At 38.8% G+C, this 144179-nt stretch overlaps 1 protein-coding gene across 6 annotated transcripts; it reads left to right on the top strand.

Moving 5' to 3' along the window:
* Positions 1-31551: 31551 nt before the first annotated feature.
* MAGED1 (MAGE family member D1) lies at positions 31552-124441 on the top strand. 6 transcript variants are annotated; one of them, XM_067023559.1, is made up of 16 exons: positions 31650-31702; positions 88318-88421; positions 88530-88617; positions 94709-94734; positions 118284-118357; positions 119066-119794; positions 120460-121128; positions 121261-121324; positions 121541-121620; positions 121849-121940; positions 122167-122246; positions 122338-122380; positions 122651-122713; positions 123287-123401; positions 123636-124021; positions 124231-124441. In XM_067023559.1, exons 5-15 carry the CDS (start codon positions 118313-118315, stop codon positions 124011-124013), a joined length of 2358 nt encoding a protein of 785 aa, XP_066879660.1. In that variant the 5' UTR covers positions 31650-31702; positions 88318-88421; positions 88530-88617; positions 94709-94734; positions 118284-118312; the 3' UTR covers positions 124014-124021; positions 124231-124441. The 6 variants fall into 6 exon arrangements, with proteins under 6 accessions (XP_058907288.1, XP_058907289.1, XP_066879660.1 ...); XM_067023560.1 differs by having other exon boundaries at positions 94637-94734; XM_059051305.2 differs by lacking the exon at positions 94709-94734 and having other exon boundaries at positions 31552-31702.
* Positions 124442-144179: the final 19738 nt, after the last annotated feature.

Genomic DNA, 144179 nt, shown 5'->3' with positions numbered 1-144179 from the left:
TCTGGTCAGACTTAAGCGCAAAAATGAATAAAGGCACAATTCATTAATACCAGGAATCAAATAAGGTGACATTACTAGAGACCTTTATGCCAAAATGGAAAATTAAGAGGAAGTGGACGCACAGTAAAATACAACTTAATAAAACTGAGAGAAGTTAAAAAAAAACATGATTTGAACTAAAAATACGAAACACATGGGATAAAAAAATCTCCACAGAGGATCTCTAAGCCCAGATAGCTTCATAAATGAGTTCTGTCAATATTTAAATAGGAGATAATCCCAATATTACATTAAATTTTTAGAGAATAGAGATAGAGGGTACACTACCCTCTTGCGTTTTATGTAGCATAACTTTGGAACCAAAACTAGACAGGGCACTTTCAGAAGTTTAAGTTACAAACCACCTTGTTTCATAAACAGGGATGGAAATATCCTAAGCAACATACTTGATACCAAAGAAAGAAAATAAAGCCCAGCAATATATAGAGAAGATACCATATCATGACCAAGTTGCTTTTATCCCAGGAAAGCAAGATTGGTTTCACATCAGAGAATGTCAGTGTAATCCATCACCTTAACAGATGAAGGGGAAGGGACAACTAAATATGATCTCCTCAGTAGAGGCAGAAACTTATTTTGTTAAAACTCATCATTCATTCATGCTGAAGCAACTGTTAGAAAAAAGAGATGTAGAAGAGACTCTCCAAAGATTTTTAGGTATAATTTTGGAGTGAACAGGATCTTTCTAGGCATGTTGCAAAAGCAGAACTTTTTTTGGCTGCGTTTGGTCTTTGTTGCTGCGCGCAGGCTTTCTATTAGTTGTGGCGAACGGGGCCTGCTCTTGGTTGCGGTGCGTGGGCTTTTCATTGTGGTGGCTTCTCTTGTTGCAGAACATGGGCCCTACAGTGTGTGGGCTTCAATAGCTGTGGCGTGCGGGCTCAGTAGTTGTGGCTCGCGGGCTGTAGAGTGCAGACTCAGTAGTTGTGGCACACGGGCTTAGTTGCTCTGTGGCATGTGGGATCTTCCCGGACCAGGGATCGAACCCACGTCCCCTGCATTGGCAGGCAGAATCTTAACCAGTGCGGCACCAGGGAAGTCCGGGAAAGCAGAAATCACGAAAGAAAAAGGGGATAAACTTTAGTACAACGAGACTGAAAAGAGATTCACCAAACTAAATCTATCTGAAGTAAAAACTCAAAAGGCCAAGTTTAAAGAGGAGTATTTGCTATCTATATCACAGACGATGGGCTGATTTCCCAAATAAGAAAATAGTCTTTTATAGAACCATTTTTGGAAAAAGGAACAAAGGCCTCTCTTTGTTTATGAAAACACCAGCTGCTTTAACAGAGGACCTCCCGAATCTCAGTGGCCTTGCACTCTAGAAATGTTTCTTGCCCACGTAAAATCCAAATGGAAGCAGGCTTGGGAGGCTTGGCTCTGCTTTCTGAACTTATTCGGGGACCAGCTGACAGAAGAATCTCGGCCACTTTCAGCATTTGGCTGCATTGGTCACTCTGGTGTGAACAGTTTGCCAGCAGATGGGGCAAGAAAGAGAATAGGAGGATGTCACAGGAGGCCTTTTAGGAGTCGGGCTGGTCAATGATGTACATCACTTAGGTCCACTTTCCCTTGGCCAGGGCTCAGTCCATAGGCCACAGCTAGGTGCTGGAGGGCTGGGGAACTCGAGGAGGTAAAGGAACAGGTTTGGAGAAGAGCTACTCAGTCTCTGCGACTGGTATGACAAATATGTTCACGGGAGGGAAAATACAAAATGCCTCTAAATACGTTTTTTAAATCCCCAGCCTTGTTCATAATAAGGCAAATGTGTATTTTAACTACAATAAGATAGCACTCATTACTTATCAGGTTGCCTAATCTACTGTTTGAGACACACTGTTTTGAGGAGGACGTGGGGAAACAGAAATGCTCCTGCATTGTTAGTGAGGGTGTGAATTGATACAACACCTGGAGAGGACAATTTAGCAATATCTGTCAAAATCATGTGTGCATTTACCCTTTGATCCAGAAATCCTACTTCTGTGATTTTATCCACTAGATGTACTTGCACATGTGTGGCATGATGACACATGTAAGCTTATTCAACGCAGCTTTGTCTGTGATAACGTAAGATTGGAAAAACCATAAGTGTCCATCAGCAGCAGACTGGTAAATAAATAGAAGTGAGTACATCTCTATAAAAGGATACCACACAGCTATTTAAGAAAAAAGAATGTTACTTAGCTTAGTGGTTAAGTGTACATTCTGGAACTACACTGCGTGGCTCCAATCCTGATTCTCCCCACTTTTAGCCATGTTACCTTTCACAAGTTATTCACATTCTGTGTGCTTTAGTTTCTTCATCAATAAACAAGGATAATATTCACTTCATTGGGTACGATGAGGGTTAAACCAACAGGTTTAAAGCACTTAAAACAATGGCATGACAAGCACTCTCTAACTTTTGCCTCATTGTGATCACGCAGAAAGACCTCCAAGATACATTAGAAGTGGAAAAATTCAGGCCCAGACTCTGTTTGGTATTTAACCACTTGCATATAAAGAGGAGAGGTTGAAATACATATTACATGCACAATATAAAAGGAAGGATATATAAGAACCTGTTGGAAAAGTGTTGTTGCCTTTGGGGAGGAGAACTGTACGATTCTACAACTGGGGTGAGAGGCATACTTTTTAAAAAAAAAAAAAAATTTATTTTTGGCTGCATTGGGTCTTCATTGCTGCGCACAGGCTTTCTCTAGTTGCAGCGAGCGTGGGCTACTCTTTGTTGCGGTGCGCGGGCTTCTCATTGCGGTGGCTTCTCTTGTTGCAGAGAACAGGCTCTGGCATGCAGTCTTCAGTAGATAGGACACGCGGGCTTCAATAGCTGTGGCTCGCAGGCTCTAGAGCGCAGGCTCAGTAGTTGTGGCGCACGGGCTTAGTTGCTCCGAGGCATGTGGGATCTTCCCGGACCAGGGCTCGAACCCATGTCTCCTGCACTGGCAGGCGGATTCTTAACCACTGAGCCACCAGGGAAGAACCAAGAGACGTACTTTGGACTGTATGTTTTGAAAGTTTTGAATTTTATACTGTGCGTGTGTATCACCTCTTCATTTTTTTTTCTTTTCTTTTCGTTAAAGGCAAGAAGAAAAGAAAAAGCAATAACATGGGCTTTGGAGCTATGCAAACTGAATTTGTGACCTTTTCTACCACGCAGGTCCAACTATATAAGGAGGGGCCTAATGGAAAATGCAAATGTGGGGCTTCTCATTCAAAAAAGCAGTGAAGGGACTTCCCTGGCTGTCCAGTGGTTAAGAATCCGCCTTCCAATGTAGGGGACACAGGTTCAATCCCTGGTCAGGGAACAAGATTCCACATGCCCCAGGGCAACTAAGCCCATGTGCTCTAGAGCCCACGCACCGCAACTACTGAGCCTGCGTGCCACACTACTGAGCCCACGCACCACAGCAAAAGATCCCGCATGCCACAATGAAGATCGCGTGTGCCGCAACTAAGACCCAACGCAGCCAAATAAATGAATATTAAAAAAATTTTATCCCCCCGCCTTTCTCTACAGTCTCTCTGTTGACCTGCCATTGTGTTTTTGTACTTGCTGTTTAATGCCACGAAGGTCCTCACAGGTATCTTGGGCCCCCCACCCCTGGACCTGGCACTCTCCACCCTGCTCCTTCCTGTACCCACACCCAGGCCCCCACCATGTGTGCCATTTGTTAACTTCTCTGGGCCTCCAATCTCTTCATCAGCAAAACGGAGGTTTTAGAAAATACACAAAACCTCACACTTTTTTTGAAACTTCAGTGAGATTTTATGTGCGAAGTGCTTAGCATATTACCTGATACCATGCCACAAATCATTATATGTTGAATATAACTGTTAAATTACTAATGAGACTATAATTTGTATTATGTTAGGAAAAATGAATAGGTATATTAGAATTCTCATCATTAACAACTTTATTAAAATAGTGTCTGGTGGTATAATGAACAAATACAAACATCACAACAGGTAGAACCATCGACCACTGTAGATTTAAGCAGGAGTGTTCCTCCTACAGTTTTAGGTAGAGTAATGTGTCCCATTCCATCCCCAAAGCTGTCACCTGTCCCTAAAGCTGTCAGCTATTCACCCATCTGTAGGTAATATCAGCAAGTTCAGAATGAAGCATCTGACTATTATGAATCCATTTGGGGAAAAACTGGTCCTGATGAGACACATGTGGTTCACAGAAGCTGGATCAAGTACCTGAGTTCCCATGGCAACCAAGGATATCAAGGAACTCTGTCTCCCATAGAAAATGCAGGGTGAGGCTTTCTCTAAGTGGTAGGCCTGGAAGTTGCTGGGAAGGGTTGGTGCCTCTCTCCACTTTACACCAGGCCCACATCCTTTCTACATACAAAAACCACCTCTTGGGGTGCCATTTTCATGCTTCCATGGGGCACCAGTGCCCATGGGTTCAGACGTCTTCTGTGTCCCCAGTCCAGAACATCGTCCTCCTTGCCTCCACCTGTCCTTCCTTCCTCATGGGGTGGGGTGCTTCTTTTCACTCAGCAAAGAACTGCTGTCTCTGTACATACTCTCTCACTGGAATTATCCCGGGGTGTGTTACATTCCCCTGCCCCATTAATAGGGTGACCAGGTGGGGCAGTAGCTGCAAGGGACTGTGGGGGTCAACACAGGAGAAATTATAGCAGGTTTGTAGCCTGATGGGAATGATCATATGTGGTGTAAGGCCGCGGCTCAGTGTTAGTTTTCTCAATTGTGATGAGCAGGTTCTCCAAATGTTGCCCTTTTCAACAACACAGTGTTGGAAGAGCAAGTCCACCATGGGCCCTGAGTGTTCCTTTGTGGTTTTGCTGGGTATGCCAAGAACTTAAAGCCCTAACCACTCTTAACCAGGGAGATTTCTCAGGGTTTTATTTGTACTGAGCAATCCTGAGGGATGAGGTAACACCTCCCCCAAAGAGCAGGATTGCTTCTGCTCATGACAAAAGCAGTCAGTCTCCCAAGCTCAGGGCCCCCTCCTGTATCACAACCTTCTGCATGTGCAGGCATCCAGGTAAGTCTACCTTCATCGCCCCCAGGGGACTTTGGACACATGTAGCACTGGTGCAGACCTGTTGCTCTGGCTACTGCTTTTGCTGCGAGTGTAAAGTCCTTTGTCTCTCACCCAGGAGTCTTCTATCTTCTGCCAGGATCTGTCAACCTGTGGCAAATTCACTTGTGAACTTGCAAGTAGGATAAAAACCTCAGACCCTCCAGTGTCCTTGACACACAGATTTAAGTACACCATGCCTCTGTTTCCTTTGGCTTTAAGATAAAGGCCAACTTAGCCAACATGGTCTTCCAGGCCCTGCCTGGCCCGCCCTGCCTACCTCTCCAGGTTCTTGTGCCACTTTCCCCCACATCTCTCTGCTCTTTAGTCATATGAAGGAAGGAAGCAGTGGCTGATGTGTGGCACTTGCCTGATGGTTACAAGGAAGCCTCAGTGTTGCTGACAACATGTCCTACTACTCACGGCTAAGCCTTGTTGTTCTCCTGTTGGACATAAACAACCAAATCACCCAACTCAAACTCAGCTCCCGTAATAAGTCCTTTCTAACGTGATCTTCCTGGCACATGTTCACCGTTCCACACGTCATTCATTTCTTCACTGCAATGAGTAATAAATACAACTTAAATTTATCTCCCTGTGTATTCCTAGTGTTCTTTGGCTAGAAGGCATTAACATATACAATGTCAGTAGTTCTTTCAGCTTATCAAACATGCCAGTTTCTTTCCTGCCACAGGGACTTTGCTCATACTGTTCTGTCTGCCTGGAATACTGTTCTCCTCTCCTCCTTTCCCTTGCTAACCCCTCCCTATCCTGAATTGGTTGGCATAAATTTTGCTTTCTGTAGAATGTTTTCCTGACTTTCTGAGAAAAGTTTAGTTTTATATTTTGATAGCACCATGTATTTTCCCTTATACACGTGTGTCATAATTTATAGCTTTGATATAGATTTGTTACCTTTAATTTTTTTATATCTAAGTATAGGTACCACATGTTCCTTGCTTATTACTATTATGCAATATCTGTCAATCGGCCTGGTACATTGTGGGGCCCAATAGACATCATTTACTTATTCCACAAATAACTTTTTGGCCTACTTTTTGCTGGTTACTAGTCTTATGATCTGCAGATCCAAAGGTGAAACAGATAAAATCGTGGCCCTAGTGGAGATTACATTTTTGCCAGGGAAGGGAACAATATAAGAATTATACTAGTCCCTCCAAACATATTTACTGAGAGCCTGGGAGATATAACCCACTGTTTGAAAAGCTAGTGATGCAGCAGAGTACAAAATCAATATAATTTGTGCCCTCGAGATGGGGTTAATTTGATAAGATTTGGCATGAAATAAAATGTGATGTGGTCATAGAGAATGGAGGGGTGCTCCCTCCATTTGATGTGGCAGACAGGAAGGTCTCTCTGAGAAAGTGATATGTGCTCAGAGTACTGTGGAATAAATAGGAAATTCAGTCATTGATCATATATTTTGATGGTCATTGTATTAACCTTTTTTTTCCCAAAGAAAGTGGAGAGCAATAGGAGGTTGTTGAGCTGAGTAGGTGATTTAGCTTACATTTTACCAGGATTTCTCAGCCTATTGTGAGGAGTACTGACACAGGAGTGAGAGGTGAGGGACAAGAGTGATAACAAGAAAATTAGCTAAGAGGCTACTGAAATTATCCAGGTAAGAAATGATGGTGTCTTAGATCATGATGCTGTGGCACATATATCTGAGATGCACCTGTCATATTCATCTTCAAAATGATACTTGCCATCCAGTTGAGAAGAATGCGTTTAATTGACAACTGTTAGCTCTCTGAGCCTGCCTTTGCTTTCCAGATGAACTGCTAATCTTCTCTGGTGGCCCCCACTCAGTACTGAACAAGACAGTGGTAGCCAAAGTCAAGATTCTTACTGGGTGAGCTTCCCTGGTGGCGCAGTGGTTGAGAATCTGCCTGCCAATGCAGGGGACACGGGTTCGAGCCCTGGTCGGGGAAGATCCCACATACCGCGGAGCAACTAGGCCTGTGAGCCACAACTGCTGAGCCTGCACGCCTGGAGCCTGTGCTCCGTAACAAGAGAAGCCGCGATAGTGAGAGGCCCGCGCACCGTGATGAAGAGTGGCCCCCACTTGCCGCAACTAGAGAAAGAAACGAAGACCCAACACAGACAAAGGTAAATAAATAAATAAATCTTTTTTTAAAAAGATTCTTACTGGGTGACTTCCAGCCACCGTCTGAGCAAAGTGGCTCTACAAGGACTTAACCATTTCCACCACACATGGGCTCCTCTAGCAGACAATATTTGCCCTAGAGCTCTTCACTGTGCTGAGAGAGATTTCTCCAGCTCTGCATCATCGTTCAAAGGCTCTCTCTGCTCAATCTTTGTTCTTCCCTTTCATTTCACAGGTGTTACTCCCTGTGGTGGTTAATTTTGTGTGTCCAGGGGTTCCTGGACATTTGGTCAAACATTATTGCTGGATGTGTCTGTGAAAGTGTTTCTGGATGAGATTAACATTGAACTGGTGGACTGAGTAAAGCAGATTGCCCTCTCTAATGTTGGTGTGCCTCTTTCAATCAGTTGAAGATCTGGATAGAACAAATGGAGTAAGAAGGAACTCTTCCTGCCTGCCCATTGAGCTGGGACATCAGTCTCTTCTAGCTTTTGTATTCAACCTGAAAAATCAGCTTTTTTCTGTTCATACATGTGATAAATAGCAAAACTGAATTTGATTTCAATTCTATTTGACTCCAAAGCTTATGCCATTTACCTCTATATCCTTTCAGTTTGGGCTTAGGTGGTTGGAAGGTCGTGGCCTGTCTTTAATAGATACATTTATTTAGGGTAATTCTTAAATCATAAAATGATAGAGGAAGTATTCTTGCCTCTTCTATTTTCTGGAAGAGATTGTGTAAAATAGTGTTAATCATTCTTTAAATATTAGGTAATCTTGTCCAGTGAAACTATCTTGGCATGGAGATTTCTTTTTCTAGAGCTTTTTAATCACAAATTCCATATCATTCATGGTTATAGGACTAATCAGATTATCAGATTATGTATACTGTCTTGGTTGAGTTTTGGGAGGTTGTGATTTTTGAGGAACATGTCTTTGTCTTCTAAGTTGTCAAATTGATGAATGTAAAATTATTTGTACTCTTCCTTATTATGTTTTTAATTATATAGAATCTTTAATGATATCCCCTATTTTATTCATGGTTTTGGTGATTTGTGAGTCCTCTCTTTTAATTTTTACTATTCTAGCAAAATGTTTACCAATGTTATTGACTTTTTCTCTAAGAACTTCCTTTTGTTAATACTTGCATTATATATTTTTTCTATGTTTTCACTTTACCTGTGTCATTGAGTTTGAAGTGAGTTTCTTGTAAACAGCAGCATTTGTTATTTTGTCACAGGTTCTTGAGGCTCTGGTTTGTATTTGGTCTACTTCTATGTTCAGATTGAATAAATTCTCTTGATATGTACTTGATTCACTGATTCTGTCCTTTCTTCTCCACTGTACTATTGAGCTGAATTTTCTTATTTCAGCATTATATTATTTCTTACTAAGAGTTCCTAATTTTTCATTTAAGAGAATTTCAAATTGCTTGTGGAAGCATTTTTATGACGGCTGCTTTAAAATTCTTATCAAGGTGGTCTCAGGCCCTGTGGATGAAGAGGGTTCCTGGGTGGAGCTGCTTGTTTTGTTTGGAGCACTCTGGAACCTGCCACCCTGTTCCCTCTTATCTCCTGTAGGGGAGGGTAGGCCAGCAGGGAAGAAATGCATTTTCCCTGGCTGCTTATTATCAGCAGGTCTGCTGATATATCCTCCTGGCCATTGCCACCAGGCTCCATTGGGTGTTGGTGATGGTATTTCTATTCATCTCAGGAGGGGCTGTCTGCAGCTGATAGGTTGGAGTTTGGGAAATGCCAGGCCTGGGTTTTGTGTGTGTGTGTGTGTGTGTGTGTGTGTGTGTGTGTGTGTGTGTGTTGTTGTGGTGGTGGGGAGTTGTCATAATACACTCTGCCACCATGTTGTTCCTACAGTGCTGGGGCCCTAACTAGCTTGCCTTCCTCTTTCCACCTTTCAGAGTTCTCATTTACTTCCTTCTTGCATTATTTCCAGAGTTTATATTTAGAAGGGAGGAACAGGAAAAAATGAGTCCATGGCTGCTCACTTATACCATTTTTAGAATTCAATTTTTATTTATCTATAGTGTTTCTGAGTGTATCTCTCTGTATAGATTTTTAGTTATTGTTCTAAGTATTACATTATACACTATACATATTATTCCATTATACATTGTAGGTACATTACTTATCACAGTCCACCCATGTTTTCATTGAGTTTAAGTAAAGTGTAGAAAACTTTCCAGTTTTTAAGTCGCTTTGCTCTCCCCTATTATAATATAATCATCTTAAATATTTCTCTATATACTTTGTGAACCACTTAAGACAATGTTATAATTTATCCTTCAATTCCTAAACATAATTTAGAAAACTAAAGAGAAAGAAAGTCTACTATATTTACCCCTAATTTTTCTCTTTTTGTTGTTCTTTCTTCCTTCTCAATGTTCCAAGACTCCTTTCATCATTTCCTTTCTATTTAGAAAAATTGTTTCTAGCCATTCTGTTGGGAACAAATTCTTAGTTTTCCTTCATCTGAGAATGTCTTGATCTCCTCCTCTTTTCTGACAGGTATTTTCTCTAGATATAGATTTCTATGTTAACAGTTCTTTTCTTTCAGTACTTGAAAAATGTTTTACCACTTCCTTCTAGCCTCAATGTTTATGATGAGAAATCTATTGCCAATCATGCATCACTTCTCTCTTGCTGCTTTCAAGAATTTTTCCCCAAAATGTGGGAAATTTACTTCCAATATTTCTTCAAATACACTCACAGTTCCACTCTTTTTCTCTCTCCTGTGAGTCTCTGATGACAGGAATGTTAGGTATTTTGTAATAGTCCAAGTACCTGAGGCTCTGTTCTTTTTTTTCAGTCTCTCTCTCTGTTCATATTAGATAATTTTATTGTTCTATATTCAAGTTCACTTATTCAGTTCTCCATCTTCTCTATTCTGGCTCTGGGTCCATCCAGTGATTTTATTTTGGTTTTTGTATTTTCAGTTTTTAAATTTCTATTTGAGCCTTCTTTATGTCTTCTATTTCTTTGCTGATACTTTATATTTCTTTGCTGAGGTTTTCTACCTTTTTTGTTTAGAGTGTGTTTGTAATGCACATTGAAACATTTATATGATGGCTGCTTTAAATACTTGTCAGATAATACCAATATCTGTGTCATCTCAGTGTTGGCACATGTAGATTGTCTTTTCTCATTCAAGTTGAGATTTTCCTGGTTCTTTATATGATGAGTGATTTGTGTTGTATTTTGGACATTTTTGTATCATGTTATGAGACTCTGGATCTTATTTAAATCCTTCGTTTCAACAGACGCCCTCTGACACCATACTAGTGGGAGAAGGGAAAGTGCTGCCTTATCATTGCCTGGTGTATGTGGAAGTCTACGTTCCTCAATCAGCTTCCCTTGATACCCAGGAAGGGAGGGGCTCCTCGTTACCGTTAAAAGGTGGACAGGAGTTCAGGCTCCCTACTAGGCCAACACTGAGACTACCCTATCTGTATGTTGTGGGGCACCTCATTACTGTTCCCTGTATGGCCTCTACTGAAACCACAGGGGAATTCTTCCTTATCACTAGATGAGGATAAATGTCTCAGCTCCCCACTGGGCTTTGTCTGAAACCACTCTGATTCAGGAAAAGATGTGCCTTGTTACAGCCAGGTGAGAATGTAAGTCTAAGCTCTCCACTCAGCCTTTATTGACCAAGGGGTGAGGTAAGGTCACATTATTTTCCATGATGTTTGGCTGGAGTAAGGCAATAATTGCCTTAATTTTCCTATCTTGTTATGCTGATGCTTGTTATCTTTTCCCAGTTCTTTGGCTACAGAAATAAGGCTTTTCTTGAAAATGTACCATTGCATTTCTGGGTTGCTAGATTCTGTTGCACCCAGTCTTGGATATATGAGGCAAAAGAAAAAAAAATCTAGGAACTCACTGTTGTGTTGTATTTCATGTCCTGAGGTTCCTAGCTGGTCTGATTTCTTCTTTTCACCTATCAAGTGTAGGGTTTTTAGCTGTTCTTAATGGGAAGAATAAGGAGAAGTGTGTCTACTTTATCTTGTCCCATAAACTGACAGGTGATTTTTAATGAGAATTTTAGTTTGCAAGTGGATCAATAATTTATATCTTTGCATCAGTATGTTCTCTTCCTATCTACAATGAGAAAAAGTCCTAATGAGAAGGCTTCCTTGGCACACAAATAAGAGTCATAGTTCTTATGGGTTATGTCAATGAACCTAACATACTCATCACTCCTACCAAAGGAATTAAATGTTTAAATTTTCTTCTTAATGTACCACTTGCTGGACTCCATACTGACACCCCATTCCCTCTTTGTTTACTAGCTTTTCTACAGCCTGTGTCCAATATAGTCTATTAGATTTCACGTTTCTTGGACTCTAGCCTATGCTTTTCATATTGTACTCTTGTCATTTTTATGGATCTAGGCATTGCTAAACTACTTCAGACACAAATTTGTAGACATGGTTGCAAATACAGCATACATGGTAGTCCATGATACATTATATAAGAGCATTTTGGTATCTGAATAATACATGATAAATTTTTAAAGTGAAGTTAATATACCTTAAAGGCATGATAAAATGACTTCATAAATTTAGAAAAATATAGAACTCAATTATCTAAAGTCCTTATGATTACTAACTTTAAAATTTCATAACACGTTAAAGACATTTAAGATGGTATATAGAATTGTACAATGTAGGTCCATACACCCACCATCCTGCCTAATAAATTAAACTATACTAATGTTAATGTTTTGTGTTCTGTGAATCATTATTATGGTTCTGCAAATTTTGAGTACAGAGTAAGGAACATAAGAGTTGATGTCGGGCCTAGGATCTAGTCCAAGCTTTACTATTCACTAGTTAATTGACCTAGGCAAGTCACTTAACCTCTTTGACACTCAGTTTCCTCATCTGTAAAACTGGGGTAGGGATGGTGCCTATTTCACAAGGTGGTTGTAACAGTTAAATTAGATGATTTTCTTAGTTAAGATGTTTTATCCAGTGCCTGACACCCAATAAATGTAGTTTCTACTGTCATTTTTGTATCATCCCAAGCAGTGCGAGGAAAACAATAGTGAGTAGACCATTATTCTAGTCTTCAAGGATCTTGTCAAAAAGTAAGAAGGATAAATTGGATACAAAAACAGCTACTATAAGAGCTGTGGTAAGATAAATACCATAAGGGTAGGATTGCCAAAATGCTGTGAGAGTTCAAAGGTTTGGAACATGGTAGCTGATGTCAGAATTTTGTACCCAATTGTTACATGTGTGATTTTGTTAACACCAAGGTCTGGATATACAGCATTAAAGCTAGGAGGGCAAGTATGCTGCCACCCCCCTTCCTATATCCACGGGCAGACGCTACTTCTTGATCTCAGATATGGTCTTAAAATTTTCTTGACATACTGCCTCAAGTACCTAAAGTATGATGCTCCTGGGAGGACATCAAGAAGAAAGGGGCATAGGCTAACAGTGCCAAATAGTAGAAGCAAGAGATAGAAAGGTATCAAATTTTGAAGAAAGTCATCATTGGTGAATTTTGAGAGACACATTACATTAAATTGGGTCCAAAGTAAAGGTCATAGAGTTTGGAGCTTGAAGTGGATAGAGTTAATGGCCATTGGAGTTGTGGGCATCAAGGAGCTTTGAGGCTAAATCTGGATGGATAATCCAAATAAATGTTGAAGTTGCCCATGAAGACAGCAGAAATTGCAGTGAAAAACAAGAACTGACTACAGTAGTCCCACCGTATCCGAGGTTTTGCTTTCTGTGGTTTCAGTTACCCACAGTCAACTACAGTCCAAAAATACTAAATGGAAAATTCCAGAAATAAAAAATTCATGTTTTAAATTGCACGCCATTCTGAGTAGCATAATGAAATCTCTGGCTGTTCCGCTCTGTCACAGGCATCCATTTGTCCAACATGTCCTGCCTGTTAGTCTCTCAGTAGCCGTCTAGGTTATCAGATTGTTGCAGTATCGCAATGTTTGTATTCAAGTAACCTTATTTTACTTAATAATGGCCCCAAAGCACAAGAGTAGTGATACTGACAATTTGGATACACCAAAGGGAAGCTGTAAAGTGTTTCTTTTAAGTGAAAAGGTGAAAGTTCTCTACTTAAGGAAAGAAAAATATATGCTGAGGTTGCTAAGATCTATAGTAAGAACAAATCTTCTATCTGTGAAATTTTGAAGAAGGAAAAATAAATTCATGCTAGTTTTGCTGTCACACCTCAAACTGCAAAAGTTAGGGCCGCAGTGTGTGATAAGTACTTAGTTAAGATGGAAAAAGCATTAAGTTTGTGCAATAAAATATTTTGAGAGAGAGAAAGACCATATTCACTTAACTTTTATTACAGTATATTGTTATAATTGTTATGTTTTATTATTAGTTATTGTTAATCTCTTATTGTGCCTAATTTAGAAATTAAATTTTATCATGGGTATGTATATGTAGGAAAAACTATATATATATATATATATATATATATATATATATATATATATATATATTTCAACTCTCTGCAGTTTCAGTCATCCACTGGGGGTATACTCTTGGAATGTATCCCCTGCAGATAAGTGGGGACTTCTATACATGCTGAAGAGGGATGACCTAGAACATAGTAGATTATAACAAGGAAGAAGATTTGTTTACATGTCTACTCCCTCCCTCTACTAGATTGTGGCATCTCAAAGCCAAGGAATTATATCTTATTTTCTTGGAATCTTAGCACCTAATACAGAGTACAAAACATTGAATGAATGGTTGAATGAATAAGGGAATGTTTGGTGATCATCAAGCAAGTGAATGTAGGCAACATATTTGAAAGTTGAAAAGACCATCACAAAAGAGATTAGATTGGGGACTAAAGAGAAGTGCTGAAAGCTAAATTTCCCTTGAGCAAATTGTATCTTCCTTTTCCTGAGTCTTCAATAGGTAATTTGCCCTATTAAGCACTCATCCTTACCTCAGTCTATTTCAAAGGCTCTCATCCTTGTCTGCAAGTTAGAAACACCTAAGTAGTTTTATTAAAAATTCAGTTGCCCTAGCTGTACCCCCCAGACCAATCAAATCAGAATCTCTGGAAGTATGACTTAGTCATCAGTATTTTAAAAAGCTCCCCAGGTAATTTGTGCTGCCAAGATTGAGAACTACTGGGTTGGGACTGGCTAAAACAAAGTACAAGTGTATTAAATTATTTAATTACACAAAAATTCAGTTTTACAGCCAGAATTAATTTCTAGTACTTTTTAAAATAAGAAATGAAGTATCTCAGTTCTCAACTTCTGTTTAAAATGTTTATTCCATGATTATATAGTGCCTGGAGGCCTACAGACGGGTTGTGTCTGGCCCTCATAGTGCTGAAAAGTTTTTAATTGATTGCCAACATTTAAAAATCAGATTTTACATAAAAATAGTAGCTTCCAACTTCTCTTGAAAATTAGAAGTGCTGGTAACATGATGTTTGCAAACTTTATTGAGAATGCAAGTTCACTAGTGGTACCAATCAGTCAAAACTGAATGGCTGATGCCCCAGTTAGATGGAAATAGTCAGTTGTGTTTCCTTTTTCTTCTTTCTTTTTTTTGGTTCTGACTAGAGATTTACCCATTTTATTGATCTCATAGAATGAGCTTTTTGTTTAATTAATTATTCTGTGTTGTTTTTATCTTTTCTCTTTCATCAGTTTCCACTTTGATCTTCACTATTCCCTTTCTTCTGCTTACTTTGGGATTAATTTTCTCTTCTTTTTCTAGTTTCCTAAGGAGGTCATTAATTTGAAACCTTTCTTATTTTCTAATGTAGACATTCAGTGCTATAAATTTCCTCCTAAGTACTTTTATATTTTTATAAAATTGGCATGTAACATTACATTAGTTTCAGGTGTAAAACATAATGACTCACTATCTGTTCTAAGTACTGCTTTAGCAGTATCCCACAAAATTTGATATACTGTGTTTTCATTTTATTCAGTTAAAAATACTTTTTAATTTCCTTCCTGATTTACCCTATAGTCCATGAGTTATTTAGAAGTATTTTTTTTAGTTTCCAAATATTTAGGGATTTTCCAGAGTCTTTCTGTTATTGATTTCTAATTTAATAACTTTAGCACCTGATAATACACTTTGTATGACTTAATTCCTTTAAAATGTATTAGGACTTGTTTTTATTCTACAGAATATGATCTATAACAGCAAATGTTCCATGTGTACTTGAGAAGAATGTGTATTCTACTGTTGTTGGGTATAGTGTTCTGTAAATGTCAATCAGATCTAGCTGGTTGATTGTATTGTTCAAGTTGGCTTCATATCCTTGCTGATTTTCCACTTACATTTTCTATTAGCTATTGAGACAGGAATATTGAAATCCCTGACTATAATTGTAGATTTGAATATTTCTCTTTGTAGCTATGAGATAATAGAAAATGTATATTGGTCTCAAACCCCAGTTTCTGGCACAGAGCTCCTAAACCCCTTGTAAGTTCCTAAGGGATAAGAGTACTAGAAACATCTTTTGTTACAATATTTGGTCTTTGACCAAAGTGAGAGAGTAGCATGGACATATATACACTACCAAATGTAAAATAGATAGCTAGTGGGAAGCAGCCGCATAGCACAGGGAGATCAGCTCTGTGCTTTGTGACCACCTAGAGCGGTGGGATAGGGAGGGTGGGAGGGAGGGAGACACAAGAGGGAAGAGATATGGGAACATATGTATATGTATAACTGATTCACTTTGTTGTAAAGCAGAAACTAACACACCATTGTAATACAGTTATACTCCAATAAAGATGTTAAAAATAATAATAATATAACAAAAAATGTACTTTGCCTCATAAATTTAGCATCTCCAGGTTTCTCTCCACTAGAGTTAACATGGTATATCTTTATCAAATCTTTTATTATATTTTTGCCTTTGAAACTGACATATTTCTTATAGGCAGCACACAACTGTGACTTGTATTTTTATCCAATCTGCCAATCTATAATTTTAAATTGGGGTGTTCAGACCAGTTACATTTTGTCATTATTGATATGGTTTAGTTTGAGTTTAGTATTTTTCTATTTGTCCCATCTGTTCTGTTTCTTTCTTCCTCTTTCTCTGCCTTCTGTTCCATTAGTCAAGTATTTTTCTGATTCCATTTTATCCCCTTTGTCAGCTTATAATATAACTCTTTTTTTGTTATTTTAGTGGTCAGTCTTGCATTTATGGCATATATTTAACTTATTGTAGCCTATCTTCAAGTAATATTATACCACTTTGGGTACAATATAAGATCCTTAAAATAGCCTGCTCATTCTCCCCTCCTGGTCTTTATTCTATTGCTGTATACATTTTACTTTCACATATGTTATAAAACTTACAATACAGTATTATTATTTTTGTTTAAACAATCAATTTTCTTTTAAAAAGTTTTAAATAATAAGAAAAATATTTTCATATAGTTATCCTTTTTGGTACCATTTCCAGAGGAAAAACACATTACTGTGTGTCTCCTTCATTTTCAATACTCTAACACTACTTCACTTCTGACACCAGATGTGTCAGGGTGGCAGGGAGTTTCCCCACACCACACAATTCTGCACCAGCTGGGTGTCCTACAACTTAATTCTGACACTATCTACCTGGAGATAGCGTCAGATGCCAAAGGTTAAGGATTCAGTCCCACAAAACCGCCCCCCTCACTTCAGATGTCAATCGCAAGTCCAAGTTGTTACCTGTGTTTCTGACCTGCTGACTATAAATCAGAGGTTTCCATGACCCCCTCCTCAGATTCAATTAATTTGCTAGAGCAGATCACAGAACACAGGTAAACATTTATTTACTAAATTACTGGTTTATTGTAAAAGGAATAGTCGGGTGAAAGAGTTGCATAGGGAAAGGTATGTGGGAAGGGGCAGAGTTTCCATGCTCTCTCTGGGATCACCCCACTCTTTTTGCATCTCAGGATGTTCAGCAACCTGGAAGCTCTCTGAACACGTCCATTTGGGTTTTCATGGAGGCGTTATTACATAGGCATGATGAATTAAATATTTGGCTGTTGGTGATTGAACTCAATCTTCAGCCCCTCTCCTTTTGCTGGAGGTTGTGTGTGTGTGTGTGTGTGTGTGTGTTTTTAGAGGGTAAGCTGAAAGTTCCAACCCTCTAATCAAGGTTGTTTTCCCCTGGCAACCAGCCCTCATCCTTAGTGGCTTTCCAAAAATCACCTCATTAACATAATCTCAGACATGGTTGAAAGGGGTTTGTTATGAATAAATAACAAGACACCCATTTCACCTTTATGCCTTAAAACTATTTCAGGAACTGAGGACAAAAGACCAAATATTATAACAAAAGATGCCCCTATGGCTCTTATGCAGGAGACTGCAAGAATTTTAGGAGCTATGTACCAGGAACAGCAGATGAAGACCAAATATATATTTCTTATTATTAATAACAATATCACACTATTTCTGGCCTTCTTTATTCCTTTCTGTAGATACATATTTCCATCTGGTATCATTTTCTTTTTTCATGAAGCACTTTTAGTATTTCTTGTAGTACAAGTCTGCCAGTAATAAATTATTTCAGCTTTTATATGTCTGAAAATGTCTTTTTTGCCTTTATTTTTGAAAGATATTCTTGCCAGATACAGAATTTTATCTTACCATTTTATTTCCTTTCAGTATTTTAAAGACTTTTCTTCACTGTCTTCTTACTTGCATCGTTTCCCAGGAGAAATCTGATGTCATCATTTTCTTTCTTCCTATGTACATAACAAGCCTTTTATCTCTGTGTGCTTTTAAGATTTTATCTTTTTGACTGGTTTTAAACACTTTGATCATAATGTAATAGGTGTAGTTTTCTTCATTTTTCTTGTGCTTAGAATTCATTTATCTTCTTGGTTCTGTGAGTTTATAGTTTTTATCAAATTTATACATTTTCAGCCATTATTTCTTCAATTTATTTTCTGTCTCTTTCCCTTCTCCTCTCTTTCAGACTCCAATTATCCTTTCATTAGTTACTGGTCCATAGCCCACTGATACTCTATTCATTTTTTATAACTCATTTTTCTCCCTGTTTCCTTTCAGATAGTTTATGACATCAAGTACATTAATCTTTTCTTATGCAACATCTAATCAGCCATTAATTCTATCCATCATATTTTTCATCATAAAAATTTTATTTTTCATCTCAAGAATGTCTATTTGGGTCTTTTTCATATATTCCACATCTCTACTTAACTTTTTGAACATTTGGAATACAGTTATAATGTCTATTTAAATGTCTATTTCTGCTAATTCTAACATCTCAGCTTTGAATCAGTTCTAACTGAATTTTCTCCTCAATAATTTTTGTTTATATTTTTATGCTTTTTGCATTCTTTGTAATTTTTAATTGAATACTAGCTAGATATTATAGATTTTACCTTGTTCAATGCTAAATATGTCTTTATTCCTATAAATATTCTTGACATAGTTCTGGGAAATAATTAAAGTACCTGGAAATGGTTTGATATTATTGGGTCATGCTTTTGTTTTATTATAGTACTGAAGTAGTGCTCATTCTAGGCCTAATGATTCCCCACTACTGAAGCTACCCTTCTGTGTACTCTACCTCATGCTCCATGAATTTTGAGGTGTTTTAGTGTGGCTGGTGGGAACAGGCATTATTTCTGGCTCTGCCTTCCCAGCATATACTGTTAATTCTAATCCTTTTGGGTGATTCTATATCTGGCCTTGGGTACTTTCCTCACATGCATGTTCTATCAGTCATCAACTGAATGCTGAAAGGGAATCTCAGTAGATATCTGAAGTTTGACCTCTGTGCAGTTTCTTTTCTTTAGTACTCTCTCCTGAAAGTTCTAGCCACCTAGGTCTCTCTGGACACTCATCCCCATGTTCTCAATGCAAAGAGTCCATCAGTCTTCTCAATCCTCCCTCCCTGCACTATAGCCCAGAAAATCTCTCAAAGCAATAAACTGGGGCAATTTTTGAGTTTACTTCACTTGTTTCCTGGATCTCTGGATCTCCAGTGTCTTGAAAACTGATGTTTCATATTATTTGAAACATCTTTTGGTTGTCCCAGCTTTGAGGGTAAATCTTGTTTTTTTACTCCATATTATCCATAAGCAGAAATATCTGTTCTTTTTTCTTATTGTCTTTTAAATTGAGGTATTTTACATGAAATAATATGTACTACTCATGTGTGTATAGCTCAATTATCTAAATATCTGTGCATTGTCCAGATCAAGTTGTTAAAATTGTTAAGCACTCCTAGAAGGTTCCCTTGTCCTCCTCCACTACTTTGTTTTATTGCAAGCCAGGTACCTTGTTCTTATACTACAGTCATGATAAATCCATGTAATTTTATTGCTGCCACACTTCAGCTATCAATCCCTGTCTTCTGTCTTCTAGAAATAGTCTCACTTCAGATTTTTTTTAACAGGTGGTTATTACAGAACAGAGTGGATTTATTTTTATTTTTAAAAATTGAGGTATAAAAACTGGACAGCTACATGTAAAATAATGAAATTAGAACGTTTCCTAATACCACATACAAAAATAAACTCAAAATTGATTAAAGACCTAAATCTAAGACCAGATACTCCTAGAGGAAAACATAGGCAGAACATTTTTGACATAAATTGCAGCAATATATTTTTGGATCCATATCCTAGAGTAATGGAAACAAAAACAAAAATAAACAAATGGGACCTAATTAAACGTAAAAGCTTCTGCACAGCGAAGGAAACCATAAACAAAACAAAAAGAATCAGAGAAAATAATTGCAAACAATGCAACCGACAAGAGATTAATTTCCAAAGTATACAAACAGCTCATACACCTAAATATCGAAAAAAAAGGAAACAACCCAATCAAAAACTGGGCAGAAGACCTAAATAGACATTTTTCCAAAGAAGACATACAGATGGCCAACAAACACATGAAAGGATGCTCAACATCACTAATTATTAGAGAAATGCAAATCAAAACCACAATGAAATATCACCTCACACCAGTCAGAATGGCCATCATCAAAAAATCTACAAACAATATATGATGGAGAGGGTGTGTAGAAAAGGGAACCTTCCTACACTGTTGGTGGGAATGTACATTGGTGCAGCCACTATGGAGAATAGTATGGAGGTTCCTTAAAAAACTAAAAATAGAGTTACCATATGATCTAGCAATCCCACTCCTGGGCATATATCTGGAGAAAACTGTAATTCAAAAAGATACACGCGGGCTTCCCTGGTGGCGCAGTGGTTGAGAGTCCGCCTGCCGATGCAGGGGACGCGGGTTCGTGCCCCGGTCCGGGAGGATCCCGCGTGCCGCGGAGCGGCTGGGCCCGTGAGCCGTGGCCGTTGGGCCTGCGCGTCCGGAGCCTGTGCTCCACAGCGGGAGAGGCCGCGGCAGTGAGAGGCCCGCATACCACACACACACACAAAAAAAGATACACGCACCCCAATATTCATAGCAGCATGATTTACAATAGCCAAGACATGGAAGTGACCTAAGTGTCCATTGACAGATGAATGGATAAAGGAGATGTGGTAAATATATACAACAGAATATTACTCAGCCATAAAAAAGAATGAAATAATGCCATTTGCAGTAACATGGATGGACCTAGAGATTATCATACTAAGTGAAGTAAGTCAGACAGAGAAATACAAATATCATATGATATCACTTATATGTGGAATTATACAAACGAGGTTATTTACAAAACAGAAATAGACTCACAGACTTAGAAGACAAATTTATGGTTATCAAAGGGGAAAGGGGGAGAGATAAATTTGGAATTTGGGATTAACAGATACAGACTATTATATATAAAATAGATAAACAAGACCTACTGTATAGCACAGGAAAGTATATTCAATATTTTGTAATAACCTATAATGCAAAAGAATTTGAAAAAGAAATATATATATGTATATATATATATATAATTGAATCACTTTGCTATACATCCGAAACATTGTAAATCAACTCTACTTCAATAAAAAAAAAAAAAATTAAAAAAATAAGTAAATAAGGTAGTGGGAAGGAATGATAAGGAAGAGAAAGCAGCCAAAATAGGTGCACAGTTGGAGTTAATCCAGCTGAGCAACTCTGGGAGATAGTGAATGCATCTTAGAGTTATATCAATTAAGGTAGAAGAAACTACTGTATTTAGCCACTCACTCCCATCACTCACTAGTTTAGCATTACTTCTAAGGGAAATATCTCTCTAACACTTTTGGCTTGTTCTGATTGAAAATAAGTGTACTCCTGTAGCAAAAAACAAAATCAAAAGTTCCCTCAGACAGAAAGTTGAGATGTTCAATAAGGGCAACCTTCATTGTAAAGACGTGAGTGTGGACAGGATATGGTCAGGGCAAAAATATCTGCCACAGTGTTTATCTGATACTTAGTGATTATGTGGGATATACAAAACCTTCAAATGTCAAATGTCAAACAAGACATGAGTATTAAAGTGTTAACTGACAATATTAAATACTATAAAGATTTTCTTAAAGAACACGTGGATCAATATAAATAAAAAGTACAGATAAATCATTTACGTTCAAAGATATGACAGTTCTAGGTGGGAAATGAAGGTAATAAAAATAAGAAAATGCAGTATATTTTTTGATCAGCCAACGTAGTGGAAAACAGATGGAAATCTAAACTTTGAAAAATAATTAAATTGAGGTATAATTGACATATAACATTATTTTAGTTTCAGGTGTACAACATAATGATTTGATATTTGTATGTATTGCAAAATGATCACCACAGTAAGCCTAGTTAACATTTGTCACCACACATAGTTGCAAAATAATTTTTTTATGATAAAGACTTTTAAGATTTACTCTCTTAACAACTTTCAAATATACAATCCAGTATTATTAACTAACTATAGTGACCATCTGTACATTACATTCCCATGACTTATTTATTTTATAACTGAAAGTTTGTACCTTTTGACCCCCTTCACTGATTTTACCCACTCCCTAACCCCTGCCTCTGGCAACCACCAATCTGTTTTCTATATCTATGAGCTTGTTTTTTTTGTTTCTTTGTTTTGTTTTGTTTTGAATTCCACATATCAGTGAGATCATCCAATATTTGTCTATGACTTATTTTACTTAGCATAGTACCCCCAAGGTTTCCATCCATGTTGACACAAATGGCAAGATTTCCTTCTTTTTTATGGCTAACTAGTAGTCCATTATATATATATATATATATATATATATATATATACCCATCTTCTTTATCTATTCTTCCATTGATAGACACTGAGTTTTCTTGCATATCTTGGCTATTGTGAATAATGCTGCAATGAACATGGGGATGCTTATATCTTTTCTAATTAGTATTTTAGTTTTCTTTGGATAAATTCCCAGAAGTGGAATTGCTGGATCATAAGGTAGTTCTATTTTCAGGTTTTTGAAGATCCTCCATACTGTTTTTGATTGTGGCTGCACCAATTTACATTCCCATCAACAGTGAACAAGGGTTCCCTTTTCTTCACATCCTTGCCAACACTTTTTGTCAAATGATACTGAGCCTGAGTATTCATATTTTCCCAGTTTGACACAAAAGCCCACCCAATATCACTGTTACCAGTTATTTATCATTCACATAGTAGCCTATCAATAGATGCTAGTAAAAGTGAGCATTGCTAATAGAATTACAACCATGACTCCAATCAAGAAAAGTAGCATGATGCTGTGGAAAAAGTAGTGGTTTACCTCCTCTTTTTCATCTTTCCTGTCTAGATAGCAAGTCAAAAACTTTATTTTTAAATCAGTGGTATTCTTTCCTGAGTTTATGATATTTTTTCATCTGCCAATTACCAATTTTTCATGTTTCCCAGACCTCAACAGTCAAAAAAATTAAATAACTAATAAAGGAATATTTCTTTGATTCTGCTCCCACCTAGTCTTCAGAAACTTCAGTCTCTGCCAAATTCCACCTAAATGATTTTGAGAGAACCCAGGGAGGTTTCTTTTGCCCTCCAGGTTTTCTTACCTTGCTTATCATAAGAATTACCTCAGAATCCTCTCATGCTTACCCTCCTCCTCCTCCTCCTCCTCCTCCTCCTCCTCCTCCTCCTCCTCCTCCTCCTTCTTCTTCTTCTTCTTCTTCTTCTTCTTCTTCTTCTTCTTCTTCTTCTTCTTCTTCTTCTTCTTCTTCTTCTTCTTCTTCTTCTTTTTCCTCTTCCTCTCCTTCTCCTTCTCCTTCTTCTGTTAATTTTTTTTGTATAGTATGAGGTAGGGGTATGTGGCTATTCAGTTGCTGAGGACCACAGAAAATATTATTCTGTCACTATGAATTGTCTTGGCACTCTTGGTCTATGGTTGATGAAAATCAATAGACCAATTGCAAGAGTTAATTTCTGGACTCTCCACTTCATTCTATTTCTCTATATGTCTATTTTTATACCAATACCACAATGTCTTGATTGCTCTAGGTTTGTAGAAAATTTGAAGATCAGAGATTCTGTGTCCTTCAATTTTGACCTTATTTTAAAGACTGTTTTAGCCATTGTGAGTCCCACAATTTCCATATGAATTTTAGGGCTACCTTGTCAATTTCTACAAAAAAAATCTATGTAGGATTTGACAAGTGATTCCACTGAATCTGTATATCAACTTGGAGAGTATTGCCATCTGAACAGTACTAAGTTTTCTGATTCATGAACTTGGGATTTCTTTCCATTTATTTAGGTCTTCTTGAATTACTTTTAATAATGTTTTGTAGCCTAAGAGTATAATTTTTTTACTTCTTTTATTAGCTTTATTCCTAATTATGTTTTCTGATTCTATGGTAAGTGGAATTATTTCCTTGATTTCATTTTTGGATTGTTCAATGCTAATGTATAAAAATATAACTGAGTTTCGTATATTGATCTTGTACTTTACAAACTTGCTAAACTCATTTATTAGTTCTAATAGGTTTTCTTTTAGAGATTCTTAGGATTTTCTATAAACGAGATCACATCTTCTGCAAATAGAGATAGTTTTACTTCTTACTTTTCAATCAAGATTTCGTTTTTTTAATCTTGTTGCATAACTGCCCTCTCTAGAACCTCTAGTACAATGCTCTAGTAAAATGTTGAATAGAAGTTGTGAATGTGTATATCCTTGCCTTATTGCTTATCTTATGGAGAAAGCATTCAATCTTTAATTATTAAATATGATAATAGCTGTGCATTTTTCATGGAAGACCTTTATAAGGTTGAAGAAGTTCCACTCTATTTCTAATTTGGCTTTTTTTTTAATCATGAAGGGGTATTGGATTTTTTCAAATGCTCTTTCTGTGTCTGTTCAGATTACTTGTGGTTTTTGTCCTTTATTCTATTGATATGGTGACTTAGTTTAATAGATTTTCAGATTTTATATAAACTTTGCATTTATAGGATATATTCTACTTAGCCATAATATGATTCCTTGTATATGCTGGTAGGTTTGGTTTGGTAGTATTTTTTTGAGGACTTTTGCATTGAGATCTGTAGTTTTCTTTTCTTGTCATGCCTTTGTCTGCTTTTGTTAGTAGAAAAATACTGGCGTTGTAGAATTTGGGAAATATTTCTTTTCTTCTATTTTCTGTAACAATTTGTAAAGAATTGGTATTGATTCTAATTAATCATTTAAAATTTTGGTAGAATTTATCAGTGTGTCTGGACCTGGACTTTTTTTGTAGGAAGTTTTATAAATTACAAATTCAATCTCTATAGTTGTTATAGGTGTATTTTGATTCTCCACTTCTTGAGTTAAGTTTCAGTAGTTAGATGAAATTGAAAAATTCCTAGAAAGAATCAAAGTATTCTAATTTATTGGGAACAGTTGCTCATAGCATTCTCTTATATTCTTTCTTGTTTCTTTAATGACAGTAGTAATACTCACTCTCTCATTCCTCATTTTAGTAATTTGAGTCTTCTGCCTCTTTTCTCTTGGTCATTCCAGATAAAGAGTTATGAATTTTGTTGTTCTTTTCAGAGAATTGATTTTTTTGTTTTGTTGATTTTCAATTTGTTGTTTTATGGCTTAGCATATTGTCTAACCTGGAGAATGCTTCACGTATATTGGACAAGAATATGTAGTCTGCCTTTTTAGATGGAGCATTCTATACATGTCTATTAAGTCTAGTTTCTTTATAGTGTTGTTCAGGTCTTCTAGGTCCTTGTTGATCTTCTGCTTTATTGTTCTATACATTCCTGAAAGTAGATTGTAAAAAGTTTCCAACTATTATTGTTGAATTCTCCATAACTCTCTTCAATTCTGCAACTTTCTGCTTCTTTCATTTGAAGCTCTGTTTTGGGGTGCATATATATTTACAAATTTAATATCTTACAGATAAATATACTCTTATAATTTTTTTCTTTATTTATAATAAACATTTTTGTTTTAAGGTCTATTTTTTTCTAATATTATTGTAGCCACTCCAGCTTTTATACCTAATAGTGAAAAGCTGAATGCCTTCCCCCTAATTTCTGGAGCAAGACAAAGAAACTATTCTTACCTTTTGTATTCATCATTGTATTGGAAGTCCTAAAAAGTGCAATTAAACATGAAAAATAAATAAAATTTACACTAATTGGAAAAAGGGGGGGGAAGTTCCCTATTTGCAGACATAATTGTCTAGAAAAAAATTCCCAAGCGATCTAGTGGGAGGGAGACGCAAGAGGGAAGAGATATGGGACATATGTATACGTGTAACTGATTCACTTTGCTATAAAGTAGAAACTAACACACCATAGTAAAGCAATTATACTCCAATAAAGATGCTTTAAAAAAAAACCTAGAAGTATCAAGTGAGTTTAACAAAAACTCAGGATATCAGTCAATACACAAAATCAATCATATATCTAAATACTAGTAATGAAATTTTAAAAATTATACTAACTCCAACATTTTTTAACAAAATTGAAAAAACAATATAATTTATGATAGCTGAAAAAGGGAAGCAATTAGGTGTGAATTTAACAACAACAACAAAACAAACAGTATCTGCATATTGAAAACTGTAGGACACTGATTAAAGGAAACTACGAAGATCTAAAGAAATAGAGATGGATCTAGTGCTCATGGATTTGTAGAGTCCTCTTTATAAGAGAAAAGGGAACACTCTTGCACTGTTGGTAGGAATGTAAATTGATACAGCCACTATGGAGAACAGTATGGAGGTTCCTTTAAAAACTACAAATAGAACTAGCATACGACCCAGCAATCCCACTACTGGGCATATACCCTGAGAAAACCATAATTCAAAAAGAGTCATGTACCACAATGTTCATTGCAGCTCTATTTACAATAGCCAGGACATGGAAGCAACCTAAGTGTCCATCAATGGATGAATGGATAAAGAAGATGTGGCACATATATACAATGGAATATTACTCAGCCATAAAAAGAAATGAAATTGAGTTATTTGTAGTGAGGTGGATGGACATAGAGTCTGTCATACAGAGTGAAGTAAGTCAGAAAGAGAAAAACAAATACCATATGCTAACACATATATATGGAATCTAAGAAAAAAAAAAGGTCATGAAGAACCTAGGGGTAAGACGGGAATAAAGACACAGACCTACTAGAGCATGGACTTGAGGATATGGGGAGGGGGAAGGGTAAGCTGTGACAAAGTGAGAGAGTGGCATGGTCATATATACACTACCAAATGTAAAATAGATAGCTAGTGGGAAGTAGCCGCATAGCACAGGGAGATCAGCTAGGTGGTTTGTGACCACCTAGAGGGGTGGGATAGGAAGGGTGGGAGGGAGGGAGACGCAAGAGGGAAGAGATATGGGGATATATGTATATGTATAACTGATTCACTTTGTTATAAAGCAGAAACTAACACACCATTGTAAAGCAATTATACTGCAATAAAGATGTTAAAAAAGATGACAATTATCTCAAGTTAATCTATAGATTTAACACAATTTCAATCAAATCCCAGCAGGATTTTTGGTAGGTATAGGAAACCTGATTCCTTAATTTATAGGGAAAGTCAAAGGAATTAGAATCACCAAGCCAACTTTGATAAAGAAGAATACATTTGGAGGAATCACACTACTTGAGATTAAGATTTACTTTAAAACTTCAGTTATCAGGATAGCATGGTATTGGTGAAGGGATAACACATAGATCAGTGGAAAAGAATAGAGCATTCAGAAATAGACCAATACAAATATAGTGAATTGATTTTTAAACAAAGGTACAGATTCAATGGATTTGATTTAATTGCCCTTTTAACAAATTGTGTGCATATGAAAATCACAAAGGGATTCTACTACATATCTGTTAGAAGGCTAACATAAAAATAGTGTAAAGAATGCCAAGTGCTGGCAAGGATGTAGAGCAACTATAATCCTCACACATTGATGGTGGGAACACAAAATGGTATAGTCACTTTGGAAAACATTTTGGCAGTTTCTTATAAAGTTAAACATCTACACATCATAACCATTTATGAGCAGTCCTATTTCTAGGCATTTCTTTTGAGAAATTAAAATTGATGTTCACACAGAAGACTGAATATGAATGCTATAGCTGCTTAATTCATCATCTTCAAAAGTGGAAACCACCCAAATGTTTTTCAACTGGTGAATTGATAAACAATTTGCAACACATCCATATGATGAAACATACTTCATAAATAAAGACTAATAAATGGTTGATATATGCATCAACTTGGATGAATCTCAAAGGTGTTATCCTAGGTAAAAGAAGCCTGGCTCAAAAGGTTACATATTCTATGCTTCCATTTATGTGACATTTTAGAAAAGAAGAAACTAGATTGAAAGAGAACATTAGGGGTAGCGAAGACTGTGTGACTAAAACAGGATATCATAGGGACTTTGGGGGGGGGTTATGGGATCTTAACCATCTCTCAACCAAGATAATTATTAATAAATTTCCTTGGGCTATGCAATCCTCCTCTGCCTCTCATCACCTACCCTATCCATCAATCCATGTCTTTCTGTTCATATAGGCATGTGTTTCCTTTTTAAAAATTTATTGAAATTTTTAATCCTATTCCATTTAATCCCTCTACAGGTTTAAATGTATGCATTTTTCCTTATTCTACTTTTTACTCTCACTGTGAATCTGTTATTTTAGAGGTAACTTTTGAATATTTCTTATAATTATTTACCTTAAAAACGTCTGAACTTTAAAAATATATTAACCTCTCTCCCAAACAAATGAATTCTGATGTCCATCTCCTCCTGAGTTGTATGATATTTTTGTTCAGGATCTTTGAATCACCATTTTTTTCCATCCCAGCAATCTGTATGATTATTGTTTTTATACACACTATGTTTTTTATTATTTATTTATTTATTTATTTATTGTGCTAGGCGTGCCTCTCACTGTTGTGGCCTCTCCCATTGTGGAGCACAGGCTCCGGACACGCAGGCTCAGCGGCCATGGCTCAAGGGCCCAGCCACTCCGTGGAACGTGGGATCTTCCCAGACCGGGGCACGAACCCATATCCCCTGTACTGGCAGGCGGACTCTCAACCACTGCGCCACCAGGGAAGCCCCTGTTTTTTTAGATTGTCATACATGTTTATCATTTTATTTGCTCTTAATTCCTTAGCTTTTTAGACTGTCCTTCTGGTATCATTTCCCATAGCCTGTAGTGCAGTAATTTTCAATCTTCTCTGTGCATCAGAAAGGAGCTTTAAAGGAGGTTTAAAAATATATGTAAATGCCTGACCTCACTCCTAAGCTTTAGATTAATTTTAGCTGGGATGGGGATCAGGCATTGGTATTTAAAAAAAGAAGAAAGATGAAAGCTCTCCTAGTGATTCTAATGGGCACCCAGAGTTGAGAACTACTGCTTTATAAGGTCCATATTTATGTTATTTTGTTTATTGCTGGTCTTCCTAACTAAAATGTAAGTTACAAAAGTGCAGGGATTTTTTCACTTTTTTATTTATGCATGTATCTCTACTGCCTTGAACAGTGACAATTACACAGAAGTTGACCAACAAATGTTTGTTGAGTGAATGAAAGAAAGTGCTAAGAATACTAAACATGGAAGAGAAGGGGAGCAGTTGCCTGGTTTTGGTTAAGGAGTGAAACGAAACATCAGCAAGGTTTCATGAGAGATAAAATATGAGCTGACCTTTGAAAGACGAATATGAGTTAGCAGAGTGTGAATGCACAGAGATCTGAGATATTGGTGCATTTTCCAAATTACAAACAGTTGTATAAGACTTGGATTTAGGGTGGGAGAGGCTGAGTGATGAGAGATTAGATTAGAGAGCAAAAGACAGAGTTAGACAACCAAGGCTTTTGTACACCATAGTTGGCATTTGGGGAGTAATATAGAAGGTCTGAACTAAGATAGTGATCCTGGTTACTGAGAGAAGTGGATAAAGTTTATACATGTTCAGTGAGCTCTTCTATAATGACAACCCTCTTCCCATCCCCCACATAGTGTAACCCCCATAGTACACTGCTATCCCATTTACCTGGTTTATTTCTATGTAGCGCTTGTCACCACTTAACATGTGTTTTCTTAACTGTTTTATTATCCATGAAACAAGAATGTAAGTTCTGTGAGGGCAGAAATTTTTGTCCATTTTGGTCACGGTCCTATCCTCGGGGCCTGGTGCATATTAAACTGCTCAATAAATATTTGTTGCATGAAATAATCAAAATTTTGATTGCAGACGGCATCAAGGAAAATGCTCAGGTTTCACTGCCACTGAATTTCTGATAATCCATTGACTATTTTTTTCCAGCTCAGTTCCAAATACAATTAATTCTTAATAGCATAAACCCCTCATTCTCTGTATTTGGTCATTGATTACCACAATAGCCTCTAAACCAACCTCTCCGCTTCCAGGTTGTACTGGTACAACCCATTTTCTATATTTTGGTTTGACACATTACTTGATGCTTTTTGTTGTTGTTGTTGAGGCAAGAGATAGAGACTTTATGTGGAAAGCCACAGATGGAGAAGATGACAGACTAGAGTCCCCAGAAAACCATCTTGACTAGATGCTTTCTTGCTTAAAATTCATTTTTGGCTTTCTGTTTTCTTTGTAATAAGCTCAAACTCCGTAACATGGCATGCAAGGTCCTTCTTTGTCTGGCCTCTTCTTACATCCAGGCTTCATCTCTCATCACCGCTTCTTTCACACCACACTTCAAATCCACTGTCATTCTTCCTTTTCATTCATCCATTCAATCACTTATTCAACACTAAACCAGCCTTTATTGAGCACCCTCTAGGAGATAAGGTCTATTTTAGGATTTTAGTATTCACCAGTCAATTGGATAGCCATAGTTGCAACACTGTCTTGTCTTTACCGATTATTATTGTCACATTATAGTGCTGCTAGTTGTTTGTGTGTTCATTTTCCCCACTGGTTGGAGGGTCTTGAAATCCAGGACTATGTCTTATTCTTCTTTATATGGACAATATCAGGAACAGAACCTTACACTGAGTGGTTGTTCAAAATCTGTTGGCTGAATGACAAAATATGAGTCAAATGTTGAAATGAACCATACAAATACTAGCAAAAGTAAGGACCTTGTGCCAGCCCCCATCATTGCCTTGACCACATTTTGGTCATTTACTCATTCCATATACATTTATAATCACCTATTTTATGCTATACTCTTATGTGTTTAAATGTCGCCTTTAGCCCCTAGGCTGTGGGCTTCTAGTGAGATGCCTCTGGGTATAGAATAGTGTTTGGTACACTTGTGGATTTATTGAAAATAACCACAAAAGAGGAGGCCTAGGGTACAGATTTTGGGCTCAGAAGAGCTTTCTGGAGGTAATGACAATAGTTAACTCAATATTGAAGTTTTAACCAGAGTAAGGATTACTCTTATTATTGAAACTTTTTGTCAAATTATCATTGTCTTCATTTTCGGGGGGAGTATACAAGTATACAAGAACGCTTTATAAATGAGTTCACTTTTATTTATTTGGAAATTTGAGTATGACACGTAACTCTCTGGATACCATTCCAAGACAAAAATGATTCAGATTAAGAAGTTTTAAAAATCTTGAAATCGAAGTATGCCACTAATAAACATGAATTTATTATTATTTTTTTAATGCCAGGAAGCAGTAAATCAGTATCGTAAATACGTAACTGTAGACATCCGAGAGTTAAGGGACTAAAGGTAAGGGAGGTATTTGAAAGTCTGAATCAGGAAGGCGAGGTGACAAATTGGATACGTAGAGTTTGGCGGAGCTGCTGCAGTTCCTGGGATGACTAAGGCTAGGATTTGTAAAAAGTTACTGATTCCCTCTTCCAGACATGTTACGTCACTATCCGGGTTCCCATCTGGTGAGAGAGCCACTGAGATACATTATTTCAAGAGCTTGCTAGAGAGGCACAGGAAGTTGTCTGGAGTGAAGGCGGGGGGAGGGTGTGGCGGCCCGGGCTAAAGCTTCCTCCAAACAAAAGAAAATAGCACTTCCGGTCACGCCATCGTCGTGTCGCGGCGTTCTTCATCAAGGTGAGTGTAAAGAAAGGGACTGGTAAATTTCACAAGTGAGTCCGCAGACACCTCAGGGACGGTTTCCTCCTTGCTTCAACACGAGTTGGAAAGAATTCATCCGCAGGGTACACTGAAGGATGTTTCTGACGCTTGTGGTTCCGATCGCTCACTCTCTCCTCTCACACCTCGGGAGGTGGCTGGCCGTCATCCCCTCCCCCTTCTGACTCTCGTGGTCCTTTTATCCCTGATTATTCTTCACTTCTCCTCTTTATCCCGAATCCTCTAACCAATCTTTCTGAGTTTGGGTCATTCCCCCTCTACCACCGATTTCTTTTCTACCTCTTACTCTCACCTTCCACCCCGCCCCCCTCTCAGTCTCAGAACTTTTGCTACCTCCTTCCCCCGCTCTGAACCTACATTCTTCCTTCTTTTTACTTTCGACCCCAGTATTTTACCCCCCCTGAAGACTTCTGATCTCTTCGGTCCCACTCCTGCAGAGGCCGGTGAATTATATACTTTCTGAAATCAGATGTGACTTCAATTTCAAGGGCAAGGCTGATTTTTGTTCTTTTTAAAAATAAGAAAAGGAGCAGAAATTTTAGAGCTCTCAGAGACATAGGAACTTGTTCAAATTATGTCCTTTTATTTATTTATTTTTTACCCCAAACGAAATCACATATCAGGTATTGCACTAGTTTCAGCCCTCCACTCATGACATTAAAAAAAAATTTGGTATACAATTGAATCCCCAAATTTTTAGAGAGGCAGACATAGTGGATTTTGCCTATAATTTGGTGTCAGCTTTAGAGGGTGGAAGCTTTCCCATCCCCTTTAGAATTTCTCACAGAGCAGAAAGGGTTGACAGATAGGACATCCAATCACAAATTTATCGTTTCATATGAGTTCGGTTTATTATGTAAATCTTTTTCTGGTGTCCAGTAGTAACATTGAAGAGCAAGTTGGCAGAATTTTCAGACAAATATTTTTTTCTAGGAGCTTTGCATGTATTATCTATTTGGTGCAATATGAACTTTGTATTTGTTTTCATTTGTTGCAATGTGAAATGTATTTTTCTGCTCCATTTATCATGTGTAATTTGTCTTGCGAGAATATTCATTAATTATCACAATTTATTATTTCAATTCTTTACCCAAGGGAGAGGAAATGATCATTAAATTTATAATGAGTGTCAGGGGTTTTTCAGGCTCTAAAGAGGAATTTAACCGGAGATCTCCTTGAACAGGCAACTTATTCCGTCTTCCTTCTGTAGCTAATGTATTAGGCTTGCCAAAATAAAAGATGATTCTTTTTTCTAGGCCAGGTATAATTTTCAGTTATTTAACGAGGAGACTGAGGTTTCATGACCCCAAAACACTTAGGAACTTTTTCAAAGGGTATTGCTGATGTCTGTTTATTCTCTATTCAAATCATAATTACACAGCATTTAAATATCACACTGGTTTTAACCCACTGGGTGTGCGTCGATCCATCCATTCATTCAAGAGTTTTTTTATTGAATAGCTTTTATATGCCAGACAGTGTTTTAAGCACTGAGGATACAACAGTGGAAAATAAAAATAAGAACAAAGTCCTTTAAACTACTCGAGAGACAATAAGTGAATATATAATAAATATATAATAGGTTGTGATGGGGAGGCTGTACTATGTTAGATAGGATGGTCAGAAAGGCCTCCCTGGTATCTTGACATTTGAGCAGAAACCTAAAGGAAGAGAGAACACAAACTATACAGTTATGAGTGGAAAAATAAGGTATATCTATGACAGTGTCTCTGCATTTGTTGGTCACTCTGCTTCCAACATTCCCTCTCCTCCCCTCTGCTTGAGGTCACTTTACTGCATAGCATTAATGCACCACTCTGTATACTCAGATGATCTAATCTGTCCATGTAAATTCCCCATATTCTCTTCTTCTTGGCTAGCTTCTTGCTACCATTTAAGTGAATTGTCAGTTACCAGCCCCTCTAGGAAGATGTATCTCTGTCTCTATCCTCACCTCTTTCTCAATCTGTTTATTTGTGGTGCATTGTGTGCTGTTCTACAGCATACTTGCTTTCCTCTCTCACTGCTCTTATCACTGCGTGTTCATAATATGTTGCCCATAAATGTTTGGTATGGTAAATTGAAATGAATTTAGTGGCTCCCTAATTAATGTTCAAAACCACTCTCTAAAGTCAGTATCGTCATTGTCAGTTTCCTGATGATAAAACCAAGACTCAGGTGGATAGTAACTTGCTAACTAATAAAACCAAGTTAGTAACTTGCTAACTAATAAAACCAGGACTGAGGTGGATAGTAACTTGGTAGTGGAGTTAATGGAGTTAAAGTCTGTCAGACACTCAGTCCTGGCCTGGGACTCTCTTTCTCTGTCTCTTTTCATTAATGAGAAATAGAAAATACACAGAATATTTTATTTTAATAGAAATAGTCTGGGTATAAAAATTTCATTTTGTAAGTTTCCTTTCACAAGTCACATTATACCAGGTGCTTGATTTACTTCCTAGTTATAAATATTAAGAACTGAGAGGTATGATTACTCTTTTTACTTGAATATTTTTTAATAAAATATTTAAACAAGCATAAGTTGAAAAAAGAGTACAATGAATACTTTTATACTCTGAACCTAGATTCAACAGTTGTTAACTTTTGCCATATTAGCTCACTTATTCACTGACTTGCTCACTATCTATTCATCCATCCAATTTTTAAAAATTGAAGTATAATGTTTTATCTATTTTTGATCTATTTTGGCTGAACCATTTGAGATTTGCAGGCATTATTTTTAAGTAAACTCAAATACATGCAGAAAGGTGCACATATAAGTGTACAGCTCAAAGCATTTTCACCCCTGTGTAACCTACCATATGATCTATCAATTCCACTCCTGGGTATATATCCAGAAAAAGTGAAAACACTAGTTTGAAAAGATGCATGCACCCCAGTGTCCATAGCACCACTAATTACAATAGCCAGGATATGGAGGCAACTCAAGTATCCGTCAACAGACGAATGGATAAAGATGTATATATATATACAATGGAATATTACTCAGCTATAAAAAAGAATGAAATTCTGCCATTTGCAGCAATGTGTATGGACCTGGAGAATATTATGCTTAGTGAAATAAGTGAGACAGAAAGACAAATACATTATGGTATCACTTATATGTGGAATCTAAAAAATAATACAAATGAATGTATATAGCCAAACAGAAACAGACTCAGAGATATAGAAAACAAACTAGTGGTTACCAGAAGGGAGAGTGGCAAATTACAGGTATGGGATTAACAGATACAAACTACTATGTATAAAATAGATAAGCAAGGAGAATATGTTGTATAGCACAGGGAATTATAGCCATAATCTTGTAATAATTTTTAATGGAGTATAATCTATAAAAATATTGAGTCACTGTGCTGTACACCTGAAACTAATATAATAATGTAAGTCAACTATACTTCATTAAAAAAAAAAAAATGATCAGTATTTGAAATCCCTTGAATGTATTCCCTACCAGTCACAAACTAAACTCCAAGTTAATCACATCTTGGCTTCTATCACTGTATAATAATTTTGTCTGTTTTTGGACTCTATAAAAATATAATAGTATAGTATGTATTTTTTGGTGTTTGACTTCATTGGCTTAAGATTTTGATTTTGAGATTGATCCAAGTTATTGGGCATAGTAGTAATTCTTTCATTCTTATTGCGTGTATTCCATTGTGTGAATATACTGCAATTGATGGGCATTTTGGTTTTTTACATCTTTGGCCTGCAAATAGTACTGTAAACATTCTAGAACATGTCTTTTGGTGATAATAATTTGCATATCTCTGGTGATAAATGTGTGTCTTTTCATAGTTGTTGGCCTGGGTATCTTTTTTTTGAGCTGCCTGTTCAAGTCTTTTGACCACTTTTTCTCTTTGACTATCCTTTTCTTACTGATTTGTAGATCTTTCTATATTAAGGATGTGAATACTTTGTTAGATCTATTTATTTGCAAATCTCAGTTGCTTGCATTTTCAGTCTCTTAATGGTGTCTTTTGATAAACTGAACACAGGCACACCTTGGTTTGGTTCTAGACCATTGCAATGAAGTGAATATCACAATAAAGCAAGTCATATGAAATTTTTGGTTCCCAAGTACATATAAAAGTTAATTTTACACTATGCTCTAGTATAGTAAGTGTGCAATAGCCTTGTCTAAAAAACAATGTACATTGTTCAGTTTATAATTTTTCCCCTTCATGAGTAGTGCTTGTTTGTCCTGGTTAAGAAATCTTTGCCTTTCCCAAGGTCATGAAGATATTTTTCTATGTGGTGTTATTGTTTAATCAATTTATATTTCCAATTCATTTGATATTCATTTTATTATATGTTGCCAGTATGAGTTATGGATATGGGTAAAGGCCCATTGTTTTTTTGTTGTTGAAACAGACATCCAGTACCACTTATTGAAAAGATCATCCTTTTCCTCCTATAGTGTCATCATCATCTTTTTCATAAATCAAATGGTTAGGTTTCTGGATTCTGTTCATTTTGGTTTCTATATTCTTGTATGAGTACCACTCATAATTAATGTAACTTTATAATGTATCTTATATATGGTCAGTAAGTCCTACAGTTTAGCTCTTTTTCTTCAATAATGCTTTGGTTATTCTTGGCCTTTTGAATTCCAATATACATTGTAGAATCAGCTTGTCAATTTTCACAAAAATCCTTCTTGGCATTATGATTGAGGTACCACTTTAATAGATCAGTTTGAAGAGCACATAGCACTTTCCCCATAAATATCTCAGTGTTCATTTCCTAATATTAGGAACATTTTGTAAATAATTTAATTGCCATTATCTCTCTAAGAAAAATTAACAGTAATTCCCTAATATCATCTAATACCTACCTACTCCATTTTCAAATTATTTTTTCCCCACAACTATTTTATACTTGGTATTTAAAACCATCAAACAACATAATGTGTGCGTGTGTGTTTTAACATCTTTATTGGAGTATAATTGCTTTACAATGTTGTGTTAGTTTCTGCTGTATAACAGTGAATCAGCTATATGTATCCATATATCCCCATATCCATTCCCGCTTGTATCTCCATCCCACCTTCCCTATCCCACCCCTCTAGGTGGTCACAAAACAGCGAGCTGATCTCCCTGTGCTATGTAGCTGCTTCCCACTATCTATCTATTTTACATTTGATAGTGTATATATGTCAGTGCGGCTCTCTCACTTCGTCCCAGCTTACCCTTCCCCCTCCCTGTGTCATCAAGTCCATTCTGTACTTCCACATCTTTATTCCTGTCCTGCACCTAGGTTCATGAGAAGCATTTTTTTTGATTCCATATATATGTGTTACCATACGGTATTTGTTTTTTCCTTCTGACTTACTTCACTCTGTATGACAGACTCTACATCCATCCACCTCACTACAAATAACTCAATTTCATTTCTTTTTATGGCTGAGTAATATTCCATTGTATATATGTGCCACATCTTCTTTATCCATTCACATGTCAGTGGACACTTAGATTGCTTCCATGTCCTGGCTATTGTAAATAGAGCTGCAATGAACGTTGTGGCACATGACTCTTTGTGAATTATGGTTCTCTCAGGGTACATGCCCAGTAGTGGGATTGCTGGGTCGTATGGTAGTTCTATTTTTAGTTTCTTAAGGAACCTCCATACTGTTCTCCATAGTGGCTGTATCAATTTACATTCCCACCAACACTGAAAGAGGGTTTCCTTTTCTCCACACCCTCTCCAGCATTTATTGTTTGTAGGTTTTCTTATGATGGCCATTCTGACTGGTGTGAGGTGATACCTCATTGGAGTTTTGATTTGCATTTCTCTAATGATTAGTGACGTTGAGCATCCTTTCATGTGTTTGTTGGCCATCTGTATATCTTTTTTTCCGCCCATTTTTGGATTGGCTTGTTCTTTTGCTATTGAGCTGCATGAACTGCCTGTATATTTTGGAGATTAATCCTTTGTCAGTTGCTTTGTTTGCAAATATTAGCTCCCATTCTAAGGGTTGTTTTTTCTTCTTGTTTATGGTTTCCTTTGCTGTGCAAAAAATCTTTTAAGTTTCATTAGGTCCCATTTGTTTATTTTTGTTTTTATTTCCATTTCTCTAGGAGGTGGATCAGAAAGGATCTTGCTGTGATTTATGTCATAGGGTGTTCTGCCTGTGTTTTCCTCTAAGAGTTTTATAGTATCTGGCCTTACATTTCGGTCTTTAATCAATTTTAAGTTTATTTTTGTATATGGTGTTAGAGAGTATTCTAATTTCATTCTTTCACATGTAGCTGTCCAGTTTTCCCAGCACCACTTACTGAAGAGGCTGTCTTTTCTCCATGGTATATTCTTGCCTCTTTTATTAAAAATGAGGTGACCATATGTGGGTGGGTTTATCTGTGGGCTTTTTATCCTGTTCCATTGATCTATATTTCTGTTTTTGCACCAGTGCCATACTGTCTTGATTACTGTAGCTTTGTAGTATTGTCTGGAGTCAGGGAGCTGACTTCTCCAGCTCCGTTTTTCTTTCCAAAGCTTGCTTTGGCTATTCGGGGTCTTTTGTGTTTCCATACTAATCGTGAAATTTTTTGTTCTAGTTCTGTGAAAAATGCTGTTGGTAGTTTGATAGGGATTGCATTGATTCTATAGATTGCTTTGGGTAGTATACTCAGTTTCACAGTGTTGATTCTTCCAATCCCAAAACATGGTATATCTCTCCATCTGTTTGTATCGTCTTTAATTTCTTTCACCAGTGTCTTATAGTTTTCTGCATACAGGTCTTTTGTCTCCTTAGGTAGGTTTATTCCTAGGTATTTTATTGTTTTTGTTGCAGTAGTAAATGGGACTGTTTCCTTAAATTCTCTTTCAGATTTTTCATCATTAGTGTATAGGAATACAAGAGATTTCTGTGCATTAGTTTTGTATCCTGCTGCTTTACCAAATTCATTGATTAGCTCTAGCACTTTTCTGGTAGCATCTTTAGGATTCTTTATGTATAGTATCATGTCATCTGCAAACAGTGACAGCTTTACTACTTCTTTTCTGATTCGGATTCCTTTTATTTCTTTTTCTTCTCTGATTGCTGTGGCTAGAACTTCCAAAATTCTGTTGGATAATAGTGGTGAGAGTGGACAATCTTGTCTTGTTTCTAATCTTAGAGGAAATGGTTTCAGTTTTTCACCATTGCTAATGATGTTGGCTGTGGGTTTGTAATATGTGGCCTTTAGTATGTTGAGGTAAGTTCCCTCTATAGCTACTTTCTGAGGGCTTTTTATAATAAATGGGTGTTGAATTTTGTCAAAAGCTTTTTCGTCGTCTATTGAGATGATCATATGGTTTTTATCCTTCAATTGGTTAATATGGTGTATCATATTGATTGATTTGTGTTTATTGAAGAATCCTTGCATTCCTGGAATAAACCCCACTTGATTATGGTGTATGATTCTTTTAATGTGCTGTTGGATTCTGTTTGCTAGTATTTTGTTGAGGATTTTTGCATCTATGTTCATCAGTGATATTGGCCTGTAGTTTTCGTTTTTTGTGACATCTTTGTTTGGTTTGGGAGTGTTCCTCCCTCTGCTATGTTTTGGAGGAATTATAGGTTTTAGCTCTTCTCTATATGTTTGATAGAACTTGCCTGTGAAGCCATCTGGTCCTGGGCTTTTGTTTGTTGGAAGATTTTTAATCACAATCTGAATTTCAGTGCTTGTGATTGGTCTGTTTATATTTTCTGTTTCTTCCTGGTTCAGTCTCAGAAAGTTGTGCTTTTCTAAGGAATTGTCCATTTCTTCCAGGTTGTCCATTTTATTGGCATAGAGTTGCTTGTATTAATCTCTCATGACCCTTTGTATTTCTGCAGTGTCAGTGTTACTTCTCCTTTTTCATTTCTAATTCTATTGATTTGAGTCTTCTCCCATTTTTATTGATGAGTCTGGCCAATGGTTTATCAATTTTGTTTATCTTCTTACAGAACCAGCTTTTAGTTTTATTGATCTTTGCTATCATTTCCTTCATTCCTTTTTCATTTATGTCTGGTTTGATCTTTATGATTTCTTTCTTTCTGCTAACTTGGGGATTTTTTTGTTCTTTCTTTAATTGCTTTAGGTGTAAGGTTAGGTTTTTTATTTGAGCATTTTCTTGTTTCTTGAGGTAGGATTGTTTTGGTATAAACTTCCCTCTTAGAACTGCTTTTGCTGCCTCCCATAGGTTTTTTTTTTTTTTTTTTTGCGTTACGCGGGCCTCTCACTGCTGTGGCCTCTCCCGTTGCGGAGCACAGGCTCTGGATGCGCAGGCTCAGCGGCCATGGCTCACGGGCGCAGCCGCTCCGTGGCACGTGGGATCTTCCCAGACCGGGGCACGAACCCGTGTCCCCTGCATCGGCAGGCGGATTCTCAACCACTGCACCACCAGGGAAGCCCCTCCCATAGGTTTTTGTCATCGTGTTTTCATTCTCATTTGTTTCTAGGTATTTTTTGATTTCCTCTTTGATGTCTTCAGTGATCTCTTGGTTATTTAGTAGTGTATTGTTTAGCCTCCATGTGTTTGTAATTTTTACAGATTTTTTTCCTGTAATTGGTATCTAGTCTCATAGCATTGTGGTCAGAAAAGATACTTGATATGATTTCAATTTTCTTAAATTTACCAAGGCTTGATTTGTGACCAAATATATGATCTATCATGGAGAATATTCCATAAACACTTGAGAAGAATGTGTATTCTGTTGTTTTGGGATTGAATGTCCTATAAATATCAATTAAATCCATCTTGTTTCATGTGTCATTTAAAGCTTGTGTTTCCTCATAGACTTTCAGTTTGGATGATCTGTCCATTGGTGAAAGTGGGGTGTTAAATCTCCTACTATTATTGTGTTACTGTCGATTTCCCCTTTTATGGTTGTTAGCATTTGCCTTGTGTATTGAGGTGCTCCTATGTTGGGTGCATAAATAATTACAAGTGTTATGTCATTTTGGTTTGATCCCTTGATCATTATGTAGTGTCCTCATTTGTCTATTGTAGTTGTCTTTATTTTAAAGTCTATTTTGTCTGATATGAGAATTGCTCCTCCAGTTTTTTTCAATTTCCATTTGTGTAGAATATCTTTTTCCCTCCACCTAGTTTCAGTCTGTATGTTTCCCTAGGTCTGAAATGGGTCGCTTGTAGACAGCATATATACGGGCCTTGTTTTTGTATCAATTCATCCAGTCTATGTCTTTTGACAGGAGCATTTAATCCATTTACATTTAAGGTAATTATTGATATGTGTGTTCCTATTACCATTTTCTTCATTGTTTTAGGTTTGTTTTTGTATATCTTTTTTTTTCTCTTGTGTTTCCTGCCTAGAGAAGTTCTTTTAGCATTTGTTGTAAAGCTGGTTTGGTGGTGCTGAAACCTCTTAACCTTTGCCTGTCTGTAAAGGTTTTAATTTATCCATCAAATCTGAATGAGATCCTTGCTGGGGAGAGTAATCTTGGTTGTAGTTTTTTTCCCTTTCATCACTTTAAGTATGTCTAGCCAGTCCCTTCTAGCTTACAGAGTTTCTGCTGTAAGATCAGCTGTTAACTTTATGGGGGTTCCCTTGTATGTTATTTGTTGCTTTTCCCTTGCTGCTTTGAATATTTTTTCTTTGTATTTAATTTTTGATAGTTTGATTAATATGTGTTTTGGCGTGTTTCTCCTGAATTTATTCTGTATGGGACTCTTTGCGTTTCCTGGACTTGATTGCCTATTTCGTTTCCCATATTAGGGAAGTTTTCAACTATAATCTCTTCAAATATTTTCTCAGTCCCTTTCATTTTCTCTTCTTCTGGGATCCCTATAATTCAAATATTGGTGCGTTTAATGTCCCAGAGGTCTCTGAGACTGTCCTGAGTTCTTTTCATTCTTTTTTCTTTATTCTGCTCTGCAGTAGTTATTTCCACTATTTTATCTTCCACGTCACTTATCCATCCTTCTGCCTCAGTTATTCTGCCATTGATCCCATCTAGAGTATTTTTCATTTCATTTATTGTGTTGCTCATCGTTGCTTGCTTCCTCTTTATTTCTTCTAGGTCCTTGTTAACTGTTTCTTGCAATTTGTCTATTCTATTTCCAAGATTTTGAATCATCTTTACTATCATTATTCTGAATTCTTTTTCAGGTAGAAAGCCTATTTCCTCTTCATTTGTTTGGTCTGGTGGGTTTTTACCTTGCTCCTTCATGTGCTGTGTGTTTCTTTGTCTTCTCATTTAACTTACTGTGTTTGGGTTCTCCTTTTTGCAGGCTGCAGGTTCATAGTTCCCGTTGTTTTAGGTGTCTGCCTGCAGTGGGTGAGGTTGGTTCAGTGTCTTGTGTAGGCTTTCTGTTGGAAGGAACTAGTACCTTTGTTCTTGTGGGGGCGGCTGGCTCTTGTCTTTTTGGTGGGCAATGTTGCATCCAGTGGTGTGTTTTGGGGTATCTGTGAGCTTAGTATGATTTTAGGCAGCCACTCTGCTAATGGTTGGGATTGTGTTCTTGTCTTGCTAGTTGTTTGGCATGGGGCATCCAGCACTAGAGTTTGCTGGCCGTTGGATGGAGCTGGGTTTTAGCTTTGAGTCAGAGATCTCCGGGAGAACTCTTGTTGACTGATATTACATGGAGCTGGGAGGTTTTTGGTGGTCCAGTGTCCTGAACTTGGCTCTCCCACCATAGAGGCTTAGGCCTGACATCAGGCCAGAGCATGAAGACCTTGTCAGCCACACGGCTGCCAAATCAACTAGCCCTGAAAATGGATGGCGCTGGACCATGGGGCCCCACACCCTCCATTGCTGGCAGACGGAGAGTGTGGGGGAGGTTAGGGGTGACGATGCAGTGTCCTAACGTGTTTTTATATTTCTTAAGATTTTATTGTCATCATTTTCTATATTTTATTGAACTTGTTATATATTTAGTACTTTCCAATTCATTGCAGTCATTATCTCTTCTGTTGCTCAAATTGTTGAGTTTGGAAGGAGCCAGTTGGAACTGTTTCACATTGGCTTGTGGGTTTTTTTATTATTGAAATTTTCAAATAGATTTAAAGTAGAAAATAGTAAAACACACACACACACCCAAAAACCATGCATGACTCTGTTTCTAAGCTTCAACAAGTAATACCATTTTGCCAATTTTGTTTGATCTTTTCTCCTCACCCACTTTTTTCACTGGGACATATTAAAGCAATCCCAGCCATCCTGTCATTGCACAGGTAAATAACTCATCCTGTATCCCTAACTCATAGGTGCATTATATAAGGAACCACTAGGCCATTATATTTACCTAATAAGATTGATAACAATTCTTTATATTATCTAATGCTCAGTCCATATTCAAATTTCCATGATTGTCTTAAAAATGTCTATTTACAGTAGCTTTGTTAAATATATGGCCAAAGGCCATTTATTGCTACTGGATGTTTTTCTCTTGAGTCTCCTTTCCTGTAAATCCTCTATACACCCCTCCCCACCCCCAATTTTAAAGACCATTGATTTATTGGAGAGACTAAATCATTTGTCTGATTGAAAAATGGATTTAGATGATTGCTTCTTTCAGGTGTTTTTTTGTGTGTTTTCCCCTCACCATGTTTCCTGTTCACTGGCATTTAGAGCTAGAGGCTTGAGTAGATTCAGTTTAATTATTTTTTAAGGGAAAGAATCATTTCAGGCAGTGTTATGCACTTTCTTTTGCATTTCATCATGTGTCATTTTATCTTTTTAACTGATGCTGGGATTGATTTGTGTTTGCAGGTGATCTCAGCCTGATACCTCCATTGTAGCATTTCCTACCACCTTTTCTCCTGTTGATTTTAGCAGCCACTGAAGATAATTGTCTAATTCATTATTTCAGTAGTGGTTGGAGAGTGGTGGTCTAATTCTAACACTCATTCTTCATTTGTTAGCTGGGATTATTTTATAAAGGAGACCTTTTCCTTACCAGGTATCTTTTTCATCCTGAAATATGTTTCATGAAAAGAAAGTCAAGATTTACAAAGAGAAATAGACTCACAGACATAGAAAACTAACTTATGGTTACCAAAGGGGATAGCAGGGTTGGGGGGAGGGAGAGATAAATTAGGAGTTTGGGATTAATGTATGCATACTACTATATATAAAATAGGTAAACAACAAAGACCTACTGTATAGCACAGGGAACCATACTCAATATCTTATAAAAACCTATAATGGAAAAGAATCTGAAAAATTATATAAGATATTGAATATAGTTCTCTGTGCTATACAGTAAATCCTTGTTACTTATCTATTTTATATATAGTAGTGTGTATCTGTTAATCCCATACTCCTAATTTGTCCCTCCCGCCCTTCCCCTGTGGTAATTATAAGTTTGTTTCCTATGTCTGTGAGTCTGTTTCTGTTTTTTTAAATTTATTTATTTTTATTTTTATTTGTTTTTGGCTGCATTGGATCTTTGTTGCTGAGTGCGGGCTTTAGTTGGGTGAGTGGGGGCTACTCTTCATTGAGGTGCATGGGTTTCTCATTGCAGTGGCTTCTCTTGTTGGGGAGCATGGGCTCTAGGCACGCAGGCTTCAGTAGTTGTGGCTCGCGGGCTCTAGAGCACAGGCTCAGTAGCTGTGGCGCACGGGCTTAGTTGCTCCGTGGCATATGGGATCTTCCCGGACCAGGGCTCGAACCCATGTTCCCTACATTGGCAGGTGGATTCTTAGCCACTGCGCCACCAGGGAAGCCCTGTTTCTGTTTTGTAAATAGATTCATTTGTATTATTTTTTAGATTCCACCTATAAGTGATATCATATGATATTTGTCTTTCTCTGCCTGACTTACTTCACTTAGCATATTCTTTAGGTCCATCCATGTTCTGGTGGCAATATTTCATTTTTTAAGTCTGAATAGTATTCCATTGTATAGACATACGACATCTCTTAAGCCAGTAGTCTGTTGATGGACACTTGGGTTGCTTCCATGTCTTGGCTATTGTAAATAGTGCTGATATAAGTATTGGCGTGCATATATTTTTTTGAATTAGAGTTTTCATCTTTTCAAGATACATGCCCAGGGGTGGGATTGCTGGATCATAGGATAGTTCTATTTTTAGTGTTTTAAGGAACCTCTGTACTATTTTCCATAGTGACTGCACCAATTTACATTCCCACCAACTGTATAGGAGGGTTCCCTTTTCTCCACACTCTCTCCAGTACTGATTATTTGTAGCATTATGATTTTTTTTGATTGCTCACATTGTGCCATTTTATTTTATTTATTTATTTAATTTTTTTTTAATTTTTAAAATTATATTTTTATTTATTTTATTTATTTGGCTGTGTTGGGTCTTCGTTGCTGCACTTGGGCTTTCTCTAGTTACGGGGAGTCGGGGGCTACTCTTCATTTTGGTGCATGGGCTTCTTATTACACTGGCTTCCCTTGTTGTGGAGCATGGGCTCTAGGCACGTGGGTATCAGTAGTTGTGGCATGTGGGCTCAGCAGTTGTGGCTCATGGGCTCTAGAGAGCAGGCTCAGTAGTCATGGTGCACAACCTCAGTTGATCTGCAGCATGTGGGATCTTCCTGGACCAGGGATCGAACCCATGTCTCCTGCATTGTCAGGTGGATTCTTAACAACTGTGCCACCAGGGAAGTCCTATTTATTTTGTTAAATTAATTTTTATTACAGTATAGTTGCTTTACAATGTTGTGTTAGCTTCTACTATACAGCAAAGTGAATCAGCTATATGTATACATATATTCCCTCTCTTTTGGATTTCCTTCCCATTTAGGTCACCACAGAGCATTGAGTGGAGTTCCCTGAGCTATACATTAGGTTCTCATTAGTTACCTATTTTATACATAGTATCAATAGTTGTATATATGTCAATCCCAATCTCCCAGTTCATCTCACACCCCCCTTGGTGTCAATACATTTGTTCTCTACATCTGTTTCTCTATTTCTCCTTTGCAGGTAAGATCATATATACCATCTTTCTCGATTCCCCATAAATGCCTTAATATACAATATTTGTTTTTCTCCTTCAGACTTCCTTGACTCTGTATGACAATCTCTAGGTTCATCCATATCTCTACAAGTGACCTAATTTACTCCTTTTTATGGCTCAGTAATATTCCATTGTGTATATATACCACATCTTCTTTATCCATTCCTCTGTTGATGGACATTTAGATTGCTTCCATGTCCTGGCTATTGTAAATAGTGCTGCAATGAACATTGGGGTGTATGTATTTATTGAGTTATGGCTTTTCTCTGGGTATATGCCCAGTAGTGGGATTTCTGGGTCATATGTTAGTTCTACTTTTTAGTTCTTCAAGGAACCTCCAGACTGTTCTCCATAGTGGCCATAACAATTTACATTCCCACCAACATTACAAGGGTCCCTTTTCTCCATATCCTCTCCAGCATTTATTGTTTGTAGATATTTTTTGATGATGGCCATTCTGACTGGTGTGAGATGATACCTCAGTGTAGTTTTGATTTGCATTTCTCTAATACTTAGTGATGTTGAGCACCTTTTCACGTGTTTGTTGACCATCTGTATGTCTTTTTTGGAGAAATGTCTATTTAGGTCTTCTGCCCATTTTTTGATTTGGTTGTGGGGTTTTTTGGTGTTTAGCTGCATGAGCTGTTTGTATATTTTGGAGATTAATCCTTTGTAAGTTGCTTTGTTTGCAAATATGTTCTCCCATTCTGAGGGTTGTCTTTTTGTCCTGTTTATGGTTTCTCTTGTGGTGCAAAAGCTTTTAAGTTTAATTAGGTCCCATTTGTTTATTTTTGTTTTTATTTTCATTACTCTAGATGGTGGGTCAAAAAAGATTTTGTTGCATTTTACATCAAGCAGTGTTTACCTATGTTTTCCTCTAAGAGTTTTACAGTGTCTGACCTTACATTCAGGTCTTTAATCCATTTTGAGTTTATTTTTGTGTTAAGGAGTTTTCTAATTTCATTGTTTCACATGTAGCTGTCCAGTTTTTCCAGCACCACTTGTTGAAGAAGCTGTCTTTTCTCCACTGTGTATTCCTACCTCCTTTGTCATAGATTAGGTGACCATAGGTGTGTGGGTTTATCTGTGGGCTTTCTATCCTGTTCCATTCATCTATATTTCTGTTTTTGTGTCAATACCATACTGTCTTCATTACTGTAGCTTTGTAGTATAGTCTGAAGTCAGCAATCCTGATTCCTCTGGCTCTATTTTTCTTTCGCAAAATTGCTTTGGCTACTCGGAATCTTCTGTGTTTCCATACATAGTTCTTTGAAAAGTGTTATTAGGAATTTGAAAGGGATTGCATTGAATCTGTAGATTACTATGAGTAGGATAGTCATTTTCTCAGTTATTTTGTTTAACACCTTTATTGGAGTAAAATTGCTTTACAATGGTCTGTTACTTTCTGCTTTATAACAAAGTGAATCAGCTATACATATACATATATCCCCATATCTCCTCCCTCTTGCATCTCCCTCCCACCCACCATATCCCACCCCTCTAGGAGGTCAGAAATCACAGAGCTGATCTCCCTGTGCTTTGTGGCTGCTTCGTACTAGCTTTCTCTTTTACATTTGGTAGTGTATATATGTCCATGCCACTGTCTCACTTTGTCCCAGCTTACCCTTCCTCTCCCCATGTCCTCAAGTCCATTCTCTATATCTACGTCTTTTTTTTTTTTTTTTTTTTTTTTTTTTGCGGTACATGGGCCTCTCACCATTGTGGCCTCTCCCTTTGTGAAGCACAAGCTCTGGATGTGCAGGCCCAGCAGCCACGGCTCACGGGCCCAGCCGCTCTGCGGCATGTGGGATCTTCCCGGACTGGGACACGAACCCGTGTCCCCTGCATCAGCAGGCAGACTCAAACACTGTGCCACCAGGGAAGCACGTATATCTGCGTCTTTATTCCTGTCTTGCCCTTAGATACATCAGAACCTTTTTTTTTCTTTAGATTCCATATATATGTGTTAGCATATGGAATTTTTTTAGCATCTTTATTGGAGTATAACTTTTACAGTAGTGTATTAGTTTCTGCTGTATAACAGTGAATCAGCTATACGTATGCATATATCCCCATATCTCCTACCTCTTGTGTCTCCCTCCCACCCTCCCTATCACACCCCTCTAGGTGATCACAAAGCACCAAGCCGATCTCCCTGTGTGTGCTATGCGGCTGCTTCCCACTAGCTATCTATTTTACATTTTGTAGCGTATATAAGTACAAGCCACTCTCTCACTTCCTCCCAGCTTACCATTCATGCTGCCTCTGTCCTAAAGTCCATTCTCTACATCTGCATCGTTTTTCCTGTCCTGTGCCTAGGTATTTGAGGACCATTTTTTTTTTTAGATTCCATATATATGTGTTAGCATATGGTATTTGTTTTTCTCTTTCTGACTTACTTCACTCTGTATGACAGTCTCTAGGTCCATCCACCTCACTACAAATAATTCAATTTTGTTTCTTTTTATGGCTGAGTAATATTCCATTGTATATATGTGCCACATCTTCTTTATGCATTCATCTGTCAGTGGACACATAGGTTGCTTCCCTGTCCTGGCTATTGTAAATAGAGCTGCAGTGAACATTGTCAAACATGTCACGTTTTGAATTATGGTTATCTCAGTGTATATGCCCAGTAGTGGAATTGCTGGGTTGGATGGTAGTTCTATTTGTAGTTTTTTAAGGAACCTCCATACTGTTCTCCATAGTGGCTGTATCAATTTACATTCCCACCAACACTGAAATAGGGTTCCCTTTTCTCCACAACCACTCCAGCATTTATTGTTTATAGATTGTTTGATGATGGCCATTCTGAGTGGTGTGAGGTGGTACCTCATTGTAGTTTTTTTTTCTTAACATCTTTATTGGAGTATAGTTGCTTTACAATGGTGTGTTAGTTTCTGCTTTACAACAAAGTGAATCAGTTTTACATATACATATGTTGCCATATTTCTTCCCTCTTGCATCTCCCTCCCTCAAACCCTCCCTATCCCACCCTTCTAGGTGGTCACAAACCACCTAGCTGATCTCCCTGTGCCATGTGGCTGCTTCTGACTAGCTATCCACCACATGTTTGGTAGTGTATACATGTCCATGCCACTCTCTCACTTCATCACAGCTTACCCTTCCTCCTCCCCATGTCCACAAGTCCATACTCTGGTAGGTCTGTGTTTTATTCCCGTCCTACGCCTAGTCTCTTCATGACATTTTTTTTCTTAGATCCATATATATGTGTTAGCATATGGTATTTGTTTTTTCCTTCTGACTTACTTCACTCTGTATGACAGACTCCAGGTCTATCCACCTCACTACAAATAACTCAGTTTCATTTCTTTTTATGGCTGAGTAATATTACATTTTATATATGTGCCACGCCGTCTTTATCCATTCATCTGTTGATGGACACGTAGGTTGCTTCCATGTCCTGGCTATTGTAAATAGAGCTGCAATGCACATTTAGGTACATGACTCTTGAATTATGGTTTGCTCAGGGTATATGCCCAGTAGTGGGATTGCTGGGTCGTATGGTAGTTCTATTTGTAGTTTTTTAAGGAACATCCATACTGTTCTCCATAGTGGCTGTATCAATTTACATTCCCAACAGCAGTGCAAGAGGGTTCCCTTTTCTCCACACCCTCTCCAGCATTTATTGTTTCTAGATTTTTTGATGATGGCCATTCTGACCGGTGTGAGATTATATCTCATTGTAGTTTTTTTTTTTGTTTTTTTTTTTTGTTTTTTTTTGTTTGTTTGTTTTTGTTTTTTTTTTGCGGTATGCGGGCCTCTCACTGTTGTGGCCTCTCCCGTTGCGGAGCACAGGCTCCGGATGCGCAGGCCTAGCGGCCATGGCTCACGGACTTAGTCGCTCCGTGGCATGTGGGATCTTCCCGGACCAGGGCACGAACCCGTGTCTCCTGCATCGGCAGGCGGATTCTCAACCACTGCGCCACCAGGGAAGCCCTCATTGTAGTTTTGATTTGCATTTCTCTAATGATTAATGATGTCGAGCATTCTTTCATGTGTTTGTTGGAAATCTGTATATCTTCTTTGGAGAAATGTCTATTTAGGTTTTCTGCCCATTTTTGCATTGGGTTGTTTGTTTTCTTGTTATTGAGCTGCATGCTTTGCTTATACATTTTGCAGATTAATCCTTTTTCAGTTGCTTCATTTGCAGATATTTTCTCCCATTCTGAGGGTTGTCTTTTGGTCTTGTTTATGGTTTCCTTTGCTGTGCAAAAGCTTTAAAGGTTCATTAGATTTGTTTATTTTTGTTTTTTTTTTTTTTTTTTTTTTTTTTTTTTAACATCTTTATTGGAGTATAATTGTTTTACAATAGTGTGTTAGTTTTCCCTCTACAACAAACTAAATCAGTTATACATACACACATGCTCCCACATCTCCTCCCTCTTGCATCACCCTCTCTCCCACCCTCCCTATCCCACCCCCCCAGGCGGTCACACAGCACAGAGGTGATCTCCCTGTTCTATGCAGCAGCTTCCCACCAGCTATCTAATTTACATTTGATAGTGTATATATGTCCCTGCCACTCCCCCACTTCGTCACAGCCCACCCCTCCCCCTCCCCATATCCTCAAGTCCATGCTCGAGTAAGTCTGTGTTTTATTCCCATCCTACCACTAACCTCTTCATGACATTTTTTTCCCTTAGAGTCCATATATATGTGTTAGCATACGGTATTTGTTTTTCTCCTTCTGACTTACTTCACTCTGTATGACAGACTCCAGGTCCATCCACCTCATTATAAATAACTCAGTTTCATTTCTTTTTATGGCTGAGTAATATTCCATTGTATATATGTGCCACATCTTCTTTATCCATTCATCTGTTGATGGACACTTAGGTTGCTTCCATGTCCTGGCTATTGTAAATAGAGCTGCAATGAACATTTTGGTACATGAGTCTTTCTGAATTATGGTTTTCTCAGGGTATATTCACAGTAGTGGGATTGCTGGGTCGTATGGTAGTTCTATTTGTAGTTTTTTAAGGAACCTCCATACTGTTCTCCATAGCGGCTGTATCAATTTACATTCCCACCAGCAGTGCAAGAGGGTTCCCTTTTCTCCACACCCTCTCCAGCATTTATTGTTTCTAGAGTTTTTGATGATGGCCAATCTGACCGGTGTGAGATGATATCTCATTGTAGTTTTGATTTGCATTTCTCTAATGATTAATGAGGTTGAGCATTCTTTCATGTGTTTGTTAGCAATCTGTATATCTTCTTTGGAGAAATGTCTATTTAGTTCTTCTGCCCATTTATTTTTGTTTTTATTTCCATTTCTCTAAGAGGTGGGTCAAAAAGGATCTTGCTGTGATTTATGTCATAGCGTATTCTGCCTATGTTTTCCTCTAAGAGTTTGATAATATGTGGCCTTACATGAAGGTCTTTAACCCATTTTGAGTTTATTTTTGTGTATGGTGTTAGGGAGTGTTCTAATTTCATACTTTTACATGTACCTGTCCAGTTTTCCCAGCACCACTTATTCAAGAGGCTGTATATTCTTGCTTCCTATATCAAAGATAAGGTGACCATTTGTGTGTGGGTTTATCTGTGGGCTTTCTATCCTGTTCTATTCATCTATATTTCTGTTTTTGTGCCAGTACCATAGTGTCTTGATTACTGTAGCTTTGTAGTATAGTCTGAAGTCAGGGAGCCTGATTCCTCCAGCTCCATTTTTCGTTCTCAAGATTGCTTTGGCTATTCGGGGTCTTTTGTGTTTCCATAAAAATTGTGAACTTTTTTGTTCTAGTTCTGTAAAATATGCCAGTGGTAGTTTTATAGGGATTGCCTTGAATCTGTAGATTGCTTTGGTTAGTAGAGTCATTTTCACAATGTTGATTCTTCCAATCCAAGAACATGGTATATCTCTCCATCTTTTTGTATGATCTTTAATTTCTCTCATCAGTGTCTTGTAATTTTCTGCATACAGGTCTTTTTTCTCCTTAGGTAGGTTTATTCCTAGATATTTTATTCTTTTTGTTGCAGTGGTAAATGGGAGTGTTTTCTTAATTTCACTCTCAGATTTTTCATCGTTAGTGTATAAGAATGGCAGAGATTCTGTGCATTAATTATTTTATCCTGCTACTTTACCAAATTCATTGATTAGCTATAGTAGTTTTCTGATAGCATCCTTAGGATTCTCCTTGTATAGTATCACGTTATCTGCAAACAGTGACAGCTTTACCTCTTCTTTTCCAATTTGGATTCCTTTTATTTCTTTTCCTTCTCTGATTGCTGTGGCTAGAACTTCCAAAACTATGTGGAATAAGTTTTGAGAGTGGGCAACCTTATCTTGTCCTGATGTTAGTGGAAATGGTTTCAGTTTTTCACCATTGAGGATGATGTTGGCTGTGGGTTTGTCATATATGGCCTTTATTTTGTTGAGGAAAGTTCCCTCTATGCCTACTTTCTGCAGAGTTTTTATCATAAATAGTTGTTGAATTTTCTCGAAAGCTTTCTCTGTATGTATTGAGATGATCGTATGGTTTTTCTCCTTCAATTTGTTAAGATGGTGTATCACGTTGATTCATTTGCGTATATTGAAGAATCCTTGCTTTCCTCGAATAAACCCCACTTGGTCATGGTGTATGATCCCTTTAATGTGCTGTTGGATTCTCTTTCCTAGTATTTTCTTGAGGAATTTTGCATCTATGTTCATCAGTGAAATTTGCCTGTAGTTTTATTTCTTTGTGACATCTTTGTCTGATTTTGGTATCAGGGTGATGGTGGCCTCATATAATGAGTTTGCGAGTGTTATTCCCTCTGCTATATTTTGGAAGAGTTTGACAAGGATAGGTGTTAGCTCTTCTCTAAATGTTTGATAGATTTCTCCTGTGAAGCCACCTGGTCCTGGCCTTTTGTTTCTTGGAACATTTTTAATCACAGTTTCAATTTCAGTGCTTCTGATTGGTCTGTTCATGTTTGCTATTTCTTCCAGGTTCAGTTTCAGAATGTTGTGCATTTCTAAGAATTTGTCCATTTCTTCCAGGTTGTCCATTTTATTGGCATATAGTTGCTTGTAGTAATTTTTATGGTCCTTCGTATTTCTGCAGTGTCAGTTGTTACTTCTTTTTCATTTCTAATTCTATTGATTGAGTCTTCTCCCTTGTTTTCTTGATGAGTCTCGCTAATGGTTTATCAATTTTCTTCATCTTCTCAAAGAACAAACTTTTAGTTTTATTGATCTTTCCTATCGTTCCTTCATTTCTTTCTCATTTTTTTCTGATGTGATCTTTATGATTTCGTTCCTTCTGCTAACTTTCGGGGTATTTTTGTTCGTCTTTCTCCAATTGCTTTAGGTGCAAGGTTGGGTTGTTTATTCGAGATGTTTCCTGTTTCTTAAGGTAGGATTGTATTGCTATAAACTTCCCTCTTAGAACTGCTTTTGCTGCATCACATAGGTATTGGGTCGTCGTTTCTCCATTGTCATTTGTTTCTAGGTATTTTTTGATTTCCTCTTTGATTTCTTCAGTTGTCACTTCGTTATTAAGTAGTGTATTGTTTAGCCTCCATGTGTTTGTATTTTTTACAGATCTTTTCCTGTAATTGATATCTAGTCGCATAGCGTTGTGGTCGGAAAAGATACTTGATATGATTTCAATTTTGTTAAATTTACCAAGGCTTCATTTGTGACTCAAGATATGATCTATCCTGGCGAATGTTCCATGAGCACTTGAGAAAAAAGTGTATTCTGTTGTTTTTGGATGGAATGTTTTATAAATATCAAGTCCATCTTGTTTAATGTATCATTTAAAGCTTGTGTTTCCTTATTTATTTTCATTTTGGATGATCTGTCCATTGGTGACAGTTGGGTGTTAAAGTCCCCTACTATGAATGTGTTACTGTCAATTTCCCCTTTTATGGCTGTTAGTATCTGCCTTATGTATTGAGGTGCTCCTGTGTTAGGTGCATAAATATTTACAATTGTTATATCTTCTTCTTGGATCGACCCCTTGATCATTATGTACTGTCTTTCTTTGTCTGTTGTAATAGTCTTTATTTTAAAGTCTATTTTGTCTGATATGAGAATTGCTACTCCAGCTTTCTTCTGATTTCCATTTGCATGGAATATCTTTTTCCATCCCCTCATTTTCAGTCTGTATATGTCTCTAGGTCTGATATTGGTCTCTTGTAGACAGCATATATATGGGTCTTGTTTTTGTATCCATTCAGCCAGTCTGTGTCTTTTGGTGGGAGCATTTAATCCCTTTACATTTAAGGTAATTATCGATATGTATGTGCCTATTCCCATTATCTTAATTGTTTTGCATTTGTTATTGTAGGTCTTTTCCTTCTCTTGTGTTTCTTGCCTAGAGAAGTTCCTTTAGCATTTGTTGTAAAACTGGTTTGATGGTGCTGAACTCTCAGCTTTTGCTTGTCTGTAAAGGTTTTAATTTCTCCATCAAATCTGAATGAGATCCTTGCTGGGTAGAGTAATCTTGTTTGTAGGTTTTTCTCCTTCATCACTTTATATATGTCCTGCCACTCCCTTCTGGCTTGCAGAGTTTCTGCTGAAAAATCAGCTGTTAACCTTATGGGGATTCCCTTGTATGTTGTTTTTCCCTTGCTGCTTTTAATATGTTTTCTTTTTATTTAATTTTTGATACTTTGATTAATATGTGTCTTGGCATGTTTCTCCTTGGATTTATCCTGTATGGGACTCTCTGTGCTTTGTGGACTTGAATAACTATTTCTTTTCCCGTATTAGGGAAGTTTTCAACTACAATCTCTTGAACTATTTTCTCAGTCACTTTCTTCTTCTCTTCTTCTGGGACCCCTATTATTTGAACGTTGGTGCGTTTAATGTTGTCCAAGAGGTCTTTGAGACTGTCCTCAGTTGTTTTCATTCTTTTTTCTTTTTTTTTTTTTTTTTTTTTTTGTGGTACGCGGGCCTCTCACTGTTGTGGCCTCTCCCATTGCGGAGCACAGGCTCCGGACGCGCAGGCTCAGCGGCCATGGCTCACGGGCCCAGCCGCTCCGCGGCATGTGGGATCTTCCCGGACCAGGGCACGAACCCGTGTCCCCTGCATCGGCAGGCGGATTCTCAACCACTGCGCCACCAGGGAAGCCCCATTCTTTTTTCTTTATTCTGCTCTGCAGTAGTTATTTCCACTATTTTATCTTCAGGTCACTTATCCGTTCTTCTGCCTCAGTTTTTCTGCTATTGATTCCATCTAGAGTATTTTTAATTTCATTTATTGTGTTCATTTTTGCTTGTTTCCTCTTTGGTTCTTCTAGGTCATTGTTAAATGTTTCTTGCATTTTCTGTAGTCTATTACCAAGATTTGGATCATCTTTACTATCATTATTCTGAATTCTTTTTTAGGTAGACTATCTATTTCCTCTTCATTTGTTAGGTCAGGTGAGTTTTTATGTTTCTCCTTCATCTGCTGTGTGTGTTTCTGTCTTCTCATTTTGTTTATCTTACTGTGTTTGGGATCTCCTTTTTGCAGGCTGCAGGTTTGTAATTCCCGTTGTTTTTGGTGTTTGTCCCCAGTGGCTAAAGTTGGTGCAGTGGATTGTGTAGGCTTCCTTGTGGAGGGGAGTAGTGACTGTGTTGTGGTGGATGAGGCTGGATCGTGTCTTTCTGGTGGGCAGGTCCACGTCTGGTGTTGTGTTTTGGGGTGTCTGTGGCCTTATTATGTTTTTAGGCAGCCTCTCTGCTAATGGATGGGGTTCCTGTCTTGCTAGTTGTTTGGCATAGGGTGCCCAGCACTGTAGCTTGCTGGTCTTTGAGTGAAACTTGTTGCTGGTTTTGTGATGGAGATCTCTGGGAGAGTTTCGCCATTTGATATTACATGGAGCTTGGAGATCTCTTGTGGATCAGTGTCCTGAAGTTGGCTCTCTGAACTCAGAGGCACAACACTGACTCCATGCTGGAGCACCAAGAGCCTTTCATCCACATGGCTCAGAATAAAAGGGAGGAAAAGCAGAAGCAAAGAAAGAGGATAAAATAAATTAAAATAAAGTTATTAAAATTAAAAATAGTTATTAAGAAAAAAAATTCTTTTAAAGTTAAAAAACAAAAGTGGACGGACAGAATCGTAGGATAAATGGTGAAAAAGCAAAGCTCTACAGACGAAATCTTACACAGAAGCATACACATACACACTCTTCAAAAGAGGATTAGGGGAAAAAATAATACATCTTGCTCGCAAAGTCCACCTTCTCAATTTGGGATGATTTGTTGTCTATTCAGGTTTTCCACCGATGCAGGGTACATCAAGTTGATTGTGGAGATTTAATCTGCTGCTCCTGTGGCTGCTGGGAGAAATTTCCCTTTCTCTTCTTTGTTTGCACAGCTACGGGGTTTCAGCTTTAGATTTGGCCCCGCCTCTGGGTGTAGGTCACCAGAGGGCGTCTTTTCTTCACTCAGACAGGATGGGGTTAATGGAGCAGCTGCTTCAGGGGCTCTGGCACACTCAGGCCTGGGGCAGGGAGGGGCACGGAGAGCAGGGCAGTCCTGCAGTGGCAGAGGCCGGTGTGACATTGCACAAGCCTGAGGCACGCCGTGTGTTATCCCGGGGAAGTTGTCCCTGGATCCTGGGACCCTGGCAGTGGCGGGCTGCACAGGCTCCCAGGAGGGGAGGTGTGGATAATGACCTGTGATTGTACACAGGCTTCTTGGTGGCGGCAGCAGCAGCCTTAGCGTCTCATGCCCATCTCTGTGGTCCGCTCTGATAGCCACGGATCACGTCCATCTCTGGAGTTCTTTTAAGCAGAGCTCTTAATCCCCTCTCCTCATGTACCAGGAGACAAAGAGGGAAGAAGAAATCTCTTGCCTCTTCTGCAGGTCCAGACTTTTTCCTGGACTCCCTCCCGGCTATCTGTGGTGCACTAACCCCTTCAGGCTGTGTTCACGCCGCCAGTCCTCTCCCTGTAATCCAACTGAAGCCCGAGCGTCAGCTCCCCACTCCCGCCCGTTCTGGCGGGTAAGCAGGCAAGCCTCTTGTGCTGGTGAGTGCTGGTTGGCACCGATCCTCTGTGCGGGAATCTCTCCACTTTGCCCTCCGCACCTGTGTTGTTCTCTCCTCCGTGGCTCCAAAGCTCCCCCACTCTGCCACCTGGAGTCTCCACCCACGAAGGGGCTTCTAGTGTGTGGAAACCTTTCCTCCTTCACAGCTCCCTTCCACTGGTGCAGGTCCCATCCCTATTCTTTTGTCTCCGTTTATTCTTTTTTCTTTTGCCCTACCCAAGTACGTGGGGAATTTCTTGCCTTTTGGGAGGTCTGAGGTCTTCTGCCAGCATTCAGTGTGTGTTCTGTAGGAGTTGTTCCACATGTAGAGGTATTTCAGATGTATCTGTTGGGAGGAAGGGGATCTCCGCGTCTTACTCTTCTGCCATCTTCCCTGCACTCCAATCATATGGTTTTTATTCTTCAGTTTGTTAATATGGTGTATCACATTGATTGCCATTTGTTGAAGAATCCTTGCATTCCTGGATAAAGCCCTCTTGATCATAGTGTATGATCCTTTTAATGTGTTGCTGGATTTTGTTTGCTAGTATTTTGTTGAGCATTTTTGCATCTATGTTCATCAGTGATATTGGCTTGTAATTTTCTTTTTTGTGATATCTTTGTTTGCTTTTGGTATCAGGGTTATGGTGCCTCATAGAATGAGTTTGGGAGTATTGCTCCTTCTGCAATATTTTAGCAGAATTTGAGAAGGATACGTGTTAGCTCATCTCTAAATGTGTGATAGAATTCGCCTGTCAAGCTATCTGGTCGTGGAGTGTTGTTTGTTGGAAGTTTTTTTTTAATTTTATTTTTTTTACTATTTTGGGTGTTCATTGCTGTGTGCGAACTTTCTATAGTTGTGGTAAGCAGGGAATACTCTACGTCTCAGTGCACAGACTTCTCATTGCAGTGGGTTCTCTATTGCAGAGCACCGGCTCTAGGCCTACGGGCTTCAGTAGTTGTGGCAAATGGGCTCAGTCTTTGTTGCTCACAGGATCTAACACACAGGCTCAGTAGTTGTGGCACACGGGCTTTGTTGCTCCACGGGATGTGCGATCTTCCTGGACCAGGGATCGAACCTGTTTCCCCTGCATTGGCAAACAAATTCTTAACCACTGAGCCATCAGGGAGGTCTGTAGGTTGTTTATGTGAGATTTTTCTTGTTACTTGAGTTAGGCCTGGATTGCTATAAAGTTCCATGTTAGAAATGCTTTTGCTGTATCCTATTGGTTTGGGGTCATCATGTTTTCATTGTCATTTGTTTCTAGGTATTTTTAAAATTTCCTCTTTGATTTTTTTCAGTGACCTCCTGGTTATTTAGTAGCATATTATTTAACCTCCATGTGATTGTTTATTTTACAGTTTTGTTTTCCTGTAATTGATTTCTAATCTCATAGCATTATGTTCAGAAAAGATACTTGATATGATTTCAATGTTCTTAAATTTACAAAGGCTTGATTTGTGGCTTAAAATGTAATCCATCCTGGAGAATGTTCTGTGTGCATTTGAGAAGAAAGTTTATTCTGCTGCTTTCAAATGAAATGTCCTATTAATATCAATTAAGGCTTTGTGGTCTAATATGTCATTTAAGACGTGTGTTTCCTTATTAATTTTTTAACATCTTTATTGCAGCATAATTGCTTTACAATAGTGTGTTAGTTTATGCTTTATAACAAAGTGAATCAGTTATACATATACATATGTTCCCATATATCTTCCCTCCTGCATCTCCCGCCCTCCCACCTTCCCTATGCCAACCCTCTAAGTGTTCACAAAGCACCGAGATGATCTCCCTGTGCTATGCGGCTGCTTCCTACTAGCTATCTATTTTACGTTTGGTAGTGTGTATTTGTCCGTGCCACTCTCTCACTTTGTCACAGCTTCCCCTTCCCCATATCCTCAAGTCCATTCTCTAGTAGGTTTTTGTTTTTATTCCCGTCTTACCCCTAGCTTCTTCATGACATTTTTCTTAGATTCCATATATATGTGTTAGCATACAGTATTTGTCTTTATCTTTCTGACTTACTTCACTCTGTATGACAGACTCTAGGTCCATCCACCTCACTACAAGCAACTCAATTTTGTTTCTTTTATGGCTGAGTCATATTCCATTGTATATATGTGCCACATCTTCTTTATGCATTCATCTGATGATGGACACTTAGGTTGCTTCTGTCTCCTGGCTATTGTAAATAGAGCTGCAATGAACATTTAAGTACATGACTTTTTTTTTTCACAACAGGGTGTTAGGTTTTCCTTTACAACAAAGTGAAGCAGTTATACATATACATATGTTCCCATATCACTTCCCTCTTGCGTCACCCTCTCTCCCACCCTACTTATCCCAGCCCTCTAGGTGGTCACAAAGCACAGAGGTGATCATCCTGTGCTATGCGGCAGCTTCCCACTAGCTATCGAATTTATATTTGGTAGTGTATATATGTCCCTGCCATGCCACTCTCTCACTTCGTCACAGCTTACCCTTCCCCCTCCCCATATCCTCAAGTCCATTCTCTAGTAGGTCTGTGTCTTTATTCCCATCTTACCCCTAGGTTCTTCATTACCTTTTTTTTTCTTAGATTCCATAAATATGTGTTAGCATACGGTATTTGTTTTTCTCTTTCTAACTTACTTCACTCTGTATGACAGACTCCAGGTCTATCCACCTCATTACAAATAACTCAGTTTCATTTCTTTTTATGGCTGAGTAATATTCCATTGTATCTATGTGCCACATCTTCTTTATCCATTCATCTGTTGATGGACACTTAGTTTGCTTCCATGTCCTGGCTATCGTAAATAGAGCTGCAATGAACATTTTGGTACATAACTCTTTTGGAATTATGGTTTTCTCAGGGTATATGCCCAGTAGTCAGATTGCTGGGTCGTATGGTAGTTCTATTTTTAGTTTTTTAAGGAACCTCCATACTGTTCTCCATAGTGGCTGTATCAATTTACATTCCCACCAGCAGTGCAAGTGGGTTCCCTTTTCTTCACACCCTCTCCAGCATTTATTGTTTCTAGAGTTTTTGATGATGGCCAATCTGACTGGTGTGAGATGATATCTCATTGTAGTTTTGATTTGCATTTCTCTAATGATTAATGATGTTGAGCATTCTTTCATCTGTTTGTTGGCAATCTGTGTATCTTCTTTGGAGAAATGTCTATTTAGTTCTTCTGCCCATTTTTGGATTGGGTTGTTTGTTTTTTTTTTTTTTATTGAGCTGCATGAGTTGCTTATAAATTTCGGAGATTAATCCTTTGTCAGTTGCTTCATTTGCAACTATTTTCTCCCATTCTGAGGGTTGTCTTTTGGTCTTGTTTATGGTTTCCTTTTCTGTGCAAAAGATTTTAAGTTTCATTAGGTCCCATTTGTTTATTTTTGTTTTTATTTCCATTTCTCTAGGAGATGGGTCAAAAAGGATCTTGCTGTGATTTATGTCATAGAGTGTTCTGCCTATGTTTTCCTCTAAGAGTTTGGTAATGCCTGGCCTTACATTTAGGTCTTTAACCCATTTTGAGTTTATTTTTGTGTGTGGTGTTAGGGAGTGTTCTAATTTCATACTTTTACATGTAGCTGTCCAGTTTTCCCAGCACCACTTATTGAAGAGGCTGTCTTTTCTCCACTATATACCCTTCCCTCCTTTATCAAAGATAAGGTGACCATATATGTGTGGGTTTATCTCTGGGCTTTCTATCCTGTTCCATTGATCTATATTTCTGTTTTTCTGTCAGTTCCATACTGTCCTGAATACTGTGGCCTTGTAGTAGAGTCTGAAGTCAGGGCGCCTGATTCCTTCAGATCCATTTTTCGTTCTCAAGATTGCTTTGGCTATTCGGGGTCTTTTGTGTTTCCACACAAATTGTGAAATTTTTTGTTCTAGTTATGTAAAAAATGCCAGTGGTAATTTGATAGGGATTGCATTGAATCTGTAGATTGCTTTGGCTAGTAGAGTCATTTTCACAATGTTGATTCTTCCAATCCAAGAACATGGTATATTTCTCCACCTATTTGTATCTTCTTTAATTTCTTTCATCAGTGTCTTATAGTTTTCTGCATACAAGTCTTTTGTCTCCTTAGGTAGGTTTATTCCTAGATATTTTATTCTTTTTGTTACAGTGGTAAATGGGAGTGTTTTCTTAATTTCAGTCTCAGATTTTTCATCATTAGTGTATAAGAATGCCAGAGATGTCTGTGCATTAATTTTCTATCCTGCTACTTTACCAAATTCATTGATTAGCTCTAGTAGTTTTCTGGTAGCATCCTTAGGATTCTCTATGTATAGTATCATGTCATCTGCAAACAGTGACAGCTTTACTTCTTCTTTTCCTATTTGGATTCCTTTTGTTTCTTTTTCTTCTCTGATTGCTGTGGCTAGAACTTCCAAAACTATGTTGAATAAGAGTGGTGAGAGTGTGAAACCTTGTCTTGTTCCTGATCCTAGTGGAAATGGTTTCAGTTTTTCACCATTGAGAACGATGCTGGCTGTGGGTTTGTCATATATGGCCTTTATTATGGTGAGGAGAGTTCCCTGTATGTCTACTTTCTGCAGGGTTTTTATCATAAATGAGTGTTGAATTTTTTCAAAAGCTTTCTCTGCATGTGTTGAGATGATCATATGGTTTTTCTCCTTCAGTTTGTTGATATGGTGTCTCACGTTAATTGATTTGCGTATATGGAAGAATCCTTGCATTCCTGGAATAAACCCCACTTGATCATGGTGTATGATCCTTTTAATGTGCTGTTGGATTCTGTTTGCTAGTATTTTGTTGAGGATTTTTGCATCTATGTTCATCAGTGATATTGTCCTGTAGTTTTCTTGCTTTGTGACGTCTTTTTCTGGTTTTGGTATCAGGGTGATGGTGGCCTCATAGAATGAGTTTGGGAGTGTTCCTCCATCTGCTATCTTTTGGAAGAGTTTGAGAAGGATAGGTGTTAGCTCTTCTCTAAATGTTTGATGGAATTCGCCTGTGAAGCCATCTGGTCCTGGGCTTTTGTTTGTTGGAAGATTTTGAATCACAGTTTCAATTTCAGTGCTTGTGATTGGTCTGTTCATATTTTCTATTTCTTCCTGGTTCATTCTTGGCAGGTTGTACATTTGTAAGAATTTGTCCATTTCTTCCAGGTGGTCCATTTTATTGGCATAGAGTTGCTTGTAGTAATCTCTAATAATCTTTTGTATTTCTGCAGTGTCAGGTGTTACATCTCCTTTTTGATTTCTAATTCTATTGATTTGAGTCTTCTCCCTTTTTTTCTTGATGAGTCTGGCTAATGGTTTATCAATTTTATTTATTTTCTCAAATAACCAGCTTTTACTTTTATTGATCTTTGCTATTGTTTCCTTCATTTCTTTTTCATTTATTTCTGATCTGATCTTTATGATTTCTTTCCTTCTGCTAAATTTGGGGGTTTTTTGTTCTTCCTTCTCTAACTGCTTTAGGTGCAAAGTTAAGTTGTTTATTCGAGATGCTTCCTGTTTCTTAAGGTATGATTGTATTGCTATAAACTTGCCTCTTAGAACTGCTTTTGCATCATCCCATAGGTTTTGGGTCATCGTGTCTCCATTGTCACTTGTTTCTAAGTATTTTTTGATTTCCTCTTTGATTCGTTCAGTGATCACTTCGGTATTAAGTAGTGTATTGTTTAGCCTCCATGTGTTTGTATTTTGTACAGATCTCTTCCTGTAATTGATATTTAGTCTCAAAGTGTTGTGGTCAGAAAAGATACTTGATACGATTTCAGTTTTCTTAAATTTGCCAAGGCTAGATTTGTGACCCAATATATGATCGATCCTGGAGAATGTTCCATGAGCACTTGAGAAAAATGTGTATTCTGTTGTTTATGGATGGAATGTCCTGTAAATATCAATTAAGTCCATCTTGTGTCATATATCATTTAAAGCTTGTGTTTCCTTATTTATTTTCATTTTGGATGATCTGTCCATTCGTGACAGTGGGGTGTTAAAGTCCCCTACTATGAATGTGTTACTGTCGATTTCCCCTTTTAAGGCTGTTAGTATTTGCCTTATGCATTGAGGTGCTCCTATGTTGGGTGCATAGATATTTACAATTGTTATATCTTTTTCATGGATCGTCCCTTGATCATTATGTAGTGTCCTTCTTTGTCTCTTGTAATAGTTTTTATTTTAAAGTCTATTTTGTCTGATATGAGAATTGCTACTCCAGCTTTCTTCTGATTTCCATTTGCATGGAATATCTTTTTCCATCCCCTCACTTTCTTTTTTTTTTTAACATCTTTATTTGAGTATAACTGTTTTACAATAGTGTGTTAGTTTCTCCTTTACAACAAAGTGAATCAGTTATACATATACATATGTTCCCATATCTCTTCCCTCTTGTGTCACCCTCCCTCCAACCCTCCCTATCCAAACCCTCTAGGTGGTCAGGAAGCACAGAGGTGAACTCCCTGTGCTATGCTGCAGCTTCCCACTAGCTATCTAATTTACATTTGGTAGTGTGTATATGTCCCTGCCACTCTCTCACATCGTCACAGCTTACCCTTCCCCCTCCCCATATCCTCAAGTCCATGCTCTAGTAGGTCTGTGTTTTATTCCCTCCTACCACTAATCTCTTCATGACATTTTTTTTTTAGATTCCATATATATGTGTTAGCATACGGTATTTGTTTTTATCCTTCTGACTTACTCCACTCTGTATGACAAACTCCAAGTCTATCCACCTCATTACAAATAACTCAGTTTCATTTCTTTTTATGGCTGAGTAATATTCCATTGTATATATGTGCCACATCTTCTTTATCCATTCATCTGTTGATGGACACTTAGGTTGCTTCCATGTCCTGGCTATTGTAAATAGAGCTGCAATGAATATTTTGGTACATGACTCTTTTTGAATTATGGTTTTCTCAGGGTATATGCCCAGTAGTGGGATTGCTGGGTCATATGGTAGTTCTATTTGTAGTTTTTTAAGGAACCTCCATACTGTTCTCCATAGTGGCTGTATCAGTTTACATTCCCACCAGCAGTGCAAGAGTGTTCCCTTTTCTCCACACCCTCTCTAGCATTTATTGTTTCTAGAGTTTTTGATGATGGCCAATCTGACCGGTGTGAGATGATATCTCATTGTAGTTTTGATTTGCATTTCTCTAATGATTAATGATGTTGAGCATTCTTTCATGTGTTTGTTGGCTATCTGTATATCTTCTTTGGAGAAATGTCTATTTAGTTCTGCCCATTTATGGATTGGGTTGTTTGCTTTTTTGTTATTGAGCTGCATGAGTTGCTTATAAATTTTAGATATTAATCCTTTGTCAGTTGCTTCATTTGCAACTATTTTCTCCCATTCTGAGGGTTGTCTTTTGGTCTTGTTTATGGTATTTTTTGCTGTGCAAAAGCTTTTAAGCTTCATTAGATCCCATTTGTTTATTTTTGTTTTTATTTCCATTTCTCTAGGAGATGGGTCAAAAAGGATCTTGCTGTGATTGATGTCGTAGAGTGTTCTGCCTATGTTTACCTCTAAGAGTTTGATAGTGTCTGGCCTTACATTTAGATCTTTAACCCATTTTGAGTTTATTTTTGTGTATGGTGTTAGGGAGTGTTCTAATTTCATACTTCTACAGGTAGCTGTCCAGTTTTCCCAGCACCACTTCTTGAAGAGGCTGTCTTTTCTCCACTGTGTTTTCTTCCCTCCTTTATCGAAGATAAGGTGACCATATGTGTGTGGGTTTATCTCTGGGCTTTCTATCCTGTTCCATTGATCTATATTTCTGTTTTTGTGTCAGTTCCATACTGTCCTGATTACTGTAGCCTTGTAGTATAGTCTGAAGTCAGGGAGCCTGATTCCTCCAGCTCCATTTTTCGTCCTCAAGATTGCTTTGGCTATTCGGGGTCTTTTGTGTTTCCATACAAATTGTGAAATTCTTTGTTCTAGTTCTGTAATAAATGCCAGTGGTAATTTGATAGGGATTGCATTGAATCTGTAGATTGCTTTGGCTAGTAGAGTCATTTTCACAATGTTGATTCTTCCAATCCAAGAACATGGTATATTTCTCCACCTATTTGTATCTTCTTTAATTTCTTTCATCAGTGTCTTATAGTTTTCTGCATACAAGTCTTTTGTCTCCTTAGGTAGTAGGTTTATTCCTAGATATTTTATTCTTTTTGTTGCAATGGTAAATGGGAGTGTTTTCTGAATTTCAGTCTCAGATTTTTCATCATTAGTGTATAAGAATGCCAGAGATGTCTGTGCATTAATTTTCTATCCTGCTACTTTACCAAATTCATTGATTAGCTCTAGTAGTTTTCTGGTAGCATCCTTAGGATTCTCTATGTATAGTATCATGTCATCTGCAAACAGTGACAGCTTTACTTCTTCTTTTCCTATTTGGATTCCTTTTGTTTCTTTTTCTTCTCTGATTGCTGTGGCTAGAACTTCCAAAACTATGTTGAATAAGAGTGGTGAGAGTGTGAAACCTTGTCTTGTTCCTGATCCTAGTGGAAATGGTTTCAGTTTTTCACCATTGAGAACGATGCTGGCTGTGGGTTTGTCATATATGGCCTTTATTATGGTGAGGAGAGTTCCCTGTATGTCTACTTTCTGCAGGGTTTTTATCATAAATGAGTGTTGAATTTTTTCAAAAGCTTTCTCTGCATGTGTTGAGATGATCATATGGTTTTTCTCCTTCAGTTTGTTGATATGGTGTCTCACGTTAATTGATTTGCGTATATGGAAGAATCCTTGCATTCCTGGAATAAACCCCACTTGATCATGGTGTATGATCCTTTTAATGTGCTGTTGGATTCTGTTTGCTAGTATTTTGTTGAGGATTTTTGCATCTATGTTCATCAGTGATATTGTCCTGTAGTTTTCTTGCTTTGTGACGTCTTTTTCTGGTTTTGGTATCAGGGTGATGGTGGCCTCATAGAATGAGTTTGGGAGTGTTCCTCCATCTGCTATCTTTTGGAAGAGTTTGAGAAGGATAGGTGTTAGCTCTTCTCTAAATGTTTGATGGAATTCGCCTGTGAAGCCATCTGGTCCTGGGCTTTTGTTTGTTGGAAGATTTTGAATCACAGTTTCAATTTCAGTGCTTGTGATTGGTCTGTTCATATTTTCTATTTCTTCCTGGTTCATTCTTGGCAGGTTGTACATTTGTAAGAATTTGTCCATTTCTTCCAGGTGGTCCATTTTATTGGCATAGAGTTGCTTGTAGTAATCTCTAATAATCTTTTGTATTTCGGCAGAGTCAGTTGTTACATCTCCTTTTTGATTTCTAATTCTATTGATTTGAGTCCTCTCCCTTTTTTTCTTGATGAGTCTGGCTAATGGTTTATCAATTTTATTTATCTTCTCAAAGAACCAGCTTTTACTTTTATTGATCTTTGCTATTGTTTCCTTCATTTCTTTTTCATTTATTTCTGATCTGATCTTTATGATTTCTTTCCTTCTGCTAAATTTGGGGGTTTTTTGTTCTTCCTTCTCTAATTGCTTTAGGTGCAAAGTTAAGTTGTTTATTCGAGATGCTTCCTGTTTCTTAAGGTATGATTGTATTGCTATAAACTTGCCTCTTAGAACTGCTTTTGCATCATCCCATAGGTTTTGGGTCATCGTGTCTCCATTGTCACTTGTTTCTAAGTATTTTTTGATTTCCTCTTTGATTCGTTCAGTGATCACTTCGGTATTAAGTAGTGTATTGTTTAGCCTCCATGTGTTTGTATTTTGTACAGATCTCTTCCTGTAATTGATATTTAGTCTCAAAGTGTTGTGGTCAGAAAAGATACTTGATACGATTTCAATTTTCTTAAATTTGCCAAGGCTAGATTTGTGACCCAATATATGGTCGATCCTGGAGAATGTTCCATGGGCACTTGAGAAAAATGTGTATTCTGTTGTTTTTGGATGGAATGTCCTATAAATATCAAGTAACTCCATCTTGTATAATGTATCATTTAAAGCTTGTGTTTCCTTATTCATTTTCATTTTGGATGATCTGTCCATTGGTGACAGTGGGGTGTTAAAGTCCCCTACTATGATTGTGTCACTGTCGATTTCCCCTTTTATGGCTGTTAGTATTTGCCTTATGTATTGAGGTGTGCCTATGTTGGGTGCATAAATATTTACAATTGTTATATCTTGTTCATGGATCGATCCCTTGATCATTATATAGTGTCCTTCTTTGTCTCTTGTAATAGTTTTTATTTTAAAGTCTATTTTGTCTGATATGAGAACTGCTACTCCAGCTTTCTTTTGATTTCCATTTGCATGGAATATCTTTTTCCATCCCCTCACTTTCAGCCTGTAAGTGTCCCTAGGTCTGAAGTGGGTCTCTTGTACACAGCATATATATGGGTCCTTTTTTTGTATCCATTCAGCCAGTCTGTGTCTTTTGGTGGGAGCATTTAATCCATTTACATTTAAGGTAATTTTCGATATGTATGTTCCTATTACCATTTTCTTAATTGTTGTGTCTTTGTTATTGTAGGTGTTTTCTTTCTCTTGTGTTTCTTGCCTAGAGAAGTTCCGTTAGCATTTGATTTAAAGCTGGTTTGGTGGTGCTGATTTTTCTTAATTTTTTGCTTGCCTGTAACATTTTAAATTTCTCTGTCAAATCTGAATCAGATCCTGGCTGGCTCCAGTAATCTTGGCTGTAGCTTTTATCCTTTCATCATTTTAAATGTGTCCTGCCACTCCCTTCTGGCTTGTAGAGTTTCTGCTGAAAGATCAGATGTTAGCCTTATGGGGATTCCCTTGTGTGTTATTTGTTGTTTTTCCCTTGCTGCTTTTAATATGTTTTCTTTGTATTTAATTGTTGACAGTTTGATTATTATGTGTCTTGGTGTGTTTATCCTTGGGTTTATCCTGTATGGGACTCTCTGTGCTTCCTGGACTTGGTTGACTATTTCCTTTTCTATATTAGGGAAGTTTTCAACTATAATCTCTTCAAATATTTTCTCAGTCCCTTTCTTTTTCTCTTCTTCTTCTGGGACCCCTATGATTCGAATGTTGGTGCGTTTAATGTTGTCCCAGAGATCTCTGAGACTGTCCTCAGTTCTTTTCATTCTTTTTTCTTTCTTCTGCTCTGCAGTAGTTATTTCCACTATTTTATCTTCCAGGTCACTTATCCGTCCTTCTGCCTCAATTATTCTGCTACTGATCCCGTCTAGAGTATTTTTCATTTCATTTATTGTGTTGCTCATCGTTACTTGCTTCCTCTTTATTTCTTCTAGGTCCTTGTTAACTGTTTCTTGCAATTTGTCTATTCTATTTCCAAGATTTTGCATCATCTTCACCATCATTATTCTAAATTCTCTTTCAGGTAGACTGGCTATTACCTCTTCATTTGTTAGGTCTGGTGTGTTTTTACCTTGTTCCTTCATCTGCTGTGTGTTTTTCTGTCTTCTCATTTTGCTTATCTTACTGTGTTTGGGGTCTCCCTTTTGCAGGCTGCAGGTTCGTAGTTCTATCAATTTTTGGTGGCTGTCCCCAGTGGCTGAAGTTGTTCAGTGCGTTGAGCAGGTTTCTTGGTTGGGGGGATCAGTGCCCCTGTTCTGGTGGATGAGGCTGGATTCCATCTCCCTGGTGGGCAGGTCCACGTCTGGGGGCGTGTATGGGGATGTCGGTAGCCTTACTGTGATTCTAGGCAGCCTCTCTGCTAATGGATGGGGCTGTAGACCTGTCTCGCTCTTTGTTGGGTATAGGGTGTCCAGCACTGTTCGTTGCTGGTCCTTCAGTGAAGCTGGGTCTTGGTGTTGAGATGGAGATCTCTGGGAGATTTTCGCCGTTTGATATTACGTGGAGCTGAGAGGTCTCTTGTGGACCAGTGTCCTTAGGTTAGTTCTCCCACCTCAGAGACACAGCCTTGACACCTGGCTGGAGTGCCAAGAGCCTTTATTCCACACAGCTCAAAACAAAAGGGAGAAAAAAATAGAAAGGCAAGAAAGGAGGAAGGGAGGGAAGGAAAGAAGAAAGGAAGGGAGGGAGGAAGAAAGGAAGGGAGGAAAGAAGGAGTGAATAAAGAAAGGAAGGGAGGGAGGAAGGAGGGAATAAAAGGAAGGGAGGAAGGAAGGACAGAATAAAGAAAGGAAGGGAGGGAGGAAGAAAGGAATGGAGGAAGGAAGGAGGGAATAAAGAAAGGAAGGGAGGGAGGAAGAAAGGAAGGGAGGAAGGAAGGAGGGAATAAACGAAGGAAGGGAGGAAGGAAGGAAGGAGGGAAATAGGAAAGAAAGGAGGGAAGAAAGGAAGAAAGAAAGGGGAGAAGACAAAATAAAGTAGGGTAAAATACAGTTATTAAAATAACATAATAATTATTAAGAAGAAAAATTTCTATTAAAGAAAAAAAAACCAAAAAAAAAAAAAAATGGTCAGTCTAACCCCAGGACAAATGGTGAAAACAAAGCTACACAGACAAAATCTCACACAGCAGCACCCACATACACACTCACAAAAAGAAAAAAGGGGAAAATAATAGTATGTCTTGCTCCCAAAGTCCACTTCCTCAACCTGGGATATTTCTCTGTCTATTCAGGTTTTCCATAGATGCAGGGCACTTCAAGCTGACTGTGGAGCTTTAACCCGCTGTTTCTGAGGCTGCTGGGAGGGACCTCCCCCTCTCTTTGTTCGCACAGCTCCTGGGGCTGAGCCCTGGACCTGTCCCCGCCTCTGCGCACAGGTCGTCCAAGGGCGTGTGCCCTTTGCTCAGAGAGGGCGGGGTCAAAGGAGCAGAGTTAATGGAGCAGCTGATTTGTGGTCTCTGACTCACTCAGGCTGGGGTGGGGGGGGGGGTGGGGGTGGCGGGGGGGCACGGATGTGGGGCGAGTCCGCGGTGGCAAAGGCCTGCGTGACGCTGCACCGGCCCGAGGCGCACCGCGCGTTTTCCCGGGGAAGCAGTCCCAGGATCCCGGGACCCTGGCGGTGGTGGGCTGCACAGGCTCCTGGGAGGGCCGGTGTGGAGAGGGACCTGTGCTTGCACACAGGCCTCTTGGTGGTGGCAGCAGCAACCCTAGCGTCCCACACCCGTCTCTGTTGTCCGTGCCGACAGCCGCAGCTCGCGCCCGTTTCTGGAGCTCCTTTATGTGGTGCCCTTAATTCCCTTTCCTCGCGCCCCAGGAAGCGAAGAGGCAAGAAAAAGTCTCTTGTCTCATCGGCAGCTCCGCGCCCATCTCTGGAGCTCCTTTAAGCGGCGCGCTTAAACCCCTCTCCTCGAGCAGCAGGAGGTAAAGAGGGAAGAAAAGGTCTCTTGCCTCTTCAGCAGCTCCAGACTTCTCCCGAACTCCCTCCCGGCCAGCCGTGGTGCACTAACCCCTTCAGGCTGTTTTCACTCTGCCAACTCCAGACCTTTCCCTGGGATCCACCCAAGGCTCAGTTCCCAGCCCCGCCCTCCCCGGCAGGTGAGCAGACAAGCCTCTCTGGCTGGTGAGTGCTGATGGGTACTGATCCTCTGCGGAATCTCTCCGCTTTGCCGTCCGCACCCTGTGGCTGTGCTCTCCTCAGTGGCTCTGAAGCTTCCCCCTCCACCACCCGCAGTCTCCGCCCGTGAAGGGGCTTCTAGTGTGTGGGAACCTTTCCTCCTTTACGGCTCCCTCCCACTAGTGCAGGTCCCATCCCTATTCTTTTGTCTCTGTTTATTCTTTTTTCTTTTGCCCTACCCAGGTACGTGGGGAGTTTCTTGCCTTTTGGGAGGTCTGAGGTCTTCTGCCAGCGTTCTGTGGGTGTTCTATAGGAGAAGTTCCACGTGTAGATGTATTTCTGATGTATCTGTGAGGAGGAAGGTGATCCCCGCGTCTTACTCTTCCGCCATCTTCTCGCTCCCCCTTGACTCTTTTTGAATTATGGTTTTCTCAGGGTATATGCCCAGTAGTGGGATTGCTGGGTCATATGGTAGTTCTATTTGTAGTTTTTTAAGGAACCTCCATACTGTTCTCCATAGTGGCTGTATCAGTTTACATTCCCACCAGCAGTGCAAGAGGGTTCCATTTCTCCACACCCTCTCCAGCATTTATTGTTTTTAGAGTTTTTGATGATGGCCAATATGACTGGTGTGAGATGGTATCTCATTGTAGTTTTGATTTGCATTTCTCTAATGATTAATGTTGAGCATTCTTTCATGTGTTTGTTGGCAATCTGTATATCTTCTTCAGAGAAATGTCTGTTTAGGTCTTCTGCCCATTTTTGGATTGGGTTGTTTGTTTTTTGTTATTGAGCTGCATGTAAATCTTGGAGATTAATCCTTTGTGAGTTTCTTCATTTGCAAATATTTTTTCCCGTTTTGAGGGTTGTCTTTTGGTCTTTTATATTGTTTGCTTTGCTGTGCAAAAGCTTTTAAGTTTCATTAGGTCCCATTTGTTTGTTTTTGTTTTTATTTCCATTTCTCTAGGAGATGGGTCAAAAAGGATCTTGCTGTGATTTATGTCATAGAGTGTTCTGCCTATGTTTTCCTCTAAGAGTTTGATAGTTTCTGGCTTTACATTTAGGTCTTCAATCCATTTTCAATTTTTTTGTTTGTATGGTGTTTGGGAGTATTCTAATTTCATACTTTTACATGTACCAGTCCACTTTTCCCAGCACCACTTATTGAAGAGGCTGTCTTCTCCATTGTATATTCTTGCCTCCTTTATCAAAGATAAGGTGACCATAAGTGCATGGGTTTATCTCTGGTCCTTCTATCCTGTTCCATTGATGTATATTTCTGTTTTTGTTCCAGTACCTTACTGTCTTGATTACTATAGCTTTGTAGTATATTCTGAAGTCAGGCAGCCTGATTCCTCCAGCTCCATTTTTCGTTCTCAAGATTGCTTTGGCTATTCGGGGTCTTTTGTGTTTCCATACAAATTGTGAACTTTTTTGTTCTAGTTCTGTGCAATATGCCAGTGGTGATTTGATAGAGATTGCATTGAATCTGTAAATTGCTTTGGGTAGTAGAGTCATTTTCACAATTTTCAATCTTCCAATCCAAGAACATGGTATATCTGTCCATCTATTTGTATAATCTTTAATTTCTTTCATCAGTGTCTTATAATTTTCTATATACAGGTCTTTTGTCTCCTGGTAAGTTTATTCCGAGTTATTTTATTCTTTTTGTTGCAGTGGTAAGTGGGAGTGTTTTCTTAATTTCACTTTCAGATTTTTCCTCATTAGTGTATAGGAATGCCACAGATTTCTGTGCATTAATTTTGTATCCTGCTACTTTACCAAATTCATTGATTAGCTCTAGTACTTTTCTGGTAGCATCTTTAGGATTCTCTATGTATAGTATCATGTCATCTGCAAACAGTGACAGCTTTACTTCTTGTTTTCTGATTTGGATTCCTTTTATTTCTTTTTCTTCTCTGATTTCTGTGGCTAAAACTTCCAAAACAATGTAGAATAAGAGTGTTGAGAGTGGGCAACCTTGTTTTGTTCCTTATCTTAGTGGAAATGTTTTCAATTTTTCACCATTGAGGATGATCGTGGCTGTGGGTTTGTCATATATGGCCTTTATTATGTTGAGGAAAGTTCCCTCTATGCCTACTTTCTTCAGGCTTTTTATCATAAATGGGTGTTGAATTTTGTCGAAAGCTTTTTCTGCATCTATTGAGATGATCATGTGGTTTTTCTTCTTCAAATTTTTTAATATGGTGTATCACGTTGATTGATTTGTGTATATTGAAGAATCTTTGCATTCCTGGAATAAACCCCACTTGGTCATGGTGTATGACCCTTCTAATGTGCTGTTGGATTCTGTTTGCTAGTATTTAGTTGAGGATTTTTGCATCTATGTTCATCAGTGATATTGGCCTGTAGTTTTCTTTCTTTGTGACATCTTTGTCTGCTTTTTGTATCAGGGTGATGGTGGCCTCATAGAATGAGTTTGGGAGTCTTCCTCCATCTGTTATCTTTTGGAAGAGTTTGAGAACGACAGGTGTTAGCTCTTTTCTAAATGTTCATAGATTTCACCTGTGAAGCCATCTGATCCTGGGCTTTTGTTTCTTGGAATATTTTAAATCACAGTCTCAATTTCAGTGCTTGTGATTGGACTGTTCATATTTTGTTTCTTCCTGGGTCAGTCTCTGCAGGTTGTGCATTTCTAAGTATTTGTCCATTTCTTTCTGCATGTCCATTTTATTGGCATATAGTTGCTTGGATCATCTCTCATGATCCTTTGTATTTCTGCAGTGTCCATTGTTACTTCTCCTTTTTCATGTCTAATTCTATTGATTTGAGTCTTCTCCCTCTTTTTCTTGATGAGTCTGGCTAACGGTTTATCAATATTGTTTACCTTCTCAAGGAACCACCTTTTAGTTTTATTGATCTTTGCTGTCATTTCCTTCATTTATTTTTGATCTGATCTTTATGATTTCTTTCCTTCTGCTAAATTTTGGGATTTTTTTGTTCTTTCTCTAATTGCTTTATGTTCAAGGTTAGGTTATTTATTTGAGATGTTTCCTGTTTCTTAAGGTAGGATTATATTGCTATAAATTTCCCTCTTAGAACTGCTTTTGCTGCATCCCATAGGTATTGGGTCGTTGTGTCTCCATTGTCATTTGTTTTAAGTATTTTTTGATTTCCTCTTTGATTTCTTCAGTGATCATTTCGTTATTAAGTAGTGTATTGTTTAGCCTCCATGTGTTTGTATTTTTTACAGATCTTTTCCTGTAATTGATATCTAGTCTCATAGCATTGTGGTCGGAAAAGATACTTGATATGATTTCAATTTTCTTAAATTTACCAAGGCTACATTTCTGACCAAGATATGATCTATCCTGGCAAATGTTCCATGAGCACTTGAGAAAAATGTGTATTCTGTTGTTTTTGGATGGAATGTCCTGTAAATATCAAGTAACTTCATCTTGTATAATGTATCATTTAAAGCTTGTGTTTCCTTATTTATTTTCATTTTGGATGATCTGTCCATTGGTGACAGTGGGGTGTTAAAGTCCCCTACTATGATTGTGTTACTGTCGATTTCCCCTTTTATGGCTGTTAGTATTTGCCTTATGTTTTGAGGTGCGCCTATGTTGGGTGCATAAATATTTACAATTGTTATATCTTCTTCATGGATCGATCCCTTGATCATTATGTAGTGTCCTCCTTTGTCTCTTGTAATAGTTTTTATTTTAAAGTCTATATTGTGTGATATGAGAATTGCTACTCCAGCTTTCTTCTGATTTCCATTTTCATGCAATATCTTTTTCCATCCCCTCACTTTTAGTCTGTATGTTTCCCTAGGTCTGAAGTGGGTCTCTTGTAGACAGAATATATATGGGTCTTTTGTTTAATCCATTCAGCCAGTCTGTGTCTTTTGGTGGGAGCATTTAATCCATTTACATTTAAGGTAATTATCGATATGTATGTTCCTATTACCATTTTCTTAATTGTTGTGTCTTTGTTATTGTAGGTGTTTTCTTTCTCTTGTGTTTCTTGCCTAGAGAAGTTCCGTTAGCATTTGCTTTAAAGCTGGTTTGGTGGTGCTGATTTTTCTTAATTTTCTGCTTGCCTGTAACATTTTAAATTTCTCTGTCAAATCTGAATCAGATCCTGGCTGGCTCCAGTAATCTTGGCTGTAGCTTTTATCCTTTCATCATTTTAAATGTGTCCTGCCACTCCCTTCTGCCTTGCAGTGTTTCTGCTGAAAGATCAGCTGTTAACCTTATGTGGATTCCCTTGTGTGTTATTTGTTGTTTTTCCCTTGCTGCTTTTAATATGTTTTCTTTGTATTTAATTTTTAATAGTTTGATTAATATGTGTCTTGGTGTGTTTCTCCTTGGATTTATCCCTTATGGGACTCTGTGCTTCGTGGACTTGGTTAACTATTTCTTTCCCATATTAGGGAAGTTTTCAACTATAATCTCTTGAAATATTTTCTCAGTCCCTTTCTTTTTCTCTTCTTCTTCTGGGTCCCCTGTAATCCGAATGTTGATGCATTTAATGTTGTCCCAGAAGTCTCTGAGACTGTCCTCAGTTCTTTTCATTCTTTTGTCTTTATTCTGCTCTGCAGCCGTTATTTCCACTATTTTATCTTCCAGGTCACTTATCTGTTCTTCTTCCTCAGTTATTTTGCTATTGATCCCTTCTAGAATATTTTTAACTTAATTTATTATGTTGTTCATCGTTGCTTCTTTCCTCTTTAGTTCTTCTCGGTCCTTGTTAAATATTTCTTGCATTTTCTGTATTTTGGAGATTTGGATCATCTTTACTATCATTATTCTGAATTCTTTTTCAGGTAGACTGCCTATTTTCTCTTCATTTGTTCGGTGTGGTGGGTTTTTACCTTGCTCCTTTATCTATTGTTTGTTTTTCTGTCTTCTCATTCTTCTTATCCTACTATGTTTGGGGTCTCCTTTTTGCAGGCTGCAGGTCAGTAGTTTCCGTTGTTTTTGGTGTCTGTCCCCAGTGGCTAAAGTTCGTTCAGTGGGTTGTGTAAGCTTCCTGGTGGAGGGAACTAGTGCCTGTGTTCTGGCTGGATCTTGTCTTTCTGATGGGCAGGTCCATGTCTGGTGGTGTGTTTGGGGGTGTCTGTGGCCTTATTATGATTTTAGGCAGCCTCTCTGCTATTTGGTTTGGTTGTGTTCCTGTCTTGCTAGTTGATTGTCATAGGGTGTTCAGCACTGTAGCCTGCTGGTCGTTGAGTGAAGCTGGGTCTTGGTTTTGAGATGGAGATCTCTGGGAGATTTTAGCCATTTGATATTACATGGAACTGGGAGGTCTCTTGTGGACCAGTGTCCTGAAGTTGTCTCTCCCACCTCAGAGGCACAGCACTGACTCCAGGCTGGGGCATCTAGAGCCTTTTATCCACATGGCTTGTAACCAGGACAAAGCACAGAGAGACCACTGGGAAAGCCGCTTGGCTGCAGGTACCAGGCTACTAACCTGGTGGAACAAATCTCGAGCTGGGTCGAGTTTCACTTGCTTACAGGGTGCCTCGTGCAGAGGCCTCCCATGGCCCTTCAGCCCAGAGTCCCTGTATGCTATCATTTATAAACCACTCTGTGTGTCTACGACATTATTTTTCAAAAGCATTTTTGTTATTTTGAATCCCTGTGTGGACATATTGAAAACAGCATTCCAATGATTGTTGGAGAGCAAAGGATGCAACCTTTCACACAGCCCTAGTCTCGAATCTCCCACCCCTGCTCCTCTGGCCGGGTCCCCATGGGAGGCCTCCTTATTAATTTTTTGTCTGGATGATCTGTCCATTGGTGTAAGTGGGGTGTTAAAGCCTCCCGCTATTAATGTGTTACTGTTGATTTCCACTTGTATGGTTGTTAGCATTTGCCTTATGTATTGACGTCCTCCTATGTTGGGTGCATAAATATTTACAATTTTTATATATTCTTTTTTGGATTGATCCTGTGACCATTATGTAGTGTCCTTCCTTGTCTCTTTTAACAGTCCTCATTTTAAAATCTATTTTGTCTGATATGAACATTGCTACTCCAGCTTTCTTTTGATTTCCATTTGCATGGAATATATTTTTCCCTCCCCTTAGTTTCAGTCTGTATGTCTCCCTAGATCTGAAGTGGGTCTCTTGTAGACAGCTTACATACGGGTCTTGTTTCTGTGTCCATTCAGCTCCTCTGTGTCTTTTGGTTGGAGCATTTAATCCATTTACATTAAAGTAATTATCAATATGTGTATTCTTACTACCATTTTCTTAATTGTTTTGGCTTTGTTTTTATAGGTCTTTTTTCTTCTCTTGTGTTTCACACCTAGGGAAGTTCCTTTAGCATTTGTTGTAAAGCTGGTTTGGTGGTGCTGAATTCTGTTAGCTTTTGTTTGTCTGCAAAGGTTTTAATTTATCTGTCGAATCTGAATGAGATCCTTACTGGGTAGAGTAATCTTGGTTGTACAAATTGTGCCTTTCTTTAAATTAGGAGTCCTTTTTGTTTGGTTCTTGTATCATTTTCACATGATTTCATTAGATCTTGACTTCACTGCTCTCTGATATATTTTCAGCTCATCATGTATACTCCCCGCTCCAGCCCTGGAATCAGTTATTTTGCAAGGAATTGTGTATTCTTTCAGTAGGAATTGGTACTTAGAAAACAAGATGTGAGTTCTCAGGGGATTTTTTTTTTAGTCCTGCTGCCTGACCTTTTGTTATGCAATTTTCCTCACTATTTTGAACACATTTGAATGACTCCATCAGCATTCCATTGAAAATTTGCTGAGTATGACTTTTATTTGTTTATATACTCATTCATTCAGCAAAAATGTATGGAACACTTGCAACCAGGTATATGGTCTTATGTTCAGTGCAGGAGATGTGAAGGTAAACCTGACTGGTTTCTAGTCCTTGATGAAGATTCATTATTGTGGGGATATGAGTAAATAAACAGGCAGTCTAAAGACTGAAGAGTTCTATGGTGGACATAGGCAAGTGGGATTGACAGTCTGTGGGAGCACAGATCGGGCATCTGAAAATGCTTTGGAATGGGGAGATAATGGTTGATATTGGATGAGTAGAAGTATGAAGGTGGAGGAGCCATGAAGGGTGTTCTAGTCAGAGGAACTGGAAGAGGCAGTGGGATCTTGATATATCCAAGGAGAGATATGTATGTAGTTAGTTGTAAGTGGAACAAAAATTTTATGTAGGGGAGGAGAGACAAAACTGGAGACATGGATGGGGACCAGGACATTGAGAGCCCCAGAGGTCAGGTCAGAGAACTGGGATTTCACTCTGAAGGGTATGAGGGAGAAGTAATGCAGTTGTCCTAAGCAGATGAGATATATAATCAACCCTGTGATGTACTGATGATGCATTGGGTGGTGGATGGGAGTGGGGCAGTATGAGAATGGTAAGGAAGAGAGAGGTGTAACTGTCAGGAGAGAGATAATGTCATGTTACAGTGCACTTTAGATGTTTGTGTGATATGTGGGAGAATTGTGTGTGTGTGTGTGTGTGTGTGTGTGTGTGTGTTACAATAGGTTATATATGTTATATATACAGTTATATACAACAGGTTATGTATAAAACACATAATATATAATATATATATATATATATATATATACATACACATAACTTTCCCACACATCACACACGTATAGGATAATTTATAATATATACAAAATAGATGTGTGCATACACACGGATGTAATGTTGTGTGTCTGTAATTCTGTTTGCTCATGTATATCCAGGGGCCGTCTCATTGCCACAGGTCTAAAATAGAGAATATTTCAGTGGAGAAACATCCCCCAAGGAAAGCTGAAGTGTGGGAAAGAGCTAACAAAGACTCTGCTTGACCAAACTTCAGTCATGTTCCTTTGAGCCCTCTTTTCAACTAAACCTCATCCTTGGGCATTGTCTTTGGCCTGCTTAGTTCAGTTTGAGAAAGGATCCTGCTAATTCAATTTAGCCAGAATCCCCCAACCCTTGCTTGATATTTCAACACTGGTCTGCCTTCAGCAAGAATCCCAAGTCAGTTTAGCAACAATCACCTTGGTCTTGACATTTCCTTTTAGTAGTTTTCTATAGCTCCTTGGCTACAGATCCCCAGGTGTCTTTACTGTACTGAGTTGAGTTCAGTCTCTCTCCCCTATAGCAATAGTCTTGACACCTATCACAATAGTCCTCAATAAAGTCTTTCTTACCATTTTAACAAGTGTCAGAATAATTTTTTCTTTAACAGGCCACACCAAAACTTTTGCCTATTGTGCTCTTCCTCTTCAAAGCTCCACCAGTTGGCACTGAGGCCCAGTTGTGTATCCTTGAGTAATCTGAGAATTCTTCTTCCTCCTCTCCTTCCTGGGATTTAAGGGTATGAGGGGGAGTGAGGTGATTTTCTTTTCAGCTTCTCCCAGAGGTTAGAATGTAGCTTTAACAGTTATCTCTGGGAGGGTGGAATGATGATTTAAGATGCTTATCTCCTTTTATGTGTTTCTCTGTGCCAGGCACTATTGTACACTAATGAACATGTATTGCACTTCTTTTTTAAAACTACTGTCTTAAACTTTTAAAAATATAAAATGTGAAATTTATTTACATGGATATATATAACATGTGGATTTGATAGGGTTCTGTTAGGTTAAGGATTTAGGGGAAACCAGGGCAGTGAGTGTGTATGGATCAGTGCATTGATGAAGGCTAAAATACAGCAGGCCAGTAGTGTAATTGGCGAAAGTGTTGATGAAGTGAATGTACACTACTGTGTCAAGACTCTTGTCTGTGAAAAGTAGAATAGATAACAAATGGTATATGTATATTTTTAGGATGAGAGATTTGAGCATATTTATATGTTCTGCAGAGGAGGGGCTAATAAAAACAGAGGTTATTGAAAATACAGGAGAGAAATGGGGTAACTGGAGAAGCAAATGTGGAAAAGATGTGGTATAGAGAACACGTGGAAGGACTGGCCATGAACAAGAGAAAGGGCATCACTTCTTTTTTTTTTTTTTTTTTTTTTTAAATTTTTGTGGTACGTGGGCCTCCCACTGTTGAGGCCTCTCCCGTTGCAGAGCACAGGCTCCGGACACGCAGGCCCAGCGGCCATGGCTCACGGGCCCAACCGCTCCACGGCACGTGGGATCCTCCCGGACCGGGGCACGAACCCGAGTCCCCTGCATCGGCAGGCGGACTCTCAACCACTGCGCCACCAGGGAAGCCCAGGGCATCACTTCTGATATCGGAGTTAAAGAGGGTCAGAAAGGCTTGCTTGTGAGGTTTTGGAAAGGCAAGAGATTGAGGGAGTTTCTTTCTTGCCCCAATATATTCTCTCTGAATAAGGCAGTAAGGGCATTCTGGAGTGTGAGAGGGGATGACCAGGAGCCAGAGGAAAGAGAAAGAAGGTTGCACCCTTCTTTGGGGAATGAGAGAAGATTGATGGGCAGTAATGAACACCTCTCTGAGCTGGAAATAAAATGTTTTTAGTTTTGTCCCTTTTTCCATGTGTGTTCGGCTGCCAAAAAGTGGGAGCAAGGAAGGCAAACATTGGGTTTGATTTTAGACTTATGAATGTGTGATGATGATTTTGGGTGGTGGGAGGTTTGAGGGGCTAAGTAGATTATTGAGGTTACTGATGAGATTAGATCAGGTTATAGACCATGGAATTTAGTCTCATCAGGAAAAAGTGTGTTCTCAGGAGGATTCTGTAGAACCAGAGAAGGATAAGCTGTGTGAATATGTGGGTGGGTGTCAGTGAAGCTGTGTGGAGATTTCAAAGCTCAAAGAGTGGATGTTAGATAGAGGTGGAATTGCAGACAAGGAATCATGGTCAGAGTAGGATATAGGAGCTTAAGGTTTCAGAGGGAAAGTAGTTCTGGATGATGAGAAGGTTCCGTGGGTGAGTGAGTTGGAGTAGAGGAGGTCAAGGAACTGTGAAGCTGGGGTGATGGACAAGTTAGCCATGGGATCATCAAAGATAATAGGAAAGGTTTAGGGTGTAAGAGTAGAGAGGAAGGTGAGAAAGATGCTCTTTTGTGGAAGAAGGGGTGAGTGTAGCTAAGAGGCACATGGCATGACAAAGGAGTGGGGATTTTTACAGAAGGGAGGAAGAGTTAGGGAATGGAAGCAGCAATGGCCAGCGTGAGTAGTTGCTCTTAACCAGCTTTGCAGCAGATCCCTTGGATAGTCCTGGCTTTGTTTCAACTTTGTCATTACTTCACAAACCTTATTTTATTTTTTATTTTTGCCAATAACCAGGGCTTATCTTGAATGTAAGGGGAGCTAAGATAGCATTCTTGAATGTAAAATCTTGTGGTAAAATCTTGAATGTAAGGGGAGCTAAGATAGCATTCTATTCACTGATTCCTGTACCTGGAGGGACTTGAACAACTGCCCTTAGCAACTTTAAGGGAAATGGGTCCTGTAGGACCCTAGCCTGCCCAGGCTTCCCTTTCCAAAAATCCTATTGTAAATGAATGTGGATAACCAGTCCCCATAGCTTTTACAGAGGGGTGGATGCTTTTTATGTCATTTCTTATCTCAGAAAGGTTGAGAACACGTGCTCTTAGGGGATGCTTTAAGGGAGTTCCATAGGGAGACCCGAATTCTTTCTTTTTTAAAAAATGTTTTTCGAATTGTGCAATATAACAAAAATACCAAAAGTTGCATTAAATGTAAATGTACACTAAAATGAATAATTATAAAGTAAACACCCATAAAAGAATCTTCCAGAACCAAATATAGAACATTGCAAGTTATCCAGAAGCCTCATCTTATCCCTGTTTCTCTCCCAGAGGTAATCATTTATCTTGACTTGCCTTTTATGGTAATCATTTCTTTGCCTGTGTATACAGATACATGTGCACACACACATCTGTCTATACATTCTACTGTTTATGGACATTTGGATTGCTTTCAGTTTTGGGGTATTGTGAACGGTACTGCTGTTCTTTTTTTTTTTTTTTTTTTTTAATTTATTTTTTTGCGGTACGCGGGCCTCTCACTGTTGTGGCCTCTCCCGTTGCGGAGCACAGGCTCAGCGGCCATAGCTGATAGGCCTAGCCGCTCCACAGCATGTGGGATCTTCCCGGACCGGGGCACGAACCCGTGTCCCCTGCATCGGCAGGCGGACTCTCAACCACTGCACCACCAGGGAAGCCCTGCTGTTCTTATATATGTCTCCTGTTCCATATGTGCTTGAGTTTCTCTAAGATATATATGTGGGAGAGGGATTATCTGGTATTAGTTTATGCATATTTTCAGCTTTATTAGATAATGGAAAATTGATTTTCAAAAGGATTGCATCAATTTTAACTCCCACTAAAAGTATATGAGGATACATACCTTGGTTCTTTTCTCCCCCAGTCCTGAGGCCAGAAAACTATGGCTCAGAGATGATCAGGGATAGCCAGACTTGTGATTTGCTGTGGATATGGGGGTTTTGGTTACTATTTCACATTTCTCCTGGAACAGTTGCCCTTAGCTGCTTCAGTAGGAGAACTTTGGTTTGGTCCTGTCTTTTCCAGAATTTCTAGGCCCAAGAATTGGGCCCTAGGATTGAGTGTGGTTGCTCAGCCTTTGAGGCCATTTGAGAATGAAGACGGCTGGGTTAGCATTCTACAGTGCTCCTCTTTCTTGGATGGTCCAAACAGTTGATCTTAACAATTAGCCAGGGGTTCTGTGGGTGGGCTCTGACTCAGTTAACTCTTCCTCAAACTCAAGGGTCAAGAACCAGAACCAGGAAGTGATCAGAGATAATTAGCCTCTATGGATAGCAGAAAATGAAGACTGGGGTAGTGGCTTAGATGACCCTGTGTCTTTGGAGGATCCTTGAACAACCATCTTTAGCCATCTCCAAGGAGGGAGCTGGCTTGTTCCTTTCTTTTCCACAGTCTGTCCCTTAGGGAGTCTTTTCCTTAGGGAGGGCCCTGGCTTGTTTGTTTCTTTCCCAAAATCTCAAAGATTGAGAACCTTGGTTGGTTTATTTCTCTGGCCAGTTAGAAGTGAAGATGGCTGGGTAAGTATTTGGATTGCCTCCTAGAGTCTCATCTTATGTTTGTTTGTTTATGGAACACCTTTAATTACTGGAATTTTGTAGAAATACACTTATAGTGATCAAAAATTGCATATGAGTTTATCAACTTTCAGAAAATTGACAAAATGTTTTATATGAAGGTGTGAAATATTATACATATGTATTATTGTTTTTTTAATTTTAAAACTAGTAATGGAATAATAAATAATTCCAAACCTTAATTAAAATTAGTATTTAATGTACTTCTTGGACCTGATTTATTTCACCAATATTAGAGCATATTTAAAATTAGGAGATGCTTGGGCTTCCCTGGTGGCGCAGTGGTTGAGAATCCGCCTGCTGATGCAGGAGACACGGGTTCGTGCCCTGGTCCGGGAAGATCCCACATGCCGCGGAGCAACTGAGCCCGTGAGCCATGGCCGCTGAGCCTGCGCGTCCGGAGCCTGTGCTCCGCAACGGGAGAGGCCACAACAGTGAGAGGCCCGCATACCGCAAAAAAAAAAAAAAAAATTAGGAGATGCTTATTTCGTATTGTAGTTCGCTGTTTCTTTACTTTTTACTATTGTTATTATTTTTGATTTCTCTATGCATGTTGAGAATTTGAATTTTCAAGATATTGAAAACAGTGGCATATTTATTGTGGTTCTCCACTTGATGTCCTTTCATCCTTTGGCTTCTGTTTGTGTCAATCTGTTTAATGTTCTTGGCTGCATTTCCATACTTACTCACAAGGCAGAGTGATTCTAGAAAACATCATCCTTCTTTACTACCAATTGAACACTACAGTGTAGTCCTACAATACAGTTAGTATAGGACCCAGTTATCTTTTACAACATGTTGAGCTCTGCTCTATATCACAGGGCAAGCCACCTGAGGATGTCCATCTGACAGATACTGCTTGAGTAGCATGTTATGCAGAGGTTTCACATAGCAGTGTGTGTGGTTTATCAGTTGGGAATTTTGGGACCAGGGATGTGGGAGAACCAGCAGACTCAGGAGAGAACTATTTCATTTATGTCTAGAAGGTGAAGGGGGTGTTCTATACATCACTGAAGGGTGTGGTAAGCTTATTTTTCAAGGAGGGGGATCCTGGAGGTCACAAAGGAAAGATTCTAGGTGGGAAGGAGAATAGTGAACTGATAGCTTCAAAAGGCAATGAGCGTGGCTTGCTACTTTTCTTTCCCTCTATTTTCTTGGATATCAGAAAAATATTTTCCCAAGGCCCTCGTAGACATGAAGTATGAGTGAAGAAACAGGGAAGTTATAGAAGGTGAGAGAGGCAAACATACATAGTCTGAGAATGTCAGAAGTGCTAGGATACCCGTGGGGAAGATAGATTGATTTCAAGCCTTAGAAAAGTTAGCTAGACCATTAATTAATTAATCAATCAAGAAAATAAGTTAAAAATGTAGTGATATAGACTCTTTGCTGCATAATGAGGACATGTTGTTGAATTAGATATATTTTCTACCGAGTCTGGTGAGTGAGATAGACACAGACATTACAACAGGGAGTATTATGACAGAGAGATCAGGGTGTGGTGCTTTCAGTAGAAATATGGAGGAGGGTATCTCTAACCCCAGGTCTCAGAGAAGGCCTCCTGGAAGGCACCATGGTAAGAACTTAATTTTCCATAGACGTAGCAGTTAATCTGGCAGTGGCTGAGAATCCTCTGAGTGTGGGGACCAGAGAGCAGGTGGTCATTTAGACCACGTACGGTAGCTACCTGGGTATGTCATCTAGCTTTGAGCTTGGGAAGTACCTGAAGAAGTGAGCAGTTGAGAGGCCACTCTGGTCTAGAAGAGCTAGGGAAAGGGGGCAAGTAGAAATAGTTTCATAAATGGTTCAGTTTATGCTGTAATATTGATCATCTTAGCCTTCAGGGAAGAGCAGCTACTTCTGTTTCCCCATGAAATTATCAGTTTCTCTTTATGACATGTTTTTTGCATCTTGTTTAGGGAATTCTTTCTCACCATTTCATAAAGGTGTTTTACAGTATCTTCCTGTAAAATTTTTATAGTTTTCTTTTCACAATTAGGTTTATGATTCACTTGGAATTTATTTTTATGTACTGTATGATGTAGAGATCTTAATTTTTTTTTCTGAATGATTAATTGGTGGTTCAAGGACTATTTACGGAGTTGTCTGTTCTTTCTCCACAGATTTATAACGCTGTTTCTATAATATACCAAGTTGTAATGTATGTATATCTCTATTTCTAGGCTTTCTGTTCTCTTCCACTGGTCTATTTGTCTATTTCTATACTAGTATTACACTGTTAATTACTATAGTTTTGTAATGCATCTTAATATTTGGTAGGGAAAGACTCCTTCCTTAACTCTTCCTCAAAAGTATATTCTTTGCCTTTTCCATATGAGTTTTGAGATAAGCTTAATATGGTCTCTAAGAAACTGAAATTTTGATTAAAACTGCATTTTAGTTATAGATTATAGATACAGAAATGGCATCTTTACAACAATGAACGTGGTTTATCTCCTTTTATCTAGGTATTTTTAACATCTTTGAAAAAAGTTTATTATAATTTTCTCTGCAAGGGTCTCATGCATATTTTGTTAGGTATATTTCTGTGTACTGATAGTTTTTGTTGCTCTCACTAATATTTTAAAATTATATTTTGTAATTCATTGTGACTGGTATATGGGAATGCTTGTTTCTGGTGTATAGTTTTTAGATCCATTCACCTTACTAACCTCTTTCTCTAGATCCAATTATTTGTTTGTAGATTTTATTGAGCTTTTATATAACATTTATGTAAATCATACTTAAAAGTACATGAATTATACCTGTACAGCTCAGTGAATTATCACAAAGTGGTTTTGGTTTGTTAGTGTAATTTGTGAATAACTAATTATTTTTCCCTTTCAGTCCTTATACCTCTGTTAAGTTGATATCATTGTGTATAAAGTAAAGCAGAATTCTTTTCTGAAACAATTTCACTTGAGCATCTCTGAGGCCTCATGCTCTAATGAGCTGTGTTTGACGCATAAACTTTAGAAGTCATCAAAGAAAGGAAATTACCTTTATTTGGAAATTTTAACAGTACTTAATAAAAGAGCCTACAGGGTGGTAGTTAATTGATTACTGTCCAGGATTTGGTCTTTAGCATTTGTGAAATGCTAAAATGAAACTTGGTGATAAACAAATACAAATTAATTTACTGAAACTAAGATAGATCAGAGAGAAAAGCACACACGTCTCACACTAATATTTTCTTGTGGCAAGAACACTCAGGTCCTCTCTCTAGGGTATGTCATTTGGGGTACTTTGGAAGTCAAACTAAGAAAGCAGCATGTTGCTTACTGTGAGAGCATCGAGTTAAAGCAAAAAAGGTAGAGTATCTCACAAACATGGAGGCTTTTGTGCAGCTGTGGGTTGTTTGAGGAATACATTTAGATGTTCTACCCTGTCTTCATCACACCCCAAGCAGTTTGAGAGGCAGCAAGATGTAGTGAAATAATACTGGACTTTGTAGCCAGTAGACAGGGATTTAAATCCTAGCTTATAGTGTCTGACCTTAGGGATTTCATTTTTCTCACTGGTGAAATAGAAATCATGACACTGTTCATTTGAAAGAAATATATCCTCTCAAAGTATTTGTTATATAGTAAATCCAGCAGAATCATGGATTTATATTTATTTATCCATACCTATGGGTAGAGAGGAAAGTGCCAGTGATCTTTTCCGAATTTGTCAGAATGGTCTTAGAAGTATTAATCGCTTTTTAAATATAGAGATGGAAATATCAGCTTTATCACCAGATGTATTAGTTTCCTATTGCTGCTGTAATAAATTGTGGCAAACATAGATAATAAACACAGATTTATTATCTTGTAGTTCTAGAGGTCAGCAGTCCTAAAATCAAGGTGTTGGCAGGGCCGAGCTCCCTCCAGAGGCTCTAGGGGGAAATCGGTTTCCTTGCTTTTTCCGGCTTCTTAAAGGCTGCCGGCATTCCCTTGGTTCATGATCCTTTTCCCTATCTTCAGATCTACCAGTATATCGTCGTCAACTCTCTGACTCTGACCTTCTACTTTCATGATCATATCTCCTTCTCTGACTCTCATCCTCCCGCTTCCTTCTTATAGACTCTTGTAATTACATTGAGCCCACCAGTATAATTCAGGATAATCTCTCCATCTCAAGATCCTTAATCACACATTCAAAGTCCCATTTGCCATGTAAGGTGACATACTCACAGGATCAGGATGTGGACATCTTGGGAAAGCCATTATTCTGTCTACCACACCAGGTTAATGAATTATCAAATAAGATACTTAATTAGAATTACACATTTCTTTTGTGGGTTATTTTCATAGAAACAAGCATCAATTTCTAAAGTTGCAGGAGTCTTATAAAATGCCTTTCTTTAAATAATATTTCTAAGGAAAGATATGTATTAACAGAGAATAGAATTAGTTGATAGCAGTTATGAATATTCATAAGTCTCCATATTGTAAAAGAGAACAAGATTGACATTCTCATTAAAATTCTCAATTTAACATCTTTCAAATTTAGATTATTTGAAATAATTGTGAAGCAAAATGGTTTCCACCCCTCCAAGGCTGTAGGGAGAGAGTACAGAGCCCACATCTCTTTTTGAGTTTCCTTTTGTTGATTGTGAACATTTGCATTTGTAACGTTAGGCTCTGGAATTTCACTAGCTATTTTTAAAGAAAAAGCAGGTCTGGAGCCCAATTTTGCTTGTAGAAATGGAGAAAGGGCTGAAAAGGATTTTCTGTATTATCAGTGAAATTATATATTTTGTGCCTCGTAAAGTAGTTGTTCAGATGCAGTGTGATCACTTTTACAAAGTCCTGACTCCTGCTTCAGTGAGTGAGAGCAGTTTGAGTCTCTTACACTCTTCTGTACTTTTCATCTTTTCTCTTATTAATTTCCTCTGACTTGTCTTAAATTTTCACAAGTTATTTTCCTAATCTCCTGATTAAAGCTATCCCTTGAATTTTTCATTTGGGGTATTGTATTTTTTTAAGTTGATTAGGTTTAATTATGATATACCACTTGTTACAGTTTCCTGTTGCTTGGAAATATCTTTGTTACTTATTTCTTTATTCATGGTAAAATGCTGATTTTATGGTTTGTGTTTGCTATTCCCAGTGTTTGAAGTCTTTTCTGTTATCAGCTGATCCTGCTGATGTGCTTCTTTGTCTAATTCAAGGTTCAAGGATCCCAGGGCAAGTCCTGTAGTTCAACCTGAGCTACAAAATGACCTGCTTCCCATTCATCCTACCCCGAGATGGTAGTCTTTGGGGTCCCAGCTTATTGTAGGGAGGGTCTCCTGATAGTTTTCCTACTCTGTGTAGTTCTGGGCTTTATCTGTTTCCTTTGCCTTTCAAGGCAACTGAAATATAGCAAGTTAAATTTTGGGGGGATTGCCTCTCTGCTTATATTTACTTCTCTAGGTTCCCCTTTTCCCATGGTGTTGCTCTGATATTTCCATATTTTTATTGCCCTTTTTGTTGTTTTCAACAACAAAATCTTTTTCATCAAGATTTGTTTAGTTGTTTTATCGTGAGGGGGCAGAACTAGCAGGTATTCCTAGAACTCTTTCATTTTCTTTTGAGATTAGGTTTAGGCTCAGAACGTCTCATTACCTTTTGGGTTTTTATTTTCTTTATTTTATAGAGGAAAGACCTGTTGGCTGAAGACATATGTACAACCTAAAAGTAGGGAGTTAAGTTTGATTTGGAGACCTTACTGAGGGAGGAGACAGGGTATATAGGAGTTCTTTGCTGGAAAAAAAATGTAGTCGAACATAAAAATATTACTGCTAATCACAAAAATAGACATCTCAAGTTAACGATTTTAGTACTTTTCTATGTATGGGAAGATGCAAGAGTCTGGGCTCAAATTATTCCTTAGATTCGCATCTTATAACTGTCTAGGGCCAGTGTCCTCAGCACAGAATGCTTCCTGTTTTTCTCCATCGTGAATTCCCTTCAGGGTGCACCATGCGGGAGAGGTGGGGGGCGGCTACAGTGGCTGCTGACTTGATGGCTGGCAACATTTGTTGTTTACTGGAATGGCAGGCAACACTCCCTTTGCATACATCCAGTGCTCAGAAAAGTAAGGATGTTTGCCCAAGGTCCAATAGCAAGTAAGAAGTAACATTGAGATTTTAGCCTTGCTCTGTTCAACCCTGAAGCCTATGTGTTTAACCAATTCAGTGCACTGTAACCTTTGGATTCCAATGTTTTTTGTTCCTGGATTGTGGAACAAATCCATGGAGGGTAAATGACTTGTGTTTTTCTTATCAGGTTTTCATCCCTCAAGGTCAGCGCCCTCTCCGTGGCTCTTGGGAACACAAGCATTTCTATGCCTCTTTCACAAGACCTTTGCCTGGTTCTAAAACATCGAATAAGTAAGAAACCCCCTTCCATCGCCCCCCCCTGTACCCTTCAGAACTGAATTTAGGGACATGCAGTACCCCACCTCTAACCACAAACTTTTATTTCCTTTTCAACTGCAGGATTTTCCACATCAAAAGACCAAAATAAATTCCCAGCTGAATTTGGAAAGAGCTAAGGACAAAAGAACCCAGAAAGAAATCCTCTTAGGTGAGCAAAGGAAGGAAAATGAGTAGGGAGGGACTTGTGAAGTTACACCTTTATTAGATAGTGTTAGGATAGTTTTGGAATTTTGGTTGGTGAATGCCCACAAGGCCCCTTGGCATGGTGGAAAACACAGGAGCTTAAGAGCCAGGCATAATTTGAATTGGCTGTCAGTTCCCCTACTTACTAATTCTAAAATATTGAGTAACTCAGTTTCCCTCTCTGACCATCAGTTTCTTCATCTATACATTTGTAGTAATAATACCTATCTCTCAAGGTTTCCATGTGAAATATAGTATTTCAGTGAGTATTTGTGCTTGGTATATGCTTACTAAACAGTTGTAGTAGTTGTCTTTATTGTTGCAACTGTAGGGGTGGGAAAATTTTCCCTTCTTCCTTTATAGGTCCCTTGACTGGTCTAATAATTAAACTGACATAAGACAGATTAACAGGAGAAAAACACATTTAATTTTGTATGTACAGGAGTCCCACAAAAATGTGAGACTCAAGTGATCAGAGCAGAGCTGTTATACCTTGTAGATTAAAAAACAATGTATTTATGAAGAATCGACAAGGCAAAGGAGTTTGGCCTATAAATAGTAAATAGTAAAGAATTAACAAGGTTTGTTTGTACAGCCTACTCGGGCCCTAAATTTCCTTTCTCTGGTGATAAGGATGCCTTTTATCCTTCTGGTACAGGGAGGATATCTTTCACTTGAGAAAGTTTTCTCCTGCTTTCAGGGGGACAAAGGAGGGTTAGAGTATTGTTCTTGCACCAGCTGGTTCTCAAGTACCTTTAATTCAAAATAATCAATATGCCAACATGGCATATTTTGGGGTGACATATTCTAAACCCCTATACTCCTCTCAAACTCTCCATCTGATGGGTGCCATAAAATCAGGCAAAAGATAATCTTTATTTTCCTATTTTCTTTTTGGTTACCTTTATGTTAGCATGCCCAGTTACTTCTCCCTTCTCTATTGCTTCCCCTTCTTCAGTGCCCTGAAAATGAATCTCTTGCTGTCTCCCTTCTTCCAAATCCTCGCTTTTCTCTCTTAGTTCTACACATTCAACACCTCCTTTGTTCAGGTCATCTTCCTATTTCCACTCAGTTGAATCTCTTTTGTTGTCTCTGCCATTAGCCTCCAAACAAACTAGTCATACTCACATCACTTTACTTCTCCAAGTCCCTCTCTCCCTGAGTTGGGAGGCCACCTAAAAATGAGACAAAGCCATGAAGTCCCTAGACCTTAGTTTTCTGACTAATTTTCTTTCTACCTCATTTTGGCAGCTTCATTTCATCAAGTAAAAGTTATATGTGTTTTTTCTGTGTATTCTGTGTTTGCTTATGGATATCTTTATCTTTTTTTTACATACTTTGTATTATAAAGGTAGACACATGCTCATTGTGAGGATTTTGGAGAACAACAAAACTTTATAAGGAAGGAAATAAAAATTGTCCATTTCATTACCCAGATATGAATCCTATTAACTAATTGATATATTTCCTTTCAGTATATACAATTTTGTATTCTGCTATATTAATTTTCTAGGACTGCCATAACAAAGTACCACAGGCTGGGTATCTTAAATGGCAGAAATTTATTTCCTCAGAATTCTGAGGCCTAGAGGTCTAAGATCAAGGTGTTGACCGGGTTGGTTTCTTCTCAGTATTCTCTCCTTGGCTCGTAGATGGCTATCTTTTCCTCCCTGTGTCTTCACATGGTCTTCCCTCTATGTGTCTCTGTGTTCTAACTTCTTCTTATAAGGACACCAGTCATATTGGATAAAGGCCTACCCTAATGATTTCATCTTAACTGAGTTACCTCTTTAAAGGTCCTATATCCAGATACAGTCACATTCTGAGGTACTGGTTAGGACTTAAACATGTGAATTTTAAAGGGACACAATTCAGCCCATGCTTTCTCCTCTAAAACCTGCTTTCTTTAAAAATTATCTCACATGAGAATCTCCCTTGTCAGTAACAATTTTGGGCAACATTTTTGTTGGCTGTGTAATATCCCATCATAAGAGTATACAGCAATTTATTTAACCATTTACATGTTTTTGGATATTTTGTGTGTTTCCATTTTTTCACTAATATAAATGCTTCAATGAATCATTTTGTACATGAATCTTTATTTGCATATCTGACCATTTTGTTCAGTAGATTGTTTAAAGACTAATTACTTGCTCAAAAGGTACGACTATTCTCTGGCTCATAATTACACACTGGAAAGTTGTTTTCTAGAAGTTTTTACCAGTTTACATTCATACCAGCAAGGACAATAGTCAAACATGCACTCATATAAACTGCTTGATGAGAGTGAGAGAGGAACAGTTAATCTCACATGGTTGTTTCAATTTACAGTTATTGATGACTGATAAGGTAAAATATTTCCTGTATTTATTTTTTATATTTCCTTTTTTGCGACTGGTTTACTTATGTTTTTGCCCATTTATGTTTGAGGATCTATCATTTTAGATGATAAGCTTATGACTCAGAGTAGGATCTATTTCAATGAGGGAAGTCTCAGAAAAAGCCAAATTCCAAAGAATATTATGGGTCCAGAATCCAAGACCAATTGGTCAGAGTCTCTTCTGTAGAGAAGACTTGGCATGTGATGACATAGGCTGCAAGAAAGCTTGGCAGGGAAGAATCTAACATATTCCTTTCTCCAGGGAAGTCTGTTGCGGGCACAATACTGCCACTTATAAAAATAATCCTACTGAAGAGAAAGGCTGAGAGTGCATTGACTGAGAAAAGGCTGAGCTAGATGTCTGTTATATGAGGAAAGCCCCTATGAGAAAGAGCATAGAGATATGGTTCATAGGACTATGACACTGCACAGAGTTTAGAATGTGTGAGACACTGAGAAATTTTTGATGCACAGAAGCCCTACATGTATGATGAGTGTCTAAAAGTCTTTTGTTAGTGTTCAAGGTTGATGCCTCAGAATACTCTAGTAGAGAGGAATCCTGTGAAGGTAATGAATATAAAGGAATTTTTAGTCATGAGGCCGATCTTAATTTGACATCTGAGGATTCACACCTGAGAACTTATTAATTAATATGTCTGTAAAAATGTGGGAAGGCCTTCAGGCAGAACTCGGTTCTCTTTCAACACCAGAAGTTTCATAGGGTGGGGAAACTTTCCCAATGTGAAAGAAATTGCAGTGAATAATCAAGGTTTTTCCACCATATGAAAATGCATAGTGAAGAGAAACCCTATGAGGGTATTAACTGGGAAAGACTTCAGGGCAAGCTCAGACATTTTCTTTTGAAACATGAGAGAGTTCCAAGGGAAGAAAAAACTCTATGGTTGCAATGCCTGTGTGGAAGGCTTTTCAGATCTAGCTCAGATCTTACTAAGCCAAAAAAGAATTCATGGTGCAAAGAAAGCTTATGCATGTAATGAATGTGGGAAAGCGGTTTTGGTGATGTCAGTCCTTATAGAATATCAGAAAATATTCATAGTGGAGATGGAAGGAGATCCTTGTTTATCATCTGCAAATTCATAGTGGAGAGAAACTACTAGAATGAATAAGCCTTCAATTAGAGGCTAAGTCTTATCTATCATTAAGTGATTCATAAAGGCAAGACCCTCAATGTATGTAAAAAATATGAGTATGCTTTCCTTAGGATTTAGCCTTATTTGGTATCAGTGAGTTCATGGTGCAGTGAATGTAGAAAGGCCTTCAATTTGAAGTGTAATCTTGCTCAGCATTAGACAGTACAGGAATCTGATTAATGTAATGCTGTGGAAAGGTCTTTGTGAGAAAAATCAGATCTTGGTAAAAATGAAAAAATGATTCATAATAAAAGTTAATTAAAATACTTTCCATTTATTGCATATAATTAATTATACACCTACCATGTATACTATTACTATAAGAACTTTACATAGTTTGTTTAATCATTTAATTCTTGGAACAGTCGTATAATATAGGAACTCTCATCCTTGTTTTACATGTGAAGAAACCAAGAAAAAGAGATGGAAAAATTTTCCCAGGGTCACACAGCTATCACTGGAAGAGCCAGGGTTTGAATCCTAGACAGTTTAATTATTCTGGGTTTATACAGGCAATGTGTAAATCTTCAGAGATTTGTTAGCCTTTATTCATCATTAAGTGATTCATTCCAGAAATCACAATTCACTCTTCAGTGCAGTGAGCTTTGGTAGCCTTCAGTCAGTTTTGGAATCTGGTAAATACTCCCAGAAACTCCACATTGAGCTCCAGAAAGTGGAGTAAAGGTTATAAAGAGTTTATCGCTTTGAATAGGGATCACCTCCAAACTTGAAAGATTTCATTAATAACTGGATTCTCTTCTTAGATGTTCACCATAACCACTTCTCATGGTGTAGGCTCTGAAATGGCTAGGTCAGTTTCATCATCACGAAATAAGGGAGAATTGTCCAGTTCTAAAAAAGACTGAGTAGGAGTGGAGGCCAGACAGATGTGTGTGCTGGAAGCTTCAGGAAAGGTTCCAGATCATTTTAGGAATTATAATCAGAAAAGCCAAAATAAACTGAGAAAATCTAGCCAATAAGAAGTGGGGAAACTAGGGTATATGGAGTGATTTTCCTCCCGGTATGGGTATAGACATAGGTTGCTTGTCTATCACCCAGTATTCAGAACTACTGGAACTACTGCTTGAAATTGCCACAGGAATATTCAGTGCCTTAGCATTGACAGATCAGTGTGAATTCCAGAAACTCAAGGTATAAGAACTCTAATACATTGATTTGTATATCCTCTCACTTTAAGAAGATAGCATGGGGATTTCCCTGGTGTTCCAGTGGTTAAGACTCTGCGCTTCCACTGCAGGGGGCATGGGTTCAATCCCTGGTTGGGGAAATAAGATCCCACATGCCGTGTGGCACGGCCAAAAGAATAAAACAAAAAGAGGCAGCATGATACAGCAGAAAAGTATTTGTGTTCTAGAATCAGCTATACCTGGGTTTATTTACCAGCTTAACCACCTTCTAGCTATGTGACCTTGGTTATATTTAATAAATCTCTCTGAGTCTCATGTTGCTCATTTTTTAGGTCAGAATATTAGTACCACAACATGTTGTAAAGATTCAAGGGATTTTAAGGGTTATAAAGTGTCTAGTGTAGTGCCTGGCACATAGTACACACTTAATGAATGTTTACTATAATTTTTTTAGTTCTGCCAGGGCCTCAACCCTCTATAATACAGAGCTCCCCGACCCCCAGTGTTTTACAGCTGTGTTGAGATATTAATCACTTTAGACCATGAGCTTCTGCTAAGTCATATGGTACCTTTGTGTGAATTGGAATATGGTATCTCTTCCTCAAAACATTTTATTACTACCTGCCAGAAAATTATCATAATAAATGCATATATCTATGATGTGCAAGTATCAATGATACCCTGCAGAATCATGTGATGCACAGCTTGCACAATCTGCAAATGGTAGGCTAAATAGTAGACCTCCAAAGATGTCTGTCTTAATTCCCAGAACCTGAATATGAACCTGATATGTTACTTGAAATGGTAAAAGGTTAAGGATTTTGAGATATGGAGATTGTCCTAGTTGATTAGGGTGGACCCAGTATAATCACAAGGCTATTTATAAGAGATAAGCAAGAGGGTCAGAGTTATAGAGAGAAGATATGTGGGCAGAAGCAGGGGTCAGAGAGGAAAGAAGATGCTAAACTGATGGCTTTGATGATGAAGAAAGGGACCAGGAGCCAAAAAATGTAGACTCTCTAGAAGCTAAATGGATTTTCTCCTAGAGCTTCCAGAAGGAATGCAACCTTGTGAACCCATTTTAGACTTTCGACTTCTAGAACTGTAAAAGAATAAACTTATGTTGCTTTAAGCCACTAAGTTTGTGGTAATTTGTAGTGACAATAGGAAACTAATACACTGTACAGGCAGCCCAATTTGCCTGGAGCTTCCAGGCCAGATACTTCTGGCAATGAACAGTCTTGTCCAGTATAGCCCCATGTCTGTACATATGTTATCATTTTGTATATGTGTTATGGTCTTTAGATTTGGAAACAGTGCTCCAGTAGATTGTTGTTCCATTTGAGAAAGGAGTTTTTCTCTTCTGTACTTTCCCAGGGGTTCTGGATGCAGAAGGAATGAAGGTAAGTTGATCCATTGTTTCTCCAAGTGTGATATGCCTGGTAGCTCAGGTGCAGCACTTTCCTTGTTATCAGATTTCTGATCCTTAGAGAGGAATATTTTCTGAATCAATTGAGATGAAATTGAACTATAAATCAGAATACCAATATATGGGGTTTTGTCTCTTCTGATGACAAGATGTCTCTTCAATGGGTAATGCTGGATGTATACAGACAGAATTTACCTCCTGATGCCAATTTTTGCTACAACATACTGTTGCAAAGAGTGTTTAGGAGATACTCTTCCATTAGTTATGTTAATTCTCCCATGTTAATTCTCTTAGGTCAACTCCAGTAATTACTGAGGCGCTCCATTGTGACAGCCTACATTCCAGGATAAGAAATAAATTTTATATCTTATGCCAATTCCAATTGATTGAAATAGGTTTTCATAATATGCTGGCTTGACAATGATTCTGAGGTGCAAGGGGACAACTCTGTGGTAGATTACTGATGCCTGCCATAGATAGGAGATTGGCATCAGGCTGGCCTCATATATTATATCCTTATGATGATTCTTTTATTTATTCAGAAACATTTGTTAAGCATCTTCTTTATACCAGGCACTGTGATATATATTTTGAATAGAGAGATGAAAAAGATATGTTCCTGGTCCTAGAGAAGCTGATATTAATAGAAGAGACACAGAAATAAATCTACACAGCAAAATATCACAGATGCTTGATAAAAGTCTATATAGAATACATTAGAGGCACAAAGGAGGACATAGTTAATTCTGTTGGGTGGGAGAGGGTTCCAGAAAGAAATTAATGCTTAAGTCCTGAAAGGTGTGTAGATGTTGTCAGTTTTAACTATTGGGGCTGAGAAATAGAAAAGAGTCATTCCAAGCAGTGGTGGTATGAGCAAAGGCACATTATATGAAATAATTCAATGTTTTCAGTATATTTATGGTATGTTCAAGATGGTTAGTATACTTGGAACATAGAAAGTGAGAGGGTATTTAATGAGAAGAAGATAGTGGCCAGATCATTGAGAGCCTTGAATGCTATACTAAGAACAGTGGGGAGATATTGGGATTTTAGTCAAGGGATTAACGGGATCAGATTTGCATTTTAGAAATATCCAGTGGATGAGTTTTTAAAATTAATTTTTATTGGAGTATAGTTGCTTTACAATGCTGTGTCCATTTCTACTGTACAGCAAAATGAATCAGCCACACACATACATGTATCCTCTCTTTTTTGGATTTCCTTCCCATTTAGGTCACCACAGTGCATTAAGTAGAGTTCCCTGTGCTATACAGTATGTCCTCATCAGTTGTCTAGTGGATGAGATTTTGATGGATAGACTGGAGAAGACAGAACCGGGTACAGGGAGACGAGTTCAGAGGCTATTACAAAAGAGGAGAGATGTTGAAGCCTGAGTTAAGGCAGTGGGAATGAAATTAGAATACAGTATGTGAAAAATTAAGAACTCAGTGGCTGACTGGAGGATATAGGGAGGCCGATGAGAGGAAGGAATCTAGGATGATCTTCAGTTTTCTTTCTGCCTTGGGTGGTTGAAATGTAAAAGCCATTCCATGAGCTGGAGAACTCAGAATGAGGAACAGGTTTGAGGGGAAAAAATGATGAGTTCAATTTTGAACAGTCAAAGTCTGAAGCACCTTTGGAATGTCCAAGAGGAAGTATCTAGTAGGCAGTCAGGAATTTATTCTGCTGTGAAGCAAGTAGGGTTACAGATAGATTTGGAGGTCATCAAGTGTAGAGGTGGTGGTTTTAATTAAGGTATGAATGAGCTTACCCCGGGAGAGTGTGTGGAGTGAGAAAAGGTGGAGGCGGGGCAGAATCTCAGAAATACAGGCATTTGGGAGTGGGGATGGGGGCTTAAAAGCTGAGAATGAGCAGCAGGAAAGGTAGGAGGGGAACCAGGGGAAATACTACATTCTTGTTGTGCCCTCTTGTGGCAGTCTGAGTTTCTTTCCCAGAATAAATTTCCCCTCTCCTGTCTTCAGTCTCCCCTGTCTCTGACTATCTTGGACCCATAATTTCCAATTCCACTCTACCTGTGAGACTGGGGCTACCAGGTCCTCTGGTGGTCACTTCTCAAGTGTAAAACTCCCCTTTGACTATTGCTACAATTTAAGAACAATTTGGAACACCCACTTCCCTAAGTTGCAAAAGAATAAAATGCAAACATTGGGGGCCTTTCACTTTCTACATTTATATGCTTCTCACCTCTTGATCTATTCTGTTGGCCATATTAATTTCAGTAAATCCCAGTTCTCGTCATATCCCTTTCATTTATAATTAACTAGCTCCCTTTATAATGAAAGTATATTCTACTTTGTAGTTTTATTATAGTAAGTATAACATTTAGATACAATATATTCTATATTATAATAAGGCCTATATATGGCTTAAAAATATATAGTCATAACAAAAAATAGCAGTATTTAGCTTCACCTCCCCACACTCACCAGGCTCAAATGCCTGAAGTAACCAACTTTGAAATGTGTTAGCTATTTATTTTGGTTTTTATCTCAATAATTCTAAACAATACGGCTATACTATTATTTCTTGAGTTACTTATTTCAGGTATTAGTTGTTGACTTCCTGTTGTGGTAGATGAATATTAAACTTTCACTTTTCCTCTCCTACTTCCCTTCTCCATCCTTTTAATATAGTTATAGCATACATTTTTAATGATAACATTTACATTATTGTGTGTGCATTGTTCGCTAAAGAGACCAGTAGTGAATTGTGATTACATTTTTCTTGTACACATTTTTATCAATTCTAGATTTAATAATTGCTTTTCACCTGCATTTTTTATATATTACTATCTTTTTCATCTAATCTGTATGTCTGTTGTTTTTGTTTGTTTGGGTTTTTGCAACATGCTCAAGTAAGTTAGGTTATCCAGAAAATTTATTTTCTGGAAATCCCCTTTCTAGAGCTTTCTGTCCTGTTCCAGTCTGGACTATTTCCACCCCCAACTCCTGGAAGCTTTTAGAATTTCTACTTTATCACTGATATTCTGAAATTTCATGGTGATGTGTGTATATTTGTGTATCTATTGTACTGGACACTTGGTAGACTCAGTGTGTATGTTCTTGTGCTTAAGCTCTGGAAAATTTTATTGCAAACTCCATAAGGACGGAGGTTTTTGTCTAATTTATTTCTGTGTCCGCAGTGCCTAGAATAATGCCTTATACATGATGGGCACTTATTATTTGTTGAATGAATGAATTATTATTTACATTTAAAATAATATGAATGAAATAATGCCAGTAAACCCACCAGCCAGGACAAGAAATAGAACATTAGCCATACCTTAGTGCCCCCCCCTGCCATGTGCCCTTCTCCAATCACCCCTCCCGTCTACCTCCGTCTAGAGATAACACTTCTCCCTGACTTTTGTATTAACAATCCCCTTGGTTTTCTTATAGTTTTATCACCTTATATGTATGTCCCTAAACAATATATTGTTAATTTTTTTAAAATTGAAAAGCACACATCTAGTTTCATGAGAAAAGGGTAGTATTGCCCCTGTTAGATAATGTGTCCTAGGAAAACATAGGTTCTGAGTCAAAGACTGACTTCAGCGTCCCTGAGAATTTAGTAAAGCCATTTCTGGGAAAATTAGTGATTGAGATCATGAAGTTTCGTGTAAAGTTCTTTGCCTGTCTGGCTTTAATTTTTCTATTGTAGATAATATTTTCTTTCTATCTGTAAGCTTGTAAGATGTTTTCTTTATTCTTTGAGTTCAGGAATTTGATCAGGGTATGCCTAAGTATGTTTTATAATGTAAGCTTCATGAAGGCAGGGATTTTTGTCTGTTTTGTTCACTGATATATCTCAAGGGCCTTAGAACAGTGCCAGACACATAACAGGTCCTTATTAAATGTATTGATTAGATTAACATATAGCACCATAAAGTAATGAATGGATAAATGAATTAATCAATGAATCAATCTTGTCTGCAATTCAGAGGGATCATATGGTAGTTCCATTTTTAGTTTTTTGAAGAGCTTCCATACTGTTTTCCATAGTGGCAATTTACATCCCCAGCAACAGTTTACAAGGGTTCTCTTTTCTCCACATCATTGCCAACATTTGTTATTTGTAGACTTTTTGATGATAGCCATTCTGACAGGTGTGAGGTGATATCTCATTGTGTTTTTTTTTAATTGAGGTAGAGTTGCTGTACAATATATGTTTCAGATGTACAGTATGCTAATTCACAATTTTTAAAGGTTATATTCCATTTATAGTTATTATAAAATATTGGCTATATTCCCTGTGTTGTACAGTATATCCTTGTAGCTTATTCACTTTATACCTAGTAGTTTCTACCTCTTAAACGCCTACCTCTGTCTTGCCCCTCCCCCTTTCCCTCTCCCCACCTGTAACCACTAATTTGTTCTCTGTATCTGTGAGTCTGTTTCTTTTTTGCTATATTCACAAGTTTGTTTTATCTTTCAGATTCCACGTATAAGTGATATCATAGAGTATTTGTCTTTCTTTGTCTAACTTATTTCACTTAGCATAATACCCTCCAAGTCCATCCATGTTGCTGCAAATGGCAAAATTTCATTCTTTTTTTATGGCTGAGCAGTGTTTCATTGAATATATATGTCATATCTTCTTTATCCATTCATCTGTTGATGAACACTTAGGTTGCTTCCATATCTTGGTAATTGTAAATAATACTGCTAATGGATTAGCAGTATTGACCTTGTTGTATTTGGGTCAGTACCACTAGAACACCCAACTATGTGCAAGTATGAAAAGTGTTCCTATGCAAAAGAGGTCACATGTGAAGTCCAGTTCTCACACTGCTTTATTTCCAGAGAACAGTTGGCAGTTCTGTACAACACAAATTGTCCTAGGGTAAAAACTGAAAATTCCAATATTTGGGCCTAGTTACCTTGGACACAAATTGTACTCTGAAATGGTGTTATTTAACTAATAAGCAGACAAGCACAGTATTTAAGTTTGTATGCAAGGGCTCAAAAGCTAGCACAAAGCTAGCTAGCAAAAAAGAAAAAAAAGGAAATAGCCAAAATGACTGTTAGAGTATAAATTTTCAGAAAACTTGTTAACAAGAACATCCTATCAGACTAAATTCTAGTTTTTTATTAAAAGCGGTTTTACCTCTTAAGAAATGGTTCACCAATGTATAATCTGTCTTTCTCTAGTAAGGCTTCCGTACATCTGGATGAATATCTAACTCCTTTTCTAGTATTTCACATAAAGGTTTGCCACCCTATCCCATGAAAGAGTTCTAAGCAATCTTAAGTGCTAATCAAAAACAAACTCCACCTAAAAACTTGTTTGTGTTAAAGACATAAAGCCAGTAAAGAGAATTTACATGATTTCAGTGGTCTACATCCTGTGGGAATTGTAAGGTATCAATAAATAATACTTGTCTTCCCTGCCTAGGTTCAAAACCAATTGAAATATAAATGTAGGAATCAGATAGATGGAGATCAAAACATCATCTTCATTACTAATAAAGCTGGTTGGAGAAGATGTTTTTAGTGTGAAGTTCCAATTAGTGTGGACCCCAGAATTAGGCAGATTTACCCAGACAACTGCAAAACCACAAGACTCCAGGCCAAAGTAGGCCCCTTATTGTATGGCAGGGAGCCAGTCAGAATGCATGTTCACTATAGGCACACAGATTCCTGAAAGGGAAGCAGAGAGCAAGGGCCCAAGCCAAGCCTACTCAGATATTTCTCCTAAACATACTAGTCATATAACTCATTTCTTTTCCCATGGACAGAAAAGCAGGAGTGTTAGTCTAGTTGAAGTTCTTCCACATGGAAACATGAGAAGTAAAGATTAAGTGTTCCATCTAACATAGCTCAGTGATATCTTCAGTATTACCATTTGCTTGAACCTGTCTATCCTCTTCAGTACCAAAAATATCACAATTTTGCTTTTAGCTTCACAAAAAAACTGTTGGGATATTTTAGGAAGACTTAAGTATAGTACAAATAACTGCATAGTTTCATATTAAAGTCATATCAATGGAATATTTTAAAACTTCATCTAAATGCAGTAACAAATCATGAAGAAATGCTTCTTAAAGGCAAATGTACCAAAAGGAATCCATTTACAACTAGCTAAAGTGGGAACAGAAGGCAGATTCAGAGTTAACTGGATGAAGGATGGATGGATGGTTGGGATGGGGGGAAAGTGTTCCCCAAAGAGGAAACAGCATAAACAAGGGCATTTATGTGCTGTTTGTTTTTAAATTTTTATTTTTATTTAATTTAGAATATTTGCTATTGTTATATCTTCAAGTTCACTAATCTTTCATAGTTAATTCCATCCAGTGTAATTTTTATTTCAATTATTCTGCTTTTTATCACTAAGCCTGTGATTTGTACCTTATTAAATATATCTCATTTCTCTACTTAATATGACCATTCTTTTTTCTAGCCTTTTGGACATATGGAACATAGTTATAATAACTTTTTTAATGTGCTTGTCTGCTAAATATAACATCTGTGTAAGATCTGGGTCAGTTTGGATTGATTGACTTTTTTTTTCCTCCTCATGATGGGTCCCATTTTTCTGTTTCTTCATATGCCTGAGTTTTTTTTTTTTAATTGCATGCCAGGCATTATGAACTTTACTTTTTGGTAAAATTTTGGTATAAAGGTTTACCTTTTGGTGCTATTGTATTATTATACATCTTCTTGAGCTTTATTATGAGAAGCAGTTACTTGGAAGCAGTTAAATCTTTTTCAGGCCTTGCTTTTAAGATTTATTAGGCTAGGGCTTCCCTGGTGGCGCAGTGGTTGAGAGTCCGCCTGCTGATGCAGGAGACACGGGTTCGTGCCCCGGTCCGGGAAGATCCCACATGCCGTGGAGCGGCTGGGCCCGTGAGCCATGGCCGCTGAGCCTGCGCGTCCGGAGCCTGTGCTCTGCAATGGGAGAGGCCACAACAGTGAGAGGCCCACGTACCACAAAAATTAAAAAAAAAAAAAAAAAAAAAAAAAAGATTTATTAGGCAGGACCACAACATTGTTCTGCTAAATTATCCCAGCCTACTGAGGCAAGCCCATCTGAATACCCCGTGCCTCAGGAATTGAGTTTTTCTGCTCTGGATGGTGGGAACAGGCATGATCCCCAGACCTGTCTGAGCTTCTGACACTTGTTCCCTCTAACACTTTCAGGTGGTTCTTTTCCAAGCCTTGGATAATTTCTTTATATGCATTCACTAATCAGTACTCTCCTGAATATTTTATGGCAATCCTTCAAAGGTCTCTGGAGTTCTCCCTAAGTGCAGTGCTCTCCTTTTTGGTATTCTGATCTCTGAACTCTAGCCACCTTGGTCTTTCTGGTCTCATCTCTGTCACCTAAACTGAGTGAATCCTCTGGACTTTGACTGCATTCTCCCTCATTGCACCACAAACTGGAAACTCCCCCAAGTTGTAAAGGTTCACCTCATTTTCCCTCATCTCTCAGGGATCACTGGTTTTCATTCCCGGATGTCCAGTGTCTTGAAAACAATTATTTCACATTTGTTGTCCTCCCTTTTTTTAGTATTTTGTCATGTTGGAGGGTAAATTGAGTCTCCAGCTTGCCTCTTAGGAAGCTATATGGTGGAGACTTGTTTAAGAATTCTTTCCTTTCTTTTCTTTCCATTTTCATTTCCATTTCCTTTTTCTCTTCTTCTTTATTCTTCCTCTCCTCTCCTTTGAGCTGGTTGGTTTCCTCACTACTGCCAAGTATCAGATATAAGTGATAGGTGTACTTTAAAATTTTGTTATCAGATGAGGAGAAAGAGCCTGAAAAAGAACAAGAAATTTATTCAAAATCAAGGATTTGAGGAAGATTTTGGATCACGGGGAATGTGACCACATATTCCAAGGATAACTCTTCATGACTCTGAGTTTAAGAAACTTCTGAGTGTAAAGACAGGTTAAAGAGACAGATTAACCTCCCTTCAAAGAATAGATGTTTAAGCCTTAGGATAGATACTCACAGAATTGGCTTCCAGCCAGGGAGCTTCGAAGACTATAGTAAGTATTAGAGTAACTGTGCTCTAATCTTAGACACTGTCCTACATTAGGATGAATCTATACATAGGACAGACAGCCCATGATGTGGGTCACATGATCATAGCTTCAGTCCAACTTCAGAGATCATAAGTCACCAAGAAGGTCATGATGGTGAGAAAACATGTGCAAAGAGTATTGAAGAGCCTTTAACCAGGCTTCAGATCTTGTTAACATCAGATAATTCATCAGCAGAGATAAACCCTATGTATGCAGTGATCATGGATGATCTTTCAACGAGAGTTCAAGTTACTCAACATTGCTAATCATCAGAGAAATGCAAATCAAAACCACAGTGAGGTATCACCTTACACCTGACAGAATGGCTATCATCAGAAGGAACACAAATAACAAATGTTGGCAAGGATGTGGAGGAGAAGGAACCCTCTACCCTGTTGGTAGGAATGTAAATTGGTGCAGCCACTATGGAAAACAGTATGGAGGCTCCTCAAAAAACTAAAAATAGAACTACCATGTGATCCAGCAATTCTACTCCTGGGTATGTATTCGAAAAAAACCACAAACACTAATTCAAAAAGATATATGCACCCCAGTGTTCATAGCAGCATTATGTACAATAGTCAAGATAAGGAAGCAACCTAAGTGTCCATTAACAGATGAATGCATAAAGAAGATGTGGTATATAAATACAATGGAATATTAACCATAAAAACAAATGAAAGTCTGCCATCTGCAACAACATGGATGGACCTAGAAGGTATTATGCTTATTGAAATGTCAGACAGAGAAAGACAAATACTGTATGTTATCACTTATATGTGGAATCTAAAAAATAAAACAAACAAATGAATATAACAAAACAGAAACAGACTCCCAGATACAGAGAACAAGCTAGTGGTTACCAGTGGGGAGAGGGAAGGAGGGAGGGGTAGGGGATTAAGAGATATGAACTACCATGTATAAAATAAATAAACCACAAGGATATATTCTACAGCACAGGGAAATATAGCCATTATTTTATAATAACTCTAAATGAATATAATCTATAAAAATATTGAACCACTATGTTGTATACCTTAAACTAATGTAATATTGTAAATCAACTATACTTCAATATAAAAAAAAGTTATTAAGTGTAGTTGAATACATGGTGAAGAGAAGCCATAGGAATGCACTCAATGTAGAGAGGTCTTTAGGAGCACGTCAAACCTTAGTAATCATCATAAATTCCAACCTGGAGGGAAATTGTTGACTATCCAAAATGTGATAAAATACTCCCCTCTCTTCTTATCTCATGCAGATTCCCCCAATCTCTATAAGTGGTTCTTTGGATCCCTCTTCACATGGCTTTGGCAAGGGAGTCGTTTGCCCTTCCCTTCCTCAAGGGAGGAAAAGACACTCTTTCCCAAGCCAAGGAGTCACAACACTGTAAATTGTTCTCTAATTCTTTCTAGTCTCTAAGTACATTTGGGCTAAGAAGGAATGGAATAAGTATCAGTAGCATGAGTAGTCTGCCACCCCTGCCTAAGCCCTATTGGATTGTGTTCAGGACGTGGCTCTCTTTAGAATATGGGGATACTTGGCATCTTTTTTTTTTTTAAGCTATGTGGCTTTAACCAAAATTTTGAGGCAACTGTAAAAGTCCCTGTGAATATCCTGCTGAATTTTTATTGTGTTTTCTTACTTTATACTTCATCCTTCTGTCATGAAAATCATCAAAATAATTCAGATTTTATCATTTCCCACTTAGAGCATAGTCTTGAAAGGTAGTTACTGAGAAAGTATTTTTAGGCCCTAAATACACATTTCCAAATTAATTTCCAGAAAAATGAATATTTATTTGGTTTTTGGATTGGGAAGGACATCTGTAGCATTAAAAATATAGAGGAAATGACAATGGAAAAGAAAGTAATGGTTTACATTTTTTCCTAGATCAAGAATTCATAAACAAAATTAAGAGGCAAGCCATAAACTAAAAAAATAAATTGCAGCAAATGAGCTAGCTATAAGGTTAATAATCTTAATATTTAAAGAACTCTCACAGCAGAAGTACAAATGTCTAATAAACACTGAAAGTATGTTCCACTTCATTAATCATGAAAGAAATGCAATTTAAATCAGTTAAATATCATTTTATCTATCAAACTGGAAAAGATTTTTCAAGCAAACACTCAACACTATCAGAGGTACATGTGACCTCTTCTACATTACTAGTATTGATCAAAATCTTTCTGGAAAGTGTTTTGGTATTATTGAATAGCAACCTTAAAATAGTTCATACACCTTTGACCTAGTAATTCCATTTCTAATAATGTACCATGAGAAAATAATTTGAAATATGCACCAAAGTTTGTGGGGAAAAAAATCACCACAATGATAATTTAATGAACAAAAATAAATAGAAATAATACTTTTGTTAATTAGTCATGGGTAAATTCATATCATTGGATATTGCATAGTTATTGTAAAGGAAGTTTGCAAAGGCTTTTTAATGTCTTGGAAAATGTTATGTCAAAATAATTGTGATGTAACATCATGTACTAAAAAACAGTCTCAGGTGGAATATATCATTTACCATCGTGCATGTGTGTGTATGTGTGTGTGTGTGTGTGTGTACAATGTTGGAGTTGGTATGGTATCCCAGTGCTTTTCAGATTATCCTTGTTTCATAAAATGAAATCAGGAAATGCCATAAAGCTGAAGTATGTGATGACTTGTCTAAGCCCAGCTCCCTGTTATAGTTGTCGTTAAAGCTTTGTGATTCTCAAATTAGGCGGTTTAGAAGTTTTATATTGATGCTGAACATTAAAAGACACATATGGAGCTAAATCATATCCCAGGTACATGAGAACATTGAGATATACCTCTGGATTTGCCAATGCAAATGATAGAGGGCCTGTGTGTCACAAGATACCAAGAGCCCTTATGGCAAGATCATCTGATAAAATATCAAACATCCTCAAACTGTGTGGAAGTTCTACTTGCAGGTTTCTTCCTCTTGTCTCTTCTGGTAACCTTCTGCTTATTAATGGAATATTAATTGCTGGGTGGTGGGAGGGAGGAATTAACTGGAAGGGAAATGTGGAGTATGAAGGAAGGTGTAACCTATTTAAGTTTATAAAAATATCATTTGATGTAACCTCGAGATGTCAGTTTGGCTGATCCTGTGATACAAATTGGCAAGAAAAACTCAGTAAGGTTTCTTAAAATTGTGTGAGTGTGACTGGGCTCAGTTTGTTTACATTAGACTGAGATCCATTAGTCCTTGAAAGCAGGTAATATGTGTGTTTTTACTCATCATTATTTCCCCAGCACTTACCACAATACATATAGCACCTCTTAAGCATACAGTACTTTAAAATTTCTTTCTACATTCTTACACATATGTAAATGAAAGAGATGAAATCAAGTTACCTCCATTCCAGAAAACATGGAAGAGGGATTTAAGAATTCCATAATGCTCATTTTGAGGCACCATAATGTTTTATGTTTGGGCCTCAATGAACAGTATCTTTGTAAGAGTTTTAAGAATCATATTTTGAATGATTAGTCTATCATTCACTTAGAAAGGGGTGTTATAATAGCATGATATGATTTTGGTTTTATTATTCCTTCTTGCACATCTATTAAATTATGATTTGTATATTATTCTGTTTACATTATGCAATGAACTTTTAATCTAGAATGTTTTTCCTTAAAGTACTATGTCTAATATTAATACATCTTCTTTTGTTTATTAATTGTGTGCCATAGCTTAATTCATCCTTTTATTTATCCTTGCTATATGTTTATGGTTGAAATATTTCTGTTGTGAATTGCATGTAGTTGTTTAATAATGGAAAAATGTATTGCATAAATTTCCTTTGATTAAAGCATCACAGAATATCTATAATTGTAGTTTTCATTTCCTCTTTGAAGGAAAGCTTCATTTATTCCCTCTCTGATGCTTTTCCTGTCTTTATGTAGTTCTACACTTCTGCCCTATATCATTTTCCTTGTGCCTGAAAAATCTTTTGATACTTCTTGCAGGGCAGATCTACTGGTCATGAATTCCTTCAGTCTTTGTTTGTCTGAGAAAGTCTTTATATCTCCTTCACTTTAAAATGATACTTTTGCTAGCCATAGAAATCTAGGTCACTGGATTTAATTCTTTTAACATTTTAAATACTTCACTCCCTCTTCTTGCATTCATGGTTTCTGATGAAGTCTGTAATTCTTATCCTTGTTCTGATATAAGTATACTTAGAAATGTTTTTCCTTTATCTTCTTCCAATATTTATCTTTGTTTTTGGTTTTCTGCAGTTAGAATATGATGTTCCTCAGTGTAAATTTTTTAGTATTTACCAGCTTGGTGTTCTCTGAGTTTCTTGGACCTGTGCTTTGTTGTCTTAATTAATTTTGGAAAAGTCTTAACCATTATTATTTGTAGTATTCTTCTGTTCCATTCTCTCTTTTTTCTCCATCTAGTGTTCCAGTTATGACATAGTTGTATCCTTTGAAATTGTCTCACAATTCTGGAATGTTCTGTTCTGTTTTTTTCATTCTTCTTTCTATTTATATCAGTTTGGGAAGTATCTCTTGCCCTGTCTTCAAGTTCACAAATTATTTCCTCAGCTGTGTCCAGTCTATTAATGAGCCCATCAAATGCAGTCTTTATTTCTGTCATGAGATTTTTTTATTTCTAGCATTTCCTTTTGATTCTTTCTTAGGATTTCCATCACTCTGCTTACATACCCATCTGTTCTTGCATGTTGTTTGCTTTTTTCATTAGAGCCTTTAACATATTAATTATAGTATGTTAAATTCCCTAATAATTCCAATAGCTCTGTCATATTTGAGTCTGATGCTTGCTTTGTCTCTTCAGACTTTTTCTTCCTGCCTTTTGGTGTGCCTTGTAATTTTTTGTTGAAAGCTGGACAGGTAATAGGAACTGAGAGAGAGAGGCCTCTATTGTGAAGATTTATGTTAATTTACTTTAGCAACAGGTGGCAGAGGCTTCATATTCTTCTAGCGTCCTTGATTTTGTCTCCTCTCCTGACTTTGGGCTTCCTTAGAAAGTCTCTGTCTTGCGGCTCATTCAGCTATAATCCAGTATAATATAGTGGAGCCCTGTTGGTATGGTGGTATGATGTGGGGGAAAGGGAGTATTTTGTAATATTCCAATTAAATTTCAGTGTTTTAGAGGGCCTGTGACTCTTACAAGTACTTCTTCTTGTATAGTCTCCACACCACCCACACAACTCCCCCTCTGCCACACACACACACCTTAGGTGAGACAAAAAAGCTAGAGGGGGGCTGGAGTGAAAAAAATACTTTCCTGCCTTCACGGCTCTGGGACAGGGCTCTGGTAGTCCTTCCTCCTGGAAAGTAGGACATTGTTATGGATAAGGCTCTGGGCATATTTCACAAGGATAATCACAAAGACTCTCACCCTCCTCCTGCTGGGGCTGCCAAGGTGTCTTTCTCTGATCTTTACTGTGAGAACCTGGTGAGATTCCTGGAAATAAAGCTGATGAAAGCGTGCTTTCTCAACAAGACTACCACTCCCAGGAGTTTCTCACTCTCATTCTAGTCCATATTCAGCCTCTAGCAGTTTGTCAAAATTTTCATTTAAGAGTTCCTACACTTCACTTTGTTGTAAAGGAGAAACTAACACACTATTGTAAAACAGTTATACTCAAATAAAGATGTTAAAAAAAAATAGGGACAGTGAACGAAACATACACAATTTTTGGCCTAGTGAACTATATATTCTGATTTAATCGGCTTGGGTTGAGGCCTTGCCATTGGTAGTTTTAAAATCTTTCCGGATGATTTTAATGTACAGCGAGGTTTGAGAATTGCAGTTGTAAATATAGCACTTTGGGAATTGCAGAGGCATTGCAGAAATTAAAAAAAAAAAAAAAAAGAGTTCCTACAAGTTTATGGCTCTAGTGGCTTCTGCCTTAGGTAAGCAGATCTTGTCTGTGACTCTTGATTTGCCTGTCCCTCAATATTTCAGGATGGTGGTTTGCTCTGAAACCTTGTTTCTCTTTCAAGTCCAAGAAAAGTCATTGACTTTTAGTTTGTTTAGCTTTTTGTTCTTGTTAGCACTTCTTTTCAAGACTGTATTTCTAGCCTCATATTCATTCTTTTGGGAAGAAAAGCAAAGAAGTAAGAAGTCAGTAAATACTGTGGGTTACTGAAAAAAGGAGAAACCTAGACCCTGTGTTCCAGGGATGGGAAGAAACCCAAAATAGGTTTGTAAGATCCTCTAGCAATGTGGCCTTGTGCCTCACTTCTTGGGTAAGGCCAGGAAGAGGACAAGGACAAGACTACAAAATAAAAATGGTTGTGTGGTATCTATATGCTTTCTGAGCTTTGGGCTTCCTCACATAGTTTCTCTCAGCTCAGAATATCATGGGACTATAAGAAGAATATGTTAATCAAAGACAGCGTCACAGAGATGAACAAGCCTCAGAATATGATAGGAGTAGCAGAATATTTCCCATGTATATGAGCGGGATATGACACCCTCAGAGAGAGTCAGACCCCAAAAGGGGCTTTGTGGTAAAGAATGAGACTCAACTCAACAGCTACCTGCCTGGACAAACATTGGTAAACCAGATATGACATCATGTCATGCTGGCATGGATCTGTAATACTCAACATATATCACCCATCCTAATGTTTTGACACTAAGATACCATAACTTGCACACAATCCCAAAGAATGGGGTGAGGAGAACTCCACACCACTGGAGTTGAGTTTCAACCACTCAATAGATTGGGAACTTGACAGAATTCAAGTTGAGTTGCAGAGAAAAAGAAAACTTACATTTCCTGCATACCTAAATTTGTCAGATAATACCCATACCTGATGAATAACGAGCAGCAGAAAGTATGTGATAAATGCTGAGTATCACACACAAATTTATCTGTTCAAAACCTGGGGCATGCGGCTCTTACTGGTTGAAAACCACAGTGGTCTTACCTCCAGGCAAGAGTGACGTCCTGTGAGAAATGACCTCTGGCACTTTGATGGGTACCAAATATAAAGGGAACTAGGTATTTGAGGAGAAAGAAAAGAAGCTCTAACATTAAGCATTCTTCTCTCTGCAGAGTGAAATCTGCCAATAGTGAGGTGTGATTCCACATCATTCCTCCTTCTCCCTCTCCCCCCATCCCCCTTCCTCTTCCTCCTCCACCCTGCCCCTCTTACTTCAGACACTTCTCTTTCCTCCCTAGTTATTTTCTCTACACCCTCCTTCCTCTTTTTCTTCCTTCCCCTTGTTTATTTTCCTTCCTTTTTCATTTACCCCTTTATCTCTTTCTCCTTCCACCTCCCTTTCACACTATTCCATCCTACATCTCTTCTCCCTTATGCATTCTACTTCCTCATTCTCTTTCCTCCTGCTTTGTCTATTTCAACTTAGTATCCATTCCTTCTCCATTCTCTTATTTCTCCTTATCTTAATAATTCCATTTACTTGCAACTGCTATTGTCACTCATTCTTCTTTTATTACTGTTTTCTTTTTTCTTCTTTTCTTCCTCCCTTCTCTTTCTCTTCATCCCCTCTCTTTTCAACTTTTCTCTCTCCATTTCTCCCTCTCTTCATGCGTCCTTCTAGCAACAGGATGATGAAAAGTGAGAGAATAGAATGGAATCGAGGTGTACTTAAAATGGTAGAATCAACAAGAATAGGCGATGGATTAGATTTGGGAACAAGGCAGAAAGAAACATGAGTAACTGTAAGTAAAATAGGAAGAGAAATAAACTACTAAATATGTTGTTTGAAAGCTACTTATAAAAAAGCAGAAAACATTCTAAATGGTGAAATGGTAAAATCATTTCAAGAAAAAGAAAGGGATGTTACTTTTTCAGATTATTGCCCAATATTGTTTTTGTTATTTCAGCAAGTCATATAAGACATCAAAATGACTGCAATATATATTGTTAATTAAGTGATCAAATTATTTTTTTCTTATAGTATGATTTTACATTAGAAATCTCAATAGTTATAATTTTTTTAAAGTCCCCAACTAGAATTGGGGACTTCTGCTTCCAGCAGGAAGAGGTAAATGGTATAGATGTACTCTTCCCTATTTGTCCCTGAGCATTATATATAAACCAAATGTGAGATGACCCTGAAAGTAGGAGATAAGATGGCATGCTCTCTAGGGAACTTGGATCCCAAGCAATGACGTGGTGGTGAGTTCCCTGGCTATGTAATTAGGCACCCGATCTCTCCCAATCAGGGTGGTATCAGTAAAAGCTTAATATGGAGCTGGAACTCTCACTTAGCCCTCAGTAACAAGAAGCCCCTCTCTCCCAGGTATCAGTGGAGGCTGAGTAGGAATGTGGACTCCACCCACATGTGGTAAACCAGAAGATTTAAATAAGATTCAGATCCGTATAAGATGCAAAATATCCTGGATGCAATTGAAAATCAATTGTCATATCAAGAACTATGATAATCACACCTGGAATGAGAAAATACAGTCAACGCATACCAACACCAAGATGACAGATATTAGAATCATCTACAAGGGTTTTTAAACAGCCTTGATAAAAATGTTTCAATGAGCAGTTGTTCATAGGACACATGAAAGAATAGAAAGTCTCAGCAAAGAAATAGAAAATCTCCAGCAGAATAGAAGATATAAAGAAGAATTAAAAAGAAATTTAGGAACTGAAAAATCCAATAAATGAACTTAACCAATAGATGAACTCAACAGCAGAATAAGATGACAGAAGAATGAATTAGTGAACTTAAAGGTGAAATGATAGAAATTATATCTGACAGAGAAAAATAGATTGAAAAACAAAAATAAATAGAGCCTTCAGGTATTTGTTGGACTATTGCAAAAGATCTAACATAGGTGTCATCATAGTCACAGAAGGAGAGAAGGAGGAAGGGCTGAAAAAGCGGCTGAAAACTTCCCAAATTTGAAAAGAAGCATAATCAGATAGACTCAACATCATCAACTAACAGGATCTAATTGATATTTATAGAACACTCCACCCAACAGCAGCAGAATACACAAAATGCTGATGAAAATAATAAAAGAAGATCAAAATAAGAGGAGAGACATACTGTATTCATGGATTAGAACAATGAACATAGGAAAGATGTTAATTCTCCCTAAACTGCTATACAGGTTGAATGCAGTTGCTATCAGAATTACAGGAAGATGCTTTGTAGTTATAAATTATTCCAAAATGTATGGAAAAACAGAAGAACTAGAATAATAAAATCTGAAAAAGAAGAATAAAATTCTATCCAACTTCCAAGACTATTGTATAACTACAGTAATCAAGACTATTGCAATATTGATGGATGAGTAGACACATAGACCAATGGAACAGAATAGAGAACTCAGAAATAGCCTCATGCAAGTATGGCCAACTGATTTTTGACAAAGGTGCAAAGATAACTCAATGGAAGGATTATATTTTAAACAAATTGTGCTGGAATGATCAGATGGATTTCTGTAGCTCTGCCTCTCCCATCCCCCCAAATAAAACTCGACATAGACTTCACATCTCATTCAAAATTTAAATCCAAATGGATGATAGACTCCCATATAAAAGTTAAAACCATAAGACTTTTAGAGTATAATATAGGATAAAATCTTCAGATCCTTAGGGCTTGTTGAAGAGTTCTTAGAAATGACACAAAAACCACAGTCTTTGAAAGGAAAAAAAATCAATAAATTGGACTTCTAAAAAATTTGCCATGTGACTGTTAAGAGGATGAAAACACAAGCTACAAACTGGGAGAAACAAGTCTGCAAACCATATATCTGACAAAGGACTCATACATAAAATATATAAATTCTCAAGGTTCAACACTTTTTAAAAAAGAAAGAAAACAATTGAAAAATGGACAAAAGACATGAAGAAACATTTCACCAAAGAGGATATATTGATGGCAAATAGGCACATGTTAAAAGTATTTGACATCATTAGCCATTAGGGAAATGTAAATTATAACCACAATGAGTTATTATTTCACATTTATCAGAATTCCTAAAAATATGCAGCACATGCTGCCAAGGATTTGGAGAAAATAGATCCACTCACATATTGTTGGTGGGAATGTAAAATGATACAATCACTCTGGGAAAGTTTGGCAAGTTTCTTATAAACCTAACATGCTCTTATTACACAATCCCGCAATTGCCCTCTTGGGCATTTATCCCAGAGAAATGAGAACTTATGTTCACAGAAAAGAACTGTACAAAAATGTTTATAGCAGCTTTATTCTAATAGCCCAAACTGGAAACCACACAGATGTACTTCAGTGGGTGAATGGTTAAACCAACTGTGGCACATCTATACCATTGAATAGTACTCAGCAATAAAAAGGAGAAAAACACACAACTTGTATGTATCTCACAGGCATTTTGCTGAGTGAAAAAAAGTCACTCAAAATGTGACATACTGTATGATTCCAATTTTATAACCTTCTTGAAATGTTAAAATTACAGAGATGGAGAACACATTAATGGCTTCTAAGGGTTAGGGATAGTGGCAGGAATGGAGGTAAGTGTGACTATAAAGGGGTAGTACAGGGAAATCTTTGTGGTGACAGAATAGTTCTATATCTAGGTTGTTGTGATTACTGTGGAAACCTCCACATGTGATAAAAACTACACACGTGATACCAATGTCAATTTCCTGGTTTTGATATTGTATTATACATATATAGATGTGCTCACTGAGGGAAGCAGCTAAAGGGTACATAAGACCTCTCTGTACTATCTTTGCAATTTTCAGTGTATCTATAATTAATTAAAAATTTTAAAAAAATCTTAAGTATGTTAAAGTCGTAGAATTAATAAAAATAATTTGCTAAGAGCAGCTGGCCCAGCTGTATTTCAAAAATCATGCCATAAATATTGGCATGGTTGGATACTATTACTGTCACCACTGAATACTATATACTGGATGCTGCCCTTGGCCCTGCTGCCAATGCTGTGCCTAGAAACTGGATTTTCTTGCGGTTCCTGCTCCCACCATCACAGATATGGCATTGAATTCCATCATTGAATCTTTGAATCACTCCTTTCAGATCAAGTGTTAGGTTGGAATTATGACTGTGCAGTAGAAGACTTGACTCGGCAGGTCTGGGGTGTTCAAACCCTGTGCATTCCGAAAAATGTCTGCACATTCCAAAGAAAGGTCCAGCTCTTGACGAACCCCTGGGAGATAACCTCTAAGCCTTTGGCATATCGTGCCTGATTAGAGTCTCTGTTCACCCGGGGCTTTGGGCCAACAGATGGTTTATGTTAAGAGTATGATTTATAGTGGGGCCTTGAGCCTTGCGGCATTAGTTTGACCTCTGCACAGGCTGAAGACTGAGTAAACTAAGGTTAGCCACCCAGGTGTTCCATGCCTACGTGACTGACCTCCAGTAAAATCCCAGGCACCAAGGCTCAGGTGAGCTTCCCTGGTTATCACACATCTTGCTGGGAGAATTAAACACTGCCATACAACTCCACTGAGAGAGGACAACTGGAAGCTCATCACTGTTCTCTCCTGGACTTTGACTTATGCACCTTTTAGCTTTGTGGATTTAAATCGGTATCCTTTCATTGTAATAAACCATAGCCATGAATGTAGCCCCTATCCTGAGTTCTGTGAGTGCTTCTGGTGAATCATTGAACCCGATGGTGCTCTTCAGGACCCCACCACACTGGTAAATCCTAGATCATATTCTCTTAGCTGCTAAGGGAATGTGAAAAAGTGAATATATCTGGCCTTTTTGTCTCTTGCAGTTGGAACTGTTACATAGTATAGAGTATACACACTTACTAAAATGTGAAAAAAACACTTGCAGTACATCTAGCTCTAAGGGATTTCAATAAGCATCTGTAGGACTGTACAAAGAAGTCCCCAAAATAATTAAGACAAAGACAACACAAGAAAAATAGGTAAAAGACTTGCATAAGTATTTTCCAAAAGAAATCCAGTAGGTCCATTCTTATGTGAATATGTGGTCCACTACTTACTTATCAGAGATGTAAATTAAAACCATAAGGAGATACCAGCAAATTACACATCAGATAGGAAAAAAATGGTAAAGTCTTATGACACCAAACCTAGAGTATATCAGTCTTACTCCTGGGCATCTGATGTCAGGAATAAATATTGAGCATTAAAATATAAGGATATATGTACAAGTATTTTATTGCAATGTTGTTGGTATGTGCTCCCTCCCTCTGCCAAAACACCTGAAACCAAAATGAATTACCATCAGTGAGGAAATGGTTGAATACATTGTGGTCCATCCCTATTATGGAATATTATGCAGCAATGTAAAAGAATGAATCAGAGGTAGATTAGCATTAACTAAGATAAATCAGATGCATTAAAGTGTATATAATATGATCTTAATTTTTGTAAAACAAAAAACATGGAACATGTTTGAACATGAAAGGATATTAAAATGGCTGTTAAAAATGCATGTCTCAGATGAGGGTATAGAGGTGAAAGAAAGTGGGAGGCAGTAAGTAAAAGAATGCAATTTAAAGTATGGCATATATAATGTAATCCCATTTATGTAAGAATATATATGCATAAAGTGTTGTATGAAAAGGTAGCATCAAAATCTTAATAGCAGTTATCTCAAGGTGGTGAGATTTGGAGTGATGGCTACTTAATTTCTAAAATATTTAGGTAATGTTTGAATTTTTAATGATGAATATGCATTATTTGTGTAATGAGTAAAAGTAAGTGAATTCATCACAGGAAAGCAAAAAGAGTGCCTCTCAGGTTTCTTGTGTAAGCAGTAGGGTGGATGGTGGGATTCATTCATTCATTAAACAAATATTTTTTGAGCATATAAAATATGCCAGGCATCATTTTAGGTGCTAGGGATACAGCAATGAATAAAACAAACAAAAATCCATCTCTCTAAGAGAGAAGAGCATGACTAAAGGAGAAACACAATGTGCTGAGGAGGAGGATATATGGGACCTGTTAATTGTAAAAATACCGAGACAATTGCAGAAGTGAGGTAGGCTGTTGGATTATAGATCTAGAACTCATAAGCCAAGTCAAGAACTGGAGATACAGATTTGGGAGCAGAAGGCATATAACATGGTGTTTCAGACCTTTCCTGAGTCTGATCACGTCCCACTGCAGACACTTTACAGAGGAAGTGCTGAGGAAAAACAGGCAGCTTGACAGGGGAGGTTGCTATGCAACAGATGAGGAAAGTCATCCAGCCAGGCAGAATTGATGTTGGCCCTTGGGGACCAAATGCTGCAGTTCTTCCCAGCATTAGTTTCCTTTCATATTTTGGCTCCTGGCAGGAGCTGATGCAAGAACAAATGTGAAGTGTACAAAGATCTACCTTGGATTTTTGGAGAGTATCAGTTCAATTTGAGTCATTTCACATCTGTATATCATTTTCTGCCTTTTTGAGCCACTCCAGTCATTCTGGAAGTGCAGCATGTTTGTTGTTGAGTAGGACCCCAGTAAGTGCTACTTGTGCTTCCCATTGAGAAGCCGGGCTCAGAGAATTCCAGTGGCCTGAGTGGGCTCATGCAGCTAGTGACACACTGGTCCAGCACTCCATCCCACGAATTGAGGCCCAGCCCTGGAAGGAAGCAGGGCAAACATTCACTCTTAATCAAGGCTTGCCATGGCTCAGACATACAGGTGCCTGATTGTCCTGGCTGCTCCAGCAGGCACCAGGAAGGCCCCAGGGACAGCGTGTTTGTGCCACTCACAGCGAAGAGGCCTGACAGTCGGAGCAGGGAGTGGACCCCCAGGAGCAATTTGCACACCGGGATGGACCCACGTAGAGCAGGCGGGGAGGGCGTGCGGGGTCTTCCACCTGTGCCCTCCGGGATGCACAGCGTGAGCTTTGGTCTCAGGGAACAGAACCCTTGCTTGTTTGGGACAGGTGTTGACAGAGCAGGGGAGGTGGGGCGGATCTGTTGCTCAAACTGAAGAAGGGAGGGTGCCTCAGTCCCCGGGCCAGCGATGGTGCAACAGGGGTTTTTAGGGTCTGGAAGACCCAGGCCCACATTTTGCATTTTCTGTTTACTGGCTCAGTGACCTTGTCTAGTTCATGTAATGTCTGTAGCTCAGCGTCTTTATCTGTACAATGGAGATGCTGACATCCACCTCCCGGGGCTGCTGTGAGAGGAAAACAAGCTCCAGAGTAGATCGTGCTGTGAAGTACACGTTGTGCCCTTCCCTCCCCTCCTCCCCGCCTCCACACACAAAATAAATAGCTGGAGCTGCAAAAGGGCAGGAAAGAAGCTAATGTTTATGAGTCTGGAAGCTGTTAGGTGGGGGTAAGATCATGTAGAGTCACGTGGCAGGCACAGACTTTTTCTACCTCCATTAATGAATCCTCTGGCCATTCCTTTTCCTAGGCCCCCTAAGTGGATGAGCTTATTTTTAGCAGGAGCCTAGCACTTGTTGCAATTAGAGACCCCACAGAGACCTCCTTAATAGTGACCTAAGTGCTGCTTGACTAGAGGGTGGAGTTGCATGCCCACCTGACAGGAGGGGCCTTGAGAGGGAGGGATAGAACAGAGACGCATTGCGGAAAAGGTAGGGGGCCGGTGTGTGGGGCAAGGGGTGGGATCTAGAGGCACAGCGCATCTGTTTGGGGGAGGGGATATAGAGGAAGGGGAGGGACCTCTGTAAACTGTCCACCTGGTTGGTGGTGGGGTGGTGTGTTGGCAAAGGGGCGGGACTGCTTCCCGCTGCACATGCGCAGCATAGTCTTCAGGGCGAAGCTTTTGTTGGGGAAACGGGCGGGACTCTTATTTGGTCGGTCAGTTCTTGCGCATGCGTACAACCATGTGAGGCGGTGGGTGGTATATTAGGCGAAGAGGCGGGGTCGTCCTAGCTGCCGCGCTGGCATTTTCTCCTGGACAAGGAGAGGGTGCGGCTGCTGAGAGCAGAACACTGCAATCCCGATCCTCTGAGTCGTGAAGAAGGGAGGCAACGAGGGGGTTGGGGTTGGGGCCTGAGGCAAGGTGAGAATTAGCCCCCAGACAGGGCATCTTGCCCCCTGGTGCGGGCCCCCCATTTTTCATTCCGATCCCTTTACCCCGGATTCTGATCCCTCTTCCACTCCCCAAACCCCGATTCACACACCCCTCACCTGATCCTCCCTTATTCAGAATCCCTGTTCGCTCTCTGAACCCCTCCCATCGTTCAGAATCTCTACAGATTTCTCGACCTCGATCTGTACTGTTATACGATTCCTCCTGATTCGAAAACTCCATTCAATTCCCTAAATGCGAATCCCAACGCAATCTGCCTGGATTCAGAACTCTTATCTGAACCCTGATTTGAAGCTTCTCCCCGTCGTAGCTTCTCGGGATTCAGAACCTCCATCCGGACACCCATTCACTTTTCGCACTCCGATCTGGCCCGTTCCCCTCACATTCAGCACCTCATCCGCCCCCACAATCAAACCTCAAACACCACCGTCTCCCCAAATTTGTTCCTTCGCATTTGCCCTCTGTAGTATAACGTCCAACTCCTCCTCCACACCCCCCAGGCTCTGCTCTTGCCAGAGGGACAAGAACCATGTCTCAGAAAATGGACTGTGGTGCGGGCCTCCTCGGCTTCCAGGTGAGATCTCCACTCCACTCCCCACCATTTCCCTAGCCGACAGTTCCCCCCCGGGCCCCTTTGGCTGTCCAAACGCCTGGATCCGATTTTGCCTTCTTGGTGCCTAGATTCCGTCATTTTTCAAATTCCCATGGTTTAAGGGCGCGGGGTGGGGGGGGTCGTCCCTTTTCAGCCATCAGTCCCTGCTCAGAGAAAGGGGAGACCCTGTTAGTAGTCAGGGCAATCTGCCCAGAGAATCCTGGTTGGGTAAGGAACCTTTTTTTCCCATAGTCCTGAGGTTTGTAGAGCTCTCTGCCGCCCCCTCCCCCAACCTCCCGCCTCCACCCTCCCTTTCTCCAGCATTCCCCACCCCCTGCGACCCCCGTATTCTCCTCAACTCCTCAAGGCGGCACTCTTGCTCCGCCTCCTCCTCCTGAGCTCCTACCTCATTCTGCATTGCCCTGTTCTAACCTCACTTCTAGATCAGCACCCCCCCTCCACCTTGCCCCCTCTCCTCATTTGGCCCCACCCCTTGTTTAGCCCCTGCCCCACTCAGCCCCTACCACAAGTTTTGTTATCCCTTAACCCACGCAGGCCGCTAGATCTCTTCCTCAGCCTTCCTCTTTGCACCAACCGGTCGCCTGCACCTCCCCTGCGTGTTCTCTCCCCTATCCTCCCAACCCCACTTCGCAGACCCAGAGATTTAATTTTTTTCCCCTGTATTTTCAGGCTGAGGCCTCCGTGGAAGACAGCACCTTGCTTATGCAGACCCTGATGGAGGCCATCCAGATCTCAGAGGCTCCGCCTACCAACCAGGCCACAGCAGCTGCCAGCGCGCCGAATGCTACTCCTCAGAGTTCACAGTCCCCAACAGCCAGTGAGATGGCTGATTTGCAGGCTTTAGCAGCTGCCACTAAGCCTAAGACAGCTTTTAAGGCCCAGAATACCACCACAAAAGGCCCAAATGCTGCCTATGATTTCTCTCAGGCTCTTAATGCCAAGGAGACTCCCAACACGCCACCTACAGCAGCCTTTAAGTCCCAGAATGCCCCCCCAAAGGGCCCAAATGCTGCCTATGATTTTTCCCAGGCAGCAACCACCAGTGAGTTAACTGCCAACAAGTCGGAGCTGGCCTTTAAGGCCCAGAATACCACTACTACGGTGAGCCCAAATGCCACCTACAATTTCTCTCAGTCTCTCAGTGCCAGTGAGATGGTCAACACTCAGCCCAAGACAGCCTTCAAGGCTTGGAATGACACCACTAAGGCCCCAGTAGCTGACACCCAGACCCAGAATGTTAACCATGCCAAGATAGCCACTTCCCAGGCTGACATAGAGGCTGACCCATGCCCAGGTATCTGTGAATCTGATGGTGCAGCTGCACAGACATCAGCAGATGGTTCCCAGGCTCAGAATCTGGAGTCCAGGACTATAATTCGGGGCAAGAGGACCCGCAAGGTGAGATCCCCACTAGTTCCACTTTGCTTTGGGTGCTCTCTTTTCTTCTCTGAGGTTGTTCATTTGTTCTAAGCAAAACAAAACTGAATATATATAACTGTCTGTATTTGACTAGGTTGTAGGGGATGATAAAGGTGAAAGTGTTAATTCCTGTTCTCTGAGTGTCCACAGACTAATGGGGAGATGAGACATGGACACATAATATATACAGTCTGTATGTAATTCACTTTACATTTTGAAAGTAGCCACCATGTGTTAGGTCTTGGCCTATAGGCACATTCACACAGGTTATCTCACTCACTAAATCTTCAAGGTACCTCATACCAGCTAGGGATCATAGTTTCAGTTTTACGAGAAGGAAACTAAGCCCCAGAGAGGTGAAGTGACTTGAGTGATTTGTCCAGGGTGGTACAAGCAGAGCCAGTGGTGGACATGGGAAGAAGAGAAGCCTCAGGCCCCACCCTTGGGTTGCTCCTGGCCTGGTTCAGAGATGAAACTCCTGCCTGGAAGACAGTGAAAGACAAGCCCAGGACTCAGGGTGACCATTGGCTAGTGGGTCAGGCTGTCACTACAGGTGAGGGTTTTAGGGGGCCTTCCTGGAATAGATATGGTGAGGACATAGAAACAGTTGGTGACCCTGACCTTCCTTTTCTCTGATGATGCAGATTAATAACTTGAATGTGGAAGAGAGCAGCAGTGGGGATCAGAGGCGGGCCCCACTGGCTCCAGGGACCTGGAGGTCTGCACCGGTTCCAGTTACCACTCAGAGCCCACCTGGTGCACCCCCCAATGTGCTCTGGCAGACCCCATTGGCTTGGCAGAACCCATCAGGCTGGCAAAACCAGCCAGCCAGGCAGACCCCACCAGCACGTCAGAGCCCCCCAGCTAGGCAGACCCCACCAGCCTGGCAAAACCCAGTTGCTTGGCAGAACCCAGTGATCTGGCCAAACCCAGTGATCTGGCAGAACCCTGTGATCTGGCCAAACCCCATTGTCTGGCCTGGTCCAGTTGTCTGGCCAAACCCATTGGCCTGGCAGAATCCACCTGGATGGCAGACTCCACCTGGATGGCAGACTCCACCAGGCTGGCAGGGTCCTCCAGATTGGCAAGGCCCTCCCGACTGGCCACTACCCCCCGATTGGCCACTGCCACCTGATTGGCCGCTTCCCACTGACTGGCCACTCCCACCTGACTGGATCCCCACCGATTGGCCAGTTCCACCTGACTGGCAGAACCTGCGCCCCTCACCAAACCTGCGCCCCTCTCCCAACTCGCGTGCCTCACAGAACCTGGGTGCCTCACAGCCCCGAGATGTGGCCCTTCTTCAGGAAAGAGTAAGAACTGTAACTCCCCAGTCACTTCTCCCCCCACCCCTTGCTCTTTTCATTGTTGTCTTTCCATCTATAATTCAACCAAGTGTTCTGTAAATATCTTATAACTTTAATGATTTCCTTTTTCCCTCCCAGGCGAATAAGTTGGTCAAGTACCTGATGCTTAAAGATTACACAAAGGTGCCCATCAAGCGCTCAGGTAGGTATCCAGTGCCCTCTCCAAGAGCTCTGCTCTTCCCCTCACCCCGTGCTCTGTGGACATCTCTTTGCTTATATGTCCCCTCCTCTTCAATCTCCTCCTTACATGGTTGAGTCTTTCTTTTTCACTGACTGTGCTCCCCTGGGCAGGGCTGGTAAAGAGGTCGCAGCTCTGTGGCCCCTGCTCAGCTCAGGTGCTCCCTCCTCTCTCCTACAGAAATGCTGAGGGATATCATCCGTGAATACACTGATGTGTATCCAGAAATCATTGAACGTGCATGCTTTGTCCTGGAGAAGGTGAGAAGGCAGCCCTGAGGAACAGAATGATGGGGAAAGGTTTTTTGGTTTTTGTTTTTGATAGATATCATGGGAAAGTCTTGATTTAAAAGATTCATGGGATTCCTACTGGGAGTTTAGGGCAAATCTCACAGGGAGGCGAAGGAGTAGCTGAGTGTGGGTAGTACTGAGTGGGGGTAGCTTATGCTAGATTTTGTAATTTCATAGTCTGTTTTCTTGTCCCTGTAGAAATTTGGAATTCAGCTGAAAGAAATTGACAAGGAAGAACACCTGTATATTCTCATCAGTACCCCTGAGTCCCTGGCTGGCATACTGGGAACGTAAGATGGGAAAGGAGGTGGAACATTGCCTTTCTCAGTGATGCTTTTTTCCTGGAGTTTCGAGGAGGTCAGGGTCCAGGATTCAGGGTCACATAGCAGGTCATGGGCAGACCTGGGGTAGCATTATCCCCTAGCTGAGGAATACTGGGGAAGCTAGATGGGTAAGCTGCCTGGGGTGTCTCATGCAAATGACTGCTGAAAATATATTCTTTTTGTACTTCTTTAGGACCAAAGACACACCCAAGCTGGGTCTCCTCTTAGTGATTTTGGGTGTCATCTTCATGAATGGCAACCGTGCCAGTGAAGGTGAGTGGCTGGGCCAGCAGCTGGGGGTTGGCTACCACCTGATTTCCATGCTCATTTTCCATCCCTTGTCTCCCCTTGCCTCCCATTGCAGCTGTCCTCTGGGAGGCACTACGCAAGATGGGACTGCGTCCTGGGTATGATTGGGCTCTCTCATTTCTTGCCTGTTTATATCATCCTTTGGCAACAGAGGATGGTCCCAGGATTGCATCAGCCTGGTGGTCTAAGGGAATTGGTTTGGGGAGGTACAGAGCCCAAGGATGTGACCTGGGTGGATGGGGAAATAGTCCTGACCTCTCCGCCTCTTCTCTTGTCTCTGACCTCTGTGCTGGAAAACTCTTTTATTTCCTTTGGGCAATGTCATAGTCTCTGATTATGGATCCCTTTTTTTTTGTTGTTACTATCAGGGTAAGACATCCCCTCCTTGGAGATCTGAGGAAACTTCTCACTTACGAGTTTGTAAAGCAAAAGTAAGTGATGCCTAAGCAGCCTTGTCTGGTCTTCATGAATTCTGTGTGCTGGTCAGCCTCAGAAAACCCTTTCCATGCTCATTTCTTATACTAACTATACCTATACCTATGCATATACACACACATATGTACTCAGGTGTATTTATTGAGTATACTCCTTGTGGTTGGATTTTCCTGCAGTATAGTGATCTTGCAAGTGGAGCCTGTCCACCACGCCCACAGTAGATATTCCAAAGGCTGGGCTTAGCTGAGGCTTTGCAATGGGCCTATCTGTGGTTCAATGACAAGATTATAAGAACTTGGAGCTAGAGCTGTGACAGAGGGGGTGAAATTAAGTGTTGTCCTTTCTATGACCCTACTCAGGCCACCCTCCAGGCCTAGGTGACTGCTTTGTGTAGAAGCACTGGCACAAAAATTCAAAGGCCTGATTGTTAGAGGGTAAATCCATGTTTAGGAATGAGACTGGGGGGAGTCGCTACCTGAAATCTGGGATGTCAGAATCTCAGATTACTATGCATTGATGGACTATCATTCTGCCTGGGTAGAAACAAAGGCCTTTCTCCTCTTTCTAAGGTACCTAGACTACAGACGAGTGCCCAACAGCAACCCTCCTGAGTATGAGTTCCTCTGGGGCCTCCGTTCCTACCATGAGACTAGCAAGATGAAAGTGCTGCGATTCATTGCAGAGGTAATAGAGGAACTGCAAGACTCGATAGGTTAAGGGATGAAGTATGACTGGCTGGGAAAAGTCCAGAGCAGGAATGAGATTTTAGGTGTCGCACACGGTAGGTACCACATTATTGGTGGTATTTGTTGTTACTACATAAACAATAGCACAAAGTAGGGTGCTAAATATATAGTAGGTGCTTCATAAATATTAACTAATACTATTATGGGTTTTATTTTCTACTCCTCATCTCAGGTTCAGAAGAGAGACCCTCGTGACTGGACTGCGCAGTTCATGGAGGCCGCAGATGAGGCCTTGGATGCTCTGGATGCTGCTGCAGCTGAGGCTGAGGCCCGGGCTGAGGCAAGAACCCGCATGGGGATTGGAGATGAGGCCGTATCTGGGCCCTGGAGCTGGGATGACATTGAGTTTGAGCTGCTGACCTGGGACGAGGAAGGAGATTTTGGAGATCCCTGGTCCAGAATCCCATTTACCTTCTGGGCCAGATACCACCAGAATGCTCGCTCCAGATTTCCTCAGACCTTCGCCGGCCCCATTATTGGCCCTGGCGGTACAGCCAGTGCCAACTTTGCTGCCAACTTTGGTGCCATCGGTTTCTTCTGGGTTGAGTGAGATGTTGGGTAGGTATATCACTTTGGATTGGGCACTTAGGGTCATTGGGAGATAAAGACTCCATGGGAATGTATTTATGTGCTCTAGCTGGGAGTCCTAGGAAACATGTGGTGGGGAATTGAGGGAAGTATGGGGAAGCAGTATTTGTTATTTATGTTCCTTACTATTTGGTATATAGCATTGATTTTTCCATTTTATTTCTTTTTTATGTTCACAGATATTGCTAATCAGTTGCAATAGTCTTTCCCCTGAGTGAGGCTGAAGCCTCAGAATCCTTCTAAACACAGCTATCTAGAGAGCCACATCCTGTTGACTGAAAGTGGCATGCAAGATAAATTTATTTGCTGTTCCTTGTCTATTGCTTTCTTCCCTCCTTGTGTGCTGTCAAGTTTTGGTATCAGAAATAAACGTTGAAACTGCAAAGTGAATTAGATGTGCTCCCTGTTTTTTCTGTGTTTAGGGAGAGAGCAACATGTTTTTATGGGAGAGATGGGGCCTCAGTTCTAGATGGGGCCTCAGTTCTAGCCTGAAGAGCGGATCAGCTTTCTGACTAATGGATAGGGAAACAAAGGAGGGATTGATGAACACGAATGTTAATGAGGTCTAAAAAAAAGTATGATATTAAATATCACTGAAGTGACTCATATGTGATAGATATGCTGCTAGGTGTTTTGAAGTGACATTGAAAGATGAAATAATGAGAGAGGGTGTAGGTGGTCAGACAGTTGCATTTAAGAAGACGGAGGAGGTAGAACTCCAGGTAATAATAATAAAGTTCGGAGAGTGGGTGGTTGAAGGTGAGGGAAGATAACTGTTCCTGGAGATAATATTCTGGGGACTCCAGGGTGTTGGTTGTATTATCCATGTGGAAAGTGAAATAACCCCAGGATGGGGGCAGGAATAGGAGCAGAGAACATGATGGGCCAGGTGCCAGAGTTTCCTGTGTGAAAAGGAAGATCTCATACCCCTAGTCACATTGCTTATAAAGGGGCGGTCCCACTGGCACCTCTTACCTCTGGAAATGCTGCCCAGTAATCTGCCTCTAGAAAGCCTTCACACTCCCCACCCCCACAGGAACAGGGCCTCATCACAGAGACAAGGTCTTATGCATAGTGAAGGAGGCCTCACAATGTCCACTTCTCCCCGTCCTGCAGGGAGAAAGAGGAAGCTTTGTTGCTCAGGGAACAAGAATTGAGAAAGTAAGACAAAGCTCCATGCAGAGCCAGACAGTCTTTTGGCTGTGACTGTGAACGGGGATGGCTTGAGCTGCTGAGGTCTTGCTGGAAGCAGAGCTCTCTCGTGGAGGATCAACTTAGAGGCCATAACTTCCTCAGAGGCTTAGTGTTACCTAAGCATATGGGCAAGGGCAGACGCAGGAGCTCCTGAGGTAGAAGAAAGCAGGAGCAAAGACAATTTAGCCTCCTGGGAAGGGCTCAGTAGTGGGCAGGGACAGTGCCCAGGGCTTCCTCAGGTTCCTGGCTGATGTCCACATTCTGAGAGGAGAGAACCCAGTATTAGCAGAAAGCAGCCAGCAGTGTGGAGCCCCCGCCCCTCCCTGCTTCTTGTCCTCACTGCCAGGCTCCCCTCTTTCAGCCAGACCTGGGTCCTGACCCTCTTCTCAGGCAAGCCTGGGGGAACCTCAGCCAGAGGCCTTTTAGGCAGGGTTGCTCTAGCTGTGTGTGTCTATGGTGCCTCGGGTCTGGGCTGCAGTTCCTGCATTTCTGGGTGCTGATTATTCTACCTGTTGGTGGAAACACCCAAGCTCTGTGGGACTGGGACTGCCTTTCTGCAGGGGAGGGTGCTTTCCCCACGTTCCAGCTTAGGCCACAGAGTCCCTCACCTACCTCAGGCTTCTCCCAATGTGTATTTACAACCTCCATGTTCAGGTAGGTGGACTGCACTTTGCAGCCTCAGAAAAGAACAACCCATTCATCCATAAGCCACCCGGGTAAGCACAGGTCTTCCCTGAGGTGTCATTCCCTCCTCCTCCCGTCACCACCCACACCCCCAGCTCCACGCTGTGTGCAGACTGTGACTTCCCTTTAGGGAAGGGAATTTAGACCACTTGTGTGATGTCAGGGTAAGACACTAGGCCTAAGAGACAGGAACAAGGCATCCCCGCAGCTCTGCCCCTAATAGTCTCAGACTTCTCTGAGCCTCCCTTGCCCAGTTGTCAATGGGAATGAGAGATGACAAGAGATGATTTCTGCACCCCTCCCCAGCTCTTGTCTGTAAGACAGAAACCTAATAATAACAATGGAGCTCTGTGGATCCTCCCAGCTGTGTTAGGTGCTAAAGTGGTGGAAGAGTCCTAGGGCCTCTGCCTTGTGGCGACCAGTCCCAGGTAAAGTTTATTTCCAGAGCTATGCGGTTATGGCAACATCAGAGGTGTGGAAGGTCACAAGGGAGTCCTAGGGAGCCTGAAGAAAGAGGAGGGTGGTATCATTGGGGCCTGGAGCAGGCAGAGGAGGCCCAGTGCCTATGGAAACCCCCTTAGCTCCATCCCTGTGGATTGAACCCTAATCCAGGCTTCAGTACACCATCTGCCCTGTTCATACCCCAGAAGGGATTTGATTCTTTCCCTTCACTGCTCATGAAATTCTGGTGCAATTTAGACAGTTGGCAAAATCTGAATAAGGTCAGTTAGTGGTCTGTTAGTATCAATGTTAGTGGTCTGATTTTGATTATTGTACTGTTTTCTGTAAGAGAATGTGTTTGTAACTTACTCTCAAAATATTTTAAAATTTGTGTCCACATGTATGTGTGTATAGAGGTGAGAGACAAGGAGAATAATACAAATATAGTAAAATATTTACATTGGAGAAACTAGGTTAAGTGTATACGGGAATTCTTTTTACTCTCCTTGCAACTTTTTTGTAAGTCTTATCAGAATAGAAAGTTAAAAAATTATTTTTACTTTAATTAATATTTATTGATGTTCACTTATCCAACATCTACACACACTCCTTGCCATTGCACCCTTTGGAAATACATATATACATATAATATGAATATATAGGATATTGCATCCAGATCTAAATCCAGGGATAATGGTTCATCCTAATTAGCAGAGATTTTGAATGAGGACATTTGGGAAAATGGACACAAAACAGATCTAGGGAAGTGGTATATGGACTTCTTGGAACCGGTCAGGAGCATGAGGCTATTAGTGTTAGATGTGACCGCTCACGTCAATATGCTTTCAGTAATCAGGTGGGCAATATGACCCATTCAGTGGAGGTCAGTAAACCTCTTTTCTCAGCCACTCCTGTGCTTCCTTAAAGGGCACCTGTAGAAAGTGGTCATGGTGGCATGAACAGAGGCTATACATGACCTCAGCAATATGCTTTCACTTTACAAAGGCTGATGTGACCACCCCCGCTGCTGAATGCCCAACTTGTCAAAACTGCACTGAATTCCTGTTACGTACCAATCTCAAGGGGAACAGCCAGGTACCTGGGGGTAAGTTAATTAATTTGGAGCCATTATATCATGGAGGAGTTAATTGGCTTTATAATTTGTCTGGAATAAGTGAGTATTCTAGACATGGATTTGCCTTCACTGCCTGCAGTACTTCTGTCATTACCACCATCTGTGATCTTACAGAATGTTTTATCCATAGTTGTGAAATTTTATGCAGACTTCTTCAAATCAAGGGACATTTTAAAACCAAAAAAAGGTGGTGATTGGCTTATACCTATGGAATTCAGTTTTATCATGCACTCCATTACTCATAAAAAAAGTTGTCCTTATACAGTGGAATAATGACTCTATTGAAGACAGTTATGCCACAAGTTGAGAGACAACACCTTGTGTGTTAGAGGTGCTGTCCTACAATATATGCTATGTGTCTTGAACTAGCCCCCAGTATACAATATATAATTTCATCTAGTCAACAACCAGAATTCCTAGGTCTAAGAACAGAAGAATGGAATTTAGAGTTGCTCCTAAAGGCCTATTCACAAAATGTTTCTGGTCCCTGCAACTTTGGACTCTACTGGTTTAGAATTTTTAGTATCCAAGGAAGGCATGTTCCTATCAGATTATTCAACAATAACTCCATTGATTTGGAAGTTTAGATGGCCACCTGGCGATTTTGGAATCCTCATGCCAATAGACAAATAGGCAAAAATTGGGGCTTTTGAATTGGCTAAGATGTCTGATTTCTTTTCTTTCTTTTTTTTTTCAGAGTGTAAGAATTTTATTTAAAATAAGAGGTATAATTCTCCTTGTAGGAAGTGAAGGAAAAGATTCCTCTCCCTTCTTTTTTCATTTACTTTAGAAACCCTAAAGTTGTAATTTCTCCTCTCTTTGAAATGTAGACAAATCCTTTCCAGAACTAGATAAGTCTTGTCAGCTATACAACACAGAAATGCCTTTCTCAAAGACTGGGCTCCATCTCTTTAAAATTCAAATGTCCAGACAGATAGCACCCCTAATTCCCATTTTCTCAGAGGTGGGGGTAGGAGTCTAACTTATGTGGGCACCTGGCTCCAAGCTGTATAGCTACCTTCAGTCATAAAGAGATGAAAAGTTTGCTTTCCCTCTGTATAAAGCCAATTAGCTGACGCAGATGGTCACCCCAATTACCAGATAAAGTTAGTGACAAATGGTTCTGTCAAGTGCTAAGATGACTGATTTCAATCTTCAAGGGGAAGTAGGGTTTCTGCTATATAATGAGTGCAGAAAGGAGTGTGTCTGGAGACCAGGAGATCTTCTAATGTGCCGTATCATGTCCCAACATGGTTAAAATTATTAGACAGCTACAGCAATCCCATACAGACAAGGCTACCAATCTCTCAGACTGCACATAAATAAATGTTTGAATCATTCTTCTAGATAACCCATCCAACCCAGTCAACCCATGCTGACTGGATGAAAAGAAACATAACAGGAAGAGTGAAGAAAGAAAGTTTATATCAACTTTGACCTTGTAGCCAGTTTTATAAATGAAGGCTGCAGTAGTTACCATATTTGATTCTTTGCAGAAATATGCATATATGTATATATTTTAGTGTGCCCCTTTCTCTTACTTTCTTTTTACTATTACTCTCTTTTTTTAACTATTTTATACATGGTGAGTTGGTGGTAGTTTTATTTTTTATTTATCCGTCTTATTACAGAATATTGATGCAATATTGTATTGAACTAGAGGAAGAATGGATGCCATCTGAAGACCCTGAACTTGCACATGGATACTATACTGATAACACTTCAGGTTTGGCTCCCTTTGTGGATGAGTGAATACATTTCTTCTTGTATGAAGAATAGTTGCATGTTGCCATTTTCCAAAGTATAAGATGGAAAAAAGTATGTGTAGATGTTGGACAAATGGACTGTAGAGAATATCAGTCTTGTTGGTATACATTCACTTTCCTAATGGCACTGAATTTCCTTTTAAGATAATAGAGTTCCCCTATTTTTTTTTTTTTTTTTTTTTTTTTTTTTTTGTGGTATGCGGGCCTCTCAGTGCTGTGGCCTCTCCCGTTGCGGAGCACAGGCTCCGGACGCGCAGGCCCAGCGGCCATGGCTCACGGGCCCAGCCGCTCCGCGGCACGTGGGATCCTCCCGGACCGGGGCACGAACCCGCGTCCCCTGCATCGGCAGGCGGGCTCTCAACCACTGCGCCACCAGGGAAGCCCCAAGTTCCCCTATTTTTGTGGTAGAAAGAATTCTAGGATGACTCACAATATCCTCACCCCTGGTGTACATACACCTTTTCACCATTATTCAATAAAACACTAATCTAGACACTACTGTGAAGGGATTTTCCACATGTAATAAGGTCCCAAATCAGTTGACCTTAAAACAGGACGATCATCCTGGGTGGGCTGGACCTAATCAGATGAGGTCTTGGTGGGGCCTGCACTCTTCCTGTTAAGAGACATTTGAAGACTGAGAGGGATTTAATACATGGAAATTATCCATTCCTGGATTTGAAGATTGAGGGGCTATATGGCAAAGAAAATGGGTGGCCTCTATGAACTAAGTGAGGCCTTCAGCTGATAGCCAGCAAAGAAACGAGGACCTCAGACCTACAGTTCAAAGACAGGAGTTCTGCCAATAATCTGAATGTACACGGAAGTGGATTCTTCCCCAGAGGTTCCAGAAAGGAATGTAGCCCTGCTGACACCTTGATTTGGGGCTTGCCTGAACAGAGAACCCAGGCAAGCCATGCCTGGACTTCTGACCTACAATTACTACGAGATAATAAATGGATGTTGTTTTCCACTCAAATTGTGGTCATTTGTTTTTCATTAATAGAAAACTGATACATATTCTTTGTGGGATGACATGTTCAGATGTGTGCCTCCTCCCACTGAAATGTTATAAGCCAGATTCTTCCTCTCCCTGTCCTGGTATTGTCAAGGGACAGGCATGCAACCTACTCTTCTCAATCACATGTCCTTTCCTTGGACTTTGAAACTTAAATGATTGACACAAGAGTAAAAAAAAATGGTTTATGAGATTTTTATCCCCAGGGCAGCATTCTGATCAGACTATTTCTGTCTTTGTGCTCCCTATCCAGTTATTAAGTTCCTTTCTCCAGTCTCCCTCCAGTTCTGTGAGTCTCTGATATCTTTCTAATAAAGCCTACTTATTTACTTTGGCAAGAAAGACTTCCTATTGCTTATGAGCAATGACGTGCTGGGGCCAGCTTGCCCCTTTGTGCATTTCATCCTGCCTTTACATTCAATGAAACTGGTAACTTGAAGTTGACCATGGTGGGATTATGTACTCTATGAAAAGCAGCAAAGACTACCAATCAGGGATATTTTTGTTTTGTTTTGAGAACCAGTTGTTAACCATTTACCAGCATACTATTTCTTACAATAAAAATCTTAAGTGATGGAATATGTGAGTGCATGGAAAAGGGCTGGGATACTGTGAGCTCTAGGAGGGCTGAGACGGCAGGATGTTGTAGAAAGAACTAGGACTTTGCGATCAGAGACCCCTAGCTTCTAATTCTGCCTCCCCCAGTGGTGTCACTTGGGGCAAGTATTTTCTCTTCTCTGTGTTTTAGCTTACTTGTCTATGAAAGTATATGAGAAAGCCCATATACAACAAACCCACAGCAAACATCATTTTCAATGGTGAAAAACTGAAAGCATTTCCTCTAAGATCAGGAACAAGACAAGGATGTCCACTCTTGCCCCTTTTATTCAACATAGTTTTGGAAGTCCTAGCCATGGCAATCAGAGAAGAAAAAGAAATAAAAGGAATCCAAATTGGAGAAGTAAAACTGTCACTGTTTGCAGATGACATGATACTATATGTAGAAAATCCTAAAGATGCTACCAGAAAACTACTAGAGCTAATCAATGAATTTGGTAAAGTTTTAAGATACAAAATTAATACACAGAAATCTCTTGCATTCCTATATGCTAACAATGAAAGAACAGAAAGAGAAATCAAGAAAACAATCCCATTTACCATCACATCAAAAAGAATAAAATACCTAGGAATAAACCTACCTGAGGAGGCAAAAGACCTGTACTCAGAAAACTATAAGATACTGATGAAAGAAATCGAAGATGTCACAAACAGATGGAGAGATATACCATGTTCTTGCATTGAAAGAATCAATATTGTCAAAATGACTATACAACCCAAAGTAATCAACAGATTCAATGCAACCCCTATCAAATTAACAATAGCATTTTTCACAGAATTAGAACAAAAACTTTTACAATTTGTATGGAAACACAAAAGACCAGGAATAGCCAAGGTAATCGATCTTTTTGGTTTATTTTTAAAATTTAATTTTATTTTTTATACAGCAAGTTCTTACTAGTTATCTATTTTATACATAGTAGTGTATATATATCAATCCCAACCTTCCAATTCATTCCACCACCACCCCCTCCCTCCACGCTATTCCCCCATGGTGTCCATACGTTTACTCTCTACATCTGTGTCTCTATTTCTGCAGCCAAGGCAATCTTGAGAAAGAAAAATGGAGCCGGAGGAATCAGGCTCCCTGACTTCAGACTATACTACAAAGCTACAGTAATCAGGACAGTATGGTACTGTGGCACAAAAACAGAAATATAGATCAATGGAACAGGATAGAAAGCCCAAATAAACCCACATACCTATGGGCACCTAATCTATGATGAAGGAGGAAAGAATATACAATGAAGAAAAGACAGTCTCTTCAAGAAAAGGTGCTGGGAGAACTGGACAGCTGCATGTAAAAGAATGAAATTAGAACATTCTATAACACTATACACAAAAGTAAACTCAAAATGGATTAAAGACCTAAACGTAAGGCCAGATAATATAAAACTCTTAGAGGAAGACATAGGCAGGACACTCTCTGCCTGATTTTTTTTGATCCACCTCTGAGAGTAATGAAAATAAAAACAAAAATAAACAAATGGGACCTAATGAAACTTAAAAGCTTTTGCACAGCAAAGGAAACCATCAGCAAAATGAAAAGAAAACCCACAAAATGGGAGAAAATATTTGAGAATGAAGCAATTGACAAGGGATTAATCTCCAAAATATACAAACAGCTTATGCAGCTCAATATCAAAAAAACAAACACCCCAATTTTTAAAAATGGGCAGAAGGTCTAAATAGACATTTCTCCAAAGAAGACATACAGATGGCCAAGAGGCACATGAAAAGATGTTCAGCATCACTAATTATTGGAGAACTTCAAATCAAAACTACAATGAGGTATCACCTCACACCGGTTAGAATGGCCATCATTTAAAAAAAATCTACAAACAAGAAATGCTGGAGAGGGTGTGGAGAAAAGGGAACCCTCCTATACAGTTGGTGGGAATGTAAATTGGTACAGCCACTATGGAGAACAGTATGGAGATTCCTTAAAAAGTAAAAATAGAGCTACCATATGATTCAGCAATCCCACTCCTGGGCATATACCCAAAGAAAACCATAATTCGGAAGGATACATGCACCCCAATGTTCATTGCAGCACTGTTTACAATACCCAGGACATGGAAGCAACCTAATTGTCCATTGATGGAGGAATGGATGAAGAAGATGTGGTACATATATACCATAGAATATTATTCAGCCATAAAAAGAATGAAATAATGCCATTTACAGCAACATGGATGGACCTAGAGATGGTCACACTGAGTGAAGTAAGTCAGACAGAGAAAGACAAGTATCATATGATATCCTTTGTATATGGAATCTTAAAAAAATGGTACAAATGAACTTATTTACAGAACGGAAATTGAGTCACAGATGTAGAAAACAAACGTGGTTACCAAGGGGGAAAGGGGGGGATATTGACATATAGACGCTACTATACATAAAAAATAACTAATTAAAACCTACTGCATAGCACAGGGAACTCTATTTGGTGCTCTGTAATGACCTATATGGGAATGGAGTCTAGAAGAGAGTGGATATATGTATATATGTATGGCTGATTCACTTTACTGTACAGCAGAAACTAACACAGCATTGTAAATCAGCTATACTCCAATAAAAAATTAATTTTAAAAAAAGAAAGTATATGAGGAAAATTCAGTATTTGGCAACAAAGCAACAAACAAACAAACCAACCAACAAAAAACCCACCAAAACCATTTAGTGCTTACTTTTCCCAGGCACCTTTGCAATTTTGTTGGGATCATCTGACTATTTCTAGCCAATGGATAGAAGTAATATGTGCATTTCCAGGACAACACCTAAAATCCCATATATCTTTGAAATAATGTGTGCCCAGCAGACTCCTGGAGGAGGTTCGCTGCATGGGTAGTTGGATGTCATGGTGGAAGTGGGACTGATAGTAGTAGAATGAGAACATAGAAGGACTGGAGTGGCCTCTAAATCCGGGGTCTGGCCCCAACTTTCTCTATCTCTGCCAGAGCACTGAAGTACAAAAAGTTTCACACGCAGAAGTAGTTGATTTTAGTAATTTGGTTTGTTATGGAGAAGTGCAAGTGAATGACATAGACAGACTGGATTTGGGGGTCCCAGTCCAAAGGAAAACAGAGGAACAAGATTAAGCTGGGGCCAGATTAAAGAAAATCCCCAAAGACCAGCCTGGGCAGCTTAGACTCTCTTCTGGGGTATTAGTCATCCACACACATGATGCCAATTTTTGCACCCACTAATTTTAGTATCATTGATGATTCTTGCCTCATTCACTTATTACCATGCTTATTGTCCAGAGATGACTTTCTATTTTCATCACTTTTTCTACTTTTTAAAAGTTGGATTTCTACTATTGAATCCTCTACTATAAAGAAAATTCTTTCTCTTCTCATGTAAGAATGTATATATGTATGTATGTGTGTGTATATCAGTGTTGACTCTGATTATTATTCTATTCAATACAGTATAATCCTTTACTAAGATTATTTATTTAAATATGCAAATACTTACAGATTTGATCAGTAAGAATCCCTTCTAGTTGACTCTTCAGTTCATTTGATGCATTCCCATCATTTATTGAGCATTTTTTACATTTGGCACAGCAAGATAATACAGACTTATTTTGTATGTTTCCTGCCTCAGCCATCATACATTTCACCATGGAGCTCTTGCTTTTTTTTCTTCAGTGGGAAATGGTGTTTATAAACCAAGACCTGTGTGCTAAGTGTGCTCACTGCTATTGAGGTATCATTGCTACAGGCCATCTCAGAAGACAAATCTAGGAGAAGTGTGTGTGTTTGTGTGTGTGTGTGTGTGTGTGTGTGTGTGTGTGCACGCGCGCATGCATGTGTGTGTGCATCCACATTTTAATCTATTGATATTTTACATCAATTTTTAAAACAGTGAGTTCATACTGTTACCCCACTTCCAGTCCAACACAGGATTCATTTCAACCTTCTCCCTTTCAATAATTGTAATCCCCTTCTCCAACAGTGAGAAACCTGGCTCTCATTATCCACTAATTTATTTATTCATTCAATGCTAGTCTACACAAAATTTAGTTCAGAATTTCTAACCCATACTTCTTAAAGAAAAATCAAATCAACAAAAAAACGACAATAAAACTATTACTTAGAGTTCAATATTTAAGTTGGTTTTGTTGTTAGTCCTAAGGCATACAATGCACTTTTTAAAAGTCACTTTGGGGGACTCTTGCTTCCAGAAATATGGAGTAGACATACTTAAAAAAATTCCTTCCAGAAATAAAACCTTTAGACAGTAACTGCAAAACATCATGAAAAAAACTTCAGTGCACTCCAACACCCTCACCCCCAGTGAAGGTCAAATGGAGAGCCAAGATTTCTACCCTCGCATGGGTGTAGACAGGCACTCCAGGCTCTGATCTTGCCAGGATGGTGTCAGAGAAAGGTAAATGGGGATCCAGAACTTTTGTCCTGTCTGGGTGGCAACTAGTTCCACTCCTCACCTCAGATGTCAAGACCATGTGCAGCAGTAATGAGTAGTCCTTCCCCCTTCTGATTGTGGTGATGTCAGAGAATGCCTAAGTAGAGAGTCAGAAATTTCACCACCTCCAGGGTAAGGAGTCTACCATCAACTCTGGAAGTGTCAGTGAAGGCAATGTGAGGAGCCTGGACTTCTACACCTACCCAGAAATAATGAAGCACTCCTCCATCCCCACTGGTATGGTGTCAGAGAAGGTCTGTAGAGAGCCAGGACTATCACTACCCCTTATCCTTAACAAGGCCACCATACCACTGTGTCAGTAGAAACCACATGGGGTGCAGTAACAAAACACTTCTGCCTCTACCAGCCAGGGTGATATCAACAGAAGCCTAAAGAGGAGCCTGAATGCCTGCCCCTGCACAGTGGTAATAAGGAGTCCCTCTTGCACTCTGGGTATCAACAGAGGCCAAGTGGAGAACCTGCACTTCAACTCCTACCTAACAGGAATGAGGCAATGCCACCTTTCAACAGCTGGAGCAGTGTCAGAAGATGCTTGCTAAAACATAAAATTTAAATAAGATATCGAGTCCCATCACAAAATACACAAAATTTCAATATGATATGGCAAAATACACATAACATAAAACTATCTTAAGCATTTTAAAGTGTACAGTTCAGTGGTATTAAGTACATCCATATTGTGCAACCACCACCATCATCCATCTCCAGAATTCTTCATCTTGCAAAACTGAAACTCTGTGCCATTAAATGATAACTCCCCATGACCCAGCCTCTGGTAACCACCACTCTACTCTTTGTTACTACAAGTTCAGGTTTTTTGTTTGTTTGTTTTTATTATATTCTACATATAAGTGAAATGATGTAGTATTTGTATTTCTCTGACTTATTTCACTTAGCATAATGCCCTTAAGGTCCATCCATATTGTCACAAATGGCAGGATTACCTTCTTTTTATGACTGAATAATATTCCATCATATATAATTGGTTATTGTGAATAATGCTGTAATGAACATGAGGGTGCTGATCTCTTTGAGATAGTTGATTGCATTTTCTTCAGATATAAACCTAGAAGTGGGATTGCTGAATCATATGTTAGTTCGATTTTTAGTTTCTTGAGGAATGTTCATACTGTTTTCCATAGTGGCTGTACCAGTTTACTTTCCCACCAAGAGTGTGAAAAAGTTCCCTTTTCTTCACAGTCTCTCCAACACTTCTTGTTGCTTGTCTTTTTGATAATAGCCATTCAAACAGGTGTGAGGTGATAGCACATTGTAGTTTTGATTTGTATTTCCTTGATAATTAGTGAAGTTGAGCATCTTTTCATGTGCCTGTGGGCCATTTGTATGTCTTTGGGGAAATATCTGTTCAAGTCATCTGCCCATTTTTTAATAGGATTGTTTAATTTTTGCTATTCAGTTGTATGCATTCTTCATACATTTGGATATTAACCTCTTATCAGATAGATGGTTTGTAAGTATTTTCTCCTGGTCTGTAGTGTACCTTTTTATTGTATGGATTGCTTCTTTTTCTGTGCAGAAGCTTTTTTTGTTTCATGCAATGCCACTTGTTTACTTTTGCTTTTCTTACTTGTGCTTTTGTTGTCACATCCAAAAAAAATCATTGCTAAGACCAATTTCAAGGAGGTTTTTACCTGTGTTTTCTTTTAGTAATTTTACAGTTTTGAGTCCTATGCTTAAGTCTTTATCCAATTTGAGTAAACTTTTTGTGAGTGGTGTAAGATAGAGGTCTGATTTCATTATTTTGCATGTGAATATACAGTTTTCCCAACACCATTTGCTGAAGAAACTATCTTTTCCCCATTGAATATTCTTGGCTCTCTTATCAAATATTAGTTGACCATATACACATGGGTTTATTTCTGGGCTCTTGGTTCTATTCCTTTGGGCTATGTGTCTGTTTTTATGCCAGTACCGTATAGTTCTGATTACTATAAATTTGCCATAAAATTTGAATTCAGGAAGTGTGATGCCTCTGCTTTGTTCTTCTATCTCAGGGATTGCTTTGACTATTTGGGGTCTTTTGTGGTTCCATACAAGTTTTAGGATTATTTTTTCTACATCTGTGAAAAATACCATTGGAGTATTGATATGGATTTCACTGAATCTATAGATGGTTTTGGGTAGTATGGATATTTTAACAATATAAATTCTTCCCATACATGAACATCGAATATCTTTCCACTTGTTTGTGTCTTCCTCAATGTCTTTCATCAATGTTTCATAGTATTCAGTGTACACATCTTTCACCTCTTTGGTTAAATTTATTCCTAAATATTTTATTATTTTTATGGTATTGTAAATGGGATTATTTTCTTCATCTTTTCAGATAATTTGTTGTTAGTGAGTAGAAACACAAGTGATTTTTGTATGTTGACTTTGTATCCTGAAAATTTAGTGAGTTTGTTTATCAGTTCTAACAGATTTTTTGTGGAGTCTTTAGGGTTTTCTATCATTTCATCTGCAAACAGGGACAATTTAATTCTTCCATTCTGATTTGTGTGCCTTTTATTTCTTTTTTCTTGCCTAATTGCTACTAGAACTTCCAGTACTATGTTTAATGGGAGTGGTGAGAGTGGGCAACCTTTTCTTATTCCTGACCTTAGCAGAAAAGCTTTCATAGTTTCACCATTATGATGTTAGCTTTGAATTTGTCATATATGGCCTTTATTATGTTGAGGTACATTCCTACTACGGCCAAGTTGTTGAAAGTTTTTATTATGAAAGGATGCTGAATCTTGTTAAATGCTTCTTCTGCATACATTGAGATTATGATATGATTTTTGTATTTCATTCTATTAATGTATGTTACTTTTGTTGATTTGCATATTTAGATCCATCCTTGAATCACAGGGATAAATCCCACTTGACCGTAGTGTATGATCCTTTGAATCTGCTGTTAAATTTGGTTTGCTAGTATTTTGCTGGGAATTTTTATAAATATATTCATCAGGAATATTGGCCTATGGTTTTCTTTTATTGTATGTCTTTATCTGGCTTTACTATTAGGGTAATGCTGGCCTCATAAAGTGAGTTTGGGAGTGTTTCCTTCTCTTCAATATTTTTGGAAGAGCTTGAGAAGGATTGGTATTAATTCTTCATTGAATGTTTGGTAGAATTCACCTGTGAAGTCATCTGCTTGTGGGCTTTTCTTTGTTAGGAGTTTTTGTTTGTTTGTTTTTAATTACTGATTCAATCTTCTTAGACATTAGTCTGTTCAGCTTTTTTATTTCTTCATGATGCAGACTTGGTAGGTTGTATGTTTCCATAAATTTATCCATTTCTTTTAGAATATCTAATATGATGGCATAAAAGTGTTCTCTCTCTTTTTCTTAGTATAATTAAAAGTTTGTCAATTTTGTTTATGTTTTCAAAAAATCCAACTCTTGGTCCCAGTTCAGAAAGCTTCCTGGGCATGAAGGGTCGAGAGTTATTTCATAATAAGAGTGAAAGCCAGTGCAATGAGGATCACATGATGATCAGTAGCCTTTCTGAGACCCTAAAGACAGAGCTGGGCAAAGATTTGGGTATGGAAACCAAGACTCCTCTGAAACTAGATGGCCTGCACCCATCTCCCCCACACCTGGACAGTGTTGGATGTCTCTGCGTCCTGGACTACAATGAGACTCATCATGAACACAGCTAAAGATGATGGTAAATTGGTGTTAACTTGTATATTTCTGGAAAAGAACAGGAGCTGTGAAAAAAAACCACTCAGTTTCATGCATCTTTTATATTATGTTTTTTGGTCTCTTTTTCATTTATTTGTGTTCTGATCTTTGTTATCTTCTTCCTTCTGATAACTTCAGCCTCAGTTTGTTCTTTATCTATTTCATTGAGGTGTAAACTTAGGTTGTTTATTTCAGATTTTCTTTTTTCCAAAGTCCCTCTTAGAACTGCTTTTGCTGCATCCCATAGATTTTGGAAAGTTGTGCTTCCATTATTGTTTTTCTAAAACATATTTTTTATTTGCTTTTAATTTCTTCTTTGATCTATTGGTTGTTCATAAGCATGTTGTTTAATCTCTACATATTTTTTTAAGTTTTCTGGTTTTCCTCCTGTTATTTAGTGTCATACCACTGTGGTCTGAAAAAATACATATGATTTCATTCATCTTAAGTTTTTAAAAAATATTTATTTATTTATTTATTTATTTATTTACTTACTTACTTAGGCTGTGCTGGGTCATAGTTGTGGCACATAGGATATCCATTGAGACATGCAGGAACTTTAGTTATGGCATGTGAACTCTCAGTTGCAGCATGCATGCAGGATCTAGTTTCCCAAAGAGGGATCAAACCCAGGTCCAAAGCATAGGGAGTGCACAGTCCAACCCACTGGACCACCAGGGAAGTACCTCATTCATCTTTTTTTATAAACATCTTTATTGGAGTATAATTGCTTTACAATGTTGTATTAGTTTCTGCTGTATAACAAAGTGAATCAGCTATATGTATACATATATCCCCATATCCACTACCTCTTGCACCTCCCTCCCACCCTTCCTATGCTACCCTTCTAGGTGGTCTAAAGCACCAAGCTGATCTCCTTGTGCTATGCAGCTGCTTCCCACTAGCTATCTATTTTATATTTGGTAGTGTATATATGTGAATACTACTCTCTCTCTTCGTCCCAGCTTACACTTACCCCTCCCTGTGTCCTCAAGTCCATTTTCTACATCTGCAACTTTATTCCTGTCCTGCCCATAGGTTCATCAGAACAATTTTTTTAAGATTCCATATATGTGTTAACATATGGTATTTGTTTTTCTCTTTCTGACTTACTTCACTCTGTATGACAAACTCTAGGTCCATCCACCTCACTACAAATAACTCAATTTTTTTTTTTTTTTTTTTTTTTTTGCGGTATTCGGGCCTCTCACTGTTGTGGCCTCTCCCATTGCAGAGCACAGGCTCCAGATGCGCAGGCGCAGCGGCCACGGCTCACGAGCCTAGTTGCTCCGCGGCATGTGGGATCCTCCCGGACCAGGGCACGAACCCGTGTCTCCTGCATCGGCAGGCGGACTCTCAACCACTGCGCCACCAGGGAAGCCCTCAATTTTGTTTTTTATGGCTGAGTAATCTTCCGTTGTATATATGTATGAGGTCTTCTTTAGCCATTTATCTGTCAAAAGACACTTAGGTTGATTCCAAGTCCTGGCTACTGTAAATACTGCTGCACTGAACATTGTGGTACATGTCTCTTTTTGAACTATGGTTTCCTCAGAGTATATGCCCAGTAGTGGGATTTCTGGGTCCTATGGTAGTTCTATTTTTAGCTTTTTAAGGAACCTCCATAATGTTCTCCATAGTGGCTGTATCAATTTACATTCCCACCAACAGTACAAGAGGGTTCCCTTTTCTCCACACTCTCTCCAGCAGTTATTATTTGTAGATACTTTGATGATGGCCATTCTGAAGAGTGTGAGGTGATACCTCACTGTTGTTTTGATTTGTATTTATCTAATGATTAGAGATGTTGAGCATCTTTTTGTGTTTGTTGGCAATCTGTATATCTTCTTTGGAGAAATGTCTATTTAGGTCTTCTGCCCATTTTTGGATTGGTTTTTTTTTTTTTTTTTGAGCTACATGAGCTGCTCTATATTTTGTATATTAATGCTTTGTTAGGTGCTTCATGTGCAAATACTTTCCCCCATTCTGTGGGTGGTCTTTTTGTCTTGTTTATGGATTCCTTTGCTGTGTAAAAGCATTTAAGTTTCATTAGGTCCCACTTGTTTATTTTTGTATTTATTTCCATTTCTCTAGGAGGTGAGTTAAAAGGGATCATGCAGTGATTTATGTCATAGAGTGTCGTGACTATGTTTTCCTCTAAGTTTGATAGTGTCTGACCTATCATTTAGTGCTTCAATCCATTTCGAATTTATTTTTGTGTATGGTGTTAGGAAGTCTTCTAATTTCATTCCTTTACATGTAGCTATCCAATTTTCCCAGCACCACTTACTGAAGAGGTTTTCTTTTCTCCATTGTATATTCTTGCTTTCTTTATCAAAGATAAGATGACCATATGTGTATGGGTTTATCTTTGAGCTTTGTATCCTGTTGCATTGATATATATTTCTGTTTATGTGCCAGTGCCACACTGTCTTGATTACTGTAGCTTTGTAGTATAGTCTGATGTCAGGGAGCCTGATTCCTCCACATCCATTTTACTTTCTCAAGATTGCTTTGGCTATTCGGCGTCTTTTGTGTTTCCAAACAAATTGTGAAGTATTTTGTTCTAGTTCTGTGAAAAATGCCATTGGTAGTTTGATAGGTATTGCATTGAATCTGTCAATTGTGCTGGGTAATGTAGTCATTTTCACAATGCTGATACTTCAAATCCAAGAACATGGTATATCTCTCTATCTGTTTGTATCATCTTTAATTTCTTTCATCAGTGTCTTATAGTTTTCTGCATACAGGTCTTTTGTCTCCTTAGGTAGGTTTATTCCTAGGTATTCTATTCTTTCTGTTGCAGTGGTAAATGGGAGTGTTTCCTTAATTTTTCTTTCAGATTTTTTGTTAATAGTATATAGGAATGCAAGAGATTTGTATGCATTAAATTTGTATCCTGTGACTTTACCAAAATCACTGATTAGCTTTAGTAGTTTTCTGGTAACATCTTTAGGATTATCTATGTATAGTTATCATGTCATCTGCAAACAGTGACAGCTTTAGTCCTTTTCCAATTTGGATTTCTTATATGTCTTTTTCTTCTCTGATTGCTGTGGCTAAAACTTCCAAAACTGTGTTGAATAATATTGGTGAATGTGGAAAACCATGTCTTGTTCATGATCTCAGAGGAAATGGTTTCAATTTTTCACCATAGAGAACGATGTTGGCTATAGGTTTGTCATATACGGTCTTTATTATGTTGAGGTAAGTTCCCTCTACACCTACTTTCTGGAGGGTGTTTTTCATAAATCAGTGTTGAAAACTTTTTCTGCATCTATTGAGAAGATCATATAGTTTGTATCCTTCAATTGATTAATATGATGTATCACAATGATTGATTTGCATATGTTAAAGAATCCTTGCATTCCTGGGATAAACAACACTTGATCATGGTGCATGATCCTTTCAATGTGTTGTTGGCATCGGTTTGCTAGTATTTTGCTGAGGATTTTTGCATCTATGTTCATCAGTGATATTAACCTGTAGCTTTCTCTCTTTGTGATATCTTTGTCTGGTTTTGATATCAGGATGATGGTGGCCTTATAGAATGAGTTTGGGAGTGTTCCTCCCTGTGCTATATTTTGGAAGAGTTTGAGAAGGATAGGTGTTAGCTCTTCTTTAAACACTTGATAGAATTCCTCTGTGAAACCATTTGGTCCTGGGCTTTTGTTTGTTGGAAAATTGTTAATCACAGTCTCAATTTCAGTGCTTGTGTTGGGACTTTTTTTTCTATTTCTTTCTGGTTCAGTCTCAGAAGGTTGTGCTTTTCTAAGAATTTGTCCATTTCTTCCAGGTTGTCCATTTTATTGGTATATACTTGCTTGTAGTAATCTCTCATGATCCTTTATATTTCTGAAGTGTCAGTTGTTACTTCTCCTTTTTCATTTCTAATTCTTTTGATTTGAGTCTTCTCCCTTTTTTTCTTGATAAGTCTGGCTAATGGTTTATCAATTTTGTTTAACTTCTCAAAGAATCACCTTTTAGTTTTATTGACCTTTGCTCTTGTTTCCTTCATTTCTTTTTCATTTACTTCTGATATGATCTTTATGATTTCTTGCCTTCTCCTAACTTTAGGGGATTTTTGTTCTTCTTTCTCTTATTGTTTTATGTATAAGGTTAGGTTGTTTATTTCAGATGTTTCTTGTTTCTCGATGTAGGATTGTATTTCTATATACTTCCCTCTTAAAATTGCTTTTGCTGCATCCAATAGGTTTTGGGTCGTCGTGTTTTCATTGTCATTTGTTTCTAGGTATTTTTTGATGTCCTCTTTGATTTCTTCAGTGATCGCTTGATTAGTAAGTAGTGTATTGTTTAGCCTTCATGTGTTTGTATTTTTTTACACATTTCTTCCTGTAATTGATATCTAGTCTCATAGCGTTGTGGTCGGAAAAGATACTTGATATGATCTCAATTTTCTTAAATATACCAAGGCTTGATTTGTGACCCAAGATGTGATATATCCTGGAGAATGTACCATGAGCACTTGAGAAGAAAGTATATTCTGTTGATTTTGGATGGAATGTCCTATAAATATCAATTAAGTCCATCTTGTTTAATGTATCTCTCAAATGCTGAATTCTCTTATCTTTTTATTGTCTGACAAGGTTTTAATATCTCTGTCGAACCTGAATGAGATCCTTCTTGGGTAGAGTAATCTTGGTTGTAACTTTTTCCCCTTCATCACCTTAAATATGTCCTGCCACTCCCTTCTGGCTTGCAGAGTTTCTGCTTAAAGGTGAGCTGTTAAGCTTATAGGGATTCCCTTGTATACTATTTGGTGTTTTTCCCTTGCTGCTTTTAATATTTTTTCATTGTATTTAATTTTTGATAGTTTGATTAATATGTGTCTTGGCGTGTTTCTCCTTGGATTTATCCTCTATGGGACCCTCTGCATTTCCCGGACTTTGTAGACTATTTTCTTTTCCATGTTAGGGAAGTTTTAATCTATAACCTCTTCAAATATTTTCTCAGACCTTTTCTTTTTCTCTTCTTCTGGGACCCCTATAATACGAATGTCGGTGTGTTTAATATTGTCCCAGATGTCTCTGAGACTGTCCTCAATTCTTTTCATTCTTTTTTCTTTATTCTGCTCTGCAGTAGTTATTTCCACTATTTTTCTTCCATG

The sequence above is a fragment of the Kogia breviceps genome, chromosome X (assembly GCF_026419965.1).
Source record: "Kogia breviceps isolate mKogBre1 chromosome X, mKogBre1 haplotype 1, whole genome shotgun sequence".
NCBI classification, from domain to species: Eukaryota; Metazoa; Chordata; class Mammalia; order Artiodactyla; family Physeteridae; genus Kogia; species Kogia breviceps.
Note: the sequence above shows the minus strand (reverse complement) of the source record. Positions and strands in the feature narration are given on the sequence as shown.

What these genes read in the sequence shown, in the direction of transcription:
- MAGED1 (XM_059051306.2), top strand. Translation starts at nt 118,313, where the DNA reads ATGTCTCAGAAAATGGACTGTGGTGCGGGCCTCCTCGGCTTCCAG. An exon ending in CGGGCCTCCTCGGCTTCCAG is followed by an intron (nt 118,358 to 119,065) that starts GTGAGATCTCCA and finishes CTGTATTTTCAG; the next exon opens with GCTGAGGCCTCCGTGGAAGA. An exon ending in TACGAGTTTGTAAAGCAAAA is followed by an intron (nt 122,714 to 123,286) that starts GTAAGTGATGCC and finishes CCTCTTTCTAAG; the next exon opens with GTACCTAGACTACAGACGAG.